The sequence below is a fragment of the Podarcis melisellensis genome, assembly GCF_964234715.1.
Source record: "Podarcis melisellensis genome assembly, chromosome: 17".
NCBI classification, from domain to species: Eukaryota; Metazoa; Chordata; class Lepidosauria; order Squamata; family Lacertidae; genus Podarcis; species Podarcis melisellensis.
Genome location: NC_138534.1, coordinates 11,994,874 through 12,096,948, shown reverse-complemented (window position 1 = coordinate 12,096,948; position 102,075 = coordinate 11,994,874). Strand labels below are relative to the sequence as shown.

The 102,075-nt window shown below is 42.6% G+C and overlaps 1 protein-coding gene across 2 annotated transcripts; it reads right to left on the bottom strand.

Moving 5' to 3' along the window:
- Window positions 1–18,701: 18,701 nt before the first annotated feature.
- Window positions 18,702–83,710, bottom strand: TRPC4 (transient receptor potential cation channel subfamily C member 4). 2 transcript variants are annotated; one of them, XM_081893919.1, is made up of 11 exons: window positions 83,242–83,710; window positions 70,452–70,856; window positions 50,414–50,932; window positions 36,569–36,905; window positions 30,775–30,914; window positions 28,116–28,429; window positions 25,806–26,001; window positions 24,475–24,669; window positions 22,765–22,806; window positions 21,705–21,794; window positions 18,702–20,839 (listed from the first exon to the last, which is right to left on the bottom strand). In XM_081893919.1, the coding sequence occupies exons 2-11, from the start codon at window positions 70,827–70,829 to the stop codon at window positions 20,141–20,143; spliced, it is 2,910 nt and encodes a 969-aa protein (XP_081750045.1). In that variant the 5' UTR covers window positions 70,830–70,856; window positions 83,242–83,710; the 3' UTR covers window positions 18,702–20,140. The 2 variants fall into 2 exon arrangements, with proteins under 2 accessions (XP_081750045.1, XP_081750046.1); XM_081893920.1 differs by having other exon boundaries at window positions 36,737–36,905.
- Window positions 83,711–102,075: the final 18,365 nt, after the last annotated feature.

The following is a 102,075-nucleotide window of genomic DNA, read 5'->3' as shown; positions in this document are numbered from 1 at the left end:
CCAGCCCCCTTTGGTGAATATTTTAAGCAGTCAGATAAACTGTATGAAAGTATCCATGTGTTGTAGATGTAAGATTATTATTTATGACAACACCCTTAGGATTTAATTGGAATTTGTCAAGTTAGTCCAGTTCTTCGCTCAAAAAGGCCCTGGGCCAAGTTCTCCTCAACAGCAGATAAAAGGTAAAACTCCCCCTGCTTAGGGATTTCACATGAAGGAACGTACACACACACACAAAATTGTCTGTACTCTGAAAACTTGGTATCAGGGAAAGTTTTTTTCCACCCCTAGCCAAGCTTCTTCTTCTGGACTTGTTTCGTATGAGCACAATTGTTTTTGCAGACCTCCCCCCGCAGTCTGAAGAAATAGAATCATAGCGTCATAGGACTGTAGATCTGGAAGGGACACCGACGGTCATCTAGTCCAACCCCTTGCAATGCAGGAATCTCAACTAGAACAGTACCTTCGGGAAAATGTCCGCCCCCTTATCAGCTGTTTAAGAGAAGAACTGTGCCCCCACCTCTGCCCCCCTGGTTTGTAAGGACTTGGTTTTTGTTATTCCCAACTAATGTGCTGCCTGCATCCTCAGGGAAATTGCCATTAAACACTCAACAGATGCAATACAGTTTATCTGGGTGTGTAACACTTCAGACTGCAGGAAGGGAATCATATATTTCGGCTCACGGGAAATCAGCACAGAGATGATTCACACTAGCCTTCTCCCTGACATGTTTACAACTGGGTGTCAATAGAGTGTCTTCTGTGTAGGAAAGCCAATACAGTGGTACTTTGGGTTACAAACGATTCGGACTACAGACTCCGTTAACCCGGAAGTTGTACCTTGGGTTAAGAACTTTACCTCAGAATGAGAACAGAAATTGCATGGTGGCGACGCGGCAGCAGTGGGAGGCCCCATTAGCTAAAGTGGTACCTCAGTTTAAGAACAGTTTCATGTTAAGAATGGACCTCTGGAACGAGTTAAGTTCTTAACCTGAGGTACCACTGTACACTAATGCCTCCTCGAGTGTAGCAGCTTTGCACAAATAGGGATGACCTGCCTATCCAGACAACAGCACTCAACACACAGCTGTTAAAAAAAACAAAAAAGACAGGACAGGTGGTTAAAGGCATGATCCTGCTCTGGTCCATATATTCATATGTCCTACTAGAATGTGCAGGGACACAGGGGCAGGGCTTACTTGCACGCCCCTCTCACCACTTTAAGCCTGCAAACTTTCAGATGAGCACATAAACAGGGCTAGCTACTTCTTAGCAGGAAAATAATTGTTTGATTTATTTCACTTAATCTATTTTTTAAAAAACGGCTTATAGCAGGCATAGGCAAACTTGGCCCTCCAGATGTTTTGGGACTACAACTTCCATCATCCCAAGCTAACAGGACCAGTGGTCAGGGATGATGGGAGTTGTAGTTCCCAAACATCTGGAGGGCCAAGTTTGCCTATGCCTGGTTTATAGTCTTGGAGGATAAGGTTGTCAATGGCTTATTGTTTAGTCATTTAGTCGTCTTTGTGACCCCATGGACCAGAGCACGCCAGGCACTCCTGTCTTCCACTGCCCCCCCCCAGTTTGGTCAAACTCATGCTGGTAGCCTTGAGAACACTATACAACCATCTCGTCCTCTGTCGTCCCCTTCTCCTTGTGCCCTCCATCTTTCTCAACATCAGGGTCTTTCCCAGGGAATCTTCTCTTCTCATGAGGTGGCCAAAGTACTGGAGCCTCAGCTTCAGGATCTGTCCTTCCAGTGAGCACTCAGGGCTGATTTCCTTCAGAATGGAGAGGTTTGATCTTCTTGCAGTCCATGGGACTCTCAAGAGTCTCTTCCAGCACCATAATTCAAAAGCATCAATTCTTCGGCAATCAGCCTTCTTTATGGTCCAGCTCTCACTTCCATACATCACTACTGGGAAAACCATAGCTTTAACTATACGGACCTTTGTTGGCAAGGTGATGTCTCTGTAAGTTCTGCCTAAATAGGCAGAGGCAGCAATGCTTCTGAAAGTCAGTGGCTGGAAGCCACAGGAGGAGAGAGAGTGAGATGGGATCCTGCTCGCTGGTTGGCCACTGTCAGAACAGGATGCTGGACTGGATAGGCCATTGGCGTGATCCAGCAGTATTTTCTTATGCCTCTCGCTCATCCATTGCATCCAAAGCGACTACTATTAGAGGGCATTTTTCTTTCACACGTGGTTAGCCTTCCTGATCTTCAAGACAGAGCAAATTCTCTCCAGCAAACAGAAGGTATTTTTAATCTGGTTAACATTCACACATTTTGTTTTCGTACTTTCACACTTTACAAACTGTCCTGAGAAGTTCCTGAACAGTCTGGATCTGTGACAATGTTTGGCTTATCTAAAAATTATTTGTATCTCAAAGTATGTCTATCTTGAGAAAAATGTTTAATGCACAGATAAAAGCCAAAATACGCATGGAAAGTGGGTGTTGTGTTTCATTTGTTACCAAGCATTTCAGTGGGTACGCCAGCAACAAGGGCAGGGGAGAGAACTTGATCACTGTCACCTCCATGCCTCCAACAACCATGGCCCTTGGAAGTTTTAAGGCCTGGGAGCCATTGGTACCATTTGGAACAGCAATGGCAGGAATAATGGCAGCAGGGACTTGATGAACTTGGATGAGGATGCTGAGGAACATCTGGCCTGCAGTAGAAGAGAAGAAGAAGAAGAAGAAGAAGAAGAAGAAGAAGAAGAAGAAGAAGAAGAATAGTAGTAGTAGTAGTAGTAGTCTGGATTTGATATCCCGCTTTATCACTATCTGAAGGAGTCTCAAAGCAGCTAACATTCTCCTTTCCCTTCTTCCCCCACAATAAACACTCTGTGAGGTGAGTGGGGCTGAGAGACTTCAGAGAAGTGTGATTAGCCCAAGGTCACCCAGCAGCTGCATGTGGAGGAGCGGGGAAGCGAACCCGGTTCACCAGATTACGAGACTACCGCTCTTAACCACTACACCACACAGTAGCTCTTTCACTACCACTGTATTTGAAGAGAAGCAGATTCTGGAACCCAGATTTGTTTACCATGAAAAGCATGTAGTCTTGCGAAGACACAGAGCTCAAAGAGGTGGCTCGTTCCTCTCATCTGGGGAATGTCCTCAGACCATCAGGATACCACTATTAGGAATGTAGCTTCTGAATACCAGACGACATTTCACAGGATCTTTCACTATGAGGGCAATATCACCCAGCGATAAATCTGACTCAGTTATTGTGAATGGCTTCAATCGTTATGGTATATAAAAGTTAGGACTTGGACTCAAGAGGGTGAGACGGATGAGGAATGGTGGAGATGACCGGCCACTTCTCCTGATGCTGTGGTAGAAGAGGAATGCAGCATCGATTTACACCAGGGGTATGAAGAAGGTCACAGCTCAGAGATAGACGAACATAAGAGTTGGGAAGTTTTAGAAGAAGGGAGGGGGGAATTGCAACAGGGCAGCCAGCTGACACTGGAGAGTATTTCTGTTCCCCTTTCTCCCAGAACACAGCGTTCATTAAGGGTGCAGGAACAACGGAATCAGAGACATTTGACCATAAAGAAGGCTGATCACCGAAGAATTGATGCTTTTGAATTATGGTGCTGGAGGAGACTCTTGAGAGTCTCATGGACTGCAAGAAGATCAAACCTATCCATTCTGAAGGAAATCAGCCCTGAGTGCTCACTGGAAGGACAGATCCTGAAGCTGAGACTCCAGTAGTTTGGCCACCTCATGAGAAGAGAAGATTCCCTGGGAAAGACCCTGATGTTGGGAAAGATGGAGGGCACAAGGAGAAGGGGACGACAGAGGACGAGATGGTTGGACAGTGTTCTCAAAGCTCCTAACATGAGTTTGACCAAACGGGGGGGGGCAGTGGAAGACAGGAGTGCCTGGCGTGCTCTGGTCCATGGGGTCACAAAGAGTCGGACACAACTAAACGACTAAACAACAACAACAGTCACCGTAAAGGGAGATGCTGTTGTTAGGAAAGAGGGAGGAGGAGCCCAGTTTGGAGCAACGCCATTGTGAAGGCTCGTTGCGTTCTTTTGTCTCTCGCTATTAGAATTGACTAAAACTCATTAAATAGGACTCTGCCTTGTTTACTCTGCTCTTGCTGCAACGGGGGAGGAATAGCTGTCCTGAAGCCTTGGCAGAGCCTTGGCAATAAATTTCTGCACGATAAATCAAAAATGAATCCTTAACACGTCCAACCCAGCCTGTTGCTCTCCTTTCGCCATAAAACCTTCTTGCGATTCTTTCGGCAGTCGTACTGATCGATCCATACCACTATTTCTCGGTTTGTGTGATGGACATGACAATACACCTGCCAAAAGAAATCAGTTACAAGATGCTACAAGCTTCAGCGCTTGCCCATAATGGATGGCACCTGTTACATGTCTGAAGGAAGCTCTGTTCTGGCCTTCTTTCTTCCCGTGCAGCCTTTGCCCTGGGCATGTGATTCTGCCTCATTTTCTACATCTGGAATCACTGAGTCGTTTTTTAAAACAGCAGAACTATGTGCCCTCAGAAAATGTTGCCTGCCCCCTTTGTTCATAAGCCCCTGCTCCAGACTTGTTTTGTGGCTGTTGCTTTTGTTTTTGGAAGAGTAACATCTGGCTGTAAGCAAATGGTTTACCTTCCATTGTAATTCTGGGGGGTGGGATGGTGCCTCAGCTAGCAGAAACCGGAGGCGTGCGTGCAGCGGGAGGTGCCCTTAGCAAAAGTGTGCCTCAGGATATAAACAGTTTCAGCTTAAGAACGGACTTCCGGAATGAATTAAGTTCATAACCAGAGGTACCACTGTGTGTATATATATATATATATATATATATATATATATATAGTGGTATTCACATAACCTAAAAAGCCAAGATGGTCAAGATATGCAGCTATCTGTGGGCTAGAGATTATTAATAGGCAACAAAGATATAGTTTATTGAAGAGCCTCTACAGTCGCACCTTGGAAGTCGACTGGAATCAGTTCCGGAAGTCCATTCAATTTCCAAAATGTTTGGAAACCAAAGCACGGCTTCTGATTGGCTGCAGTAAACTCCTGCAGCCAATCAGAAGCCATGGAAGCCCTGTTGGACGTTCAGCATCGAAAAATAGTTTGCAAACCGGAACAGTCACTTCCAGGTTTGCTGTGTTCAGGAGCCAAAACGTTCGAGAACCAAGCTGTTCAAAAACCAAGGTACGACTGTGTTTGTCCACAGTGCTAGAGTCCAACTGTGTTAGTCCAAGCTAACGTTACCTGGATTGGGGCCTTTATGGGCTTACTGCATGATTTCAACAGCCTCACTTTACCTTACTATGAAATGCAAATATTGATGAGCTCAGAGAATTATCTGCAAATCATATAATTGTAGGGTTGTAAGGGACTATCATCTAGATTAACCCAATATGCAGCTGTCCCATATGGAGATGGAACTTGCAACCTTGTCATTATCAGCACCCTGTTCTAACCAACGGAACTATCCAAGCTAAAGATTGCAAAGCCCTTCACTGCAGAATTTTGCCAGTCCTTCGGCATAGCGGAGGGGTGCACATGACACTCTTCACACAGGTGTGAGGGAATTGTGGGGTTGTATTTGGTAGGTTCCCCTCCTCCTGTGCAACGATGCATGTGCTAAGCCCTGCAGTTGGCACGAGTATGAAGGGTTCCTTCGCACAACCACCACACATCCATTGATTGGAAGATAGCCCCAACAGTTGCCAAGGTCATGAGAGCAGCCAATGAGCACATTGCCATATGGGGTGAGACTAACCCACAGGATCCTATGACTTGCTGTGCACGCTTTTCAAAGTGCAAGACAGTTTCCTCTAGAAATGTCCCTGCATGCATCAACCTTAGCATCAGCAGAACATTGTGGGACCAAGTACATAACAGCTGATTTTTAAGCCTCCGCTAACCTATTTTGCAATGGTAATTTCAGATATACGTACATATACATAGAACAGTAACAATGCAAGCTTATTTATTTTTAACCTTTGCCTTAGGAACCTTTAAACCTGTCCTGTTTCGAAGCTAATCATTTATGAATTTAATTTAACTAGACTTAAGATCTTGCTTAGAAAACTTCAGTGCCCTTTCTAAATATATTGCAAACCTAATATTAATTTTAATATTAATTAACCTAATTTTAAAGCAGGTTGTTTTCCTAAGGTGGGGATAGAACTATCATACATTCATATTATTTTCAAAATTTTCAAAGAAACTTCCATCTGGAGCATAGCTGGGGAAAAGAACATTGGACAATTTTGAAAAAAGTGGGAATTGCTCCAGTTCCTGTCTTTGCATCTGGTGAGGAACAGAAATCAGTCAAGCCAATATGATTGATAGTTGTTGTTCACATCTCTGCAAATGATACATAATTTTCTTTTGGGTTTTTTACATTGTTTTGACATTCACTTTACAACCATTGGAATGGATTTAAGTTAGCTAAATAGTTACATAGTGGGCAATGAGAGGAATAATGTAGTATCTGGCAGAAACTGAACTGCAGGCAAAGTGGAAAGGGCGCTGATTGTGATGAATACAAGTCGGAATGGAAAACTCTGCCTTCTTAACATCCCTAGCTGGGGATTCCACATTCTCATTCTATGAGAGGAGGGAAACCAAGGGAAATCAACTGCATTCATCCATTCCTTACCATTTAGATCAGGGGTCAGCAACCTTTTTCAGCAGGGGGCCGGTCCACCGTCCCTCAGACCATGTGGTGGGCCGGACTATATTTTGAAGGGGAGAAAAAGAATGAATTCCTATGCCCCACAAATCACCCAGAGATGTATTTTAAATAAAAGCACACATTCTATTCATGTAAAAACACCAGACAGGCCCCACAAATAACCCAGAGATGCATTTTAAATCAAAGGACACATTCTACTCATGTAAAAACACACTGATTCCGGGACCGTCCGCAGGCCGGATCGAGAAAGCAATTGGGCCACATCCAGCCCCCGGGCCTTAGGTTACCTACCCCTGATTTAGATTTTGTCCCCCACCTGTCTTTCAACAAATGTCAAGCTTAGAGCTGGGCTGCTATAAATTTACTACCCCGTTTTTCAGGTGGTGAATATGGGTAACCATTTCTGGCAATTTCTTCAGAGAAGAGGTTGGGCAGCTATTTTTGTGGAAGGGGTTTATGGGGAACAATGGTAGTGGCTTTTTCTCTTTTTAACCTTAATTTCAAATAATTAAAGAAAAAGACCCTAGTTGTTTGCTAAGCACCGCAACAGTGAGGAAAATCAATGTCAGTCAACAGCAGACAAGTGACTGTAGGAGTTTTGAACTTTTCCTTGTATTTTCTGCCATCTATTGTAAAGGCCTTTGAATATATACGATAAAAAATGACTTGACGTGACTATAGGAGTGTCTTCACTGCTATTTGCAATGCCTGTTAAGAAACCGAAGTTTTTATAACCTATTGAAAAGTTTTTGTTGTTTTTTTAAAGGAAAACTTGCTACCTTCTCTCAAAAAATTGTAACCTCCTCCCGCAATTGGCCAGTAATTTTCAAGCCCCCTTTCCACTGCCCCCAGTCTCCTTTAAAAGCTTATCTAGGGGGGAAACAATCAGATCAGCACTCCTCTGGATAAAAAGTACTGCACGTTCTTTTGCATTTCTCTGGAGACCTCTAGTGGGGAAAATCTTGTAAACATTTTTATTCACCTTTCTAAAAAAGTTTGCATCTATTGCGATACAAAGCCAGCTTGCTTGAGTTTTTTTTAAGTTGAGTTTCAAGAAAAAAAATACAATATAGTAAAAAAAAAGAAAAGAAAAGTGTGATACAGCATGTTTGCAAATGCTCCAAGGATTCTCATACAGTATTGGATTCCAGTTTTGAATTCTGGTGCTGGAGGAGATTCTTGCGAGTCCCATGGACTGCAAGAAGATCAAACCTCTCCATTCTTAAGGAAATCAGCCCTGAGTGCTCACTGGAAGGACAGATCCTGAAGCTGAGGCTCCAATCCTTTGGCCACCTCATGAGAAGAGAAGATTCCCTGGGAAAGACCCTGATGTTGGGAAAGATGGAGGGCACAAGGAGAAGGGGACGACAGAGGATGAGATGGCTGGATAGTGTTCGCGAAGCTACCAGCATGAGTTTGACCAAACCGCAGAAGGCAGTGGAAGCCAGGAGTGCCTGGCGTGCTCTGGTCCATGGGGTCATGAAGAGTCGGACACGGCTAAACGACTAAACAACAACATTCGATTCCAGACAAGAATACTCATGTTTCAGTCAAACAGCATGACTGGCCTCCTCTATCAACTCACGCAGCTTTAAGGAGTGATATGGAGTTTGACTGAGTTAATACCAGCCCAGCCTTTCTCTTCATGCTTGGCTAGCTGATGGTTCCCTGATTGCTTTGCTTAGTGTTTGTTTATCCATGTGTTATGGACTATATATTTGTGGGAGATTTCCCATTGCCTACTCATTTTGCTCATGAACAAATGGATAGGTGCACACACCCTGAGGTGGTTGTTGTTGTTTATTTCCTTTCTTGTTTTCATTTGCTATGGATAGTGTTATATATAGCCTCTTTCTAGTGTGCTTTCAAAATAGATTTATTATTCTTACCTTGTTGTCTCCTTCACAGACACTCTGGCTGGATCTACATTGACCTTTGTAACATTATTAGAATGGTATTAGATATATCGTTCTAAAATGTTGCATACTGATAAATTGAAAACATTCCTTACCTTATTTTGTCTGTCAAAAGGCAGATCCCCTACTGTGGGTTCCTGGTTGCTGTGATAGGAATTTTGAGGTCTTAGATATATGTTAAATGTTCATAAGTGTACCAACCAAGCACATACATAGATCAGCACAGGAAGACCGACCTGGAACCATTTTGATTCCCAAACTGTCCCAAACTGACCAAATGTTTTCTCTGCAAGGTCAAAGGAAAATGGAAAAGCCTCCCCATTGTATTTTCCTTCACAAATCCTGTCTTAAGGGTATGTCTGTGTTTGAATAGGGTGTGAGCCTGTGACCTGGCCCAGGAACTAAGTATTTATCATTACAAAAGACTGGCCAGGCTCCCCAGGAAATCCAATCAAATAACCTGCCAGACAGGAGACAAACAACGACAGGAGAAAAACAACATTCAAATTCCTGTTTTAAGACCGCCTTTTCTCTGATGTATCTGAGGGGTGGTCTTAGGTTACATCCATTCTGTGATGTATGTATGATGTTTCTGGGGTTGGTCTTGATCTACAGGGTGGCAATTTCAAAAGTCTTTAAAAGGCCTTGCGCGCCATTGTTCTGGGTTCCTCCGCTCTCCTGCGGCTGAGGGGAGCACCCTGTTGCAACAGATCAATAAAAATCAAGCTTATTAGCTGCTTTGCTTCTCAATATTCTCTGGTTGGCCTCTGTTATTCTCTCCTATCAATAGGGAACTTATGTAAGGACTCTATATGGGCTCTAGATACCCCATAAGGAAAAAGGGCAATTTTTGTTTACAGCATTGCTCTGCAGCGCCTTATGGTGTCACATTTTAAATAACGCATTATGAACGTTAAAAGCAGAACTTAATGTGTCCATCCTCGCTTTGAAAACCCTTCCTTAACCCTTCCTTAACATCATAAACCATGCTGCACCGCACTCACGACGTCATGCATGTGCAATGCGCCCCTCCCCCAATCTTGGGCACAAGACAGCACCTCTGTTCCATGCCAGGGATTCTTAGGAAACAATTGAAAATAAAACTGCTGATATTATAATGCTGTTACATAAATCTATGGTGTGACTGCATTTGGAATAATGTGTATAGTCCTCGTCACCTCACCTCAGAAAGGATCTGGTAGAGATGGAAATGGTTCAGAAAAGGTTTTAAATGATGACACCAGAATTCATGGAACACCCATCAAAGCAAAATATCGAACAATTCAGGACCGATAAAAGAAAGTGCTTCTTTGTGCAAACTATGGAGGTTCTTTCCCACAGAAAACTGTGGTGACTACCTGTCAGGGACTGGACATTGGAGGACAAATGGTGGAGACTGCCTCCCCCTTCTCCAAACGTCCGACAGGGCTTCCGCGGCTTCTGATTGGCTTCAGGAGCTTCCTGCAGCCAATTGGAAGCCGTGCTTTGGTTTCTGAACGTTTTGGAAGTTGAACGGACTTCTGGAATGGATTCTGTTCAACTTCCAGGGTACGACTGTATTCTGCACCCCACATCCATGCACCTTCCAACCATGCATCTATCTTTGTTACAGGGTTAATTAATGCAACATTTTAATAGAATTTCGCCCCTCCGAATGCAGTTGCAAGTGGGAATTTTCTTTATGTGGAATGGATCGGGGCAATAATGTGTAGAGAACTTTATGAAAACACACAGCCTGAATCTTGTGCTTCTGGGGGTGAATGTATGAGATCAAAAGAGCAATTTTTATCTGGGGCTGGGGCAAAATGTTTAGCATTTTTCTTCGAAATTGATTCTTACCGCATGTGCGCGTTACAGGCAAGGAATGGAAGTACACATTGTCCTGTTCCTTCTCCACTGGTGGCAGCCTGCTGTCCAAGGTAATTAGTGTTGCCATTTGTGTGCAACACAGTGGCATTTTCAGTAGAGATCTCTCCATCCCCAGGTTGCTTTCCCCAGCATGCCTCGGCATTAGAAAAAAAAACCACCTGCTTTTAGGGAACTGCGAGGAGAGGAAAATGGGAAAATATTCTCGCTTTTATTGACAAGTTAAGTATTCTGCACTTAGATATGTTCAGAATCTGGATCATACAGTGTTCGAGCTCCTGCGGAGTTAATTGGGCTATTTCATTTGGATATGTTAAAAACAGCAGAAGGCAACTAAAATAAGTCCACTTTCTTTTTAGCATTACAAATGGCAATCATGCAGCGCAACTATTCAGAAGTCAATATTAAGAAGGTGTCATTGCAATTACTTTGCAACAGGGGCTGCCGGGCGGGAGTTTTCTTCAGTAAGGAAGGACTGAAATCTCTCACACAAAAGTATATTTGAAAAAATGAAACCGAATAATTTGAACATTTACTTTCTCCTCATATATTGTGCATTGCCTGGACAGAGATACTGTGACCTGTGCAACCTCACAACTGGGCTGCTGAAATCTCCTCAGTGTGGGGCTGCCCTTAAAGTTGGATTGGAAACTGCAGTCGGTGTATAATCCAGCTGCTATACAAAAAGAAGTTGCACCGGCTGCCAATAAACAGGGTTAAGGTTTTTGTATTGACCTACGCTGTGGGTTAAACCACCGAGCCTCGGACTTGCCGATCAAAAGGTCGGCGGTTCGAACCCTGTGACGGGGTGAGCTCCCGTTGCTCGGTCCCTGCTCCTGCCCACCTAGCAGCTCAAAAGCACGTCAAAGTGCAAGTAGATAAATAGGTACCGCTCCGGCGGGAAGGTAAACGGCGTTTCCATGCGCTGCTCTGGTTCACCAGAAGCGGCTTAGTCATGCTGCCCACATGACCCGGAAGCTGTACGCCGGCTCCCTCGGCCAATAAAGCGAGATGAGCGCTGCAACCCCAGAGTCGGCCATGACTGGACCTAATGGTCAGGGGTCCCTTTACCTTTACCTTACAAAGCCCTGAACAAATATTGGACCATAATACCAAAGGCAGCCCTGTATAGGGAAGCTTTTTAAGGTTTAATGTTTTACTACGTTTTTATGTATGCTGGAAGCTGCATCATCATCATCATCATTATTATTATTATTATTATTACCTGAATGCACCTGTCTGTCTAGAAGTGTGTGTCATGTGTGCCAAGCACCTGGCAGGCAAAACAAAAATGACAAACTTCAGAAGTTACTATTCTCTGTATGTGTAAGACATACATCACATGCAGATTATCTTTGTAAAGTAGCTAAAATCACAGCTGTGAAACATTCCTGAGACTGGTCACATTTTTTTGGTCATGTCTTTTGTCATTATGCACTCCCACAGCTGAACTGATCAGGTTGCAGTTGGCATGTGTCAATCTGAATTTTTCTGTGTTTTCTTACTGTAGATGATGACATAGGGAAGAAAAGTAACATAACCTAATATAGCAAGAGATTCCCCCCATTCCCGAACTTTGGTGACACTGATATACCAGTCAGACACTAGCCTCATCTCCTGAAACACATTCAGGAAATTCTGAGTTCTTCACATTTTGCATAGAAGTCAGCACATGCAAATTTAGTTTCAAAGTGAAGTCTATTCACTCCCTGAATGGAGACCATCAAGAAGATAACGTTAGATGATTTGAAGGCAGAGAGCAGAGAAAATGTAACCAGTTCAGTCACAGCCCACTGGAATGCTAGACTTTCAAATGCTTAATTTGCAAGATAGGCAAGGTGAGAAGCGGGCAAGAACTCTGGAGGAAGACATCAGAAACTATAGGAACTGGTCATCTCAAAGCCCCCTACCTAAAATTTGTAGTCAATGGCTCTCTTAGTTTTAACAAGCACCTTCATTCAGCTCAGAGTCACAAGGAATGAATTCACAAGTGCTTAAGGATCAGTATACTTTTCCTCCCTTGCCTTCCATTTCTTAGCTTACTATTATTGTGAGTCCTGCTGACAAAACTGCCACACTCACTTGCTTTTGAGACTAGATAGGGATTCTTCCACTCTTTAGATCAATGGTGGGATTTGCCGCTTGATTAAATTGTAATTTCACTGTCTGAAACAGCATTTATGTCTTCTGTCATGTTCATTTCATATAATAAACCAAACCATAAGATGATCATCTGGCTGTACAACCAGATATTCAAGCAAGTGGGGATGCTTTCCTGGCTTTCAATGAGATGTGCACCTGCATATACAGTGGTACCTTGGTTCTCAAACTTACTGTATTTTTCGCTCTATAAGACGCACTTTTCCCCTCCAAAAATTAAGGGGAAATGTGTGTGCATCTTATGGAGCAAATGCAGGCTCCTTGGCTTCAGCAATAGCAACGCGAAGCCACCGAAGCGCAGAGGGAGTGCTCCCTCCGCGCTCTGGAGGCTTTGCGTCGCTTTTGCTGAAGCCTGGAGAGCGAGAGGGGTCGGTGCGCACCAATCCCTCTTGCTCTCCTGGCTTTGCTTCGCTGGAGAGGCACTGCACAGCTTTCCCTCTCTGCACAGCGCCCCTTCAGCGAAGCGGGAGAAGAAATGGAAGGGGCTCCGTTTCTCCTGCCGCTTCGCTGAAGGGGTGCTGAGCTGAGAGGGGGAGAATATTTTTTTTCTTGTTCTCCCCCTCTAAAACAAGGTGTGTCCTATGGTCAGGTGCGTCCTATAGAGCGAAAAATACAGTGATCCGTTCTGGGAGTCCGTTCGATTCCTGAAACGGTTCAAAAACCAAGGTACAGCTTGCTTAAATTGTAATTTCACTGTCTGAAACAGCATTCATGTTCATTTCTTATAATAAACAAAGCTTCCTTTGTTCACTTGTCTCTTGAGAATCTAATAGTAAAACTATTTCTTTGCCTTTAAACATTACTGGGTTGCCCAGCTGATAGTTAACAGGGTGTTAGGATCACCCGGGACAAAAAAACATATCAGGTGTCAGGAGTTTTACTTAGGCAGGAATAGAAGCAAACATATATTCATAAACAGACACAAGTTATAGCTCTAGGGAAAGATCCCCAACCTCCTGATAGTGTGTGCATGGCTACATGTGAGTGCTGGACCCATGTGTGAGTTCAGACATGCACTGTGACAAATGTCATCCATTTGTTTATTTCAAACATTTTTATGCTGCCCTTAAGACGGCTGATTCCTCAGCTTACAAGAGTAAAAAGAAAATATCTAAAATCAAACAACAGCTAGCAGATCGAAGATCATCAAGTCAATATGTTTCGATCGTTGCACTCAAATAGAACACGCTCTATTGATGTGGAGATCACTATGGTCCTGAGCTATCTCTTTTTAATCAGCATCAGTTTGCCATGTTCTCTGCAAGAATGCTGCAAGGTGAGAGTGATTCCTATGAAAATCAATTGGAGCTGCTTCCCCAGGTTCCAGCAGAACTCTTGTTAAGAGCAAGATAGGCTCTTAAAAGCTTAAAATAAAGAACAGAGTCCTCTGACAATGATCTGATTTTCAAGATTGGGTGCATCATCTTTTTTGTGTGAAGCTTTCCAGACCCCTAATAATAAAGGAGGCCTGCTAAAAATTGTTTTCATTTTAACCACATTACTAAACATGTGGTGTTGCCAGATTTAGTTTCGTGCTATCATAGCTGTCAAGGGTAGATGTTGGTTTTTCGATGTGCTATAAACAAACAAAACAATATATAGTCAAGTCTTCTGGATCGGGCATATTGCACTGAAAAGCAGGTTGGATTCCTGGTGTTCGGATGAGATTATCTTAATGATGAGACATTAAGGTCTTCCTGGAAACTGAAACACACAGAGCTGTGATACTGTGAAAGCTCCATCTGTTTCTGCATCAAACCCAGAACACTTCAGTGCACCTTGAATGCAGTGCTAAACTGTTCTGAGAAATAGAGCAAAAAGGTTACTGGAAATGTGAGACAAAACTTGTAATGTGATACTTAAATCTGTGAAGTGATAAGGCCCTCATTCAAGAAGAAGCTTTTGGTTCAACACACTTCTGGCCACCTAGAGTCAGTCCAACCCCCAACCCTGCTTATAAGTTTTAGGATGAATGACATGTGGTTGTGCCAAACTGACAAGGACCATTTCTCAGATGTTTCACCCCTTGATTACCAGCTGTTTTGGAGGCAAAATCCCTCTGAGAACAAATAGAATCAGAGTGGCTACTAACCCCTGCTGCCCAAAAGCCCCGTTTGAATGCTGGGAAATTCAAAATGGCTGTTGCCATAAAAAATGGCCGCTCAGTGATGGCTGCCATTAGACTGGACAACAGCTGAATATAAAATTCATGTTGAATTGCTGTTTTAGGGGTTGTTTTTTAATGTCTGGAACAGATTCATCTGTTTTGCGTTACTTTCTATGGGAAAGTGCGCCTTGGTTTTGGAATGCTTTGGTTTAGGAATGGACTTCCGGAATGGATTGAGAACCAAGGTACCACTGTATTGGTTTAGAAGAGTGGTTTGCAGAGGGGCATAGCCCAGAGGGGAAAAGCTGGGAAAGACTGGGTGAGGAACAGCTAGAAGAGTAAACACGAGGAGACAGCTGGCAGATTCAGTGTCCTTGTACACCATTCCTGACCCCCAACCCTTCTCTTAAGACTAGACGGGCTTTGCGAGTGCAACAGCAACAAGCTCAGATTACCCGACATAGGTGTGATGTAGATTAATGGGGATGGAGGGGGTACACCTTAACTGGGAGCAACACCGTTTCTAGAGAGATATGCATTCCTTTGCCTCTTGCTGTGATTATTAAAGAAACTAACTGGTAAGAACGCTCCTTTCATTTGATCTGCTCATTACTGCCACCGGGGGAGGGATCCAATTCCCCTAAGCCTGACACTTGCAGAGGGTGCAAGAGGGGGGGAGGAGAGGAAAAGGAGGAGAGAAACCCTTGGTACAGTTCAGTGCTGTGTTTCTATAACACCCCCTAACTTGTAGTCTTTTCAAAATATAGAAGAAACACCAACAGGAATGAGCTGTGGATTTAAATAATAGGTGCTGATGATTTGGGGTTTTTTTGCTGCACGTATGAGCCATTCTGTACCCTGGAAGCTCCCCAAAGGACAAGCCTGCTGAGAAACATTGCAAGGTGTGTTGGTCAAGATCTGCAGCACCACAGGTAACCGGGTGAGTCAGTGCAGTGGGAGGATGCAAAAAAACATGGCTCTTTCTCTTCCACCTCCAGTGAAATGGGCCCATTTCATTCATTCACCGCCTTAGAGCTACATGCATATTATTCCATTTCTGTTCACACTGTGAAAAATATTAAGAGAGAGAGAGAGGGGGAAAAACAACTACAATGCCCTTTCAATACAAAGCACAGTCGCAAGTGATACAGCTGAAAAGCACTTTTTCCATTACAGGAACTGTAATTGTTACTTCATGTGGTTTTCGGATATGAAAAAAACTGTATCACTACCATGGGAATGTAAAATTAGTCTTTTAGAAACGCATTGTAAAAACATATTTCATTAGCGTGGATTCACACGGAACCTTTGAGGATACAGTACATGATCCGAGAAGGGAGCGCTAGACTTGTATACACTTCAACTTTTTCTACCCAAAACCCCACCAGGCTGCTGCTGCCTGCCCACTGACACCCACCCGCTTGCTGCGAGAGCCCAGGGCACCTTCCTCAAAAATGGAGTTGTTCCACTTAAAACGGGGTGCTTGGCAGGTACAGGCGTTGGGGGAAGAAAACTAGACTTCAGATGATGCCCATAATGAGCTCCCCATCAAAACCACACTCATTGACTTTAAATGTGTGCTGAGGTTAAAGTGTAGCATTTCTGTGAGTGTAGTAATGCGGCAGCTAGACTGGTGATTGGGAGCGGCCGCCGAGACCATATAACTCTGGTCCTGAAAGCCCTACATTGGCTCCCAGTACATTTCTGAGCACAATTCAAAGTCTTGGTGCTGACATTAAAAGAAGAAGAGTTTGGATTTGATATCCCGCCTTTCACTCCCTTTAAGTAGTCTCAAAGCGGCTAACATTCTCCTTTCCCTTCCTCCCCCACAACAAACACTCTGTGGGGTGAGTGGGGCTGAGAGACTTCAAAGTGTGACTAGCCCAAGGTCATCCAGCAGCTGTATGTGGAGGAGTGGAGACACAAACCCGGTTCCCCAGATTACGAGACTACCGCTCTTAACCATTACACCACACTGGCTCTTTAAAGCCCTAAACGGCCTCGGTCCAGTAAACCTGAAGGTGTGTCTCCACCCCCATCGTTCTGCCCAGACACTGAGGTCCAGCGCCAAAGGCCTTCTGGCGGTTCCCTCACTGCGAGAAGCCAAGTTACAGGGAACCAGACAGAGGGCCCACTCGGTAGTGGCACCCGCCCTGTGGAACACCCTCCCACCAGATGTCAAAGAGAAAAATAACTACCTGACTTTTAGAAGACATCTGAAAGCAGCCCTGTTTAGGGAAGTTTTTAATGTTTGATGTTTTATTGTGTTTTTAATATTCTGTTGGGAGCTGCCCAGAGTGGCTGGGGAAACCCAGCCAGATGGGTGGGGTAAAAGGTAAAGGGACCCCTGACCATTAGGTCCAGTCGTGGCCGACTCTGGGATTGTGGCGCTCATCTTGCTTTATTGGCCGAGGGAGCCGGCATACAGCTTCCGGGTCATGTGGCCAGCACGACTAAGCCACTTCTGGTGAACCAGAGCAGCACACAGAAACACCGTTTACCTTCCCGCAGGAGCGGTACCTATTTATCTACTTGCAATTTGACATGCTTTCGAACTGCTTGGTTGGCAGGAGCAGAGACCGAGCAACGGGAGCTCACCCTGTTGCAGGGATTCGAGCCGCCAACGTTCTGATCAGCAAGTCCTAGGCTCAGTGGTTTAGACCACAGCGCCACCCACGTGCTGACCTCTAAACAGCCTCGGCTCAGTATACCTGAAGGAGCGTCTCTACCCCCATCGTTCAGGCAGGATACTGAGGTCCGGCGCCGAGGGCCTTCTGGCGGTTCCCTCACTGTGAGAGGTGAGGTTACAGGGAACCAGGCAGAGGGCCTTCTCAGTAGTGGAATGCCCTCCCACAACTACCTGCCCTGTTTAGGGAAGTTTTTGATGTTTGATTGTGCTTTTAATATTCTGTTGGGAGCATCCCAGAGTGGCTAGGGAAACCCAGCCACATGGGTGGGGTGGAAAGAAAGAAAGAAAGAAAGAAAGAAAGAAAGAAAGAAAGAAAGAAAGAAAGAAAGAAAGAAAGAAAGAAAGAAAGAAAGAAAGAAAGAAAGAAAGAAAGAAAGAAGAAAGAAAGGTTAGGTTTTGTTCTGAACAATTATGCATAACACACACACACACACACACTGCGCCCCGGGATGTTCGTCACTGAAGAGACACAATATCCTATTTGGGCATATCAGAGGCTGGCAAGTGACACAGATTGAGAATCTTTTCTTGTTCAAGAGAGATCAGAACTATGGAGAGATAAACTTCAGTGCTCCCATTCTAAAAACAATTTAGATTATATGGGATTGTATTTCCAGATGTCTGGTGGAAGAGAAGTGTCTCCTCAATATTTTTGAGCTGAGACCTAATGCCCTGTTACCAACCACTAACATGAGTAAATCAGATCATTGTGTGTTGCTATGGCAATCCCAGGCACAGAAAGCACAGTCATTTGCGACGCTGCCAATGAGGAAGACCTTCCTTCCTCTAAGAGAGGGAGTCTGCAGCAACAGCACAGAGCATTGTGCTACATGCGGTGTGGGCCTGGTAGCAGGTTAATCATAACATTCAGCATAGAAGGTGCTGCCTCAGGTGTAGTGCGGACCAGAACTACATGAACAGATTTCAGGAAGGGATGCCAGATCAGGAGTCTAAACCTGAATCCTAGGGTCAGCCCCTGGTGATGTCACAGGAGATGGCCCCCAGTGGTCATAGGGTGGGCTCTCATGATGTCATTAAGTATGATGCATTAAGTGTTAACCACAATGTCTAACCAATGAGAAACTCATAGAATGGCAGAATTTTAGAGTTGGAAGGAAACTCTGCAAGGGAACTTTTGCTTTCAGTTGTCTATGTTCTCTGCCTTACCGCAGCCATGCTTTATCACATGGTCAATTTACTGGAACAGATGTTCAGATATGAATGTAGTGTATATTAGTCTTTTTATAACATAAAACACCAGTCGTTGATGAGAAAGAAACAGACTGTTTAATTTCAAAAATTATTTTGGCTGACAGTAAAACACTTGTTTATGAAAATACTCTCAGATTAATAATATTGTACATTTAAAAGCCAATGGGCGGTATTCAGCTTCGTTTTAGTCAGAGTATACCTACTGAAATTAATGGGGCTAAGACAGTCATGTTCATTAATTCCAATAGGTCTACTCTAAGTAAAACTTAGTTGAATACCAGCCATCGTATTTATTGTGCAAAGAGTCAGAAAGGAGGCCACCAACATCTCAGAAAGGAGACTGATTCATTTCAGATATGTTTTTAGAAGATTTTGAATGATTGTCATAATTTGATAGCACATCAATTAGATTATTCTGAAGCACTCTTGTGTTGCTAGTGAAATACACTGGGATTATGAATGCAGAAGTGAAAAGAGACTTCTCGAAAGTGTACAACTCACAGATTAATCCAAGCTTGAGTGTGTGTCGAGAGTCACAACTGCTTCCAGGTTATCATTCAGAGACATTTTATAAAATATGCTCTCCACCCTTCCAACCCAGACCATCAAGGGGTATGTGTGTGGCTTAGAGAGGCTAAGGATGGATTAACCCATTTTCCAGCAAAATGCATGTGCAAAGTTGCTTTGACATGGGCATCTTCCACTAAAGAAGTCTTAATATTTTATTTTGCTGCAGGGTTATATCTGAAGTTTTCAAATTTAAAAATTCGGCTGCAACACTTTTTAGGTATGGAAATGGTGATCGCTAATAGGGTATGCATACATAAATAACAAATTTACGCTATTTTACATAAATAGCAAAATGATTACTAGTAAATTATAGGCACTAACAATTTCAATAAATTATTTCACTCTTTAAAATTTTATTTATAAATAAGATTTCTAACTAGTTAAATAATTTTGGGTAAAGCCAGCTAAATCATATTCAGAGCAGACCCACCAAAATCAATTTATTAAAGTTGTCCATCGCTTTCAATGGGTCAGAGTAGATATCCGACATTAATCATAGAGTAATATTGGCTATCACCCTTTGACACTGACGATTCTCTCTCGTCCATTTTTAGGAATCCTAAAAAAAGGTTCATAAAGGCTCGCACCTTTGTTAAGCTACATTTATTTGCATAGAAAAATATTTACCATAGGCAATTAACTATCACAGGAGAGAAATGGCATTTATTTCAAATTGGAAAAGATAGCTAAAAAGTATCTGTGGGTTATTGCAACAGTACAAGAATACAAGATGCTCCCATTTAATAAAAAATGTAAAAGAAGCTGTGAAAGCTAAAGCAGGCTACAAAACAGAAGGCTCCTTCATTTCCTCTTCTTCACTGAGCTATGTTACAGCTATGTTGCCTCTGAATGCTTTGATTCTTTATTTTCTGATTTAAGCATCACCACCGCCAAGTGTGTTTCTACAGGCTTCTGCCTCCGCTCATCACAATCTTGTTGTCAGGTAATTGTCCTGAACAATTGTTTCTTGTTTCACAACAGAGTCACTACTACTGAAGTCCTGCTCATTGTCCGGAGAATCCTTTGGTGTGGGCAAATTAGCCTTCTTCATTTCAGAAGCAGCAGCAACTTTCTCATCCACCTTTGAGTCCAGCGCCTCATTTCTGGCCTGATTATGAGTGCCTACGCTACAGCTTTCGCTGAGATCCCGAACGTTGAGTTCGCAGTTCACAACCAATGCTTTCACTCCCATTTCAGGAGTTTTCTCACATTCTTCTGTTTGTTGGCGGGAAACATCTTCAGAAATCGAGTAGATACTCGTCCTTTGCTCAGCACTTTTGGATTGTCTGTGAAAGAACCCAAACTTCTTCACATCACTCATAAAATTCACTTTCCTCTGCTTTTCCTTGGAGGAAACTCTTGTCATCATGGCTGACCCATTGCTGTGGCTGTGGGCTTCAGAGGCTCTTGCCACTGCTTTGGGGTGAATCATGGAAGTTATGTCAAAAAGGCTAAGGTTTCTCTTCTTAATTTTCTCGTCTCCTCCATTTTCATTTCCTTCATCAGATTCCGGCAAAGAGGACTCTTCTCTGCTGACTTTTGAGGACTGTAAATTAGACAGCTTGTTTCCTTTTAACAAACCCAGGACTTCAAAGCGGAAACTGGAAATATCTTGCTTTAACTCCTAAAACATTAGAAGAAAAATGCTATGCTTAACATGAAAGGAATTGTAAATAAATAAATAGCCACCCTTCATCCGAAGGTCTCAGGGCAGTTCACAAGATAAATGCTGGAATATCATTAAATTGCTATTTTAATAAGCATCTTGCTATTTACAAGTAGCAGAAATGTTTTCAGCTGTTGAGAATTGACTATAGGGATGTCAGAAAGAGAGATAGAAGGAAGTCTAAGCTCACTTTGAGCAAATAATATAAGCTGTGAATATGTGTATTGAATTAAATGAAATATGGGAAAATTTAATAAAAAATATGTTTAAAAAAAGAGAGAATTGAAACTTGGGTTTGGGGATGTAGTGTGGGTTTTGGAGGGGGAAATAAATAAAAGTTCACTTGAGGCCATTTATAGTATTCCAAGTTCTCCACACCCCCACTTAGTGAATTGTTTCATGCAAAGTGAATACAGTCTGCCTATGGAAAGGTGCAAGAGACGTCATAAAGTTTAGCTCTCACGATTTTTTCACAAACCCTTCCCTGCTATGTTATGAGATCGCTAAGTCACAGTGTGTGGATTCCTGTCATGTTTTCCTCACAAGGCATCCAGATTTCATGGGTTGGCTATGCTTCTAGGTCTTGGTTTATTTCTACATCCAGTAAACCCTACAGACTGTGTTTCTATTTTTAATGTTTCATATTTGATATTAGACACTGTATGTGAAAATTGTTGCATTACAATGTATTTCAAGCACGTTTTTGTGTGTAAATGCACTCAACTTTCAGTGGCAAATATCTTAGATTATTCCCCACCACCACATGAAGCTCTTTAATGTTTTGATTCATTGTTATTAAGGTGTCCAACATAAGAGCAGTCACCTTAAAATTCTCTTCGGTCAACCCCTCTTCAGTTTTAGCATCTCTTATCATTGCAGCCACGTATCTCTTAACCAGATTTCTCATGACCTCCTGAAAGATAAGAACAGTCCAATTTTGACAGCACTTCTAACTGTGCTGCTTGACATTTGATGGATCAGAAATTTCATCACCTTTTGCTTTAAATTATGCAATTACAAAAAAAGGACTAAAAAAATCATTATATGTAGAGTAATTGCCAGCTGGTCACTTTTTGGGGAAACAGATTCTGCCACACAGGAGTTGTAAGGATCCAGGGGAACCTGTCTTCATTTTGACCCTTGTTTATAGAAAATTTAAATTTGTGCAGGTGCCATGTTTTGAACTGAGCTGAAGGGCCACAACAGCCCTTAGCTTTGGCCTCTGACTTGCTCTAGCACAAGTTGAGACATCAGCAAAAATGTCATTAATTCTTACAGTGCAATTGAAGTAAATACATTTGAAAGTAGCTTGAATTAGCCCAAAGGTGGATGATGTCCATTACTTTCAATGAGATGATCATCTGGCTGTACAACCAGATATTCAAGCAAGTGAGGATGCCTTCCTGGCTTTCAATGAGATGTGCACCTGCATATACAGTGGTACCTTGGTTCTCAAACTTAATCCATTCTGGGAGTCCGTTCGATTCCTGAAACGGTTCGAAAACCAAGGTACAGCTTCCGATTGGCTGCAGGAGCTTCCTGCACTCAATCGGAAGACGCGTCGGAATTTCGGCTTCCAAAAAATGTTCACAAACCGGAACACTAACTTCTGGGTTTGCGGCGTTCGGGAGCCAAGCTGTTTGAGTACCAAGGTACTACTGTATATTCATTTGCAAATTCCCCAGGCACTAACGTTTATACCTGCAACTGGAAGCATTTATTCTTGGACAGCTTTGGGCAGAAGATAAGCTCGAATAATTGTATCCAACAATGGAACGGCAATATCTATGTTGGAAACTAAATCGGTATCCTATCCTGAGTGACATCCTGAGCAAAATGCTCAATTCCTTCCAGTAAAAAAAGTAAAAGATGAGATTGGTTACCTGATACTGATTATGCCTTCTCAAATTATCAGCTGCACGCCTCTGAAAATAAAGAACATAAATTAGCTGGAATGATATTTGAAAAGCAATTATGTCTGAATAGCAGAGATGTCCACCGTGGCCAAAATAATCCACAAAAGGTCCGCCTCAAAATTGGGCTTAATTTGATGCAAACCTTTTGTCAAAAAGATAACATCCAAGGAAGAATATGAATAGTGTTACATCTTAATGTGAAGTCCATGTCAATTTTACAGGAAAGACCCATTCACAAGAGCTCCCAAATTAAACCTTTTATTTCAAGCAAAGTAACACTTGGCTAAGAGTGATGGTCAAAGAAGAGGAGGAGAAGGAGAAGATTGATTGCTTAAGACAGCTGCAAAGTGGTTAGCAGAAATGAACATGGATCAACTTCAGTGTCCAGGAAAGGCATTAGGATTTTGAAAACAGAGGCCACATTCAGACTACTTATTGGATCTAGCCCTGGCTCGTGGAAATTGGGCAGTGTAGGCACAGCAGATATGAGGCAGTCAATAAAGAGAAACTTTGGCTGAAAATTTAATGTGTGTGTGTTAGGGGTGATATAAGACCTTATGGAGAATGTGCATATAATCTGCCCATGAAGAAGGAATTGTGTTCATTTCCTGGTCAATATACATAAACCAACAGGCCTTGGGGAATATGCATGTATCAACTGCATTTTGTACATTCTCCAGTCAGTATGCATAGCCTCCAAGAAACATGCTCTTGTCTTTTTTAATCTAGCTCTTGTTCAGAAGTGTGAAATCTGTGGCCCCCTGCCCTCTGCTTCTGGCCCACTGCCTAATCTTACATGGATTACAACATGCCTTACCTGTGATCAGCCAAACATTGGAAAGAGGGGGTAGGTCTTCAGATAAATATTTATTTATTCATTCTGTTAGGGATTGTGCAGAATGGCCAGAGAGTGCACAAAATGCAGTTAGAGAGATTTAGTCAATTTTCCCAAAGGCCTGTTGGGGTGGGGGGTTTGCATTTATTGACCAGGAAAGGTGCACACTTCCCTCTTCATGGGCAGATTCTTCAGGAGGTCTAGTGAATGAGCACAAGGGCCAGTTTTTAAGCGTATTAGCTGCTCATCTTACATTACACCTAACATATACATTTAGGAAAAATATCCTTTGTAATGGGGAAAAGGAAGTGGCAAAATAGTGACTTGGGAGACGCATGACTACAGCTGTGCTGTGTGTGTGTGTGTGTGTGTGTAATTCCACACTTTTTATGGCAATTAACTCAGGCTGACTATTGAATGTCCAATCCTGACTCCCTGATGTGTGTATTAATATGATACACATGCACAAACATTACTAATTCAGCAGTCTTTTTACATGATAGTAAGTCGGGAGTTCTCGTCCATAGCTTTTTGGTAATGAAAACCATCATTGGGGATTGTTTGGGGGAAAGTTATTTTAAGATGTCAAAGTTACGGTACGTCTTTCCAAATTCGTAACACCTGACTCATTATTTTGGTGGTGATAGGCAACACCGATCAGTTCTGGTTTCCCTTAACCAGAAAAGGGAAGAGGGGGATATTTTCATTTTGTGCTTGTCTCCCAACAGTGGTATGAGATAGATGGAAAATAGTAGTGCCCAGGCTGGCTTTTGCCTAACATGCTGGCTTTTGCCTAACATAAAGAAAGGCAGGTGGTGAGGAAAATGGCAATTTTTGCTTACCCCAATTGTTCCAAAACTTTCAGGTTTCTTTCTGATTTTTTTCCTGAACACTTGTCTCCACAGCCATCTGATCAGGTACCAGAGAGATTTGGGACTTGGTATGACATTAAACGGAGTAGGCAGAGTCCCTCCTTCTTCGAAGTAACTCATCCAAAGTTTTGTTCGAGCAAATTTCCATTCAATGTCTGCATGATCCTGAATACAGGAAATATGGAAACATATTTTCATTTCTTATTGGAGAGAGCTGAAATTCTCCCTCTCTACCTGTTTTTACACAGGTGCTGAAAACCTTTTTAGTCCATCAAGTATGTTACAGATAACGGTTTTTATGTTGTCTCCTTTGCTTTTAAAGCAAAAGTTTGAGTTATTTTTATTCTAGAAATTGGACCCAATTTGGATCACGGCTGTGTTACAATGGGAAAGGAACCTCCTCAAGTTGTTACTCTATACCAAATTAGAATCCCCTGTAGCTTTTTTAGGAGAAGCACAATTGTGTGAGGAGATCAAATCATGGATTTTCCACATAATTTTTACTTTGGTTCTAGGAAAGGGGGAAATAGATATAGATCTTGAAGGCAGAGAATATCTTTTTCAAAACCTGATCTGTAAAGAAGCTACTTGAGGAGCCTTTTCTGCTGAAGAGGAGGATGGGAAATAATGAATAAACAAGGACACAGCAGTTAAAAGTAAAGAAAGAAGTAGGACAAAAGTAGGTGTGTTCAATGCACGATAAGTAAAGCAAACTGAATGGTATGGGGAAGAATGTAGGGAAAAAGGAAAGAACAAATGAAGGAAAACAGAAATGAGAATAATGGGAAGAAGATAGAAAGAACCAGACAGATTTGGTCTTCTCAGTACAAGGAAAAAATAAAGTATGAATGTAAGTTGATGAAACTGAGAAGTATCTAGAAGAGAATCAAATGTATATAAGAGAATATAGGTCTAATAAGATGGCTGGCTAGGAACAGAAAGTCAGTAACACTTTGGCATAATTTGGCAAAACTAGAAATCTCAGCTTTCTTGCTTAGAAAAGTAGGTTCTTTATATGTCCCCCAATGTTGAATACTGATTAAATTATGAGATGCTGGGTGCTGAATACCAAATGGTATGCAAAGCCAGGCTTATTTAATTTTGCACCTGGTGAAAAATTACTCCTGCTACAATGCTCAGGTAGCTGATTTCTGCTTCTTTGGAGGCTAGAGCACATTCTAGGGAACCTAATTTTGTAAGCATACATAAGCACAGGGCTTATTGTTCTCAAACAGCTGGAATTTTGGTCAACTGACAGATACGGCTTTCAAAGTGAACAAGAATCAAACCAAGGAACTGACAGCAATGAGCTGATAGGAATTGTTCATCATAGCTATCAACATGTTGAGAAGGACGACCAGAGAGATGACATTGTAGGTCCCAAACATGGTGGCCCCAACAAACTCAGTGAATTCATGTCGTGCGTCTACATTGGTCACATAAAGGTTGATGAGCCCAAACACCGACCAAAACAGTGACTGGAGAGTTTCAAACAAACTGCAAAGAAAGAAAAAAAGAAAAGGAAAAGTCTTAAAGAAAACAGAAGCATCCCATTTGTTTTAAATACTACATCCTCGCTCCAAACTTTAATTAAAACCTTTAAACTTAAAACAGCAAATGAGACATTTAAATGCAATTAAGTTATAGCCCAGTTCTAGGCTGTGCTCACTGGGATTCGAGCATTGATTAGCACATGGGGAAATCAGGTCCTCTTGCAAAGCCTTAATGGATCATAAAGGGATTTTGGATAACAGGGAAATAGCAAAGAGGGATGGTGGGGCAGGCTATCTATCGTCCCTGGCATAGCATCCTAAGGGCATGTTGGTACCAGTGGAAACAGTGCAGCTATATAGGACTTGGTGGCTTTTACATGGCACTAGATTAGGTATTGAAATGCAAATTGGGGCTTGCAGTTCAGTACTGCAATTAGCGTGAAACTAGATGTTACAAATAAACACTGAGCTGCCGCTGAAAAATATCACCCCCAACTGAAGTCCCCCCCTCCGTACTTATATATGTGCTGACATCATCATGCTTTGTATCTCCCCAGCTACTGCAGCCAATTATGCTGCCTCCATGCAGGAAAACGTACAGGATGAGAATGCATCTGTATATGATGTAAGTTTTGCTGCATGTTACAGACAGGAATAACTTGAAACAATGCTGTCACTTTGGGTGTCAGCTCCATTTCATCATAACATCTAGATCTCCTATTACATTTCCTCAGTCAAATTTTTGGTACTGTAGGTGGAATATGGATTCTTTCATATCTGGGGTTTTTTTAGCAGCATTAAAGGTATGATTCATAAGAATATAAGCAAAGCCTGCTGGATCAGGCCAATGGTCTACAGCAGGGGTGTCCAACTTCCAAGAGACTGTGATCTACTCCCACTATTAAAAATCTGGCAGTGATCTACCCATCAAAGTTGTTGGGCTTTTTAGGGGAGAGAATGAGCCGAAGTTGTTGCGATCTCAATCGACCTGTTGGACACCCCCGGTCTACAGAATCCTGCTCTCACAGTGCTCAACCACATGCCTGTGGGGAGCCCACAAGAAGGATTTGAGGACAAGAACCCTCTCCCTCGTGTGGTATCCAGAAACTGGTATTCAGAAGCATTAGTGCCTCTGGTCATGGAGGACAGCATAAACTATCGTGGTTAGTAGTCATCAATAGCCTTCTCCTCCAGGAATTTGTCCAATCTTCGATTAAAGCTGTTATGTACTGAGTTGAATAGGATCCAAAATGCAGCAGTCTGATTGGTCCTAGAACAATAGGATACAGAATGCAGCAGTCTGATTGGTCCGCAGGAGCCACCCAATCCAACTCCAGGTGGAAGTGAATCCACAACCTGATTGGCCTACAGGAGAATCCCAGAATTAATCAATCATGTGGGGCCCATTGTGTAACTAATGTATATAAAGCAGACATTTTGGGGGAACTTCCATTCCTCACTACCATGAGCTGAATAAAGAGCATGAAATCCACACTTGATTCCGAGTATATTTCACTGGCGATGAAGGTGGGATCCTGCTGAGCTGACCGCCACACACAGCACCGCCACCTGCCACACCGCTGCCTCGCACCGTTTATCCAGGCTTCAGCAAAGCCATCTAAATCAGTGACCATGACTGTCTCCCACTGAAGCGAGTTCCATATTCTAACTATGTGCTGCATGAAGAAGTACAGTGGTACCTTGGTTTTTGAACGTCTCCGTTGACGAACATTTCGGTTTTTGAACACGCCTCGGAAGTCGAACATGTCACATGGCTTCCACTGAGTGCAAGATCCTGAGGCCTAGCTGTTGGCTATTGAGTTTTCAGTTTTCGAATGGTTCAAAACTTGAAAGGTCTTCCAGAACGGACTACGTTCGAAAACCGAGGTACCACTGTACTTTATCTGTCCTGAATTTTCCAGCATTCAGCTTCATGAGATTTCCATAGCTTCTAGTGAGTATCAGTTTGTTGCCTTGTATGTTGTGCATTTAAATTCCTTCCTTAAAATGAAACCAGTTTGCCGCCCTAGACAACTCTCTAGCAACAAATCAACACAGAGCACTGTGCAATACAAAAAAGAATACCATGAATTGTTTAAGTAGGAAATGCTAACTTACGTTGAAAATGCATTATTCTGATTTTCACACCGAATCCCTTTACAGCGATTGGCATCATTTGTTTCATAATAGAAATATAGCTGGTTAAGTCCATTTGCAAAAGCTAGCAGCACAAGACAGTAGATGAAAAGAAACTTTAAAATGTCCAGTAACATTCTTCCAAGAGAGATCTGCAATGGTCCCAGATGAGAATTTGCAGTGAATAATGAGATCAGGCGCAGAGAACTAAAGATGTTTGCAATAGCAAACAGTGCCTCAGCCACCAGTGTTGGGTGCCACATATCCCAGCTCTGTCTTGGGAGCAGCCCACTGTACTGAAAACAATAGAGTTATGCAAAATTAGCAAGGTCTTTCCCCAACAATACAAAAACCATTATGTTCTGCAATCACTTTTCATTTCAGCAAGACCATACTCTTCCAAGACAGACCCTCAATGAGTAATTGTTAGATATGACTCCTTTCATTTGCTGCTTCACAATCCTTTTGAGAATACAGTGGTACCTTGGTTCTCAAACGCCTTGGTACTCAAACAACTTGGAACCCAAACACTGCAAACTTGGAAGTAAGTGTTCCGGTTTGCGAACTCTTTTCGGAAGCCAAACTTGCTCCATTTTGAGTGTTATGCTTCCGATTTGAGTGCCACACATCCGTTTTGAGTTTACACTGAGGTCTGTCAGTTTTTGCCATTTATTTTGTGTTTTTGTTTCTGTGGCTTTTTGTTTTGTTTTTGTGACTGTGTGGAACCCAGTTCAGCTACTGATTGATTGATTGTGTGACTGCAGTACATTGTTTCTTGCTTTCATTTTATGGATCAATGGTCTTGTTAGATAGTAAAATTCATGTTAAATTGCTGTTTTAGGGGCTGTTTTTAAAGTCTGGAATGGATTAATCCATTTTGCATTACTTTCTATGGGAAAGCGCACCTTGGTTTTGGAATGCTTTGGTTTTGGAATGGACTTCTGGAACGGGTTAAGTTTGAGAACCAAGGTACCACTGTAATAATAATAATAATAATAAAATTGTACCCTGCCCATCTGACTGGGTTCCCCCAGCCACTGTGGGTGGCTTCCAACACATTTAAAAACAATATTTTGTGAGGTACCCTATATTCTGAACAGATGAACAGTCCTTCGCCTGTAACTGTGACCAGACCACTCCCCTGGAAATTCCCCACAGATAGTTATTCTGTGTTTTCTTTCTGAATATACACCTTCCAGAATATACACCTTCTTCACAAAAGCTAACTGGCCAGAACTGGGTAGATCTTTTGACATTTCACACGCTACAGTCATTGAGAAAGAGAGAGCAGTCTCTAAATAAATTTCTAAAACATCACCTAGACTATGCTGCAAAATCGAAGTTAAAACATCACAAATCTCTTGCAATGATGGCCGTCCTGTGTTCAGGACACTCATTATCTGTGCTATCCAATCAAGTCTGTATAATCCATGTTCCAAAATTCAATTGTCTTTTACGACCACTGGATGGTGACCCCACTGGGCACAGTAATCCAGCCAGGGGGAAATGGTGGCAGACTAGGTTTAGGGCACCTTTTCTAGTCCCTCCCCCTTTTTGGAGCCAGCAGAGCGGATCCTAAATAGGACTGCTCAGTCATAGATACAGCTGCTGAGCTACTCAACGGCCTCATTCCTTGAGTCGGAATGAATGAATCTGTATTCACTGCCCATGTACCGGTTCATGACAAGGGGATTCCAGATTTCACAGTCCTGCCACCGTTACCATTTGCCGATTGCCATGGGACTTCTTTGGGTCCGGGATGGGCTTTTGGAAGATGCCTGTGCGTGCATTTGTTTTATGTTGCAGTATTCACAGTAAGGCTTTTTTCCGATGGCATGAATAACACAACGACCAGTAGGTTCTTATCTGCTGCAGCCTTCATCCGCCTTCACAGCCACTGTAACATACCACTTGTTATCTTCTGCCTGTTCTGCCGTTGAGGACGTCTTGGATCATTCCTTGTCTCCCTTTGACTTTACTGCCTTGGGTGACCCTGCTGGGAGTACGAGACTCCCGATGGCTTCGTTAAAAAGGTCACAGGAACGTGCAAGCCCAGTCACCACGACAAGGTGATGATCCAGCAAGTGAGACATCAGGAATGGAACAGAACTGGTACATAAAATAATTCATCTCCACAAGCAGGCTGGGTTTTACTGATCTCAAATACCTATAAAGTTTACCCTGAAATTGAATCCAGTCAAGATGTGTCTTGCAGGCTCTGGAGTTTGGGAAATGAGTAGATTTCCTGTTCTTGTTGGGATCGCTCTCCCTTGGAGAGTTCAGGTATGTTGTTTGGGATGTACACCCTGATCTGATTTCATTTCACTAAACAACAGAAATTATTCAGGAAATTGTGGCATTTGAATTCCTTAACAGTGAATTTCCATTTTGCTTTTGTCCTATTTGTTCACTTCAAAAATTCTAATTCAGAATGGGCATTTTCCACAATGAGCCAAAACTTTTGTTTAGGATTATCTCTTATCCCCAAGTTACTGATTACTGAATTGGCAGTTATTAATCAACAACGAAAGGCAATATAAAGAGAAGAGATCCTGAGAAAGGGAAAACAACAATAAAATCACATTCAAAGTAAATGTCAAGTATATAGTATATTCACAATATGAATAGATGTCTTGATTACCTTTGAAAATGCAACAATTTTTAAAGATATTGTTGCCAGGTACAATGAGTTCATTACAAAATCCATCAGGTTCCACCAGTCATGAATATAATCCTGCAGGCCGCCATCCCACATTTGTTTAATTTCACCCCAGATAAACCCTGCAAATATAGAAAGCAGTGATATAAGTTAGTTGTATGAATTGCTTAAGCTGTTGTGTTTATTTACTTAAAATGAAATAAAAGCACAAGATATTTTAAGCATGCTCAGCTACAACCATAATAGCCACTACAATCTATTAGTCACATATATTGTTATTTTTAATTTGTGATTCACGTTTCTCATATATATATATATATATATATATATATATATATATATATATATATATATGCAGGTTTTGGTGTCCTCGGGTGTCTTCCCGTGTAAAAGTTGGGGTGTCTAGGCGACGTTTCGACGAGGTCTCACTCGTCATCTTCAGGCTGGTGCTTTCGGCTTCTTGTTACTGGAACAGAGCAGGATCTCAGTGTTTGAGTTCCTATAAATACTGTTGAGGGGGTGTGGTGTATAGCCTCCAATGTTCTGGGCAGAGAGGAAGTTCCCAGGCTAGTGTGCCTTTTCTTCTTTTGTTCCTTAATTACTTGAGGGATATCTTGAGTGATTTCTTGAGTGATATCCTGAGTACCACTTAGGTGGGTCATTAGGTGTGGATTAGTTGCTAAAGTCTTTGTGTCTTGACCTCTTGAACTTTGTGAAGAGTTTTTCTGAGAAGGTGGCTGTACTGCACTTAGTTGTGCTCTGGCTTGGCTTCGTGTATAGGGGCGAGCTGTGGTTTTGTGGCCTGTGTCAGCCAGATCTGTGTAGGGATTGCAGGGGGGTGCAGCATCCGGAGGTGCCACCATGGTTTGGCTACTGGATGGTGTCTGTAATTTATCTGTGGAGAGGGTCTGGGTTTGGGTCTGGTGTGGTTGGTTGGTGATGGCGTTCTGTGTGCCTCTGGATCTGGTGTCAGTTTTTGTGGGGAGGGCTAATTTCCAGATGTCTGGCAAGCGGGATGTGTCGTCACGCTTGTTCATGTTGTGAGGGTGTTTCTCTATCTCGATGGCTTCCATGATTATTCTCTTGTGGTGATGTTCCATGTTAAAGAGCAATTTGGAATCTGCAAAATTAATTTCGTGTCCTGTTTCTTTCATGTGTTGGAAAAGAGAGGAAGTTTTTTCTTCTTTTTTGACGGCATTCTTGTGTTCTGCGATACGTGCATTTATTCGTCTGTTTGTTTGTCCAATGTACGTGGCTGGGCAGACTTTGCAGGGTATTTCATAGACCCCTTGGTTTTCCAACTGGATTTTATCCTTGGGGTTTCTGAGGATATTGGCTATTTTTTGGTTGGTGCAAAAGGCTGTTTTGATATTGTGTTTATGGAGGATTTTGCTAATTTTATCTGTAGTGCCCTTGATATAAGGAAGGAGGGCCATGCCATTGTTTTCTTCTGTGTCTTGGTTTTTGGGGGGTGTTTCTTTTTGGATTAGCTTCGTAACCCTGTTTTGCTGGTATCCATTGGCAATTAAATTAATTTTGCAGATTCCAAATTGCTCTTTAACATGGAACATCACCACAAGAGAATAATCATGGAAGCCATCGAGATAGAGAAACACCCTCACAACATGAACAAGCGTGACGACACATCCCGCTTGCCAGACATCTGGAAATTAGCCCTCCCCACAAAAACTGACACCAGATCCAGAGGCACACAGAACGCCATCACCAATCAACCACACCAGACCCAAACCCAGACCCTCTCCACAGATAAATTACAGACACCATCCAGTAGCCAAACCATGGTGGCACCTCCGGATGCTGCACCCCCCTGCAATCCCTACACAGATCTGGCTGACACAGGCCACAAAACCACAGCTCGCCCCTATACACGAAGCCAAGCCAGAGCACAACTAAGTGCAGTACAGCCACCTTCTCAGAAAAACTCTTCACAAAGTTCAAGAGGTCAAGACACAAAGACTTTAGCAACTAATCCACACCTAATGACCCACCTAAGTGGTACTCAGGATATCACTCAAGAAATCACTCAAGATATCCCTCAAGTAATTAAGGAACAAAAGAAGAAAAGGCACACTAGCCTGGGAACTTCCTCTCTGCCCAGAACATTGGAGGCTATACACCACACCCCCTCAACAGTATTTATAGGAACTCAAACACTGAGATCCTGCTCTGTTCCAGTAACAAGAAGCCGAAAGCACCAGCCTGAAGATGACGAGTGAGACCTCGTCGAAACGTCGCCTAGACACCCCAACTTTTACACGGGAAGACACCCGAGGACACCAAAACCTGCATTCCTGTACCCGTGAAAATCTACGAAAGCATATATATATATATATATATATATGCCATATATATATATGCCATATATATATGCCATATATATATATATATATATATATATATATATATATATATGCCATATGCCATATATATATATATATATGGCATAATCAACGGGAAATTTCCCAGTGCAGTCCCACGGAAGAGAACAGGAGCTGCAGCAACAATGGTTACTATTCTGCTCACCATGTACTTTGGTTCCACTGACTGTAGCCTAAAGGCAATGGGGAGAATTACTCTGAACTTGGCAGGCTGTGAATTCAGGTTTAAATTTATAACTGCTTTTCAAACTTTGATTTTTGACCTTTAAACAACACTTCCTGAAATTTAGCACCAGTGGTCACCTGCTGTTTAAATGGCACTTCAGAGGAACTGCATGTGATGAAAAACTCAGTCACCTAAAGTGAAATTTATTGTTGGGAAATAATTGTTTTATTACTATTCACAGCAACGAACACCACCTTTTTGTTTTCCATAGCACTCATAACTGATTTAAGACACTCATTCTGGGAAACAGCTAATAGGAAACACTTATCAGATGTTATGCATACAGGCAGCTTTGCTTGACCAAATCAGGATATATTTCAAGCAGCTAATAAATTTCAGTGTGGCTGATATACCTTGGAAAATAATAGTTCTAGGGAGAGAATGTAAAGAGCCTTTTAGGGTGTAATCCAGTACTGAACATCCTTCAGCTGAGGGGCTAAAGGATTTGGTGACAACCATGGTAGATGCCACTCCAAAAATACAGGTGAAATGGCCAAAACAGGGCAGACATGGGTGAGATGTGGGTGGCACAGGAGAGTAAAATACTTGGATCAAATCCTATACCCTTAGAATTTTACAACAGCCACAGACCTGCTGCAAATAACTTTTCTCCCATTGTATTTTTTTTTAAGACTAGGCAACTTCCTGTGCCATCACAAGAGTGTAGGATGTGAACTCACCATCCAGTTACAGCATATTGCTGCCATATATAATTCCCCAAAAGAGATACCATAACTCAAGATGACAGGGTGAACACAACATGGGATTTGGTTATATATTTTTGTGCACATTTAGGAGTTCTCAAGGAGGAGCCATTAAATTCCAGCTTTTTCTCCATCACAGTCACACATTCCCAAAACATTGCTAATGGTCTTTTTGATCATCATGAATAGCAGAAACTGGAATCATTGCAGCTAGGGCCAAAATAATAATGCCAAATGTATTCAGCAAAAGGACTTGGAAGTTAAGGGCATGCTTAAATCTCTTCTGTTGATTGAAATCAGTGGGTGAAAAAGAACATATGAGATGGTAAGCAGCTTGGAGGAGATTCTGATCAGAAAAAGGCCAGGAGTAAAGAGAGGTCAGCGCTTCCTTCTATGTAACTACTTTGTTGAAAACGGCAACCGACTGGGGCTGATTTTAGTTGTTTTTTATTTCTAAAGAGAAACTTGCCAAGACCTTATTAATGTGCACTTGCACGAAAACACAGAGTTTGACAGTCTATCTTTTGCTCTACTGGTAATCCTCTCTCCCCTTCATCTCCGGTAATCTAGCAAAACCAATAAACATTAACCTATATTGTCTCAATACTAAGGTCAGTGACACAAGCAATTATTTTAGGGGAATGTCGCAAGATGTTTAGTGGTATTTACAAAGAAGAATGGTAGCCTCTTTACGGGAAACAAACATTTTGAAACTGCTTTTAGAATAAAGTCAAACTGTTCAAGATCTGACAAGAATCCCAGGAGCATAATGACAGGAATGATTAATATATTTGAGGCTGCATTCCTGCTCACGCCAGTCACAGGTTTCTTCACATAAACCCACTAGAACTTCTGCTTCCTACCCCAAGCAACTGCTAAACTCACTTTTCACCTTACCAACTCCATTTCTGCAACCACTTCTCCAACAGCCCTACAGCCCTGATCTGGACCTGTTTTCCACCTTTGCCCCCATGTCTGTGACTCCCCTTGCATCTTCTTCCTACCTTGCAACTACTAAACATCCTTATCATCCTCCACCCAACTAAGAAGTCACCATCACCTCCCATATTTCAGAAACTTTCGTGTTCCTGCTTTCATCTTTAACCCCTTTGCCATGCCTTCTACTCCCTCGTTTTGTGCAACCCCCTTTGCACCCTCCCATTTTAACCTCCACTCGCTTTCCCCCTCTACCTTCCTCATTCTTCTTAAATCACCCCCATTTCCATGCCATCTCCTCTCTCCTATTGTACAGCCCAATTTGCACACATACACCATGCTGATATACGTTCGTTGCTTTCAGATGACTATAATCCTAACAGCAAGCACGGCAGCCTGTTCTGTTAAGAGAATACTAAGTTCAGTTGATTGATGTTTATCAATAAATGCATGATTGTGGGAAGCTACGATGGAATATTTGATGGCTTCACATACTTTCAGCCCCCTTGGGGGAATCTCTAGTGCCTTGCCTTGAAATGCCCTGTTTTGGGGCTCTCTACTTGCTTCTGCTGGTAGCTTACTGAGTTAGGGGCCCCGCCCCACATCGGTGGCACTCCTATCCATCATCAAAGGCCAGCAGAGAGGGGCCTGTACTGTAGTCTACCTTTCTACTGATCAACATCAGGTGTTAGGATTACAGCCTTAGTGTTCATTGCATGTACCCTGATATGTATGTGCACTAAGCACAAAATGCAACTAAGGAAAAAATAGAGGGAACATAGAGATGTATCAAAACAGGGACAATTAGTCCCAGAAAGCTGCCTGAAAACAGGGACTGCCCCAAATAAATTAGAGCACATGCAGTAATAGTCTCAAGAAACTGGCCCAAAATGCAATGTAAAAAAATCAGACTTTGCCACAAATCAGTCAGTTATTGGCTCTTCAGTGGAAAGATATGAGTTATGGGTGCAGATTCTTATTTATATGGATTGTTTTCTATTAAGACTGAAGAACTTCCATTAAAATGGTGGAAGAAGCCCAGACTTTTGTTATACAATTTTGTTATACAATTTTCATTATGCAATGAAGCATAATGATCCTACTGGAATGGTGGAACTTTGTTTCTGATTCCCCCTCTCCCCATATGTTTTTTTTTTTTAAAGCTACATCATTTCCCATTTTTAAAATCTAGAGCAAAAATGCTAGTTTAGCCTATTTGTCCAAGTGGAGAAAAGCATCTGGATCTGACTGCCCACCATTCGACATATTAATTTGAAAGTAATTTTAATTCTGAAATGAAATTAAAGTTGAAATTCCTTTCCTTAAAAATTCCTTAATCTTAAATGGAATTTTCTGTTATTGACCTAGATGGGTTGCGGATAGATTAATGAAGTAGTTTATAATAGAACCAAAGAATAAACTACAATGCCCTGCTGTATATGCTAGGCAAAGCTAGACAATTATGGAAGAGTTATGCAAGTCAACTGAATTTTCTTTACTAATACATTTACCCAGGACCCACGGTAATATCATCCATTCGACGATGGTTGGTGGAGGTCCCTGCATGTTCAGATCTGACCTGTCAATGTGCTGAGAGGCAAGCAGCAGAAGGAACAAGAAAGTCAAGTAGGATGCAGTATGGCAGATAAATTTGATGAATGGCTTCCTGATGAACAGACCCAGTGGGCTCTTGGGAGCTATCAGGTAGCAGATAGAGAAGACGGGGAAAAGAAATCCAATGATGACGCAAGTCAACATCTTCACGGCCCAGTGGCGCCTCCTCCAGCCAGGGAACTCATCATACCAGCGAGAGGCAAGCAGTTGTTGGCAGTTTGGCTGGGCAACAAACTAAAGCAAAAGAAAAAGAACAGTCAAATCTCTCCCACCTACTACATCATTACCTGTACATTGTACCATGGCGGAGGAATTTCAGCAGGTACCGAGCTGTTTCGCCTGCCTGCCTAATGGAAATTATCTATATGACAATCTGAAATGGACTCCCTTTGTGACCAAATATTAAAGGTACAAGAATCTTGTCATCCAATGCCACCAGTCACATTAATGCATGTTCTTCTTCTTCTTCTTATCTCAGTGGTACAGCCATGGAAAAACCCACCTAGAGGAAATGTTCTCTTCCGTGCAACTTTTACTGGATCCCTCTCAAGGACTGGACTTAGCAACACTACTCAGCCATCATTAGATCAACTTTCAAATTCAAATAAAAATTAAAAGAACACAAAAGTCCCAGTTGCGATCCAATTCCTCTTGGGACTTAAAACACCAAATGTTCTGAACCTGCTGTGTGCTTCCATCTATAGGGCCCTGGAACTGAATCCAAAGTGGCTTAATTCGTGCAGATTTGGGTTTAGCCCAGAACTGCATACACGCACCTTTTAAGAACAAATTTTCCCGTAACGGTATTAGGTTTGCCACTGTTTTATCAACCCTGACACTGCATCCGATGTACAGAAATTAGGCAGGTGGAATTTCCCCCTTATGTCAAACCAGCAAATGTTTCATCTTTATCATTTTTAGCTGCTAGTAAAGACACAACAGCAGCAGCTCTAAATGGAATATGCACTTACTGCACAAATACCTGCAATTTCCTCTGCAACATACAATAGCAGCCACTGATAAAGAAGCAGCAGAGAAGCCATAGTTAGTGTCTTTTGTACTGCCTAATCCCTGCCCCCACTTCATAGACATAGAACAGGCATATCCACAATTAGGATATAATGTGAACAGAACAGGAATCGTGAAGGTTATGACTAGCCACAGCTGAAAGTAGAACATTCGACTAGATGGACCACCATTTCTGATGTTCAGGAGGGTGATGCTAAGAAAGCACGAGGAAACTCTAATATTGTGACTATCTTAAAGTGCTTCTCTTGAGGATATACAGGACGATCTATTTCCAGTCTGTGTCACTTTTACACTACGGTAATTAACAAAAAAAGAAAGAAAAAGAAAAGTATGAAAATTTGAATTTAAATACATATTTTAAAATGTCTTTTCTTCCTTTTTAATTTCAAAAAATAAGGATTTTGATGCCTTCTAAGTCAAGAATTATGTTGCAATAGTCAGAAAATTTGATTTGCATATTAGCTTGGAAGGGACGAATCAGGCAGCTCAAAGTGGAATTTGTAAAAATTAAATCCAAAAATCTCTAGTTTCTCTTCAGAAGATAATCATAGGAACATAGGAATCATAGGAACATGGGCAACTGCCTTATAGTGAGTCAAACCACTGGTCCATTTTGCTCAGTACTTCATTTTCTACACGGGCAGCAACATTCCAGGATTTCAGGCAGAGAATATCTCCCAGAGTTTAGGGCAGGGGTCAGCTAACTTTTTTCAGCAGGGGGCCGGTCTACTGTCCCTCAGACCTTGTGGGCGGGGGGCGGACTATATATATTTTTTTTTTGGGGGGGGGATGAACGAATTCCTATGCCCCACAAATAACCCAGAGATGCATTTTAATTAAAAGGACACTTTCTACTCATGTAAAAACACGCTGATTCCCACGGGCCGGATTTAGAAGGTGATTGGGCTGCATCTGGCCTTAGTTTGCCTACCCATGGTTTAGGGCAATGAAGCAAGCCCAGAGAAGGCTTGAATGCAAGCGGAAGGAAACTCCAGACAAATGGAACCAAACGCTAGTAAAGTGCTCATTTTCATGTCGATTTGGTAGCATTGAAAGCAGTGGAGAAAGCATATTTTTCTGCTTTCATTGCATCTCCACTACTCCATCCATCTGCCTCTCTCCACATGAACCCTGCATTCATCATCTGAGGCCCTTCTCTGGGTGCCCCCCTGAAGGGAGGTTGGGAGAGCGATGACGTGATAACAGGCCTTTTTCAGTAGTGGCTCCCCACTGCGGAATGCTCTCCCCAAGGAGGCACAGCTGGCAACACCATTGCGTTTTTAGCTGCCAGGCAAAACCATTTTTATTCTCCCAGGCCTTTGGCCCTAAAGGATAATTTGGTATGTCTGTGGCACCTTTTTGTGCTAATCGTTTTAGTGTGGTGGGTTGCATCAATCGCAGTAGCATGTTATTTTTATTCTTACTTTTTAAGTCACTTTGAGACACTCTAGTGAAGAAGTGCCAAATAACTGTAATAAATAAATAAATGGCAGCTCTAGTCATTGCACACAGTCAAAGCATGGCCAACAGAAGGAAACCATTAGCGTAATACTTAAGGCTCTTTTCAGACTATTAAAACATGATGGATGGTTGAATTTAATTTAATCTACCGGATACTAATGTATTTTTAGAAACTCAATTATCTCTTCTAATTAAACATGTCAGTTGGTAGTTATTTAAATCCTACCAATTTGTAATACATGCTTCAATGTGCTAGAATATAAAATCTATAGAAAGCACAGAGTAAGTCCCAGAATGCTATTATCTTACCCCTAAGAGTTTTATCAGGGACGCGGGTGGCGCTGTGGGTTAAAGCCTCAGTGCCTAGGGCTTGCCGATCGAAAGGTCGGCGGTTCGAATCCCCGCGGCGGGGTGCGCTCCCGCTGCTCGGTCCCAGCGCCTGCCAACCTAGCAGTTCGAAAGCACCCTCGGGTGCAAGTAGATAAATAGGGACCGCTTTCTAGCGGGAAGGTAAACGGCGTTTCCGTGTGCAGCTCTGGCTCGCCAGAGCAGCGATGTCATGCTGGCCACGTGACCCGGAAGTGTCTTCGGACAGCGCTGGCCCCTGGCCTCTTGAGTGAGATGGGCGCACAACCCCAGAGTCTGGCAAGACTGGCCCGTACGGGCAGGGGTACCTTTACCTTTACCTTTTAAGAGTTTTATCAGCATGGAATTATCATCCATACAATTGTTTTTGGGTGACTATATAAATGTCAGAAATAAAATAAGTAAATAAAATAGATTTTTGGGGCAAATCTGAAATCCCTACCTTATGCTTGAGGGGCTTATTTTGTTTTCATGCTGATAGGAATAAGAGAAACTGAGACTCCAAAGTGTTGCAGGACAGTAGTAGATTTTGTGATTGTGCTTATCTGAACACATCTATTTGGGCATATGGATTGCTTTTATATTAATCTTTATATTTAAATAAGAATTGATGGAATATTATTATTGTGGCTGGGGAAACCCAGCCAGATGGGCGGAGTAAAAATAATAAATTATTTTTAAAAATAAATATGATGTCAGCTGAAAAGGCTGTTATCTCGCCTACCTTTTTTCTTTTTGTATTTGCAAATAAACAGATCTATTTAAAAAGAAATAAAAAAAATGATTTATGCAAGTACTGTTTTCACTGCCCTGGAATGTGGAGGGCTGGAAATCCTGGTTGTGTGTGTCTTGTCTTTACATGTGTTTATTGTGAGAATGCATGTTTGAGAATGTGCGTTTGTGAGAGAGGCAGAGTGTGTCTTCATGCCTGCTGACTGTGTGCACTGTATATGTGTGGTGAATATGCATGTATGTGGGTGTGGGTGGGGGAGAGAGAGAGAGAGTGAGTTCACACACATACAAAATTAGCCATTCCCAGTGCTGGCATGTGGCCCTTAAGGAGGTGAGCTGACCATCAATATGACCCTCAAACCAAAAAATGTTTAGCCACTCCTGTTCTACAGTATGAACCTGGCTGATTTTGGAGATAGTTTGGGGAGGCCTTCTGACTATCTTGCTGATAACTGAGGCTTGATTTGTGGGAACATGTAATAGCACCTTCTCTCTTGCTGTACTTAGGCTCGGAATGCCATAAACCAAGGAGATCCAATTCCCTGTCTTCTTGATGTCCTTCTTTTTATTTACGGACATTGCTTTTTTTACTTACAAACTTTATTGAAATTTTTAAAAATAAATTACCAAACACAAAGTGTTGTCTTCCAAGACAGATACGTGTACAGATATTAAGTCTTGTATGCAGTCATACACGTGACATCTAAACAAGCTTGTAAAATTGTGTAAATAAAAATATACTTCAATCTAAAGCATTAAGATAATTTATCTACTGGCTGCTGCGATTGAGACCAAAGGGAGGTTACTGTACTGTTAATAAACAATAATACATTGAAAGCCAACCTCTTATCACTCTCCAAAGGTGAGTTAAGTGTTCCATATGTGCTATATTACACACATATCGGGTCCAAGTTTCTGTGGTGAGAGGGGGTGTTTATTACAATTGGAAGCAAATATTTGCCTCTTTATGTTTGCCATTTGGGATGATATCATTTCCCATTGACAGCAGGGCTAACATGGGATAGCGTACAATATGTTGCCCTATAATGATGGATAATTGTGGGGGGAAATGGGTGCAGAAATCTTTAAGAGACACTCCCCCCACATGTGGAGGAATGTGCCTTTAATCTTATATCCTCTCCAGCATAAGGGTGAGAGATTACCTATTTTTCTGTCTATAAGACACCCCCATGTATAAAACACCCCCTATTTTGGGGGACTCAGATTTAAGACAATGGGGGGAGACATTATCCATGTATAAGATGCCCCCTAATTTTTGACATTAATTTTTAGGGGGGGGACCCCTAGTCTTATACACAGAAAAATGCAGTAGCTAACTTCTTAAAAAGCATAGGGGCGTCCAGGGGCATCTTATAATGACTTCCTACAGTTTAGCCAAAATGGTATGCAGTGTTGGTTTAGATCATAGAGAACCCCACTTGTGTTCATCAATTTGTTGGCCTAAATCTCCTTTCCACAACTCTTTTAAGATTCTGCCCATTGCCCATTTGTAGGTTCAAGTGTCTTATAAAGTAGAGAAGATTAATCTTTAAGCTCCATATTAGATCAAATTCCCAAAGCTTCAAACATTACTTTATTTATTAGGATCTCATGCATATCTATGGCTAATTTTTCTTCTTGTTGTATTTTTGAATGTTTCAGTTCTTTTACTGAATATTGTCAATTGTGGTATCATCCTGTTGTAAATGATCCGGAGTACCTGACATTGAGGCAGAAAAGTAAAACAGAAGGCCTTTAGATTAAATAAATAGTATATGAAGATGCTGGGGAATATTGTACTCTGATTTTGAGTTTGATGTCACCAAGATACTGATAATTCTAGCTCTCATTTCCATGGTATTCCAGGGAGACTGATGAGATTAGAGCTGTATAAAAATAGAGTTTGTGGTCAGAAATGACTGGGTAGGGGCAAACAAATAGGAGCTCTGTACAGTACGGGCAGATGTTTAAGACTATGCATTCGCCTCAGATAATGTGGCTAAGATGAGAATACTTGCCCTGGAGATATTCCGAATACCTCAGAATGCAGGGTGGCTGTGATCCAAGGAAATCCAAGAAACAGGCCAAGGCTTCATAATTGCTTGTTTTCTAGTTTGATACGTTTTTGTAATCTCCCCAAAAGTCTCCATAAATGGAAACCATCAGGCAGGAGGGGAAAAGCAGAGGATGCGAGTGTAGGTCTGTGATTAATAGCTCTAGTTTCCAATCAGGGAATGTCTTTACTTGGGGTCTCATTTAATTTCCAGTCACATTGCTAGTTCTGCTTTGCCTCATGAGTCATGCCCACATCCAACTCTGTCCTAATTAGATCTGCACTATCTGTATCATTAATGCGAATGAGTTGTGTGTGTGTGTGTGTGTGTGTGTGTGTGTATCCCCTTTCGTACATGGTCCAGAACTGTAGTTAATAAATATAAACAACCAATTCAAAAATAAGCTGGGGACGTCTATCTGAAAGGCCTGGTTTAAGAATCACAATTCATTCTTAAACCATCTCAGGCTGAAATTAATTTAGGTACTGAATCAGGCCAAAGGAGGGGGAATGAGGCTAACCAGTTAATTTGCCTCAATGTTTTCTGCTTGTATATAATGAAATACATAAAGATTCTACTTCTGATGTTCGAGCAAAACTAGGACCCTGGTTTGAACAAATTAACACACAACCCTTATGTAATTATTTTTAAAAACTCCAATTTGCCATCATGCTCTGCAGTTCTTGCATTCAGTAGGGAGTCACACCAACTGCGGCAATAGCCCTGGTGATTATCTAATGCTTATCAGATGGATTTCCCCTAAATTGATTTCTGAACTTTGAATATTATTGTTATTCATGTTTTTATACAGGAGGCTACAGGAGGGTTTAATGGAAGAGGAGGCATTTCACACAGCGGTTTAGCAAGCCGCTTTGTGAAGCACCTCCCCATTCTTTGATGGGGGGCAAGGTGGGAGGGGTGCAACTCAAGAGGGAAAAGGAAGGGCTTGGAGCAAACTCTGGGGGATAGGGGGTGGCTGGGGGCACTGGCGGAGGAAGAGGAGTGCAGGGGGAGCGCAGCGCGATCCCAGTGGGATGCCATCGTGGCTCCCCCCCCCTGCCTGCACTGGGCGCCACGCCCCCAGGATGCACACCAGCCCCCCCGCCTGTTCTCTCCCCCCCCCCCCCGGTGCCGGAGCATGAAGCTCTGCCACTGACTGGAGGGTGGAGGAAGGGATGGGGGGAGGGTAAAGGAGTAGGTGAGGGTGGCAAGCAGAGCTGCAGCACCTAGTTACAGTGGTACCTCAGGTTACAGACGCTTCAGGTTACAGACTCCACTAACCCAGAAAGGGTACCTCGGGTTAAGAGCTTTGCTTCAGGATGAGAACAGAAATCGTGCTCCGGTGGCACGGCAGCAGCAGGAGGCCCCATTAGCTAAAGTCGTACTTCAGTTTAAGAAGAGTTTCAGGTTAAGAACGGACCTCCAGAACGAATTAAGTTATTCACCCGAGGTACCACTGTATTAATATTTTGTCAAATAATTCCCACCTCTAATCACATTTTTAGCTTGGCTTAGTGTCAAATTCTGAGTAACTCAGCCATGCATAGGCTTCTGGCAAATGATAAAGAATGTGCTAATGCAGTCCTTGAGGTTAGCTATTTACAAGTATCTCCTCCTTTGCTGAATCCACTTCTCTGGTAATTAAATATTGTATCTCCTACACAGCATTATTTTCTCTTTAGGCTTTTGTTGAATAAAAAGAACATTGATCCACGTTTCCGGCAAGTCAGCATTAATTTCACCGCTGTTAGCAGTGGGATGGCTATTTAGACTCTGCTCAAGTTGCACAGATGCATGCCTGCTCTAGAAAGATGTGGATGGCAAGTGGCTATTTCTTATGCACATTTGGCTATGTGTTTTCCCAGTTCCTTTGGGTAAAGTTTGCAAGCTGAAAAGAGCTCCCTCAATAACTGAGAAGCAGCTTGGCATGGACAAGGCATTTCCAAGACCACAATGCAGCCAGCCTTCTAAAAAGGAAAAAAAAAACTTTAAAATAGAGAGGGGTAGGCAGGCAGTGTTTGTGCATATTTTATGCATTTTATATCTCTCACTATGAAATGATACAACAAAAAGTAATTTGTGCACAATATAAAGAAAAAGGCGAACATGTATGCATACTGCAACTGATCCTTCTTATAATGGCTCCCAGAAGAAGTCTCCCAGTTGCTCAGGGCCTGGAGTAGCTAACACAGTCAATCTTATTGCCGCTGTGCTCTTTCAATTGAACAGAACATTGCCCTGGGATCAACAGGGCTTGATGTTCCACCACTCTTCTAAAGTGGACTTGTGTTTCAATCTGGATACACTTTAGTCAGATTGGGTGAGTCCATTTTGGAATCCAAGTTCTGCAGATCTCTCCTCCACAATTTCCCATCACTATGCAAGTTGGGGAATGGGATTAATGGATTGTCTTTGTTCTTGCTTTTATTATGTATTTTGTTTCGTTTTTAATCTCATATTTTTATGTTGAGAGCCACGGAGGAAGGGCATTATACAAATTTAATAAATGAAATGAAATAAAATTCCAGCCCACTACCACGTAAGAACTGGATTAAAATGCCTTCTAAACCAGTTGTTACAAACTTGGCAACCACTAGAAAAGAAGAGTTCAGGTCAGTCTTCTCCCCAGGAACTGTTTCTTAACTGTTGCCCTCAATGACAGCTTTTCCTCAATTTGCATCTTGATTCTGCTCCTTAAATGGGAGACCTTTGTATTTATGGGGGTGCTGGATAATCCCAGAGTTTGCTGTAAATGCAATATAAATTTTCTGGATTTTTATTAGCAATATGCTGTTTCCATGTCGACAGTCACTTTGAAAATTCATTGAAGACACTTTTCTATATTTATTGGAATATGAACCATCCTTACAAATTTTTCCCTAACTTGCCAACTTTTAACTCCTTCCTAATTGCCACATATGGTGAAACTGTTGGCTCTGACTCATTTGCTGCTGCTTTTTATCTACCGGTATATTGATTTTTCTTCCAGTAGGTGTTGTTAAAATCATAATTCTCTTTGTGCAGACAACATGTTGGAGATAAGGAGAGCAAATCAATCCTAGGTCAAGTTATTACAACTTGTTAGTATCCCACGAAAACAATGGGGCTGGAAATAGAAAGGCATACAGCAAAAAGCCAAAAATGTGAAATAATTGGCATGAAGGAGGTCAACCCTGTTCCACCATACCCTGGGACAGACTCATAGACTTTGGGCACTTCCAGATTAGCTATTCTCTGGTGGGATTCCATCACATACTGTTATATCTCGCCCTGACCTGGTACCAGACATGAGGTCCTTGAAGGATCAACCAGATACTCCACAGGTCAAGAACTTTGAGGAGCTAGCAGGGTCCTGTGAAACCAATGCTGAGTATCTCCTTGAGGGGTCCTCCAAGTTGGGACCTGCTGGAGGAGGTAGCACCACCCATCAGTTCTCAAGAACACTGGTGCTAAAATATTTGGGTCAAGGCTAAAGAAAACATTACAGTATGCATCTATGGACCCAAAGTCAGTGGTCTACTGATGAACAAGGGGTATACACATGAGTATGCAACTAACATCAACTGTGGTCAGGCTGTGGTCCAGGAGGCCAGAGAACATAATGTCTCCTTCCCAAGTCTTTCATTTGCTGGAAACAACACAACCTTGTTTCTAAGTCTAGTTCCCACGGCTTGATGAACTTATGCTACTGATCTTGGCCTGTTTCCTAGACTGATTCCCTGTGCTTGACCTTGGTTTGTTTGGACTGTGCTGCACCACCAACCCTGACTATTCTGTTGACTAATTTGGTGAAAGGCTTATGCCTCCTGGGATTGGGACCTTAGCCTTTGAGGATAACGCACTGTTTTTACTGATGTCATTGTTACTGAGGATTTGTCCTCTTAATGGTGTTGCATTAGTCACAAGTGCTCCCACATTAAAGTTCATTTGTACTTTTAAAACTGATGAGATGGTCACATGGCATAAGTAGCAATCTGTGCGTGATCCATAACTTTTGGCACATATCATTAAACTTTTCATAGCAGAAATGTTCCCTTTTTTCTTTTTTAACTACTGATGTGCTATGGTACTATGGCAATGTGCCGAATTGAAGTTGCTTCTTTGTGAAATAGCTACTCCCACATGCTTCCTGTTGATGCTGTTTTTGTGGAACCGAGTGAAGGTTTAGCACAGTAATCACAGCCTGAATATTAAAACTGTAAAAGTGGAAGTATGGTGCTGGCATGCTGCCATTCTGCAAATAACTTGTACTTAAAAGGGGGAGGGGGAGAGATAAAATTGCTGCCCACCTGCTCTTTTTCGCTGCCTGCTGGCAGCTATGGTGGCTCCACTTGTGTCAGGGGGGTGATCAAAGGGAAGCTTTGTGACTGGCTTAGCCTCTTAAGGTTTTGTTTTGCTCAGAGATGGGTGTATGCTTAAACGCAGAACAATGTGGTGGATGTTTGTGTGCAGAGCAAGAGAGAAACTAGAGAGGTGATTGTGTGCCACTGCAACACAGAGGCAACGGACGATTTATGTATTTTCCTCCTTCTTTCCCAGCTCCCTTCCTTCCAGATATCAGATCTTTGCCCAGCTACAGGGCACAGGGAGGGAAGAAGAGATCAGACTTCCTGCTGCAGACTGAGAGAAAAGAACAGCTGTGCTACTGCTGGTGCTTGGAAAAAGCACAGTGATATGGCAGCATGGTATCATACAGCACATCTAACTTCTACTTCTGTAGAGGGGGAGGGTCAATAGAGTGGATGGTGAGGGTGCAAAAAAATGGCCTTGGAATTGCTGGAGGATGCCAGTGCAGAGTCAATAATGCAGGAGTATTGGAAAACATTAGTGTAGCAGGAGGATCAGACAAATGCATTATAAATCCACAATGAAAGTGTATAATGCTTATTGCTGCATAAACCTGGTATAAGACATCTGTCTGGAGTTGCTCAGACTGGCAAATTCAGGTTGTGCAACTCAAGCTGTTTGGGAGGTTGCATGCAACAAGTCTGCTTCCCCCAAAATTCAGACTTCTTGCAAAAATAAAAATAATGCAAAGTTGCACTGGGAAGCAATGGGATGGCACTTGCTTTGACACAACATCATTAAACCTCCCCGCAAGCCAATTGGAATGAATACTCATTAAATGGCCAATATCATCTACTCTCCCTGCAAAAAAATCAGGATGTATGTTCAATAAACAGATATTCTGGAAGTGCTCTTACAAAAGAGAGGAAAACATTTTTTAAAAAAAAATATGCATGAATGAATTGGATAGCAGTGTTTCATTGCATAAATCAAGCTTTATGAATTAAATTCTTCATATGCTACATTAAAGGCAGATGGAACGGACTCCACAAAAAATAATCTAGGGTTCGTCTGGAATTCTCATGTGATGGGATTCTGTGCAAGCAGAAAATGGCTACATATTCATAATTGATCTACAAATTGTTGCAACAGATGAGCTGTTTGGATAGAGACAGGCAGGTTAATCCAAACAGAGATGCAGGCTGAGACAGTCACCCCTCCTGGCTTGTGTGTTTCTCATTGGAGCTTTTTACACTCCCTCCACACATACTTTTGAACAGTCTCTTCCCACTACGGGTTAATCACAGACTGCTGTGAGAATATGCCTCAGTTTTAAAGGAATTTTATTGCTTGGGATGATGGAGCGGCATTAGAAAAGTACAATTCTAAAAGCCCACTTGGGGCTGCAGAATTGGTAGTCATGTGGTTCTTGGAATCTTAGCCATAATTAGTTTCCTCCTCCCTACAGTCTGATTTCAGGTAACAGCTAATTAAAAGGCAAAGGATGCCATCTGTTAAAATGGAGCTTGAGGAAATTACTCAGCTTCGATGAAGTATGAAAGACCAAAGGAAACCTCTGCAATATCAAATTTGTTATGATGGCTTTCTAACTTGGTTATACTTTTGTTATAAAGCATAAAATGTTAGGGTGGCACAACCAAATAAGCAATGCACACGCATAACTAAATATCATCTTAGGACTGTTTCTTTAAATGAACTCTGCTTTAAAAATATTTGTATTTATGTTAGCTATTTGCAATGTCTGAAAATCTTAAAATATAATATAAAAAATATTCTCATGTTACACAATAAATTATCTGAGTAGAACCATGTGCTATCAGGCAAACAGGATACCCTAACCCTGTGTTTACATTGCAATACTGAAGCTCCATGATTTGCAAACAGTATCTCCCTGCACCTATCTTCACATGACTTTCTAGTTATAAAGAATTTTTTTTACTTAGTTATTAAAAATTATATACCACTTGATTATAAAATATCAACATGTGGAAATTCATCAGTTATGATAAAAAAATAACTTTGAATAAAACAAAACAGGCTATCATCTCAAGCATCATGTGATTAGCACGGTGATCCAAATCCCTTTATAGACTAATTGGCTGGAGTTAGTCTCACTCACTCAGTGGTTGAAGCAGAAAAATCAGAACTTTCTGAATTAGTCTAAGAGGTGATAAAGGAGGTATTGCTCCCCTTGAGAACTGCATTACTGCATTCCTAATAATATTTTTTATATTTCTTCTTTATGCTTTTCAGCTTCAGTAAGTAAATTGTTTGGTGCAGCCTATTTATTCAAAAATAGGTTCAATTTACCTCAGTGGCACTTATTCCTACTAAATGTGCATAGAATTTTCTAAGGCATACTTGCTACTACAGTCGTACCTTGGTTTTTGAACAGAATGCGTTCTGGAAGTCTGTTCGACTTCTGGAATGTTCAGAAACCAAGGCACTGTTTCCAATTGGCTGCAGGAGTGTCCTGCAGCCAATCGGAAGCAGTGGAATCTGCGCTGGATGTTCAGCTTCCAAGGCAGAGTTCTCAAACCGGAACACCTGTTTCCGGGTTTGCAACATTCGAGTTCCAAGTTGTTTGTGAACTAAGCTGTTCGAAAGCCAAGGTACGACTGTATCGGACTTATAGAAGACATCTGAAGGCAACCCTGTTTAGGGAAGTTTGTTTTTAATATTCTGCTGGAAGCCACCCATTACTATTATTATTTCAAAGTCGTTTTGTTCTCACTGAATTACTGGACTATTGTGGCTCAACCAAGAGGAACATAACCCTTCTAAGTAGTTGTTCATGACCAGCACCTGATGTGAAGGCTGGAGTCAGAATGGTAGCTGAAGCAGGGGCTGAGCCAGGAACCTCTAGGGCTGAGCCAGGGAGTTCCAGAACAGGACAGAGGGAGCTGGAAGAACATTAATGAGCTCAAAAGGGAGCTGTTAACCTAACGAAGGTTCAGAGAAAACCCAAAGAATTGCACAGTCACCACCAGCTCCTCCTCTAACAGGTTCTTTGCTGGGTCATTCCTTGAAGCTGGATTCTCACCCAAGTAAAACCCAGTCAATAAAGCACTCTTCCTGCGACTCTGGGCTTCCTGTTTGGTTCTGCTGCCATCTTCACTTATGAGAGCTGGAGGGGGAGAATCAGAGATAGTGGCAGAGCTTGGCATGGGGTCCTTGGGTAGCCTAAGTTAGACATCTCTGAAGTGGGGTAGTTCAGGCTGCCTTTGGATTACCTCCAAGTCTTCAGTTGGAAGAGAGTCTGTAGGGGGCCAAGACTCTTCCTCTGAAGGGATCTCACTAGTGTCTGGGTCAGATAGGTTCCTACCAGTAGCTTCCATTTCCTCACCCAACACAGTGCCATCTGTCTGATTTCTATACCTTCACTGGTTTGATTATCATTATTACATCATCATGAAAGCCTCCACACATTTACAGGAAGCAACTATTTGCAGTAATGCACATTGCTGCTTGTGGAGGAATTCTAGGCTGTAAAATGAACCAGAAAATACTTCTGTCTTTCCACAGAGCTTAACGTCAGGCAGATATACTAACAGGATCTATTTTTCATGAGAAAACATGAGCAGCGGTACTTCTGGATTTCTTATATGCTGCAATATTTCAGTTTCTTGTATCACAAGAGCCTAATAACCGAATGTGCCCATTACCTTTTTTAAATTGAGACAATATGGTGAACAAAAGACCTTGACAGCGATTTGTCTCATTTGATGGGTATATCATCTATCTCATACATTATTTCAATTAAATCAGAAAAATATTCTTCTATACACTTACCTCTTTTTGACGGTACTTAATTGCCAGTTTGAGTCTTGCAAGTTCATTACCATTCTGCTCTTCTATTAGACTGTTATCATCTCGGTAGTTAAGAATAATTTCAAGTTCCCTGGAACTCCGTGTCTGATCCAAGAGGTCTTTTGCAAATTGCTTGCATTGCTGTGATAGTTCTTCATATTCAGATTTAAACTCATTCTCCACTTTGCTCAGTTCCTGAAGTTCCCAACTTAATTGGAAAGCTGTAAGAAAAGGATCCTCGCTTGACAGGGAAATCAAAGACGGACTTGAAAGAGCTCTGTAGATATTGAGCCTGGATCGGGAATGGCGAAGGCTGTCCACATCTGAGCTAGAGACACACTCCACACAGTTACAGCGGACTTCATGCGGTCTGGGAACAGAAACACCTTTCTGTACTAAAAGTTTTACGATCTCATAATTGTTTGTATGGGCAGCCAGGATAATGGGTGTGATGTCTGGTGTAAACTCTGAGAATTGTTTATCCAAAAGAATGGGTGGTACCTGTGGGAAGGGAAGTGAATACAGTTATATTGAATAGGTGTTATCTGTAGCTCAAGGTACAAGATATCAAGGTATAATCATACAAAGACTTATCCTTTTGGGTAGTACAAACCAATCCAGAACACAACTGAACTGGATAGATTACCTACCTGCCAACAACATCTCCATCTTATCTGACTTACACTTTATTTGCTGCCCTCCAGTGACTCAGCCATTGATTAAGCTCTTCCAATGTACTGCCTAAATCTGATGAAAATGAGAAATAGAGCTGGGTGCTATCCACATGCAGATGATACCAAATCTACTCCAAACCTTGCGCAATCTGGTTTCCTGACCACATGGAAGCCTATGTGCACTCATCTCTATGTAAGGAGGCTTCCCCTTTGCATACATCTTCAGTCAAATGTGTGGCAGGATCTATGGCCCTGAGGTCGGGATGTCATGCTTCCCCTCTTCATATATTGCTAACATCTAAAAGGCTTGCTTTGGCTGGAGAGAATCAATCCCAGTCTTAAAGGAAACAAGAGAGTGAGTGGAAAAACGCTAGGCTGGCTGCTCTTTTATTCCTCAATTTCAATATTTTTGCATTCCCTGTTTGTTCACCTTCTTAGTGTCACTGTAATTATTTCTGAGATATCATTACCTTCCTTCCCCAAAAAGACAAATGCTTGTTTTGTACTTCTTATTTACCTACTGTAATACTGTAAATAATCTGGAAACAAATATTGTCTCCTGGTAATGCTCCTACCATTTCTATAAGGAAGAACAGAACCTGGCTTTGCCTTTTTACAGTAATTGCTCCCAACAAGTGATGAGAGAAATAAAACAGTGTGAGGAGGGTTTTTGTTTTGTCAGAACAGAGGAGACTTGATACGTTTTAGAAGCAGCTATTTATAGTGCACAGGTGCTATTTTTAAATCACTTAGTGATGGTGTGAATATGAAATGATTTTCATAGATACAATCCTGCATTTCCCTCACTATTTGTTTGAATGGACCTCTGCCCAGTCATGACAGAATTCCTTTCATTCATTTTCCATACCTGAAAATCCCCCAACCACTCCCAATTAAACTTAGGCTAGTTCTTAGCTAAATTCACTTTAAATTCAGCTATTTCTCCATATTTGTAAGCATTTACTTCCATTCAGGACCTTCAGACTTTATTCCACTTATAGTTTCTTCTTGTCTCACTATTGTTACTAATGGTTCAAGAAATACTATCAATGAACTAGGGAGGGAGTAGCTTTGCCCTGTTCCTCCTTCTGTCTTGAAAATTTCCCTTTTGTTAGGAACATTGGTGCTGGCATGGTGTATATCATATCCACCCATTTACATAGGATAAATCTTTTAAATCTGACTTAAGCTTTCCTTGTATCTAAAAGAAAATGCAGCAGCTGCCATATATTTTCAACTGCATAAAAGATCATCTCCCTGGCCTGAGTTTTGGTTGCCCCTGATTTCCTTGACGTCTCTATAGTCTTGCAAAGAGTTAAGTCTTCCATCAGGTGCATATCACTGTATATTGTGTCCCTATGAGGAGCTCCTTGAAAAAAATTAAGGTCTCTTATGAATGGCTCAACAGTTTCTCTAGACTTCTGAGCTCTTTGATAAAAGCAGGCCCTCTCAAAGAAGACAGTTGGCTCATAGTCAGCAAAAGTAAATTTTTATAATTTATAAATGTTGCTGGCTTTTTGCCTGTAACATAAAGAAATGAACTTCGGTTCAAAATTCCTTTGCTGTGAGGCAAGAAGAAGCATTTTTTTCCTTGTTCATGGCATACTTCAGGGTTACTAAAGCTGAAGGTGTCTGACACACTGCATGTGATTTGGCTTGTTTTTCAAAGCTCTACAAGTTTGAAACTTAACTTCTCTGGCACCATACCACTGAAGGTCATAGAACATCAATCAGCCATGTTCTTCACTGTCTCAAAGGAACAGGGACAAAAGAACAAAAGGAAATTCTCATCTCAGTCAAAACTGCACCTTGACCAAGCCATAGAATGGCTCCTCTCAGTTAACAATGCAAGTCTTTCTCCTCATTATATTTGCCTTTGAAACAATGCAGATTAGAGAAATGTTTTTGGGAAACTGTGAGTGAGGACTGTGTCAACTCTCATGCTCTGTAAGTCGTCAGAAAGTTGTTGTGGCATTTTCAGAAATCATGGTAAAAAGAACCAATGTGTTCCACCTAAATGTAAAGCTGTAGGGAAAAGAACACACTCCCCCTAGTGGTGGAAGAAAGTACAGAGCAAAGTAGCATCTGAACCCAGAATGCCACACTTACTTGAATGGATAGAGTTGCACTCTATGTTTTAACGTAACTACTAGAGTAAGTTGTTGTTAATTTATATACAGTACAGTCATACCTCGGGATAAATACGCTTCAGGATAAGTATTTTCAGGTTGCGCTCCATGGCGACCCGGAAGTAACAGAGCGCGTTACTTCCGGGTTTCGCCACACGTGCATGCGCAGATGGTCAAAATGACATCACGCACATGCGCGGAAGCGGCGCATCTCTGGAACAGATCTCATTCACATCCCGAGGTTCCACTGTACTGCCCTTCATCCAAAGATCTCAGGGCAGTTCACAACATAAAATTACAGGATAAAAGCACAAAATAAATAAACAATAATATATATATTCCAATACAAGGACCACTTGGAACAATGCTGAGGCCCAGTAGTGGACCATAGCCCATTGTTTGAGAAACACTATTCTCGGGGTTTTGTGATAGTGGCATAAGCGGTAGGGGTGACAGTGAAGCCTGCATATTGGAGGGGTTGGGGAGCCAGAAAGGCCTTGGGTTGTCATTGGTTCAGCTGCTCTAATTCTAGAAAAGGGCAGGGCAGGCAGAAAATCCTTAAGTAAAGAGGAGGAATAGAAGAGGCAGAAGCCTAAAAAAGAAAGAATGAAAGGGGGAGGATGCAGAAACATGAGTGGGAAGAGAAACTGGGAGAAAAAAACAAGCTGTGGAGGGATGCACAAGGCTGGGTACCACAGAGTTCAGCACGTTGCTTCACAGATTTGAAGTATCAGGCTGCAATACTTCTAGTCAGGTTGTAACATGTTTGTTTGGCAACAGCTTACGATGGGATTCTTCTCCCTCTTGCTTTTGCCTCTTACGACAGATGTTTCCATTTGTAAGGTTAAGGGTCAATTAATGTTTTAGACTCAATATAGGAGCAGAAATGAACCCTGAGACTAGTTTGGAATAACATTCTAAGTTGGGAACCAAAACATTCCATGTGGGTTTACAAGTTTAGAACTCACCATCTGATATTTGTGTGATGCCTTAGTTGAAAATTTAAGACCTTAGGATTGTAAAAATATAGACTTCTAGTGTATTATGCCTGCTGTAACTTTGCAAATCACAATACAGTACTGTATTTGCACAGCAAACCAATATAAGCAGTATATAAACCTTGATAAACTACTGTAAATGCCATTGTCAATTGTATTCCTAATTATTTTCTTCTTTATCTTGCTCCATTTCAGTGTATTGTTATTTCAACCAGTATGAACATAAAATATTCCTTTCTCCCTTCTGGTCATAATAACGTATTAAATTACAGACTGGTCAGCACATTGCAATGTGAGTTGGTATACTGTGGTTGCCATGGGTGTAAGCAAGAAAGCCCTGGGTTGAAATGTCAGTTTTTGTAGTAGTAGAAGAAAAGTCTCCAACCTTTTTTTATGGGCACATTTAGAAATCTAAGGAACTGTTGCAGGCACACCACAAAATAGTAGCAAATGTCATCCACCTCTCCTAAAAAGCCCTGGGCACCACCCAAAAACAAAACTGAATAAATTTCAGATTTTAAAAAAATGAAAGGGTCACCATATTGGGGATTCCAGAATTATAAACTCACTAGTGAATTGCCATGAGATCTTATGATGAAGGGCAGTATATTATAACAACAACAACAATAGCAGCAGCAGCCTTGGAAAAGACACTAGCTCTCAGCCCACACTCCCACTTCCATCTTTAGTATTGAGTTACTATACTTATTTTTTTTAGTTAATAAAGTTAATTTTTAGCATATATTTAATGTGTACATTCTCCTAGGAGCTCACAGCAGCATACAGGTCTTACTCTCTTTTATCTTAACAATATCCTTGTGTGCTAGATTTAGGCTGAGATGGTGCTGCTGACCAAAGATCACTCAGTATTTTTGTTTCACATTTAGCCTGAGGGTAGTTTTGTGCAAATTAGTTTCCCTCACTGTGGTGTTTGGTTGGTTCTAATAAATCAAAGGTATTGTGTGAGTTCTGCTTTCAGGATATGCAGATCATCAAGGAGATTATGACAGCAGAGAACAAAGTGGACCCACATGAACCAAGCAAAGGCAACATTGGGACAAGCAATCTGGTTAGTACAACCAATCCAATTTATTCAAAGTGAATCACACCACACTAAACAGGGCAGCAGAAAAACTAGCCTGAGAGCAAGAACCAGAGTGGTCCATCAGTATTTCTAACTAACATCTGCATGATGAACTAGTGCTATGGGAAAAGGAAAAAAATTATCCCCTTTGACAATCCATCTTTAGTCACAAAGTGATAGCTGGGTTCTCAAACCTTTACTTGAAGTAGACAAGAACCACAGGCACAGTTTAGCCCTAAATTAGTTTGAGGTGCTCAGTTTGTTGAATTGTTTGCATAGATACCGTATGTTAGGAAGTAATTCTGGCAGGCAACTGACTACACTGAGAACTAGAGTACTAATCTGATTGGCTTCAGGTTTATGCATGTTTTTTTTTTCCCATACAGAGAAACTCGTTAGTTTTAGCAATTCTTGCAAGTCCACCCGCCTCGCAAAATTGACATAGACCCTGGAGCTCTCATTATCTTGGAAATTTCAGGAAAGCAGCTACAGGCAGCTAAAGGTATATTTGAGCGCAGAATGAAGACTGAAAACAGCTTTCCTTCTCCCTGTCTGTGTAATGTTGCTAAACAGTTTGACATCTCTGCCTTTGTCACTTGCAGCAGAGTAATTCCACAAGCAAGGGAAATACAAGTTCTGAACCATGTGCTTTAATTCTGTGCATAGTAGACATTTAAATAATTCAAGCTTCAAGAGGTCATATTTCTAGAGAAGAGGTGCTGTAGAAATGTAGAGTCATGATTTGCCCAGGAGATTGTGATGTAATATATAGCATATAGACTGTTCCCAAAGTCTTGTAGGAGGAGCATAGCGAAAGAACGCAAATACATTATCATTATTTATGTGTCCATGTTCATACATCTGCTGAATTTAAATGGGTCTGTATATCTGGATCTGACTCATAGTCTCCTCAATTATGATTGTTTCCCTGGCATAACATCATAAATAAAGACCTATCTGTCTTAGTGTGAAGGGGGAACGTTATTGACATTCCAGAGAGCATTCTCAGATAGGTTTGTCAGAATGAAGTGTTCTTGTTTTGCTTACAATATTTGCAGTCTCATTCTTCTAAAAAGGAAGGCTGAATTGAAATACAGAGTGGAGCAGCAAATAAACCCTGTTTGGTATTCATGATAAGGGAGATCAGGGGCACATAGTTATGCCTCAGTCCCTCTGGTGCATCCCTTTTGCCCTGTTTATAGCCCTCCATGAGTTGGAGGGCAAACCTCTAAAGCAGGGGGTTCTAAGCTGTGGAGGGAACCTCCAAGAATATAGGAGGTGCCCCATTTCACAATTCTGCCCTCAAGCACATGGAGGGCTGAAAACAAGAACATGACATGGTGGAGGGAGGTGGAGCTTCAAAATGTTGTCCCAGTTCTCCCTCATGCCATTATTACTGCAGAAGCACACATATAAGGCTTTAGTCTTTCACCCCAAGGTGCCTGCGGCTGTCTGCAATTTTTCTAGCAATTTCCAAGATGGTTGTGGAAACTGACTTGAGGGTAATCCCAATTATGGAGGGAGCCTGTGTGGGCATCTGCATTATGTGTGCATCAGGTAACATGCTCAGCAGCAATTTCTCACGGTGGTTAGGGAAAATGCCATTAAGATTAAAGCAATCATTGCTGACCATATGCATAATTGCCCAGTCTACATCTGCATTTATTCAGTTTCAACTATATGCTGCAGCTGATTCTAGTAGCCAAAAATATACAGTGGTAACTCTGGTTAAGAACTGAATTTGTTCTGGAGATCTGTTCTTAACCTGAAACTGTTCTTAACCTGAGGTACCACTTTAGCTAATGAGGCCTCCCACTGCCGCTACACCACCGCTGCGTGATTTCTGTTCTCATCCTGAAGCAAAGTTCTTAACCCAAGGTACTATTTCTGGGTTAAAGGAGTCTGTAACCTGAAGCATCTGTAACCTGAAGCGTCTGTAACCAAGGGAACCACTGTATTGTGCAGATCAACCTTTAATTGATTAGCAAATGTAGGGCTCTTTTGGAAGAAAATTCTCTTTGCTTACTGTGCCTATACAATAATAATAATAATAATAATAATAATAATAATAATAATAATAATAATCATCATCATCTTAAATTTCTTCATTTCTATTTTTCCCCAAAATATTTTCCTCTGGTAATCATCCTCAAAAGTAGGCCCCAGAGGTATACTGTTTCTGAGATATTGATTCATTTAGATTCTCTGGCTAGTAGCTACTACTGTCCTCCACCTGCTTTTTAAATTATTATTAAGTTTTTGGACATGACTTTAAAAAAAGGCTAAGGCAAGATAAATTTGCAGAAGGTTGGCAGATATCTAATGAATACAGAAAGGGTTTAGGTCTAATTCATAAACCTTACAGTTCAGAAGTCAGGTTTGATGAGGATGGACAAATTATTATTTAATACTAGGGGTTGCACCCCTGTCAACTCCACTTGCCAAGCCTCTTGCCGTTCCCCATCACATTAAACCCCTTGGGCTTGCCCCTCTCACCCCATGCAACGGTAATGCTTGCTTTTCACCTTCTTAAGCCCATTTGTGAAACCATGTCTATTTTATTGCCCCACCAACCCGTCCCACCTCCTTCCTCACCTTTTGTGCAACACCCCCACCTCCTTGTACACAAGCCACCTTCATGGTGACCTCCTGCATCTTCCTCTTCTTGCACATTGCAATGAATACTAACCAACCTTTCCACCTTCTGCCCAATTATGAAGTCACCATCCCCTCCTATTCTGCAGACCCTTTCATGCCCCTGATTTCATCTCCACCCCCATTCTTGTGTCTTCTACTCCCTTTTCCCAACCTTCTTTGCACCCCCATTTTCACCCCTTCCCCTTCTTCCCCTTCTACTAGCTTTTCTCAACTCTTCCTTCCACGTAGATCATCCCTGTTTCTATGCCTTCTCTCTCCTGTTCTGCAACCCCTTTGCTCACGTACAGCATGATCTATGTTACTGTATCTGTAAGATTAATAGAATCTTAAAAGCAAGGCTGTTTGTTAGCTTGTTCAGTTAGAGAAGGTTAAGTTCAGTTGATGGATGTTGTACATCAGAGGCACCGAGTTCCAACCGACATTGGGGGCCTTGTCATGTGCATGTGATGTCAGGGGCAGACTTTGGTAATATGGGGTCCTGAGCAAGGACAAAATCTTGTGCACTCACACCCAAATATTTCTTATTTTCGCAATAATTCCTTTGGTAGAGTTGCTTTTTTATGGATCTTCTCAGTAGGTCCCCATGTAAATATAGGCAATATTGTTATTGTTGTTTTGTGCCTCCTCAGCTCGGTGCCCTGTGAGAGGAATTGCCTGAACTGGTCTAAATCCACTGCTGGCAGAGCACCCATTTCATGTATATTTCCTGGTACTAGGGAATGATCCTTGTTGTTATCAGACAGCAACAGCATCTGTGTGTGCACACGCTCATGGGTTTGTGTGTAAAATCCATATTGTGTGATCTTCCCAATCAGGACCAGCAGAACACAGCTAACCTTCTACAGTAAACTTTAGGCTGTCTGTAGGTTAGTGAAGCAGCAGGAGTAAATGTACTTCTAATTTTATGTTACATCACATTCCCATGACAGCCATTTTGTGTTATGCCATGCCTCTGACAGCCACTTGGTGACTTACAACATTTTGACAAAATTTGCTGTCCTATGGCTGTAATAAAGATTTTTCTTGTTGCTGTCAAAATTCCTAATGTGCCCTTTTGCCCAGAAAAAGTTGGCAACCCCTGTTCCAGGTAATTGGGCATGACTTTCAACAGCAGTCTAGCATATTCTACAGCTTTTTCAGATTCCTGGCATGCACTCATCTTCTCTTTTACATGTGAATATACACACCCCTCATTTTCTCTTTTAAAATAATAAATAAACCCTGCTACTGCAGACATGTTGGTAAATGCCCCAAGTTTGCTGTTTTTGCCACATGAAATGGATTCTGTCAAGGGAAAAATAATGTGTGATCAGCTGGGCAATATTGGACATGCAAAGTAGCTAATTTCTTACATTATCACAACTCCAGTTGCCAGCAGAATGTGCGAAAAGCATAACAAAGAGAAGATAATTGAATTCCAAAAATAATACATATTCATCAGGAGGCCAACTAGTGGATAATCTTCATCATAGCTGTGTTTTTCACCACTATAGAAACCATTGTTATGTTGCCCTTGAATAAGGAATCTGTTTAAGTTGTAATGAGGACTGGCTCCAAAGTTGCTAATTTTCTATTTAATGTTGTTGACCCATCTTCAAAAATAAGAACAGTAGGTCAAGGGATTTTGCAGGGATTTTACAAATGAATGTAACATTATCTTCCTGCTGAATGGATTTGTATTTTACTGGGTTTTTGTTGTTATTGTGATGGGTTTGTGGGTGCTTTGACTCCTAGAAATGCCTGTGTCTAATAGCTGCTGGGTCTAATTGGTGTTGGGAGTTCAAACAATGCTTGGAGTATTGAAATGGGCTGCCAGATGCTGGATTTAGGAAAAATATAGGCCAAACTAGCTTTCCCATTCAGGAAATCACCTGGGAGAAGAACCATCAGGAAGAACAAAGGGAAGGTGAAGAGCCATTAAGAAGATATAGGCTGTGCCAGACAGCAAGGGGATGGAGCCCCTCGTTCCATGGAGTAATAGTTAGCAGAGCTGAGTTCAGGATTGCAGGGGTGATTATGTGACCTGGGGGGGGGGGGGAAGTGGTTGCAGTCTGTTAAATGTGGCAACCTGAGGGGGGGACGGTCAGAACACAATATGAACTGACAGTTTGAATCCAAGGCTGCAGCAATGGGAGACACAGGACCCTCTTAAAGTGCAATGCTGGAAGCCCCCTCCCAACCCACATCATAGCCTCAGGTTGTATATATGTATAAACTATATAGATATATACTGTATTTTTTGCACGATAACACTCACTTTTTTCCTCCTAGAAAGTAAGGGGAAATGTCTGTGCGTGTTATGGAGGAAATGCCTACGGGTGGCATGCCTACGGATTTTCCTCCTCTAAAAACTACGTGTGTGTTATGGTCGGGTGTGTGTTATAGAGCGAAAAATATGGTGTGTGTGTGTGTATATATATATATATATATATATATATTTGCTTTCGTAGATTTTCACGGGTACAGGAATACAGGTTTTGGTGTCCTCGGGTGTCTTCCCGTGTAAAAGTTGGGGTGTCTAGGCGACGTTTCGACGAGGTCTCACTCGTCATCTTCAGGCTGGTGCTTTCGGCTTCTTGTTACTGGAACAGAGCAGGATCTCAGTGTTTGAGTTCCTATAAATACTGTTGAGGGGGTGTGGTGTATAGCCTCCAATGTTCTGGGCAGAGAGGAAGTTCCCAGGCTAGTGTGCCTTTTCTTCTTTTGTTCCTTAATTACTTGAGGGATATCTTGAGTGATTTCTTGAGTGGTATCCTGAGTACCACTTAGGTGGGTCATTAGGTGTGGATTAGTTGCTAAAGTCTTTGTGTCTTGACCTCTTGAACTTTGTGAAGAGTTTTTCTGAGAAGATGGCTGTACTGCACTTAGTTGTGCTCTGGCTTGGCTTCGTGTATAGGGGCGAGCTGTGGTTTTGTGGCCTGTGTCAGCCAGATCTGTGTAGGGATTGCAGGGGGGTGCAGCATCCGGAGGTGCCACCATGGTTTGGCTACTGGATGGTGTCTGTAATTTATCTGTGGAGAGGGTCTGGGTTTGGGTCTGGTGTGGTTGGTTGGTGATGGCGTTCTGTGTGCCTCTGGATCTGGTGTCAGTTTTTGTGGGGAGGGCTAATTTCCAGATGTCTGGCAAGCGGGATGTGTCGTCACGCTTGTTCATGTTGTGAGGGTGTTTCTCTATCTCGATGGCTTCCATGATTATTCTCTTGTGGTGATGTTCCATGTTAAAGAGCAATTTGGAATCTGCAAAATTAATTTCGTGTCCTGTTTCTTTCATGTGTTGGAAAAGAGAGGAAGTTTTTTCTTCTTTTTTGACGGCATTCTTGTGTTCTGCGATACGTGCATTTATTCGTCTGTTTGTTTGTCCAATGTACGTGGCTGGGCAGACTTTGCAGGGTATTTCATAGACCCCTTGGTTTTCCAACTGGATTTTATCCTTGGGGTTTCTGAGGATATTGGCTATTTTTTGGTTGGTGCAAAAGGCTGTTTTGATATTGTGTTTATGGAGGATTTTGCTAATTTTATCTGTAGTGCCCTTGATATAAGGAAGGAGGGCCATGCCATTGTTTTCTTCTGTGTCTTGGTTTTTGGGGGGTGTTTCTTTTTGGATTAGCTTCGTAACCCTGTTTTGCTGGTATCCATTGACACCAGATCCAGAGGCACACAGAACGCCATCACCAACCAACCACACCAGACCCAAACCCAGACCCTCTCCACAGATAAATTACAGACACCATCCAGTAGCCAAACCATGGTGGCACCTCCGGATGCTGCACCCCCCTGCAATCCCTACACAGATCTGGCTGACACAGGCCACAAAACCACAGCTCGCCCCTATACACGAAGCCAAGCCAGAGCACAACTAAGTGCAGTACAGCCATCTTCTCAGAAAAACTCTTCACAAAGTTCAAGAGGTCAAGACACAAAGACTTTAGCAACTAATCCACACCTAATGACCCACCTAAGTGGTACTCAGGATACCACTCAAGAAATCACTCAAGATATCCCTCAAGTAATTAAGGAACAAAAGAAGAAAAGGCACACTAGCCTGGGAACTTCCTCTCTGCCCAGAACATTGGAGGCTATACACCACACCCCCTCAACAGTATTTATAGGAACTCAAACACTGAGATCCTGCTCTGTTCCAGTAACAAGAAGCCGAAAGCACCAGCCTGAAGATGACGAGTGAGACCTCGTCAAAACGTCGCCTAGACACCCCAACTTTTACACAGGAAGACACCCGAGGACACCAAAACCTGCATATATATATATATATATATATATATATATATATGCGCCATATATCAAAAGGACACCACAAAGTCTCCGCTGTGTCTCATTTCCAAAGGAAACAATGACCCTGGACCCCTGGAATCTTGCACTACTCAGAGATTGGGGTAGTGTGTAACATTATGTAGATATTTATTGTGAGCTGCTTGGAGGGCCTTAGTGGCGGGGGGAAAGAGAGGTAGATTTAAAAGTAAAGTAATAAAGAAGGCCAGTTGGGAATACTTCAGTAAAGTAATGGACAACTGGAGAAAATATAGGCATCTGAATACAATATTCTGAACCAGCTTGTTTGAACCTTTTCTTCTGTGTCAATCCAGAACTGACTCCAACCATGCCTGCAGGACATGAGTCACTAATTTTAATGGCACGGTGTGATTCTAAGGGTCTATAACTCAATGACTGAGCATAAACTCTGAATGCAAAAGACCCCAGGTTGACGCCCTGCTATTTCTGCCTAAATGGATCTTGGCTGGCAGACATGTGGGGGCAAGCTACACATTTTAACACAATGAAGTGTGGCCAAGATGGGATTAAAATTTTGAACCACTTGGGCATTGCCCAAATTGCTGTACTCTCACCTATCAAAGAGGGCTAACAAGTCATTGCTAGTGGCAGTTTTGTGTAGCAAAGTGTTACAATATTGCAGGTGTTAATGTGGTGTTGCAGCTTGGACAACATATGAAGTGATAATTTAACAGAATAGATGCAGGAGTCATCTGTGTTGTGATAACAAACTACTGTAGATGGAAATCCACCCAGGGCCTTCAGAATAGAACTTCTAATGCTGCTGCAGAAAAAACTGGGCTCTGTCATACTAAAAACTTCATAGAGATCCAAAATAATAAAACCAGGTCATATGGCAAAGTACTTATCATAAATAGTGGCTTATTGGCTAAAAAAAGGTAATTAATGCTACAAGGGCAAAATCTGAATCATAAACTGTAAAATAGGTTGTAATTGAAATAGTTGAAAAAACATTATAAAGATTGGCTTTAGTGACTTGGATTTAAATTGTACAAAGATCTTTTCAAAAATGAAATGCCTCATTTAAACACTAGATGGCATTTAAACTATAGTAAAATCAATACTAAGTTAGATTGTTCGCTGAAAATATGAACACTAATTGATAGCTAGATCTTCTAGCACCTTATAACTTGTTCATTTTGTTCGACAATAAAACAGTCCGGAAAGTAAAAACAACCAGAGATGCAGACTATAAAAGAGCCATTCCTTCTACCTCTCTCTCTGTGGCTTCTTCCATCAACATTAATAATGAGCTAAGAGGCTAATCATGTCAGCTTTTTCAGCTTCTTTACAGCTGATGTAAGGCAGAGGTGGTTTTAGGGCAGTGCCACTGGTTCCCAGTAAAGGTCTTGGAGTCCTCCTGTTTCCTTTCCCAAAGCTGGGCAAGAGCTTACTGAGCTTTGAGAAGGAAGCAAGAGGGCTCTAGGACCCTGTCAGAGTCTTACACCTGTTTCCCAAAGCCTGCCACAGAACTTCAGCTCAGGTTCTGTGTCAGGGCCTGATGCTGAATTCAGCATCTTCACTGCTTACATGACTGGTCTTCTTGAGCTAGCTCCTTCCTCCTCCTTTGTGCCAGGGTTCTGGCTGTTGTTCAGGTTCAGGGTCATGAAATCCAGGATCATGTGCACTAAATATAAATAATAAATCTGGGCTTGAGCAATCTGGGAAGGTTTGGACAGTGTTTCCATGAAAGATGAGTGCCTTTGAAATTCTCCATAGAAATAACACTCTGTAGAAGCAAGTGACTGGAAAACATCCCCAGAACAGTTGATCCATTGCAGCAGCACGGCCAAAGATGGAACAGTCCATGGGAGTACAGACCACAGCAAAGTAGTGCAGCACCTTAATCACTGCAAATGCTTCTGAGTTTTGTTTGTTCTCTCTCCATCTTGCACCCACCCAGGGGAATAAAGTAGCTATAGTAGCTATTATTAGAACAAGAAAGGGGGCTGCTTTTGCCCATTTTGAAGGAAGTATAATTCATGTCTACAAAGTCTGTGGAGTCTATCAGAGCAAAGCTGCAGGGCAGAGCTGGTACAAAACATTGAATGTCTGCCTCAGACAGGTAGCATTGATGCCATCACCCTGTTTATTCACACACACCCTGGAATGTTTAGTGCTTTGCTGTGGCTAATGTGGCATTTGTGCTGGCTGTACCTTGGCCCCAAGCTCCCTCTTCCCTCTGTCTCACTGAGAAAGGGCCAGGAGTCCTTCAGAACAAGGAATTTGGGGAAGGTGACCCAGCAGAATGCCTGTGTGGTGGACAAAAATCTTTTTTAAAATGGTTAGAGGTTTTCAATAATAAAATACAAAACAGTAATGCAGTGTGTATTTACACACTGTGGCATTACCCTCTTTTATTTAATCCCTGATTGGTAGTGGTCCTTCGTGTGAGAAATATAGGAAAGTGAATGAAGCAGCCAATGAGTAAAATGGTACCACAGCAACAACAGCAGCAGCAGCAGCAGCAAGGGAGAAACCGTAGTGCTAAAAGAGAGTTAATTATTCTGTCCCCCTTCCACTGCACTCCTATTCATAATTTTCTCCTCCCCACATTGCAATTTATGAGATAGTAGATTACAATGGCTATAAAGGCAATGCTATTTAAAAACAGCAATAGAATCATAGAATTATAGAGTTGTAAGGGACCCTAAGGGTCATCTAGTCTAACCCCCTGTAATGCAGGAATATGTAGGTGGTCCATATGGGGATCAAACCCATGACCTTGGCATTATCAGCACTACGCTCAAATGGGAGTGTTAAAGTGCAGAAGTTGATTTCTAGAAGGGAGCTATGATTAGCAGTGTTTCCCAAACTTTTTTGGGCAACGGCACACCTGTTTACTGAAAAAAAATCTCACGGCACACCACCATTAAAGCCCCGCCCCGTGACGTCAGCGCGCAGCGTCACGCCGGGAGGGACGCACGAAAGTGAAAGTTTTTTCCCTCCCCCTTGCCGGGGAACCTCCAAGCTTTGGGGGTGGGAGGAGGCAGCAGAGCGAGGGACTGAGGGACGGCGGCAACTGAGGCGGCGGCTGTTGTGGTGGTGGCGGCGATAGCGGGCGGAGGAGGGGGCGGCGGCGGGGCTTGAGGAGCCGTCGCCGGGAGTTGCTGCTGCTGTTGTTGCTGCTGCTGCCCGGACATGCCGGCCTCCTCCTCCTCCGCTGTCTCGCGCTCCTCCCTTTTGCACGCGCTGCCCCGCCGCTCGGCACCACCACCGCGGAGCCGCCCCCGGCTCGACGCGGATCCTCGCCGCCGCCGCCTCTCACCGCCCGACTCGCCCGCCTCCCTCCCACGGCACACCAGCCAATGTCTGACGGCACAGTAGTGTGCCGCGGAACACCGGTTGGGAAACACTGGATTAGAGCAATGTTATGGGCCAAGAAAACAGTGCAATAGTTTATATACATCTGAATAAATTTTGTATCTATTTTGGAGCTGTTAAGCAGATGCTCCATCAAAAGTGAATGGAAAAAACATGGCTATTCTACTCCAAATATTTTTTGGGATGGTGTCTTTGTTTTGGCAGAAATTGAAACTCACTAACATTCAGCCCAGCTCTCTATGGAGTGCAAGGTTTTGTTTTGTTTTGTTTACCTATATATATCCATAATGTATCTAGAACCAAATAGTCACTGAAAAGTGAGCTAACCTCTTCAACACTTTATTTACTTGTTCATGTTCCGAGCCTAATTCAGTGGGGAACCTTTTTGGCTTGAAGGGCCTGATCCTTATCAGTATCAGCCTTGCAGGTCAAAGTTGACAGATAGGTGGAGCTGCCCACCTGTCAAAATCCCTTGTATGGGGTTTGTACTTGGGAACCACACAACAAAGGACAACTGAGCATATGGAGAACAAAGTGGTTGTTTTTCCCTCACCCACCATTAATAAGGATGGGACAAACAAGGCTGAAATTTGCAAGTGACAGCAGCAAGTAGGACTTCTAGGCTTTGTTGCTTGATTGGGAAGAGAGAAGCTTAACACTGGGTTCAGGAGTGCCAGACAGCCCAAACCCAACACTTAAAAGTATATATGATATATGGAAATATGTAGCTCACTTCATAGTTGGGATTTACTGCAGTATTTTGATGTAGCCTGATATCCTTTTTTTGGCTTTGATTTACATAGCTTCCTTCTCTCATTTAATTGTGCTAGCCAGCAATCAACTCTGAACATAAATAAGGATATGTGTAATAAATAAGACATTCTTGTACACATTAAATGTGCAATATATACGGTATATCACATTTGAACACATTTTAGCTCTCTGCGTAACTCAAAACATGTTTGCACTAAGATAGGTAAGCTGTTATAAAGATCAAGTGTCTCAGTTCTGCAAAGCCTTGTTCTGTGTTGTTTATATGCTGTGATTTGATATATTGCTACTATTTGCATGTCATTCTTTGTGCTGGAACTCTGAGTTATTCTTGCTTGTGAAGGGAAGTATTTTAACTTATTTTGGTCTTGGATGTTTGTTCCCGAGTCCATTTCTATGTTCACTTGCTATAAAGCAATTCTAATTTTTCTAGAGCGGCATTTGTTACAATTTCAGCATGCTTCTTTAATTATCTAGCAACATACCAGAGACATTATAGAATCAAACTCCGAACAAAGCATTATTTGCCCATATAGAAAACCAACCAAGATGGTCCCTTGATGCAAGTATATCTATTTAACATTGACCAATAAAGTTTGGAGGATGACACACATATCCTGTGAGGAGAGTTGCTGACATGAATTAGGTGTGTAGGAGTCATGTTATTCTCAGGTGGAAGGAAAGTGTGTTCAGGGGGCATTCAGGGTCATGTGCTTAGCTCCATGCTCAAACTCATACTGCTTTTCCTGCTCCCATCATTGCTGTCATTGCATTTAGCATAATGCCTGAAACAGGGAGCCTTCTCTATGCATAGAGAAACTGCGAGACTAAATCAGAGCTGGATTATAATGGTGTAACTACAGCAGCTGCTCCAGGATCCATGCCACAAGGAGCCTCAGACCCTCTCATGCACACTCACTACTCACATACAGACCACAGACGTATCCATGCCTCACTCAGTCATATATATACACTTCACTCATACATATCTCCCTTTCTCTCTGCCCAAGTGCATATCTCCCACACAGACCACACACACACAGCTAACATATTAATATTTATTTTGTACACACACACCTCTCACAGACCATAGGTACAAACAAACGCTTCCCCCTTTTCACTCACACATTCACACAAGTAGGACTTATGTATCCAAAACACGCCATATTCAGGCAAGATTAAGATTGGTTGAAACCTTGGAGCTGTATTAAATTTCAGGGATGAAAATATATAGAGTGGCCCATCCTTTATAAGGATTGTGGAGTTGAGAACGCATTTCATATGAGAGAGGTATCTTGTTTGTTTCCATCCTACTAAAAAGAATGGGCATAATCCAGACAAATACAAGCATTTATATGTCAGTCTGATGTCAATGGAAGACATGTAAACACACATAAATGCACCAACTGGAAGGATTTAAATGTGCTTAACTGTGGCTGAGTTGTGCTATGTGCTTTGTACTAAGTTTAATTATCTGCCGTTTCTGTGCACCGAGAAGTATGTAACCCAGTATTTTTCCAAAAAAATTTAACTTTCTGCAATCCAAACTGTGCCCCAAGGAAAGTTGGATTTATATTATGTATTAAATAAGCAAATTAATATATTTGTATATTTTCTCTTATGCATAATGTATTCTGCAATGTTTGCTGTTTTTACATAATTCAAGCCCCTCTTCCATCTACTGGAATTATTATTCATATTGGTCCTTCCTCCTGGCTTCTGAGATTTCATAAAGAAATTATATGTTCAATGTCATGTTCTGAGCTCTTCCTGCACTCCTGCGGAATTGTGGCATATACAGAGCCCTAGTCATAACTCCAGAGCAAAGTAAAAAGTAAAAGACAGTAAAAACAACAACAACGTGATTCAGGAATTTTGCAGCTTTGGTAAGGTTCATTCTGGGTTCTTTCTTAAGGAGAGGATTTACTTATGTAGAATTATTACTGGAATTTTGAGTCACAGAAGAGTATATGAGGTCTGAAATTACAGGATACAAAACAAGCAATGTAGTATTCTGTATGAATAATATTTAGAAGAGGATACAGAGATTTCTCCTGTTCTCTCTTCCAAAAATGGAAAGATAATAAGGGGGGGGGGGAGAGAATTCCAAAGGGGAATTGATTATTCCCTTCCATTCAGACTGCATAGCATTGCAGCAGTGCAAAAACAGGGATGATACATTGAATGCTTTCACAATACAACAATGAGCTCTCATTATGCTATTGAAGAAATGAATTATACGTTTTACTGCTCTTTCACTACTGAATCCACAATGAGAACAAGATAGTGTAATTAAATGATACCTTATGCATTGTGAAATGCCCCCAGACATTTCAATATGCTGTTCATTTCAATATTTTAACAGTGCCCTGATAATGTATGAAAATTAAAGCAGACAAGAAAAGACCAGAAACTTACATCTATTTCTAATCTCTACACAAAAATGTTCTAGCACATCATTCAGGGGTGCAGGTCTTATATTATCTCTCTTGCCTTCTATACATGCACAGATTTTCTATTTGCTAGGACTCTTCCCAGTGTTTCTGACTGACACAGAGCAGCATTTGCTGCAACCTCAGAGCTACTTTTTGCAGTAATCTCATTTACCAATCTGCCTTCACCACACCTTTCTCAACATTTCAGGGAGTAGAGCACCTATCAGCTTTGCATAGCACTTTACTATAATCCTCCACTCTTCTCCTATGATATTACTGCCATTCTGGATACACACACTGTGGCACAGCAGACTGTCCACTTCTGCATATTAAGCCACTTCTCTCCTCCTACCTCATTGGCTGACTCTTACCCAAGGGCTCTGACATCCAAACTATTCTCATCAGAAGCAGGAACAGAGAGGCACAAGGGGACCTGGACAAATGTTGGATACTGGATACTCTAAAGTGGGGCTTGGGAACTGCTGGTGGCAAGGGAAAATATAGGTACAGTGGTACCTCAGTTTAAGAACAGCCCTGTTTACGAACTATTTGGTTTACGAACTCCACAAAACCAGAAGTAGTGTCCCAGTTTGGGAACTTTACATTGGTCTAAGAATGGAAGCCGAATGGTAAAAGGACACCAGTGGCGGGAGGCCTCATTAGGGAAAGTGTGCCTCAGTTTAAGAACGGTTTTGGTTTAAGAATGGACTTCCGGAACGGATTAAGTTCGTAAACCGAGGTACCACTGTATATAGAAAGGAGACTTTCTGGTTGCCAAGATCCAAGTTTGGGGCAAGTACACTTTGGTGAGAGAACCCAAAAAGAGATTTAAAAACACAAAATATGCAGCGAAGCAAATCATGGAAATAGACCTTTAAAATATGTCCTTGGGAGTTCCAAAATTCTTGCCTTAACATAGAAAAAGGCCACACAATTGGTAAGTTAAAAATGATTTACTTACAAACTCTCCAAAGGTCAGATTCATGTGTTTTTCCATACAGCATTCAGAAAGAGTTGCACGGGCAGTAAAATTTGGCTTAGCTACAGTAGTGTAGGTTCCTAATTGCTGGTATTGGAACACAGTAATGGCTTGTAAGAGCCATGTGGTCTCAGCTGTAGCAACCTGCTCAAAACCTCTTCTTCTTAGGTAGGCTGGGAGAGAACAGTAGGCTTGATAACCTAGTTCCTCCAAAGGTGAGCTGAGCCTGGCAGGACAGCATTTCATGCATTAATTTCATGCAAACTTTTCATGCATTAATTAGACAAGTATGTCAGTTATGTGTGTCCGGTTATCACATAGGAACCTTAAGTCAGGGATCAGATGCGTCCCTCCGGGTGCTTTTCAGTTACTGCACAGCTGTCTCCCACTAAGGGTTAGGATCTTTACAACTGGCCTTTTCGGAACAGTTTAGGAATACAAACCTTTCAAAGGCCTAACCATTTGATGCATCCACATGAGCTATTTGGGTTTTTTAAAAAATACATTCGAGGCACAGTCTCCCTTAATTTCCTGCAGCATGGGAGGAAGTTTAAGCCTTTCTACACCAACCACAATCCTGAAAAGGATTGCCCCCTCTCCACACACACAGAGCCTTAGAGCAGTAATTATCAACAGATAAAAAGCTTCCATTGGAAAATACCTGTTTCTCCCCACTGGGCCTCTTGTGGTTTAGCAGCAGCTCAACAGCTCCAACTACCTCTTTCCTGATGGCATGTAGCAAAGCATCCCCAACATAGACGTTAAAGTTCAAAAGTAGCTCTATGAGCTCCAGGTTCTCATTTTCTATTGCAATAAGAAGAGCCGTTCTTCCAAGGGGGTCAATGCAATTAATATTGATCTTGAAATATATCTCTGCTTCTTCCAGGGCTTGCTTCACACTGGCATAATCTCCTTTTTCCACAGCATTCAAATAGGCTTTCTCAGGAGGTGAGAGTTCAGACTCAGCTCGTACAATGCGTAGCGGGATTCGATCTCGGTAAGGGGCACTGACGCTTCTTCTATAATAGAACTGGGCCATAGTTCACACCAGCCTAACCATGTCTTTCTGCAATAGAAAAGAGAACGCACATCAGCTGAACATTCCTGGAGCACAATATAGCGAGTACACCATTATTATAGCAATGGAATTTCACAGAAATGGCTGTGTTCATGTTTAGCAACAGGAAGACAAAAAACTGCATAAATACTTAGATCAAAGAAGCTTAACTTGGTTTTATGAATTTATGTACATAGCATTTTGTATTATCTTAATATTATTGAAAAACAATAGATGAATCAATATGATTTAATTGAATGTACATAATAGACCAAAGACAGCCGGAGAGCTTAACCAAGAACAGTATTTGATAAGTATTATACAAAGAGTTAACTCAGGTGGCCTTTGCCTGAAAATACAAACATTTTTTTTTGCAAAGAAAAATTCAGAACCAAGCAAAAGCCCAAGTCTTACACCGTGTAGTCGATATTTGTTGGGACTGCAGCATAAGGTTTTCGTTTAGGCCCTCAAGCATTGCAAGGTTACTCCATATTGTAGTTTAGGATTCTGTTGAGAGGCACTTGAAATCATTTCATTAATGTACTGAAATATCTACTGACTGGTACTGATGCTGTTGCTCTAAATTTATATCCTTTAAAGTTGGCCTTGTTAAAAGGAAAGCACCTGGCCATTACCACAGTAACCTTTCTTTCCTGAAATTCTGTGTAGTCTCAGGGCAATATTTTTACCTCCTAAAAAGAAAGACTGAAAATAAAATAATTCTGAAACATTTCGCTTGCATCTCAAAAGCAAAGGAAGCTTGTTATGATTTTGCTCTCCTTTGTTCCCTCAGGTGTCATTTTTTAAATGAGGCCAGAAACCACAGAATGAAGTTGAAAGACTAATACAATAGAAAAATGGGCCTAAACTCAAACCAAACTCCACAATAATAATTTTTCTTGTTTAGAATGAAAAACAGGTGTGTGTGCAGCAGGGATATCTGAACTGTGCAACGTTTTAAATGAAAAGGTTACTATTGCTCTTGTTTTTGAATGATCAATCTTACACATTTTCAAAAACATTATTGGCCATTTAAAAGAAAACAATTTGGGACTCTTAAGTGGCCATGCAGAACATCTGTTGAAAGGGTGAGAGAGACTGTGCAGTAAGGTGAATCCGTTGTAATGTTAATGCAAGGTAATACTATAGCTTAGGATATGTCCTCTTTACTGTGAGTTCCTTCTGCAGCCTCTTCCATCATATTTCTTGCTTACCGCTATGCATTTTCTTACAGCTTTCAGAATACCCAGTACTAATCACAATTACAGCATAGTTTTCCATGATACCCCAACTTTTTTTGTTGAACCCTTTAGACTACATTGCACATCCTCATACACTATTATACTGATCTCTTCCTTTCATCCATCGATTCCCTTTGTTATCTCCCTTCTTTCAATATTCAAAACACCACGCACACTGATGATACTGTATAAGAACAAACACTTGCATTGCATTAGGAAGGACTGTAGTTTGGAACTAATGCAGACCATTTCAGATAAGGAAATAAGTCTATGATGAAAACCCTGTGAATGACATGCCCCCACAATTATTCCATTTTGATTTTAATGCTAAAAGGGTGGCAAGTTCGTATCAGTAGAGAGAGGTATGAGCCTGCAATGACCTTTATAGAACACAACTGAATACACCATGTTCATTACCAAGGAAGCAGTCTGAGTTTGGTGTAAGGGTCCTTAAAGGCAAGCCGTCTAGATCATTCATCCCCCTGCACTGGAGCTACAACCTGAATCCATTTCTGTCATACAGCCATGTAAAGGGATTTATTCTTGCCCCCTACACCATGTAAGAAGACTCAAAAGACACCATATTGGTGAAAATGTTATACAATATTTAATGTTGTATGACAATCAGAATATCTGCAAAGTAACAAGCCAATTAAGTAAGTGTGGGCAGGTGTTGTTAACTCACAAATCTTGTTAACTCAAACATCTGCATTTTGTAGCTTCCCGTCAATGACTGGGATAAATATCTCTTCTTGCTAAAAGAACCCTGGAAACATGATCTGAGCCCAATTTAGCTTGCATTTCTTTATTAGACCCTAACTTATACACACATGTAGCATGACACCAAAATGTTTTAGGCACAAGAGGAAAATTCCCTTTGAGTCTTGACTCAGGAATGACTCAGATGGGTGGGAATTGGAGGCACTGTATCACATTGGTTCCACTCCTACCTGCAGGGTCATCACTAGAAAATAGTACTAGGAGATTGTTGCTTGGTTCTGTGCCTTTCGAGCTGTGGGCTCCCACAAGGGTCCATTTTCTCTCCTATGCTATTCAACAGCTATATGAAACTGTTATCTGTCATCTGTGGAGTTGGAACATGGCGCCATCAACATGCTGATGACATGTAGCTCTTTCTCCCTCCATTCAATCTGAATCAGGAGAGGCTTGGAAGGTGTTGGACCACTGCCTGGAAGCAGTGAAGCACTGGAAGGGGACCAATAAAATGAGGCTGAATCCTGGTCCTGTGGGTGGTTCCCATGTCTGAGAATTATATGTACAACCTACATTGGAAGCAGCTGCACTTCCTCTGAAGCAACAGGATCATAGTACTCCTGGATTCCAGTTAGTCACTGGAGTCTCAAGTGGCTTCTGTGGTCAGAAGTGCTTATGCCAGCTTAGGCTGTTTCCCAGTTTTGGTTGTTCCTGGACCAGTATAGGCTGGCCTCAGCTATCCACATTCTAGTGACTTCTCAATTAGGCTACTTCAATGTGCTCTATGTGAAGCCACCCTCTGAGACAGTCTGAAGGCTGCCTCTTGTGCAGAATGTGGCTGCTAGGTAGGTAAGCATGGCAACCCAATGGGACCATGTGTTTAGTAAGGTGCTAACATGCTCTACAGGGAGCTGGCTTCTGGCACCAGGCCAATTGGCAGACCAACTCTGTGCCACAAAGATGTCTGCAAATGTGACATGAAGGTGGGCAACCTTCATCAACCCTGCCATGTGGGAATCCCTTGCAGAAGACCACAGTGCCTGGAAACAGGCAGTCAAGTCATGTATTCGTAGCAGTGACCAGAGGAGGAATGACCGCTGGGAGGAGCTCCAGAGAAGAAACACCAGAGTGCATCTACAGCAGCACAAACGGATGCCTTCATCTGCCCCAGCCATAACAAAACTTGTCTCTCCCATAGTGGTCTCTACAGCCACAGTAGGTGCTGCAACCTTCCAACAGCTTGACCTCACCCACAAAGGTGCACTCCTTCACTGTGTCCCAAGATAGACAGATGCCAACAATGTAACAGTTTGTAAAACTGCAATGTTTAAGTGTCTACAGTATCTTTGCAAGGGAAAAGGATAGGGAGAAAACCAGAACAACTTGGTCACACCCCTGTGACCTCCTAGCAGCCCCACTAGCTGTCACTAGTCATATGACATCTCCATTTTAATTGTGCTTTAGATAATGGCAGAAAAGCAAGGCCTCAGCTTCACTAAAGGGCTTTATTATAGAAGCACTTATAAAGTAACAAAATCTAAAAGACAGTGATTGCATTGTACAAAATGATAGTTTGCACATACAGTATTGCAAAATACAATGGCTTTGTAAATCCTGGCAGACCTCATTAAATCAAGCACTAAATTGCAAGCAAGTTCCTCAGCTGCAGTAAACAGAATTCATACAACAGGGTGGAATGGGGAGTTCTTATTGGGTAAATAAACAAGTGGGGTTTATTATTATTAATAATAATTTGGAAGTTTTCAGAAGTGGTTATATTTTAACTCTGTGAAAGAATCAGTCTGGAAAAAAGTATTTTTTGTCTAAAAGTGGTGTGTGTGTGTGTGTGTGCACGCACACATGCAAAAGGAATTTAGTGTATTTGATTTTATCATTAGTGAAAATGATCTATTTTAACAGTTGGTCAAACTTTTCGGTGTCAAAATTTTAATGACAAATTGTGACATTTCCTTTCAAATATTATATGCATTTTTTTCAGCTTTGCAGATGGTTAGTAACTGCATAATACACAAATCATTAAATCACTCTAACCAGCATCTGAAACCTGTTAAAATATGCTAAAATGGCAAACTTTCAAAAGATACTCATTAAATATACACTCACAGGTCCAAAGAGATTTATCACTATTATTCTGAACCAACTAATTTGTTGGAAAGTAACCCAATGCCACTGAACCTCACATGATAACACATACTAGTAATTTCCCCCTGCTATGTGTTTAAGTCTCTTTTCCACATGCAGTTCTTAATTCTTTCAGCTCAGTTCTACTACCTACATGGCCAAGACTTTCTATTGAGGACAAATTAACTGAAGCAGTGCTCACTGGAAAGACAGATCCCGAAGCCGAGGCTCCAATATTTTGGCCACTTCATGAGAAGAGAAGACTCCCTGGAAAAGACCCTGATGTTGGGAAAGATTGATGGCACAAGCAGAAGGGGACGACAGAGGACAAGATGGTTGGACAGTGTTCTCAAAGCTACCTGTTCTGGACAGGCTTGCACTCTCCCTGAAGGACCAGACATGTCGCTTGAGTGTGCTCCTGAATTAATCTTTGTTGCCTGAGGTCCAGGGGGCTTCAACAGCTTAGAGTGCCTTTTACCAGCTTTGTTTGGTATGCCAGCAATTACCATTTATGAATAGGGCTCACTCAGCCACAGTGGTTCATACACTGGTGACCCTTATAAAGAGTATTAGGAGCTGATAAAAAGGCTCCCATTTTGAAACAGCTTTCTTTTTCCCTGCAATGAGATTTCCTTTTTGTTTGTTCCCCCTTGATTTTTTGTTCTGGATGTAATTACCTATTCTCCACAAAGGCTCAGTTGGCAGAGGCTAACACAGTTGCCTTCAAAAAAGTTGTGTACCTGGGATCCCTACAGTGCTCCTATGTATAAGGAACCTAACTTTGCATTTTCAAAGGTTTAGGCCTTTTCTCAGGCACCGGGGCCTTTTTTTTGGACTAAGGAACCACTTGCCACTTAGGAGCTGTGAGATAGTGGGATAACTAACAACAGTTTTGTAAAATGGGCTGAATCACAACTTCTGCTCAGTTAGCCACTTCACTCTTTAATTTATGAATACTGCTTTGAAACTTATGTTATCTTACAGGCTATTCGGGTTTTGCCCCTCTGAAGCTATGTGGGAACTGCATGCTTTGCTTATTCAAGGGGGTCTTATACACTCCAGGCATCTGCCTTGATTCACTGGAATATTTTAATTGAAATTTGTGTTCAACTGCTCCATTTTTTTCACAGGGCAAAAGTTAGTGCCTCTTAATGATTAGATTTTAGCCAGCTCATCCAAGACTGGGATAGATTGATCTTCTACCCTGCTGTTGAGGTTTCGTTCTTTTTGCTGCTGCAGAGAGTCAATAATGAACCCTTCTGTTACCTGTGGATTTTATTTCTGCTTTATCTTAAATTTCTAGCTTTTTATCAAAGTGGGAAGAAACATCTGGCTTTGACCACCCATTTTACCACACTAAAACCTGGTTTCAAAAGCAAAATTTATTTATTTATTTATGCATGCCTTTCATAAAATTTACACCTTGTTTAATTTTTAAAAATCCCAACCAGGAGGTGGCTTACAAAAATATTGAATTTGCAGTTCCTTTCCTCCCCACTCCAAAGCTTTCTTGACCTATAATTAAACTGTCCCTCTCTGATATTTGTGTGAGGAAAATGAGACAGGATGACAAGTATATACTGAACTGTGAAACCAAAGTAGCAAGAGTGGCTGCAATCCCAACCTCACTTACCTAGGAGTAAACCCCACTAAGTGCCATAGGACTTAATTCTGAGTAGGCATAGTTAGGTTGCAGCCATTGTTAGATTTGTGATGGGCTATTAGCCACTTTATGAACTCTGAAAGGGAACACGCCAGGAAGTTAATCCAAATATCTGTTGATGGCTGAGACAAGCCTGTCTATTATAACTATTCATTAAGTAGACATATATTTCTGCATCAACAAATGATGAAACAAAACATGGACGTGTGCAAATTAAGCCAACTGCAGCGGAGTGGAAAATACCAGATGAAAGTGAAAATGAATATCATAATGTATTGAGGCTTGTCCGTACCTCCCTAAACTCAGCAGAACAAAGAATATAACCATATTTTTAAAACAAATGAAAATCTGAAGTAGCAAATAAAAAGCAGGCTAGGATATGTTTTATCTAACTAGAGTCATCCTCCACCCACCCACAGAAAACCTCCATGAAATAAAATATTAGTGTTGATTTCACAAGAGTGCTGCTGCTGGTGGGTGGGAAGAAGAGAGATGAATATGTTTTTATGTCTATGTGCTAGTTTTGTCACATGTGGTTTTTTCTGTTGTTGTCTTTATAGTATAAGATAATTGTTTTTGTGTGGCACCACTTAATCTTCTTTTGCACATGTCGTGGTATAAGTGGATTTTGGAATTGAAATCAAGCTCCCATCCTCAAACAGCATTCTCAGCACAAGTTTGGTCCTTTAGTGACTGGGTCGTGGGAGATAAGCAGGATTTCAGAGTGGTGGCACACAGTAGAGCCAATACTGAGCAAATGCCTTCCTAAAAACTATTGTCCCAATTCAGCATGAAGCTTTCCAATGCAAGCCGCTTTAAAATGAACAGGAGATACACATGAGCACAGCATAGTTCTAAATAGTTTCAGTAGAGTTGGTGCAGAAGTATTTCCAGTTTGATTGTGTTCTTTGACAAATGGCAAGCTATAATGAATCACAACTTTTTCTTATAAGCAAGTTTGGGCTGGTGTCAAGATTATATTTGCTTTGAATAAATAAGAAGCACAGAAAAAGAACTCCTGCAATGAATATAATACTTTACATCTAAACAAGCTTTATTCCCCCCACTGTTAATGAATGCACCCTGAACCTATTTTCTTACAGTCAGAAAAATATTCTCTGGGCCTGAAGCCCTATTCTAATTCTGTGGAATAAGTCATTGCAGGTGCTGCTTTCTTCCAAAGAAGCCTGTCTTAACTCTCTGTCAGCACTGGCCTGACTTCACAAGCAATACAAGTTTTTTGTTTGGAGAGCAGGGAGTCTAACGAAATAGGATGAAATACAAGAAGTTCACCCAGGATCTATTTAATTCATCAGATGAGTAGTACATTACCCAGCCTCTTCTGAAACCTTCTACTTTCATTCTGCAAGTGGTTGTCATCAGCAAAGGGAGGCAAATGGAAGTTTGCTCACTCTGCAACTACTCAACCGCTACTTAGCAGCAGTTCCACAGAGTGGCAAAATTTAAGGTTCTGTTTCAAGATCAGTTAAAGTCTAGTCCATTTTTGGTGGGGGAAACCTAGAGAAGCAGACCCTTGCATTTCCGGAGGGGCTTCAACTGCCCACATTCAATCATCATCAACTGTCCACTCTGCTGACAAAAATCCTCATTCCTAGAGGCCTAAACTGACCTAAATCCCTTCATCAAAATTCTGGTAAAAGGACTTTGGTGCAGCCCAGTAGTAGAGCCACACATTCTTAAATCGCATAAATCCCCAGGCCCTGATGGGTTTACAAGTGAAGTTTACATATATTTTTGTGATGTTGCCTTATATCCGGTACACCTCCTAAATGGGATCCAGGACAGTGTCCAATTTTCTGATTTGTGGACACAATCAAGGATCACCCCCTGAGGATAGAATCCTCAGTATTAAATATTTTTTATTTCTTTTACTGTTTTTTGTGTTATCTTTTGCAGTCCTCTGCATCTAATCCAAACTCTTCTAGACATTATAATGTGGACTTGAATGGACTTCAGCTTTGGATGCAGACTTCATCCCTTGGTGTGTGTGTGTGGGGTAATTTTTCTTTTTAATTTTCCATTTATTTTGTAATATACTAATGAAATGTTTTTTTAAAAAAACAACAATAACCTCAGGGAACCACTTTGTTCCCTCAAGGGCAAGATAGTTTACCTGGAGAATCTGAGCAAGAAAAAGAGATGAATGGGTCCCCTTCAGGGATGTGGAGTTCCTCCAAAGTTCTGTATTGGCACCTGGGCTTATTAACTTATTAATAAATGATCTGTAGTTAGGACTGAGTAGTGAAGTGGCCAAGGTTATGGCGGGCACCAACTAATTCACAATGGCAAGAAGAAAATGGAATTGCCAGGTACTCCAAAAGGACCTCTCTAAACTGGACGGATGGGCATTAAAATTGCAATGTAAGCAAGTGTAAAGTGGCACACATCAGAGCAAAGAATCCTATACATATGCCTTCCTTCAAATATACTCTAATGGGGTTCAAACTAGAAATGACCAACCAGGAACAAGCCTTTGGTGTTAGCATGAATAGCTTGATGAAAATGTTGACCCAAAGTTCAGAAGATCAATAGGAACAGAGTATAAAATAAAACTGCCAATATCATAAGGCCATTAATCTATGGTGCAACCTCACCTGGAAGGCTGGGTACAGTTCTCATTGCTTTGTTTTAAGCTACCACTCCCCACACGTGCTATGTCTTGCCCCCCTGTCCACTATACTCAACCCTCTGTCACTTTTCTCCTCGGTTTTTCTCCACCCCTGCTTTACTCAAACATCACCTGTTGCTTAAAAGAATCTATCCATTTCCATTGACACCACTCCATTCATATCCCCCATTATTATGATTTTCTGATCCATAAATTCAAGTAACTTTTCTTCCAGTTCTTTATAGAAATCAGTTTTATTTCCATTAGGTGCATAAATCTCGACTATTATCAGTTTTTAAGAACTGAAAAACTGAAACTTCTCCCTCTTCCATCCCTCAGCTGCCCAATTTGAGATATTGCTTAGAACTATGGTATTTTCTTCTCACTTTTCTCTATATCTGCTTTACTTAAACCACCTCTTCCCCCCCCCCTCAGTGTCTGTCCTTTCTCAGTACTATTCCATGGCCAGTGCTGTTGAGCAAGATGAATTTTTTTTTTGCTCCCCCCCCACCCCAACATCATGCAAATCCAGGATTCTTATGAGACATTGCTAGTCCCCCAATGGGGGCTGCATGATGACAGCCTTACATTTTTATGCATTATAAAAAGAAACATTCTGCAAGAAATAAACGTACATCTAGAAGTACTACGATTAGAGAAACAGTATCTTCCAGTACCAGGAAACCTAAGTCTGCCCATGCCATAGCCTCAGCATACTTATTAATTTTATAATGAATGATTTTGAGAGTGTTGTTTGTGCTGTACTTTTGTACTGTTTTATTGTTGTTAGCCGCCCTGAGCCCGGCTTCAGCTGGGGAGGGCGGGATATAAATAATTTTTATTATTATTATTATTATTATTATTATGCCTTGCTGATCTAAGATAGCAACCAAAACCTTGCTCCACCACCACAGAGTCATCCCACTGCTTTCTGGTATGCCTATCCTTCTGTGGACTGGGCTCATAGTCTCTCTTTGTTCTGCAGTTTGCTAACTTCCCTGGGGTAAATGTGTCTCTGATTTAGTTTTAGTATACATTTGAGCCTTCAGATGTGTTGGGCATGTTACCTCCATGGAGAAGGAATTCTTGGATGAGGAAAGAGCTTCTGAGATTATCTACACCCTAGGGAGCCCAAGAGGCTTCCTGGGGTGCCACACGCATCTTACTTTGTAGTGTGTATGATAAGCACTCTCTGTACTTTCTTACTTTCTCTTCCTTTAATATTCCTGTCTGGCGTAAGAAGTTTATTCTGGAGTGGCCATTTTTAAATACTGAGCATTTTTTCACTGTCTCTTTTAAATATATTTTGGTTGCCAGGTGTGCTGGGAATCGATCGAGGAGATGCTAGTGGAGGTAGTGCTTGTAAAAATCAAAATTGCCCAGTAGTGTATTCCATAGTTCTGAAATTCATCTTGTCCAGATTTATCCTATTTTATGGCGTGCCAGCTACTTCTTTTTCGATTCATGGTGCCTGTAATTTAGCCAGACCATCTAGGAGCTTACAAAAGTGAACACAATGCACAGATGAATTCCTTCAGCCACTAGGTTTACCATATAAGTCTGTCTGTTGCTCCTCTCACCACAGTTCTTTGCCATATAACCAACCTCTCACTTTCTTCTCTTCCCTGACTCCTTCTCTGTGCTTGCAGACTTCTGTAGCACTTGGCTTTATATGCAAACTGAAAAAGAACAAGCCTAAAGGGCTGTATGATGCAATATTCTACTTAAGATCTGTTGCATGTTTAACTGGCTCCTATCAACTTTGATTTCTCAGAACTGAAAAAGATTTTTTTTTACTGTAATCTCAAAGTTCACAAGAAGAACAAGATTCTTTGGAGGAACCTTTGAAAATTTGAAGTCTTTCTGTTTAACCTTGAAAAGCAGTATCAAACTGCAGGTGATAGTAGCACAACCATTTTTAAAGCGATGGTAAATAAAAATGTGAGGGCCCAATTTTAAGATTCCAAGGGGCAGCTGAGTGCCCCCTTTGCCCATGGCTTACCTCCCTGCAGTTCTTCCAGCAGAGACAGATTTAGGGTAGTTCCGCCGCATTGGGCACTGAGCCAAAGGGGATGCCAAAGGGTTTAGCAACTATGATGTAGTGCATGTGTAGAATGGAAAGGGGTGCCAAATTTTGGCGTGCCACTGAAATTTGAAAGACTGAAGTTCGAGGCACTGTCAGGATCATTTCTGGTATCAGAGACCAACTGTGGAAGGGAGTAGGAACATAAGCTGCAGGAGGGAAGGGGAGTTCAGAACCCCTCACCTATATGGCCACCTGCACTTAAAATTACCTCCCCCTCCCAAGTCTTGCATTATGTGATTAGAACAGGCCCAGGTTTAAACAAATGAACCGCCAGATTCATGTAGAAAGGGCTAAGGAAGAAAGGCGAATTTCACGGGGCTCTGAACCTCATTCTCTCATTTATTCTACAAAACAAGGTTTCAATCGTATCAGTTTTTTTAAAAATCAACATCTGATTGCAATAATTATGATTAAATTTCATGTTAACTCAATACAGCATAGTATTTTTCTGTTGGTCCTCACTTCTCCAAAATTCTTTCCAGTTATCACTGCATGTTTCCACTCTCCTTCTCTGATGAACGTATTGCCTCATAAACCAATTCAGATTAATGCTTTTGTGCCATACTTTGAGTATTTCCCCCTCATTTCTCATCCATTTCTAGACAGAAAAAATGTCAAGCAAAAGTTGAAATTCTACAGAACAGGACTATATTTCTTCTGCATAATCAATAACACCGAACCAAATTCATCCAGTGATGATGTGGGTAAAATAAAAAAGAGCATCATTGGTCACCAAGGCTACTCATCTGTACAATAGGGTAATGTTCTCCCTTTAGTGCTACTGCCGTGCTCATATCTAGCAAGTAGATTTGAGAAACAAATCAATTTTTTTATTGACAGGATAGAACTGCAAAGTTATAGATGACTGGTTTTTTTTAAAAAAACAGGAACTGACAAGTTAGTAGTGAAATACCAAGACATATCCTGGTTCTGCGTGAGATTTAAAAGAAACAGCCTTGAGTACAGTTCACACATGTTCAAGCGATGTACACACATATGCATGAACCGGCTCTTGACCGTATACATCACTGTCTTACAACCTCAGCCCTACATCTGAAAAAAACGGGAACAACTTCTCTCACTGACAGCAATATAAACAGGATCAAAAGTGCTGTCATTATTTTTTTTTCCTTTGCCACCTAGCAAAACCGATGACCCTCTCTTCTATGTTCCATTCTATAGTGTTTAAAAGGCGCTCCTATGTCTGGGGGAAAAAACGCAAGAGAATTGGCTGAGGCACAGAGGCCGGTGTTTGCTTGGACCCCTTCACAAACACAGAAATAATTTGACAGAAACGAGGCAGCCCGGAAAGGGGAGACACAGACCTGGGTCTTTTTGCTGCAACGTGTGAAGTGACCCTTCTGCAAGCCTTCAAAGAGAGTAATAACAATGTCTCCTTCTCTACCCCACAACCTGCCTTCTTATTTTGTGAGGATTTTAAGTTTCTCTGGACCTCAGCATTGGGAGGATTGGGGGGGGGGGATTGAGAAGTCATGTTTGCCCCTCCAAGTTATGGGTCTCCCTAACCAGCACCACCTTTTTCATACCCCCTTCTTGGGGAGAAATAGCCCCTTCGCCTCTCACGCCAGGGCACGAAAAAGTTACCCCTGGTGCTAAGTGATGGGAAACCTATACAGTACTTCCCATTTGACTTTCCTCTGGCAATGTTTCATTCCGGATTGTTTTAAAACCGATTCGAGGTGGTGGTTGCCTGCCCCCCCCCCAATAATCTACGATTAGGAATAATCACCACAGAAGAGTTGGAAAGGGACCGCCAAGGGTCATCTAGTCCAACCCCCCACCCTGCAATGCAGGAATCTTTTCCCCCTAAGAATAATAAAAACCGTTCTAGAGATACAAACACCCCCCCCCTCCAACAACAACCCGTACAGTCCTCAAGCGAGCCGGGGAGAACTTACTGGGCGTGAGAAGGAAAGGCAGGCTCGGCGAGGCAGCCGCATTTTCCCGAAGACAGCGAAGGTCTCTCTCTTTCTCTCCCTCAAGTCCTCTCGCCGGCCACCCCGAGGCGCCTTCGCCCGGCGCTCCCCTCAGGATCTCCTCAGGATTCCCCCCGGCGGAGGTGCCGCTTCGCCGCGGCGCAACAGATGAGTCCGGGCGGGGTGGGGGACCGCGAGAGAGCAGCGGCTTCTCCGGGGTTGGCGAGGCGGGAGGTGGGCGTGCGTGGGGGATCCTTCCCACCCACACACCCACGCAGGCTCCGGCAGGGCGGGCAGAGCGTGGTCGGCGAAGCTCCTCTTCGGCTCCCCTCACGCAAGGAACGCCGCTCGCCTCAGACGGAGGAGGGTTTCTCCCCGACTGGCTCCCTCAGTCTGCCGATACCAGCAAGAGCGCGCGCGGGCACGAATACACACACACACATAAACACCTGGGAAAGGCGGGAATTGGCGCCTCGCCTCCGCGCGCCCCCTCTAGGTTCCTGAGGGAACGCAGGCTTTACAACCGGTAGTAGCTGACAGGGCGACCCGGCGAGGGCTCCGCTGTTCTTAAGTCAGGGCCTTTTCCCCACATGCCTTTACCTTGCTTCTCAAGTTTATTCCGTTCCGCAACTCTGTTCCAAAACCAAGGCACGCTTTCCCATAGAAAGTAATGCAGAATGGATGAATCCGTTTCAAACTTGGGAAAACCACCAGTTGAACATGAATTTTACTATCTAACGAGACCATTGATCCATAAAACGGAAGCAATAAACGATGTACTGCAGTTACGCAATCAATCAATCAGTAGCTGAACTGGGTTCCACCCAGTCTCAAAAGAAAAAAAGGAGCCGCAAAAAGAAAAACGCAAAATAAACAGCAAAAACAGACAGACCTCTCAGCATAACACTCAAAACGGAAGTGTGGCACTCAAAATGGAGCATGTTCGGCATCCGAAAGAAGGTTCACAAAACAGAACACTTACTTCCAGGTTTGCAGTGTTTGAGTTCCAAGTTAATAATAATAATAATAATAATAATAATAATAATAATAATAATAATAATAACAACAATTTATTATTTATACCCCAGCCACTCTGGGCAGCTCCCAATCGAGTGTTAAAAACAATACAGTATTAAATATTAAAAACATCCCTAAACAGGGCTGCCTTCAGATGTCTTTTAAAAATAGGATAGCAGCTTATTTCCTTGACATCTGATGGGAGGGTGTTCCACAGGTAGGGCGCCACCACTGAGAAGGCCCTCTGTCTGGTTCCCTGTAACTTCACTTCTCGCAATGAGGGAACTGCTAGAAGGCACTTGGTGCTGGATCTCAGTGTCCAGGCTGAATGATGGGGGTGGAGACACTCCTTCAGGTATACAGGACCGAGGCTGTTTAGGGCTTTAAAGGTCAGCACCAACATTTTGAATTGTGCTTGGAAATGTACTGGGAGCCAATGCAGATCTCTCTTGACCGGTGTTATGTGGTCCCGGCAGCCACTCCCAGTCACCAGTCTAGCTGCCGCATTCTGGATTAATTGCAGTTTCCGGGTCACCTTCAAAGGTATATAATAATAATAATAATAATAATTTATTATTTATACCCCGCCCATCTGGCTGAGTTTCCCCAGCCACTCTGGGCGGCTCCCAAGCAGTATTAAAAACAATACAGCATTACATATTAAAAACATCCCTAAACAGGGCTGCCTTAAGATGTCTTCTGAACGTCAGGTAATTCTTTATCTCTTTGACATCTGATGGGAGGGCGTTCCACAGGGCGGGCGCCACTACCGAGAAGGCCCTCTGTCTGGTTCCCTGTAACCTCACTTCTCGCAATGAGGGAACCGCCAGAAGGCCCTCGGCGCTGGATCTCAGTGTCCGGGCTGAACGATGGGGGTGGAGACGCTCCTTCAGGTATACAGGACCGAGGTAGCCCCACGTAGAGCACATTGCAGTAGTCCAAGTGAGAGATAACTAGAGCATGCACCACTCTGGTGAGACAGCCTGCGAGCAGATAGGGTCTCAGCCTGTGTATCAGATGGAGCTGGTAGACAAACTCTCTGGACACAAAATTGACCTGTGCCTCCATGGACAGCTGTGAGTTCAAAATGACTCCCAGGTTGCGCACCTGGTCCTTCGGGGGTACAGTTACCCCATTCAGGACCAGGAATTCCCCCACACCTGCCTGCTCCCTGTCCCCCCAAAATAGTACTTCTGTCTTTTCAGGATTCAACCTCAATCAGTTAGCCACCATCCATCCTCCAACCGCCTCCAGGCACTCACACAGGACATTCACCGCCTTCACTGGTTCTGATTTAAAAGAGAGGTAGAGCTGGGTGTCTCTCTCACCAAAAGTGTTTGAGTACCAAGGTACCACTGTAGTGAGGTGGCTGGCTACCTTGGCAAGGTTCAACAATGCCACTCCGCAGGAACTTCTCAGTTCCTGGCCAGCGGCGTGGTTGTGGGAGATGCCAGCTTTGTTGCTCCCGGAAGGTGAAGGGTGCCAGTTCTCCACCCCTGAGCTTGGCACCGCCGTCAGGCTGCTAGAGCTGGTGGTGCCAGGGGCCAGTCCACCCATGAGGCAAGGCGAGGCAACCGCCTAAGTGGCCTCTTGGCAAACAGGAGATGCTGCTGGTTCCACCACCCCTTATTCCTCGGTGTAGGTCTTTATCCCCCTGAAATATCTGAATACTATTGTTCTAAGACCAATCAGACTGCTGCATTTTGGATCCTATTCAACTGAGTACATAACACACACACACCCTTTGTTCCTGAGGCAGATATTCGCTCACCCCTTCTTCCATGGCTGGCAGGAGGTGGTGCCATTTGGAGGCTCGCCTCAGGTGCCAAAATTTATTGAGCGGGCCCTAGTTGTTGTTAATATTATTACTTTATATCCCACCTTTCCCCCCGACAGGGACGCAAAGTGGCTTACAGATGAAAATAAGACCCACTGAAAATATAAAGGGGGGCTCACTTAAAAAGCAATGGAAGCAGTGCTTTTCTTCTAAAAAATGTTTAGGGGTACTCTCATTTTTCTACTCATATTGAATTACTGCCCCTTAGTGAGGCCAAACTAAGATTCACAAAATATTTAGGGGCATACGTACCCCTGCATACCCACCAGAAAAACAGCACTGAATGGAGCATTGATAAGATTAAAACACACATATGCACACACTCTCCATGTAGGTAAAAAGGTAAAGGACCCCTGGACAGTTAAGTTCAGTCAAAGGCGACTATGGGGTTGCAGCTAAATGGCACCTTAAACCTAGGTTATGGGCACAACAACAGAATGTCCAGGCACATTTCTTTTATAACAAGGACACAAAGTTGAAAATGAATGAACTGCAGCTAAAATATGATGTTCGCTTTTCACATGGTCTAGTCAGTCCCATGCCAACCCCCTAGTATTCTTAAGAGGGTCTGTTCTCCAGTCTTCAGAGAGTAGCTGGAAGTGGGGGGGCAGCTTCCACTCTGCAGTTTTAATCTCAAATCTGAGGCACAATACTGCTCAGAAACTGCTCACGCTAATGAAATTCCTTGCCGCAAAGTGCACCTAGAATAATGGGAGTTTCAAACATTGGTCTGGCGGCAGCTGTTTGAGCCAGCTGAAGTTTCTGAGAACTTTTCAAAGGCAGCCCCATGTTGTGTTTACTTGCTTATAATTTGCTTTCCCCCCATTTTGTCTTTTTCTCACAAGAGCCGCTAGGTGGGGGGAGGCCTTGGGATACATCACTGGCATGTACAAACTCTAAAAAGGGCTGTAATTGTGGGAATTGAACTAACTCAGAGGTGCCATGCACCCACGATGTTAGGGGCAACTTGGTGCACCTGAGCTATGTATTTGTATGTGTGTGTATGGAAATTCATTCTTCAGCAGTGGAAAATAGACTGAAGAATTAAGTTCCTCTAGTGGGCACCACAGAGCTGTTTTAAGTGTCACCAAGGCATTATATTAGTACCATCATCTCACAATTATGACGTGTACTCTGGTTATTTAAAATGGTCTATCCTATTTTTTTCTTCTAAACCAAAGAACCCAAACATAGACATAAAACAACAAAATCAATATTAATGCTGACAGTTTAATTTTTCTTCCAGCGCTGGGTGGAATATTGTCTACCACTATACCTGAAAGCAGGAGTCTAGCAAAGGGCAGGCCATGTAGCCAAGGGTGCTAACAGGATTTTCTGGGCCCAGTCTACACTTGCCAAAGAAGACCCACATCTTCATAAAATTGCATATACAGGCAAATTTGTACCCTCTTCTACAAGTGGGGCTAAAGCACCCAAAAAATAAATCAGGAGTCACACACAAGTCATAAGATGCCCAACAGATAGAATATCAGCAGGTGAAGCTTTCCCCATAATTGTACTTCCATACTACAAAGAGCTTACTCAGATTAATATCTGGCTGCCACATGGCTGTTAAAGGCACGAAAGCCATCCTCTCTTCCAGAGCCAATTCATGCAAGGAACTCAAGTTTCCTGAGGTTTAACTTGTAAATGAGTTACATTACTGCATGTCTTTCACCTTATATTGTTAGGCAAGCAATACTACATTCGTTGCAAGACCAGGCATGGTATTTCAGGTGGAGGGGGTAAAAAAATGACTTAGGATTTACAGCATGTCTGTTTAGAATGCTTGGATAAATTCAAGATTTTAAAAGTTAAAAAGCAAGCAGTGTAATCATTTAAAAGCAAAAACTTTGTTTTCTTTTTCTCTTGAAAAAAAGAAGGATTTGAGATCCCCACCCAGCCATGAAGCTTTATCACTTGCATGCCAAGGCTTCGTGCCTCCCACCACCCTGACTGCATAGAATAAGGACGCCACACACTTGACTTTGAATCAAATAAGGCCACAACTTTATTGAATACAGATGAAAGAGGTTTGGCATAACTATTAATTCTGCCCCCCTGCCGGAGTTGATGCAATAGGTCAATCCAAGCACGGGAGTGCCTAAGACTTACATCAAAAAAGGGTAGCCGTGTTGGTCTGCCATAGTCAAAACAAAAAAAAATCCTTCCAGTAGCACCTTAAAGACCAACTAAGTTAGTTCTTGGTATGAGCTTTCGTGTGCATGCACACTTCTTCAGCTCAGTGTATCTGAAGAAGTGTGCATGCACACGAAAGCTCATACCAAGAACTAACTTAGTTGGTCTTTAAGGTGCTACTGGAAGGAATCAAAAAAGGGATCACTGCCTTGAGAAATGCTATAAGCCCCAGCCCTCATCTGAGTATATGGACATAGGCAACTTCTGGATCCCTTTAACAGGATCCTTTAGGTTTGGAGGGGCAGGTAGAAACTACAACCTCCCTCCACCATGCTTTGACTGCTGTGTTCCATTTCTGTTTCTTTTACAGCAAACAAAAGCAAAAACCAGTTTGCCTATATAAACAGACAGACTATGTTTCCCACAGGCATCTGGTTAGCTAATGAGAGAACAGGATGCTGGACTAGATCGGCCATTGGCCTGATCCAGCAAGCTCTTCTTGTGTTCTCATGAAATATGCCTACATTAACACATGCACTATGACGCGGGTGGCGTTGTGGTCTAAACCACTGAGCCTCTTGGGCTTGCCGATCAGAAGGTTGGCAGTTCAAATCCCCACGACGAGGTGAGCTCCCGTTGCTCGGTCCCTGCTCCTGCCAACCTAGAGGTTCAAAAGCACACCAGTGCAAGTAGATAAATAGGTACCACTGTGGCGGGAAGGTAAATGGCATTTCCATACGCTCTGGTTTCCGTCATGGTGCTCATTTGCTCCAGAAGCAGTTTAGTCATGCTGGCCACATGACCCAGAAAGCTGTCTGTGGACAAACGCCAGCTCCCGCAGCCTAAAAGCGTGATGAGCGCCACAACCCCATAGTTGCCTTTAACTGGACTTAACCATCCAGTGGTCCTTTATCTTTATGAACATAAGCAGTTTCACATTTTAAATTCATTTAACTCAGCATTGTCTTTTCCTTACTTTCTATCTTGGTCCAGTCAACAATTCTCAGTCAAACCTACCTGACATCCAGGCTTTATGTTAGGGGGCGGGCAAGACACCCACCCGTCACTATAATCTGTTTGGCTCTGTCTAGCAGATTCGGAATGAAATGTCTCAACAGCAGTTGTTTTAAATTACTTTCTTTTGACCCCAAGTGTTCAAGTGCTCAGAAAAAATCTGTCAAAATCTCCAGTCATTTGAAAACTATTTATTTTTAACTAAAAACATTAGCATCCATCCACACTTCATAATAGAATCTGCAGAAAAGAATTTATAGGGAGTATCTGATCTCAAACAGAGATTACAAAGAGTCAGAAACCACTAGCCAGAAAGAGAAGGGCAGAGAAGGGGAGCACAGTGCCTCTTTAGGACCTCAGGGTTTCCTGTTGTCCAAACAACTCACTTCTCACAGACACACCCTAGCCCAGTGATGGCGAAACTTTTAGAGACTGAGTGCCCAAACTGCAACCCAAAACCCACTTATTTATTGCAAAGTGCCAACACGGCAATTTAACCTGTATATCTCATTCTTTCTGTGTGTTTCACGTTTCTTCTTTATGACTGCTGTTGTAATACATAATCCTCCACACAAGTTATTGCACTACATTCTTCATTAAATTATCTTTCCATTGATATATGATCTTATGGTATAACTCAGTGCTTTTTTTTCTAAAAAAATGTTTATGGGTACTCTCATTTTGACTCAAGAAAATCACCACTGGGGGGTGGGGGGGATAAATACAGTTCAATCACGGAAAATAAATACAGTTCAAATTGGGGAAAATAAATACCTTCAGGTGGTGCAGGGGCTCTCAGATTCAGCTTCCGGCGATGGTGTGTGTGCCCACAGAGGGGGCTCTCAGTCAGTGGCGTAGCGTGGGGGGTGTAGGGGGGGCCGGCTGCACCTGATTCTGAGACCCATAGGCTGTGTCCACAGTTGGGTGTTAATATGGGGGTGCTTTTTCTGTGTGTTCATCTGCACCCTTTTGTCCACATGAGAGCACTTCCAATTTTCTCCCTCCAAAATATGTCTTGGTGTTTCTGCCCACACTAGTGGGTGGTGCCTGAGGGGATGCATTCAGGCTGTGTGTTGTTTTCTTCTCCCTTCAATTAGCACTTCCTAACCCACCATAGGGACGCGGGTGGCACTGTGGGTTAAACCACAGAGCCTAGGACTTGCCGATCAAAAGGTTGGCGGTTCGAATCCCCGTGACGGGGTGAGCTCCCATTGCTCTGTCCCTGCTCCTGCCAACCTAGCAGTTTGAAAGCACGTCAAAGTGAAAGTAGATAAATAGGTACCACTCTGGCAGGAAGGTAAACGGTGTTTCCGTGCGCTGTTCTGGTTCACCAGAAGCGGCTTAGTCATGCTGGCCACATGACCCGGAAGCTGTACGCCGGCTCCCTTGGCCAATAAAGCGAGATGAGCGCCGCAACCCCAGAGTTGGTCACGACTGGACCTAATGGTCAGGGGCCCCTTTACCTTTAACCCACCATAGCTTCCAGATATCTGAGATTCATTTTGAGCATGCCTGCAGGTATTTATTTCCCTGTGCATCCACACTTGGGGGGGGGGGACCCATTCTTTTTTTTTAAAAAAAACCCCCAGATTTACACAAAAGAGCAAACAACAGCAACAACATGTGTGTCGCTCCAAGCTAGGAAACAAGAGGTCCATTTTGACATGCATCCCTGTGCTGGAGTGGAGCAAGTTCAGTTTCACTAGACTGTGAACAGAGACTTCAGCATTTCTTAGTAAATTTGGCAGAATATCACATCAAAACACGGCAAACTGACCTTTCTGTTTCAGAAAATATGCAAGCAAAGGGGAGTGAAAACGCTTGGTTTAGCATGTTTCACTAGTATTTTCGGTCACGTATAAAGGTTCAGGAGAGGCAGAAGCATCCAGTGTATATATTGCATCTAAACAATAAGCAGCTGCATTAGACAATGAAGTGTGGGACTATTTAATTTTCCTGTCTGCAGAGGAAGTGAACCAGAAAGCAGCTGCAGTGATGTTGTTTACTGTTATTTGTGGAGCGTAACTTGCCACTGGCAACAGCAGCAGCCTCTGCAGTTTCTGTCAGTGTGCACGATTCACTGCCATTTCATTATCCTTAAGCAAAAGAGCAACGGATGTTTTTATTCTTAGTTCCACTGACATTGCCCTAAAACTGCCCTTGTCGTATCACTGTAAACATGACGCTTTTCCTAGAGAGAATCTCCATGTTGGAGAAACACATGCAGGTCAACAGTGGGAGAGGATTTTTATTCTTTGGTCTAGAAAATTCAAATACCAAGAAAGAAAATGAAAAACAGAACAAGTCATGGAAATACATATGTTAAGAAACAGAAACACCAATGAATGTATGATGTAGACAAAGAGAAATAAAAAGACTAATCATTTTGCTATATTGTTTGAACCAAGTGGTTTTATCAATACACACACACTTCAATAAAGCAGTACATGAAAACATTTTTAAGGTAGATGTTGACTAGAACATTAGAAGAAAATTGCAAAACATTATGCAGAACAGGACACAAACAATCAAAAGAAAACAAAGAACAAACATCTGGTGTATTCTGGAATTATCACCCCACTGATACCTATTTGTTGGTGTTGATGGCGTTCAAAAAGCATTAATCCATAATTTGGCTTGCTGTTCATATACAATTTGAATGGGAACTATGTTACAGTAGTTAAAACAGTTTTATATGATCTTCCAACATTTAATCCCGCCCCCCTAATATTCGTTCTGTCCATCTTCCTCCTGAGAGACCTTAGGCAACCTTCCAGAAATGTTGCCACTTTCATTTTGTTGAGTTCCTTATGTAGTAAGTTCTCACTGCAATTCTCAAAGACGGTTAAGAGTCTGTGAAGGCTCAATTTTCTGCAGAGTTATGTCAGGCATGATAACAAAGACTTGCTTCCAAAGCTATCTATCCCATTCAAAATGCTGCCACATATCTGCTAGTGTCCTTCTTTCTTTACATCCTAGCAGTACAGAAAGAATAAGTTGTATTGATTTTGTGAAGATGTAGCAGAGTATAGTACCACCTGTAAATCAGCTACTTTGATCTAGAGTGAAATTGTTTTGATGATTTCGAGACCCACAGTGAACTCCATTGCTGCTCTGAGATTGCAGGAACTGTAACTCAACAGTTTGACTTAACTCACAAAGCCACACTCTTCCACTGTCTTCCGAGACAGACGGATGCCAATCATTTTGGGAATTTTATTTCTCGTTCTACAAATTGCGTTATGACTTCTGTTGGTTGTGGGATGCGATCAACAAATTCACTAAACCACTCATCCACAAATAGATCGATCTTGTGCCTTACCTTATCAATTTGCACTCCCTCTGTGTCTTTTAGGCACCGGATTTCATCTGCTGGAATAGGTTTTGTGGTTATTAGAATAATAAAGCGTGTTCTCCATAGCAGAGAGCACGTGTTGCGGTTGGGGAAACAGGCCACCCTTCAGTGACTAGGCAAATTTTGATGAGGAACCCAAGCCTTTAAATGGTTAACATTGGGTTGCTGGGGATTTTTGATTGTTGCCAATTTGGAGGAGGGGTCAGAGTCTTTAAATACAGGGGCCAGACGTGAGACATCCTCTTGGCCATTTTTGCACCGGATCACATGGAGCACTTGGACAATCTTCTCATTGTCTGGTTACATTTCTTTATTTCTTTATTTCCCCTTTCCTTTTAATCCTCTCTAGTCCCTTAAATAATTTAATTCCCCCCTTTTCCTGTTCGATTTCCCACCCCACCCCTTACCCTGCCCTGTGGGAAGATTCTCCCTGTATCTGTGGCTTGCCTTTCCCAATAGGGAAAGAGCCCCCGTTAGGGGCTTTATTTTGCAAAAGGTTTCCCCCATTTCTCTCGTTGAAATTGTGGGGCTAGTCAGGGCTGTTCCCAGCTTAGCTGGAATCACTTTCATTTAGTATCCCCGAAGGTTGGCTTTAATTTGAGTGTGTGCAGCGCTGTTGGCCAAATTTTAAGCTAGCCTTGGGTGGGAGCACTAATTTGGCTTCCTTTAATATTGCTATGAGATTCTCAAGAGCAGAAACGGGGAGGCCTATTCGGCCTGCACATTAACTTCCAAGCCTAAGTCTGCTACAGGTAGCAGTTAATTGTTAAGTCTCTGACACGTGACTCATTCTCACTATAGGAACGTATCTGCTTGCAGGCCCAGTTGCTCCTAATGTATATCTGAGGCAGACAGAGGGCCCCAGAGGCTCTCTGTGCCTCCAAGGACTATGAGCACTGTATATGCTCTTGAACTATGCCATTTCTGAACAAGTTTATTTTCTTTAAGTTTGTTTCGCCCTGATAGTGGCAACTGCCGTTTTAGAGACGAGCCATTGTGGCTTAGTGGCTAAAGTGTAAGACTAGGACCTGGGAGACAGGGTTCATATCCCCCTCTTAGCCATTGTTATAACAAAACAAAACTAACTGCTCCTTTTAGGCTATTCTGTTGCTGGGTAGTTCTGCCCATTTGTGATAAAAGAACTTCGGGTTTCTTGAAGGGGTGCTTCCCTCTAAAAGGGCAAGCAGGGGTACCTGGACAAGCCGTGGGCTACCTCAACTATTTCACTGGAAACATTTATGCCTGGCCTAGCAGGTGATCCTAGGGCTTTGCCCTAGAATTCGATGGCCTGGAAGCGTTTCCAGCCTGAATAGTGTCCCCATGTGGTCTATAAGCATTGGTTTCACTGGGTCAGCGCATAGTGCCGGTAATGCCTAGGTTGCAGGATTGGTCCCTGTATGGGACAACTGCATGCACCCATACTGGTCTATCTGGACACTTAGGTCCTTTTGGTGGTTACCTCACTGCGAGGGATGTAATGGGCGCCACATTTGCAATATGCAAGTGGGAGAAAGCACCTTGCGTGCCCGCATTGCAGTTTGCTCTGTGCGTTGCAGGACACGGCGCTGCACGGGCTGCAATTGCACTGCATTGCATGAGAGATTTGCAGTTGCATTGCACGGAGGGTGTGTTTGCATTGCACGGAGTGTATTGTTGCATTGCACGGAATGTGTTGTTGCATTGCACGGAGTGTGTTGTTGCATTGTACGGAAGGTGCGGTTGCATTGCACAGAATGTGTGTGCATTGCATGGAGGATGTAGTTGCATTGCACAGAGTCTGTTTTTTGCATTGCAAGGAGTGTGTGTGCATTGCACGGAGTGTGTAGTTGCATTGCACAGAGTGTGCATTTGCATTGCATGGAGTGTAGTTCCATTGAACGGAGTGCGTAGTTGCATTGCACGGAGGGTTTGTGTGTGCATTGCACAGAGTGTGCATTTGCATTGCACAGAGCGTGTGTTTTGTTGCATTGCAGGGAGTGTGTAGTTGCATTGAACGGAGTATGTAGTTGCATTGCACGGAGGGTTTGTGTGTGCATTGCACGGAGTGTGTAGTTGCATTGCACAGAGCGTGTATTTTGCATTGCACGGAGTGTGTAGTTGCATTGCACAGAGTGTGTGTCGGAAAAGGAAGCTGGCTCGGCGGCAACTTTGTCAGGACTTCTTTAGGGGTTCTGGCCAGCGTCGGCCCTGTAAATTTACATATCTTGATGGCAGCACAAGATGCCCCCTGCCCAAGCGGGATCTGGAAGCTGGCAAGCAATAGCTCAATACCTTTTGCCCATATTCCCATTTTATTTAGGGATCCAGTGGATATCGTTGCTAAAACAAACCACTTGCCTATGGAGAAGCTGTCTGCCTTTAAGGAAGTTATTTTGTAATACTTCCTTTGTAGCAAGTGATGCTTCATCAGATCCGATCTTGCTGGGTCACTTAATTAATCTTCCCACTAGGCCAGGCTGCCTGCGGCCTGAGGTCCCCTTACCTTTGTGTATGCCTACCAAGTGTGGTGAAGGTAGATATCAGGCAATGGTAGCAATTCCTGAATGTATGCAATAGTAGTTCGCCATGGCAGGATACTTTGAACCCGCACAAGGATTTTCAGGTTCATGCTGGTGCTGCTGGATCTTTGCCCTTTGGTTTTATTCAAGGGCCGCTGGTGTGCAAAGCTATGGCCTCAAGCCCGGTGTGTTGAGGCAATCATGTGACATAACTTTTCTTGAGTTTTTCCCCATTGCAGTAGCAGTTCACATGTGGCCCGAGGAGTTCAGTGACCATCGGATCTGCTTTTGGTCTGATAACCAGGTAGTGGTGAGCGTTTTGGCAAAACAGTCCTCACGCTCCAGCAGATTCTCCGCCCCTCCGCTCACGCTTTCGAGCTGCGCCGCTTAAGGTTTAATATTGTGCTTTCCACTCTCCAAATTACGGGATCCTCTAATGATGTTGATGACACTCTATCCCATTTTCAGATGAAGCGCTTCAGATCCTGGGCTCCAGACTCAGCTGTTGCCAGACTTTTCCAGACCACCTGTGGCATTGTGACAACAATTAGTATTTATAGAGAGCAGCAGCTTCCATTTCCTCTTCTGCTTTTAGCTTTTATGGGATGGCCTGGTTGGATTTCTTAGCCTTAAGCTGGCAGTCCTCAGCCATTCAGATGAATTGGCCCCCATCCTCTGAGCAGATCCTGCAGTATTTGGTCCACCTGCTGCAGATTGGGCGTGCTGTTATGACTATCAGAATTCAGTCAGCTGCAATGTATGTTACACTGAAGCTTTAATTTTCAGAGACCCTTGTATAAAGTTTGTAGTGTGCAGGGCCTTGGAAGGTTGGAATAGGCTCCAACCTCATAGGACAGCGAGCAGGAAGTTGGTCAATTTTACCTATGCAGTATCTGCAACAAGTTAAAACTTGTCTGCTGGTTAAAGATCAAGGCGAGATTCCTTTCAGTAGTCCATTGCATTTTCGCACTGAGGGTTGGAAAAATGGTTGTTGGTGCCAGCACGGGGATGAGAGTCTGGAGGCTTATTGCTTCAGGACTTTTCCTTATCCTTTGGAGCTTGTCTTTAGAGTCGGGAACTCAAAAACAGACTTAGTGGGCAGGAGTGCCACAATCAGGGTTCCCGCCACAGGTGAGGAGGGCCCTTGCCCGGTTATGGATACCAGAATATTTGGCCTTTCATTCCCTGGGGGCTGGCCCGCTCCTAGTGCATGAAAATGGGTTCCCGTTAGCCAGGCATCAATGTGCTTACGTCATGCATCAGTTATTACGGCCTGCGACTCGCTTACCGCTGAACACGCCTCATTCCTTCCGAATAGGACTGCTGCAAAGGCTGCACACTGGGGGCCTTGTCAGTAGACAGGATTGTGAATACGGGTCATTGGAAGTCTGACGCTGACAAGGGTTATATCAAGAAGTGTCAAATGATGTCTGTGCTGATGCTTGTCTGTTATTTCCTTTTTTTCATAGGAGCAGCTGTGCACATTTGGGTCACAGCATCATACACTAGGCTGGCAAGCATGTTGACGAGTTTGGACTGGGGCGCCATCTCAGTCTTCCTGCCCATGTGAACATTTACTGGATGTCCAGATGGGGAATGCTTTGGGAGGAGATCCTTCCTTTGGTGTGGTCGAGTGTGACCTGTGCAGGTCCTCCCGCAGTGCTGGTGGTACAGCTGGGCGAGAATGTTTGCTGTCTTCCTCCAGCATAAGTTTGCATTCCTTCATGCAAGAGGACTTGGATTGAGTTGATGGCAGCTCTCCCTGGGTTCAAAATAATTTAAGGCATTGGTTCAAGGTGGTCTGGAGGGGGGGTTGGAGCACCTGTCCCCTCCAATGCGCAAAGATATTCCATTAAGGGAATCCAAGGATTTGCTATGCTTTTGTCGACCCCTTTCGAGGGGTAGGGCAACGCAAGAGTCCCTGGGAGCATTTGGGGGTGAGCTTGAGTCTGATCCTGTTTCACTGCTCCCCCACGCTGTTTATTTGTACTGACAATATGGTGGGGCCCAGTCCTCAGTGCTGCCCTGCTAAGGTCAGGTGCAGCTAGTCGGGAACCAATGCCTAGACAAACTACCGCTGAGCAGGCCAGGAAGCATGTTAATAAGGCGATGGACAATAGAATAAAATAAATAAAGTAAATAAAATAAAATAGGTCCTTGCTTTAGGTGGTTCTGTAATATTGCACCCTGCTATTTTCTTCAAGGCTGTTGCCCTCTTTAGGGCAGATGGGGTGCATCTTTCCCCTAAGGGGAACGACACCTGGCGGGATGCAATTGCCTTGAGATCCTTTGCTCCCCCACAATGTTGCTGGTACTGACGATATGGTGGGGCCCAGTCGTCAGTGCTGCCCTGCTAAGGTCAGGTGCAGCTAGTCGTGAACCAATGCCTAGACAAACTACCACCGAGAAGGCCGGAAAGTGTGTTAATAAGGCAGTGGAAATAAAATACAGGTTGTTGGAAATCGAATGCATTCAAAGGTTATGTTCATTAACATTATTGGTGTCTTACAATTTTGCTTGTTTTATCTTATCCCTGCTACGGGGGAAGCAGGCCCTTGCCCTGTAAAAGATCTTAATAAATACCTGGCGGTACTCGCCCCAGGGGATGGGCCTCTGCTAAGGCATGAGAATGGTTTGCCCCTGTCAAGACACCAGTTTGCAAAGGTGATGCGTAAGGCGATTCTGGCTTGTGGCAGCACAGCACAAGATTTCGCCCCCCATTCTTTTAGGATAGGGGCTGCCACGACAGCTGCCCACTGGGGCTTGTCAGCTGCCAGAATAAAGGATTTGGGTCGCTGGAAATCAAATGCGTTCAAAGGTTATGTTCGCTGACAATTGGTGTCTTACACTGCTTTTATTTTATACTTTTATTAGGTTTAGCGGTTGTCCGCATTTGGATGGTGGGACACAGTATCGTCCATTGGGCTGGCGTCGCAGCACGGCAATCTGGATGGGGTCCAGATCTCGGCCTTCCTCCACACATTCGGTTGTCTTGGCTGTCCAGACGAGGAATGCGATGGTCAGAGTTCCTGCCAAGTATCCGGACGCAGTTGCTCCTGGAGGGGCCGCCAGCTGCTATGGTGGTGCAGCTGGGCGAGAATGACCTGGTGACCATGGACTATTTGTCACTACGTGCTGCAATTCTGGGTGACCTGGAGACGCTGCGGGCAATGGTGCCAACAGCGAGAATCCTTTGGTCAAAGCTTTTGCAACGCTGCGTTTGGAGGGGCAGTCGTTGCCCGGCCGCCACTGAAAGGGCCAGAAAACGCATCAATTCTGCGGTGGTCAAAAAGGTTTCGGAGCTGGGTGGAGATGTGATTTCCCACCCCGAGATTCTTTTTCAGAGGCCATCCTTTTTCAGAGACGATGGCGTGCACCTTTCTGCTTCAGGGAATGAGGCTTGGATTGGTGCGGTGGTGACCAAGCTGAGGTCTTGGTTGGGGCTGTGAGTGGTTTGGCGGTGAGCTGAGGGCTCCATGGCGGTTAGGCATTGGTTAAATTGGTGCTTGGAGGGGTAAGTGCCTATCCCTCCAAATGATGCGAAGGGAATTCCGTTAAAGGAATCCAGGGGCTTGCCATTCTTTTCGTCCTTGTCCCCGGAGTCGGACTTGGGCCGTGCAAGCCCCACCGGAACATGAGGGTGAGAAGTGTTGGACTGTTGCCCGGCCTCATTTTCTCACCCAATACTTGTTTCCCCACACTGGCTTCCGTTGGTGTCCGGTATGCCAGCTCTGTCCCTGAGGGCATGGACAGATAGTCATAACCAATGCCTAAGCAACCACTCACATTTTTGTATCTGAATAAAGTTGTGGCCAAAATTATGCCAAAAACCTTAAACAAAAAATCATGTGTGAAGTGTGAATTTTTTGGTGGGTGGCATTGTGGGACTCAACACGCAGTGTGATACAGCTGCCTCCATGATCACACTGAGACTATGCAAGTCCAGTGTGTACAAGGCAGTCAAACTCTGATCTGAGCTGTCTCTCTCTCTCTCTCTTTTTTATTTGAAAACATAATTTAAACCATGTATTAAAATATCGGTTTTCTAAACAATTCTAATTTTTCTCAAGCATCTCAGCAAAAAAATGCTTTTAGTCATTCAGGCACTAAGAAGAGCCTAAGGTTAGATGCAGATACGTCCTCCCCTTGTTCCTTCCATTGAGATTATGAAAGGTTGTTTATAGTACTTTTGTTGACTAATCATATGCCTACTTCCCTGTGCTGTAGATGTGCCTGCTGTACTAATTTGTCCTCTGAACCCAGATCATTTCAATTGACATGTGAGCCCATTGCTTCAGGTACATTCCTTGGAGCAGCATTCGGTCTGGGTGTCCCTTCATACAGCCATTTCTGTCCATCTTTTAATGATATCATAGAACCACAGGGATGCAGGTGGCACTGTGGTCTAAACCACTGAGCCTCTTGGGCTTGCCGATCAAAGGTTGGCGGTTCAAATCCGCACAATGAGGTGAGCTCCTGTTGCTCGGTCCCAGCTCCTGCCTCCCTAGCAGTTTGAAAGCACACCAGTGCAACTGGATAAATAGGTACCACTGTGGCGGGAAGGTAAACGGCATTTCCGTGCGCTCTGGCACTCATCATGGTCCTCTGTGTGCCAGAAGCGGTTTAGTCCTGCTGGCCACATGTCCCAGAAAGCTGTCTGTGGACAAACACCGGTTCCCTCGGCTTGAAAGCGAAATGAGCCCCACAACCTCATAGTCGCCTTTGACTAGACTTAACAGTCCAGGGGTCCTTTACCTTACCTTACCTTACCTTACCTTACCTAGAACCACAGAATTGTATACAGTCATACCTCGTGTTGCGATAGGTTCATGTTGCGTCTTTTCAGCTTGCGAATGCTTCCGGGTTTCACCCCGTGCGCATGCGCAGAAACATTCTGCGTGCTTTGGGCATGCACAGAAGCGCTCGATTGTGCCGCACACATGCACAGAAGAGGCGCTCTAGTTGTGGACTTTTCAGGGTGCAAACGGCACCCCGGAACGGATCGTGTCCGCAACTAGAGGTACCACTGTAGTTGGAAGGTACCCCTAAGGGTCATCTAGGGGTGCAATGCAGCTATCACAGCTAAAGCATCCCTGGCAGATGGCTACCCAATCTCTGCTTAGAAACCTCTTATCCATCACCTTCTGAGGTAGTCTGGAGCTGCTATTTTCCCAGCTCATTTACCTTGTGGCGTAATCTCCAATTTAGCTATGGCTACAAAATGCAATTCAATTTCTTAAGGCAGGGCTCTGTTTTTTTTTTTTTTTTAAAATATTTTTTATTAAGGATTTTCTTGTTTTACAGAAGTGTAGTGCCTCGTATTTTTTTTTTCTTCTTCTTCCACGTAGCGTTTTTACAAATCTGTTTCATTTGTTGAGGCATTAGGGGGAGAAGAAAAAAGAAAGAAAAAAGAAAGGGGGTGGAGAGAGGGAAGATGGATGGGAGTGGGGTCTGTTGATCTAACTGTGGAGTGAAGGACAACAGATTATTTGCAAATGCAAAAGGTCACAGAACAGCATAAAACAGTTAACCAGGAAAAAGTCCCGGATGATGAGCTCCTTGTGACAAGGTCTCTTCATCCCAAGGGAGCCTGTGGGGAGGAAAGATTGTACATTATACCAGAAATTATAATTAAGTCCAGCATATTGGCATTAAATCCTTATAAAGGTTAAACTGAAACCCTTTGATATTCTTATAATGAGCCACAGAGAGTCGGAAGAAGCACTGAAAATGGCCATTTTATCTTGTAGGTGACAGTTTTTCAGAAGGTGACAAGGTGTGGGATACTGATCACTTCTCATTCTCCTTCCCCAGGCTTCCGAGTGCAGCTGAGCAGAATGAGTCCCGTGGTTGTCAAGTAACAGCAGAGCAGGAAAACACTGATTAAAGGGTGTCTGCTTCCTTCTCAAGCCTTTCTTAGATATTAGGCAACTGAATCCAGGCGCAAGATGCAGATCGGCAGTTCCTGTATTGCCTTGGTGAAGCCGTTTCAGAATGTCTATTTTGCCACTTTCTGGCAGTTGCATTTAATTCTTCATAAGCTTTCCTTCCTCCAAAGACACCAAACTACCTTGTTTAAAAGCATGTTTTCCCCAGATAAATCAGCGGAAGCAAAAAAAAACTGTTCATCAATCACAGACCTTGATTTATTTGGGAGAGAGAAGGTTAGTTTAGTAAACGGTTTAAAATGATTTGTGAACACAAAAGAAGTTGGAATCAGTCAAAGTTATATGAGCTTCCAAAATTCTCTTAATCTAAATTGCTCTCATGATTTTTGAGTCTCAATTCTGCAAGAGCACATTGAAAAAGCATTCTTTTAATGTACAGAATACATGTTTATAAATAAAAACTCATTAAAAACTCATTTATTTACAAACAAGAGTCGATATGAGGGTGAATCCATATCAGGAAATGTCAAGGTACAGTGTTACATCGGGTTAAGAACTTAATTTGTTCCGGAGGTCCGTTCTTAACCTGAAACTGTTCTTAACCTGAGGTACCACTTTAGCTAATGGGTCTCTCGCAGCCGCAGCCGCCGTGAGATTTCTGTTCTCATCCTGAAGCAAAGTTCTTAACCCGAGGTAATATTTCTTGGTTAGCGGAGTCTGTAACCTGAAGCGTCTGTAACCCGAGGTACCACTGTATTATCACAGTGTGTGTTTATGACAAGCTTGATGCTTTCAATTCAAATGTGCGCAGGACTGAAACTTTGCTATTGAACTCTTGATTTGGAGCGAAAGTGGCTTAGTGGCTTTCTTTTTAAAAATGTGAAATGGCAAGACAAGAAAAGAAAAAAAACCAGTTTACTGTTATGCTACTACAACTGTGTGCTGCTTCAGTGTGGGAGAATCTGGCAGGGGTCAGCAAACTTTTTCAGCAGGGGGCCGGTCCACTATCCCTCAGACTTTGGGGGACGGACAGACTATATTTTGGGGGAAATGAACAAATTCCTATGC

Excerpts from the sequence above, each read along its gene's own strand:
- TRPC4 (XM_081893919.1), bottom strand. The coding sequence starts at position 70,829 with ATGGCCCAGTTCTATTATAGAAGAAGCGTCAGTGCCCCTTACCGAGAT. Across the intron at positions 30,915-36,568 it reads GATATTACCGTGGGTCCTGG|GGTTTATCTGGGGTGAAATT; the intron begins GTAAATGTATTA and ends CTATATTTGCAG. Across the intron at positions 20,840-21,704 it reads TGACCGAAGAGAATTTTAAG|GAGTTAAAGCAAGATATTTC; the intron begins GTGACTGCTCTT and ends CTAATGTTTTAG.